The 111,451-nt window shown below is 37.8% G+C and overlaps 2 protein-coding genes across 3 annotated transcripts; both read right to left on the bottom strand.

Moving 5' to 3' along the window:
- Window positions 1–5,523: 5,523 nt before the first annotated feature.
- si:ch211-264f5.6 (carcinoembryonic antigen-related cell adhesion molecule 5) lies at window positions 5,524–18,323 on the bottom strand. The gene is made up of 9 exons (XM_056741905.1): window positions 18,170–18,323; window positions 17,373–17,711; window positions 16,045–16,320; window positions 14,906–15,169; window positions 13,295–13,573; window positions 12,653–12,910; window positions 11,397–11,514; window positions 8,513–8,560; window positions 5,524–7,684 (listed from the first exon to the last, which is right to left on the bottom strand). The coding sequence occupies exons 1-8, from the start codon at window positions 18,216–18,218 to the stop codon at window positions 8,542–8,544; spliced, it is 1,602 nt and encodes a 533-aa protein (XP_056597883.1). The 5' UTR covers window positions 18,219–18,323; the 3' UTR covers window positions 5,524–7,684; window positions 8,513–8,541.
- Window positions 18,324–19,952: 1,629 nt separating this feature from the next.
- On the bottom strand, window positions 19,953–89,800 carry LOC130415389 (glutamate receptor ionotropic, kainate 5). Of its 2 annotated transcripts, none has more exons than XM_056741054.1 (22): window positions 89,593–89,800; window positions 89,183–89,226; window positions 84,141–85,592; window positions 49,711–49,878; window positions 48,538–48,696; window positions 47,417–47,514; window positions 45,942–46,107; window positions 43,643–43,821; window positions 43,225–43,278; window positions 41,022–41,183; window positions 40,150–40,302; window positions 38,704–38,808; window positions 38,244–38,351; window positions 36,014–36,217; window positions 32,650–32,763; window positions 32,008–32,117; window positions 31,615–31,788; window positions 29,342–29,507; window positions 28,144–28,369; window positions 24,896–25,024; window positions 23,499–23,665; window positions 19,953–22,343 (listed from the first exon to the last, which is right to left on the bottom strand). In XM_056741054.1, exons 4-22 carry the CDS (start codon window positions 49,826–49,828, stop codon window positions 21,723–21,725), a joined length of 3,213 nt encoding a protein of 1,070 aa, XP_056597032.1. In that variant the 5' UTR covers window positions 49,829–49,878; window positions 84,141–85,592; window positions 89,183–89,226; window positions 89,593–89,800; the 3' UTR covers window positions 19,953–21,722. The 2 variants fall into 2 exon arrangements, with proteins under 2 accessions (XP_056597032.1, XP_056597033.1); XM_056741055.1 differs by having other exon boundaries at window positions 23,544–23,665.
- Between the last annotated feature and the right edge of the window lie 21,651 nt (window positions 89,801–111,451).

The raw sequence follows: 111,451 nt of genomic DNA, 5'->3' as shown, positions 1-111,451 counted from the left end.
GGCGAAGAAAAAACACGACAGTGTGTGTCATTACAGTGTGAGTCAGGAAATATTACGCAATTGACTCGAGAACCGTTGGAGATATTTACCTTTCAAATTACAGGATAACACCTGACATTTACACGACTATGAGAAATATGTCATCACGACTGCTTCGCTTCACAAACAAATTTTTTTTTTTAGTTTTTCCTTTAGATCTTAGGCAACAACAAATACGACTTGACCACAACGGCAAGCTATGAACTACATTCCCGTCTAAAACAAAACATTACAAAAAGAACAATAGACATAAACGGAAAATGCAGGAAGCATTTTGCTTTTTGTTTATCATGCTTCACTTATCTTTGCTCTTTAAAAATATCCTACAAATATGAATGTTGTCCAAATGACCTAAAGGCAATAAAAAATGTGTTTCATTTTCATTTCAATTTAAAGGTTGACTTAATGTGCTTATAGCTGATGAAACATTAGCTTCGTAGAGGAACATATTATTGCTTTTTCATAGCTTAAGTTTTTTTTGGCCACCATTGACTACTATAGTACTTCTTACAGTTTTTAGTTCTGTTGAACACAAAAGAAGATATTTTGAAGAATGCAGGAAAGCAAGCAGTTCTGAGGCACTATTAACTACCATAGTAATATTCTCTACTATGGTAGTCAATGGGGTCCAAGAACTGTTTGGTTAAAAGCTTTCTTCCAAATATCTTTCTCTGTGTTCATCAGAACTCGAGGGTGAGTAAATGATGGCAATTTTTGTTTTTGGTGGGGTGTCCCTTTAAGTATCAAAATTGATAAAGTAATCTGGATCAATTTGATGAAATGTTTGAGTCCATATTCAGAGCTTCAATAATATTAATATAATATTGATTGCAGACTTGGCAAATCTGAGCTCAGTTTGAGACATTGTTGACATCTCTTCTGAAGTTGTTTGATTGTTTTCAGGAGAAATATATCTGAGATTCAAATGAGACCTTAAAAAAATGTTCAATGTGCTGCATTATATCTCATTAATGAATACAAAAACTAATAGAGATTTTAAAGAGATCACCTGTGATTTAAAGTGTATAATCCTCATGCTTCAAACTGAACATAAAAGCCTAAGTAGTTTCCAAAGGGGAAGCACTTAAACTACGGCATACATTGAGACGAAAGCCACGTTTGGTCTGCGGAGAGTCTGTGGAGCCATTAGATCACACCGTCTGAGCTAATGGAGTTCAAATGCAAAGTGATCAATAATTGGGTGTGTTTCTCTATTCTGAACAGAGACGAATGTTTCACCATATGCCCTCAATTTCCAGGACATTTTCAGCCCATATTTCCTTCAAGCCGCGAATGCACAAAATGTCAGAAACATCACATGATCTGGTATGTCATACATTCATGTCAGACATGATGTGTTCTTTGCATTGAGATGTTTTTGCTTCATGCACTCACTCTACCTGTTTCTGTCACGGTTGCAGTGGTACACGGGTGAGACGCCACCTCTCTGCTGTAGGGCGTCTCATTTTGTTTATTGCAGGTGTAAAAGAGTGCTCCTTGTACTCTGTACTGTTGCATTCCTCAGTAATTACCCACAGCGTGTCGTGTCCTGCTCTCGTCTCTAAAACACCCCGGTGATATCATGAAAATTATGATCATTCCACATAAAGCTTTTAGGACACATCTGCTGCTCTAAAGGCGATGGGAGAATTATTGAATTGCTTCGAGGGTCCTAATGGCAGACGTCATGTACGCAGGTGAATTCACTTAAACCGAAGTTTAGAAACAGCTCACAGATTATTGTCTGGATCATATTTCACCTAAATAAAAAACATACATAATTTGCGAACAGAAAACTAAGTACTTTCTCACCTTTCAACACGCATAAAAATTATGCTTTTTTAATGAAATTGAGCGACATCTAGTGGTGAGGTTGCGAATTGTAAAAATAATACACATCAGACCTTTAATATAAATAAATCAAATTAAAACATGGTTTTGACATTTTGTTGTCTTGTACATCAAATATGACATAAGTCTATAGAGTATTGCAGGACTAGATCCAAAAATAATCTGTTTAAAGGAATAACTCCCCGTCAAAATAGTCATAATTTATTCACCCGCATGTGGTTGTGAAACCCGTAAATGACTCTTTATTTACTGTGGACCTAAAAAAGGGTGTATTGGGAATTGGGATGTGGTTTTGTGTCCATACAATGGAAATCAATTTTGCTGCTATCAAATGCGGCTGCCAGTTGCTGCGTTTCTATCTTGGGAACCTGTCAAATTGTTCTGTTAACTTCTTTTACAAAACTTAGTGAACATTTTCAATTCCTCTTATCAGACAAGAGCATGGTTAAAGGGACGGTTCACCCAAAAATGAAAATTCTCATCATTAACTCACCCTTGAGTTGTTCCGAACCTGTATTAATGTCTTTGTTCTGATGAACACAGAGAAAGATATTTGGAAGAATGTTAGGAACCGACAGTCCTTGGACACCATTGACTGTCCCCAAAGCAGTTTGCTTTCCTTTATTCCTCCAAATATCTTATTAATATCAACAGAACAAAAACAAATGACAACAATTCTACTATGGCAGTCAATGGTGCCTAAACCTGTCGGTTGCTCATATTCTTCCAAATATCTTTCAAAGAAATGTATACAGGTTGGGTACAACTAAAGGCTAAATAACCCAAAAAACGACAATTACACATAATTGCACATATTGCACATACATATAGGCCGACGCAAGCAAATATGTGCGGTATACCGGTAAACATGCACTATTATTAACACGGCTCTTATGTTTAAGAATGAATGTTCATGTTCAACTGCTTCAGCTCTCAATCCCAGTTACCTCAAGACACCAGTCATCACTTACAAATAAGGAGTGCCTGCAATGTTAGCACAACCCTGTCTGCAGTTTTGACAGCTGGATACGTGTTGTCACCACAGTCAATTACAGGTACACTGAAAACGTATTGTTCAGCTTTAAAATGATATATATATCGAGTTTTACTTATTATGAACTTGCTTTTTGGACAATCTATTCGGGAAATGAAGACCATGGAAGATGGCCTCAAGTACTTCACACCTGTCATTCCTGCCTTGCCAAGCGAATAAACCTCAATTGTCAATCTAAATCCCGCTTTTTCAGGGGGTTTGGATAAACAAGAGCCATAATCCCATCTTTCATTGGGTGCTTTAATAAAAGAATAAACTGGCAAGATGTGGTTATACACAAACAAAACTAAACCCGCTTGGCATTCACCGAGGCTAATAACAGCGTTTGGGGCTTGCACAAGCAAGTTGAAATGTTTCAACAGGGGAATTCAAAAACACACAAGAAGAGTGTCACACGCCACGCCTCCGTCATGTTTCTCACACGCGTTGGAAAGGAACCACAGCAGGTTAATAACTGGTTAGTGCGTTCACACCAGAGGCAAACAGGTTTGTAGCGAGTGGAAGAGGATTAGCTCCTCCTCTCCGGGAAGGGAGAAAAACAAAGAGATTGATACCGCCGAAACACAATGAGAGAAACCGAGAGCGTGTCGGGGGGAGGGGACCACATTGTATGGGCCTGAGAATGAGCAAACGGTGAGAAGATAAAAACTTGATAGTCTTCTTTCTCAAACCGCAGGTTGTTTGCTGCGTTTTAAGGGGACGGGGCCAGAAAAACACACAAGCGCATGCACATTATATGCACCATGCTGCATTTTAGTAGGGAAGGGGATTTACGTTCGCATTTTTATTGGAGAAATAAATGATGTTAAGTCACTCCAGGACATGCAGGTACGCATTACAGGCGGCCTCACCCCTACGAATATTTACAATGGTATCCATAGTTTCCAGCAAAACATCAGCTGCTACATTTCTAGTATAACTGTAGTGTTGCACAACATTTTGTTTGTATACATAGTATATTTTATGGGGACATTCCATAGACTTGTATTGTTTTCATACAGAGATGGTTATAAACTCTTTTATCCTAAAACAAAACTTTCTGCATTTTGTACAATTTGATTGGAAGTTTTTATTTACTATAATTTTGACAATTTGACTATATCTCGTCTATATTGGTGTTTTGTAAAAATGATTATTACTAGGTCACTAGGTTGTGCAATTATTTAGTAAATAATGTTGCAAAGTCACAGTTTTCAATCATTTAAAAAGTACAGTTTTTTTCCTGAAAATAAATGGATTTCCGAGGTTTTGGAAGGACAGCGATGAAATGTTTACAAGTTGCTCAGATTTGTCAGGTTTTGATCATTTTCAGGTACAAATTCGTCCCCAAGATAAGAGGGAACACACGGCGTGCATTATTAAATAAATAAAAATATACACAGTTGTGGCCAAAATGTTCAACTTTGGAAGATTCAAATCTTCGAAATTGAAGATCAGCTTTGAGAAGAATTTAAGGAGGCTTGGCAAAAAAACTACAGACATCACGTGCAAAGCTTAATGAGTCAAGAAACAACTATAAAAAAGGCTACAAAACATGACTACACGAGAGGATCAACCAATATTAATAAGAGTTGTTGTCAATGCAGCCTGCATTTTCTGTGAGAGTTTTGTTTTTATATGAATTCTTTGAAAACATAGTTGACCTTTTTTCCAAGTAGTTAGTTTGTCCAACAAAAAAGTTAAGTGTTTAGTCCATTAATTGAATGGCTAAATCTAACCTAAAAGGCAGCAAAAAAATTACAAAAAAGGCTCCCCAGACATTAGTTTTGGGATCTACCGTATATATGAGTATATACTGTATGTATTGTTGATATATGTTTAAATGGTGCACAGAAGAAAAAAGACTACAATGCTAATTCACATCAAGCATGTGTCAAAAAGCTTACTCTACATTTTTTCAGATGACAGATATTCATGACCCCCATGACCAATAGAGTAGCAGTCATGCATATTTGGTTAAACCACACATTCATTAGATCATTCAGGCGGTATTGGAGAAAAACTAAAATCCTGTTCAGAATACAAGGCGTGGCTCATCGTTCAGGATGGGTTGCCGTCCACCGCGACAGCGACTGAACACACATTTTTGACATTTACATTTATTATATGGGTGTTAACATTGGAGAACATTGTCCCAGCGCAGGTATTATCGACACCCAGAAGCCTTCAGCTTTAAGGATCTTTCTGTTGACTTAAGTCCTGTAAACTTGCTAGACTGGTCAAGTCTGAAAGAAGACCTGGCAATTCAACACATCGCTTTCACACCTGCCCTAGTGACATTCACAAAACCCGTCCTTTATAACGTACAGTATTATAATACAAAACATATGACAATAAAAAATTCCTATGTGCTCGACAATGTTCAAGATATCTGATTTATGGCGTTTTATGGTTTCAAAGATGCATTAGTTTTTTCTTCAGACAGGATGTCGCTCTCTTTATCTTTCTCTCGTCACCAAGCACATGTGCAAATACAGGCTATGTATATAAAACATTTGACCATTTATTTCTAGATGTGGTATTTTTCAATCCAAATTTCTAAATTAGTAAAGAAAAAAAGATGAAAATAGAGATGCGAGTATGTTGTTTCCATTTAATTTTCACTTTTACACAAAATAAAAAACACAACGACAATAATCCAATCACAATAGAGAATATCAATATAAAGGGGTTTGCACACAAGGCATGAAAAAGAATAAAAGAACAAATTTTCTGTGTGCGATAGCTGTGTGACAGCTGACCCAAGACATGGCGTGGCGGTTATCGTCTAGTCTGCGGACGGCCTTACTTTTCTCATAAGTCAATGAAAAACAAAAAATCGGGGTGGTTTAAACATTCTTTTCAAAACAGAGTCAATAACATATAACATGAAGGCAAAAAATAAATTACATCGAAAGCAACATTGAGATTACATAACAGGGCTGCATGGTTTATTGTGAGAATATAAACAACCTGTACACAACCTGAGAACATTTCACAAATGACGGATGCTGTTTGGATTGGAAATTTGAAGCACGTGTCCATTGCATGATCCTTTGCCACGCGTGTCAGTTTGGTTCGAGACTATTTTTGCCTTAAATATTTTCCCATAAAAATTTCTGCATTTTTCATGAACCAATATGTAAATTCTATCTAGCATACATTAAGCATATTTCACATTTAATACAAAGTTGTTACAAAGTATGCAATGATAAGATGTTCCCATTTAATCTCTGTAAAATGATCAGGTTCAGTTTGACCAACCCAAGGACGTCAGTCTGAGCAATGTGGCCAGAACAAACTAACCACTAATTCAGTGTTTCTTACTCAGACTCATATGATTACTGGTCTCTCCATGCAAACGGCACAGACCGCTGACGGAGATAAAACTGTCTACAGGTTTGCGAGGAGTTATAAAGCTCAACGTCTTGTGCCTTTAAAGGAAAAAAAAGAACAGATGTATATAATAGGTGTGTGTTTTTTTGGGACGAATGCTCACGACTGTTCACAGAATATTCGCCAGTATTTTATATTGAGAGGCAGGTAAGTGGGCGCTGGACATACATCTGTAGTTGCTGGATCATTCAGTCACTTGCCAAAACAACCAGTCTAATTTTAATTTGTCATTTTATTTGCAACAGTAACTAGTAAATAAACTTAAATTCGATGGCCTTGTGTATTCACATACGATGCTGATGAGATACACAGTGGAAAAACTAAACATTAAAAAAAGAAAACAACATTTTCTCACATATCGGCACACAAAATACAAGTATTACCAAAAATACTGAGTGTGTCCCATTAAAGATTTCAGACAATTTGGTGTGACAGCTCGGGAAAAAGTGACTTTGAAAACAGGCCTGATTTAATATGTGAATCCATTTGAATCCCACTACCAGCAGACTGAATCCTTGCGGAGACGCCCGAGGACAGGGTAGCAATTTTGTCGCACAACTGTGGTATGTCAATGTCCGCAGAAATGCGTTTCTTTTCATGCTCCTCAGTTTGAGCATGTTGGAACGTGCTGCGCTCTCAGAATCCTACCGAATGGCTTACTCTGAGATACGAGAATGAAATAATGTGATTTAGAGGATTAAAAAGGATGGCGACTGTACACCTGCCGAAGGTGTCGAGAAGCTTGAATCATTCGTTTGAGCTTCAAGGCACGCATTATGTTCCAATGACCTTCTGTGGATGACTCGGAGGCGTCTTCGGCTTCAAGTTTGTCGGCCTCGCGCACCTTCATTGCCCAGGGGACTTCTGAGCACGTTAGGTCTCAAACACGCGACAAAGCGGCCTCGTCAATCCTCAGTGCATTTCAGAGTGGATTCGAGGTCTTTTGCGGCTGACCTCTGTGATGTCAGGCCAGGACAATCCATCGTTTTAGGGTCGGCTCGAAGACTAAGAGGTTGGATCACGTTTCAGTAAGAACAAAGGAAGGTGTCCGCTTCAGCCAGGAGAAGGAAGGAAGCGAGGAGGTCAAAATGCAGATAAGGTTGAGAATAATGCAGTGAGGTAAACAGTTTCTGAGCCTACCCCCCTTTAGCTCAGACTGGGGTTAGTTGTCACAAGGTAATGGCGTGTAAGGGTAGAACAAAGGTGAGGGATATTTACAAAATGGTTGTGATTTGAACATGCATCTTTGGATTTGCGACTGGGCAACCCTGCGGCTGTCGTAAGAGCAGTTTTTCCAGTTGCCTGGGTGGAGGGTTTCTGCAGATGAAAGACTGATAGTATGCTGAAGGGCTGGTCTTGAAGATTCTAGGGAAGAGACATACATGGTATTTGGTTATCTCTTAAGTAGAATTCCGACAAAGATAATATACATTACCAGCAGAAAAACTGTCTTAAACTGGAAAGCTCAAATAGCCACTTGTTATCTAGATTCCTGAATACGATGCATTCTTTCAAATTATTGACTCAAGGTCTTAAAAAAAGTGCTTCACTATGCCATAGAGGAATCTTTTTTTGGCTGAATGGTTCCATAAAGAACTTTTAAAATCCGAAGAACCTTTCTGTTGCAGAAATGTGAAACATTGGGGAATCAAAAATAGTTCTTCTATGGCATCGCTGTGAAGAACCTTTAGTAGCAATTCATCAAAAACTAGCATAATCAAAATCATTTTTAATCAAATATATATAATACATAATATATTCCTCAGATTCATGTTTAAACCAGCAACGCGCCCTTATTTGACATGAAAATAATTTAACGGCAAGAGTCAAATTGGCTCTCATTGCAGAAAGCTTTCCACACCCAATAAACAGACATGAAGACAAGTTATTTTCTTGAACAGTAAAGCCACTCCTTTGTTAGTCCTTTAGATTAAAGTATATCCCTCCTTTCTAATTCAAAAGAAAGTCAAGCATATCTCCTTTAAAGCTGAAGAGTAAAGTCAGACTTGAATCAGCATGCTGCCAAAACCAATACAGATCGCTGATAAGAAGAGCAGGAATATCATGCGGGTTAGAGAGAAACTGGTGTCGACACCCTGAAATCTATAAGGCAAACAGCTAGTGTGGAAACGAGAAATAAAACCTAAATATACTGTATATAACCCTGTAGAAAAAGACTGGAAAAGCACTTACCAGGTCGCATCACGCCATGAGATGTTGCATTAATATGGCGATGGAACACTAAAAGAATGAATTGGAGAAAAACAACAGTGAGTCTAAGAATAAAGATGATCTTTGTTAATTAATGCAAATCTATGATATAATATGATGGCATAATCAAGTTTAAAACAGATTGTTTAGTACATGTATACAATGCATGAGTTATACAAAGGTCCAACCCACAAAAACTAAATAACAAACATGGTTTTAGTGTGAACAAAAAAACGGAGTAACGCCTAGTGTGTGAATGAATAAAGGTGGAGTCAACAGGAGTAAGCATGGGAACGATGGCTCGGTTTCAAGATCTAGTGAGCTGCCCTGATGCTTAAAAAAGCACCTGTATTTATGCGTTAAGTCAGATTAGTCCTTTAAATATATTTTTATTTGCTGATTATTAACGCATAAAACCCAACTTGGAATCAGTCAACAACATTTCAGTACTATTACATTCATAAGGTAATGACGATGAAGGATAATCATTATTTTTTTATCACGTAAATTGTTTATATTTTATGAAATTAAGTGACATGTTCCTCATGTCTATTTCGGTCACTAAGCTCATTGCAATGCTTTATGGGATTGCCTTTTTCATAAATGATGCATACAATTCTGCATTAGAATACACTACGAAAGAAGCTCAATACAGTTTGCAGCAAATCCAATATTAATGTTGCACTAGCATGGAAAACCTTTTAATTACAAAGAAACTATAATATCGTCCTTTCAACGTATTCTGTTTTTCACTAGTTTCAAACTGCAATAAAATACTGAATAGTATAATACTGATCCAACACATTTTTGTTACAATGAACAATTCATGAAATGACATATAGAGAGAATGCTCAGAATTTGTGAACACAGAGACATGCTCTAAACTAAGAAACAAAGCAAGTCATGCAACAGAAATCCACACACGGGTAAGTAAGTGAGACAAAAAGAGAAAGACAGAGACGTGTGTGAACACGACCGACATTCCAACTGTATTCCCGACGGAGCTCTGTTAAATTCCACCTTTGATTTGTTCTTTAAAGCAAGAGATGGATTATTATAAAAAATATAATTATATAGAGAACAATTGTTGATGATTATGTTAAATCTTTCATTTTAATTTATGAGTTTATGAAACTTTCACAAGGCCATTTCCTAAACTATTCACAATTTCACACATTGGATGCGTTTAAAATTGAAAGAAACTAGTGTATTGCTTTATGTCAAAAGCACGTATTATAAAATGAGTGGCATACTAAATAAATTACAAAAATTGCAGATTGCCCTAGGGGAAGTGAAGCAAAGTGTTATCGTCGACAGACATCAGAAAACAAATGATAGATAGTCAAGCGGCATTCCCAGGAAGCTTATTGGCACTCGATCTACATCTCTCAAAACCAAAAGTAAAAAAATCAGATAAGTTTCCTGGTGACAGCAAAAACGTTACATTTCAACACACAAAGAAAAAAATCTCTAGTTTCAGAGATCTAAGGAAAGTAAACAGCAAAGAAAACCGGGGATGCAAGAAGTCATAGATACCACACACCTATAACTGAATGGTTTTGCATGTACAGTAGTCTGAGTGTGTGTTTGCGTTAACTGTGCGAGTCATTATAATTTCCTATTAAAGAAACTCGTCTCTCCGTTAGACCATACAGCATTTACATATGCTCTGCCTTCTGGCTTTATTTTGCATTTCCAGTATTTCCTGTACTCTCCTAATAGTGCCTCGAAGAAGACAGGCAAAGCTATCAAAACTCTTTATATTAGAATCTAAACTTACTATGAACCAAAACTTCTTTACATCCTCATAGAAGTTATTTCATGGTTCCTGTAGCCAAACCTACAAGCCACCAATTAAACGGGAAAAACCTTTACACGAGCACATTATCCTCCCCCCCAAAAAATGTTTTACAAAATATGCTGTCCTTATACTGTAGGTCATAGTGTTGTTTGTTTGTCTTCGTTACTTGGGTAGAAAATCCGTCACTTGTATTCAGTGACAGGGTGTAGATGGATGGGGTGTGGAACAACTCCAACCGGGCTTGGCAAACAGACCTGACCACTTTGGAGGTGAAACGTTGGACGGAAGAAGAGACAAGACGTGGCGAGAAAAGAGACTTAAAATCACCCAAATACCCCCCAAAAGTCTTTCAATCAATTTTCTTAAAGGAACAGTACACTCAAATTTTGGACTTCTTCCTCATTTCTTTAAAATTATCCTGTAAATAGGCATGATGGGGGACAGGGCATACTTGTCATTATATTATCAAATAAAAGCACTTTAAATTATCCGGAAGGTATCACGGACAAGACCGAACAATAACGTTACTCCACACTAAAACATTGGAGTTACGAAAGATCTCTGAAGCAACGTCTCAAGGCTCTACTGTGTGCTGCGGTCCACACCCCTTACAGTCAATAACGGTGAGAGAAATGGAATCAGGAAACGGTGAAGTGAATCATATCCTCTGATATTCTAGTGGGCTGTCTGAGGGTGTAGCGATTGATAATGTCATGAACTAGGTCACTAAAGCCTCGCCCACATCCTCTAAGGTCAAAAAGTATATGAATGTCCAATCGAAAATGTTACATAAAACCGGATAAAACTACTCCAGTGTGATACAATAATTCATTCGTCTTCATCCACCTAGAAAAGATGTAGCTCATGAATGTGCTTTAGCAAAAATATGAGTTTTAATTTTCAAGTCAATTTTCTGTGGTAATCGACATTATGCCACAAATGCTCTGCTTGTTTTGAACCCGGAACATTCCTTCGACTGCTCTTGTGACTCACACCCGTGCAAACAAAAGCAAAAATCAATTCCTCTAAACCACGGCAGTGGAGAGAGAGATAGTTTAGACTCACTCTGTTGGTTTCTTCCTGCAACAAAAACAGCAAGCGATGATGATCACAGCCACCAGGACACCGATCACAATTCCAGCGATGGCGCCCCCAGACAGCCCACTATCTACTGTACCGAGCTCTGCAAAACACAAGCAATTATTTCAATTATTAAACATACACACACACTGCTACACAGTATTTTTGTCTTGTTTTCGAGTACAAGCATCTATATGCTCTTAAATCAAGATTTATTAGGAAAGCAAAAGGACGGCAAATCATTCAAATTAAGTGTTGTTTTCTGAAAATAAGGCTACAATAAATGGGCTTATGAAAAACAAGAAAAATATCGGCCAATGAGGTAAGACGCAATCAACTTAATTCAAAGGGAAAACAATATATTTTCTAACCACAGTATTAAAAAAGTGTATATTTATACTGTATATGAATATATGAGAAACCTTGGATATCCAAATTCACTTATTTAGAACATGGCCCCAATCACTGTACTTGTCAACATTGACAAGCAGTTTTTAATACTTTTATTGGTTAGATATTTGCAAAACCCAGCGACAAACATCAAGGGTGACTAATAATAACGTTTTAAGCCAAACAAACACAAAATATGGAGATACGTGGTTTCAGAACGACATATGCATATATACGACAAATGCGTTTGATTACTCTGAGCAATTAGATTTATAAACCTGTATGGATAATACTATCAGTATTAGCAGCACTATTAAGTACAAAAAGGAAAAAAATAGATCACCACTAAAGTTGAAACATTTTAAAGTATTACTTTTTAAATTAGCTAAGCATCAGTCAACTAATAGGCCTGAACAAAATACGGGTCCTTTAAATTGATTTACATGTTTGGACTGAGCAATGTACTTTTTATACATATATATGTGCACTTTTTATCATAAGTAACTTAAACTATGTGCGAATTTTGGGCTTCAAACCCATTACCTTGGCATCGCAAGCGCCCCATCAGTCACAATATCAGATTTTTCCTACGTTATTATTGAAGGTAAAGAAATAAAACGCCCCAAACTATCGTGGTATCCATAAAGAAAATTGACTCAATATCACGATATCGGTTGTAACATTGTACCTGTCAAATTTGTTTTTTTGGGCGGGGGGGAAAATGTGGCTCTTTATGTTAGATGAGTGCAAAACTTCCACTTACTACATTGCAGTGTCAAACAGACACTATTTGAATTATTTACAACATTACCATATGAGTTGGATGGATTTGGGGTTTTGTGCGAATTTACCTGTCACTGCGAGATTGTGTGTGGTGTTAAAGGTCACTCCGGTGAGGGGGTTGCGGGCCACACAGGTATATGTGCCGGCGTCCTTCAGACTGGCCTTTTCGACAGTGTACTTTTCCCTGGTGGCGTTCGCAATCGTTGAATCGTTGAGCTTCCACGCGTAAGTGCTGGGAGGAACGGATTGGCCTGAGCAGGACATCTCGATGGGCTCCTCGAACTTCACCGCATTCTTTCCAGCCACCTTCACGTTCGCTGGACCATCTGACATTAGAGGGATCGGAGTCAATATTTACATAACAGTACCACTAGCAAACCAATGGTTACAATACAAGCGTAGAGGTGACCAACACCATTGGTAAACAAAAGAGGCCAACGTTTAGACAAGACAACAAAAGAGGTGACGGCGCAGTGAGTTTTCAGTGGCTTTTCTTCTGTTCTCAATGAATGTGAAATTGTGCGAGGAATTGCAAGCCTAGCCTATTTAACCTAGTGACGTGGAATAAGCCGCCACAATACGATTAGATTAAAGATGACATGTAAATAAAATTAAGAATCATATCTAAGGGTAACAATTTAGAGTTAAAGCATTCAATGCACATTTTTCATTTCAACGTTTCCATGAACAATCATCTCTTTGACACTTACAGTTGATCACCATTGTATAGTTGGCCTGATCCGAGTTCACTTTGTTCGTCATTTGGCACTTGTACAGGCCAGCATCTTCCTTTTCAACCTTAACAAAGGATAAAGTTCTCATGTCTGATGAGAGAGTGACTTTCGTGTTGGTTGCCAAAGGTTTGCCGTCTTTAAACCATTCCATCTTGTCAGCTTTGCCGGCGGCCACCGTGCAGGTGAGGTTGACCGGACTGATACCAGCAATGAGAGGTGCCGAGGGACTGGAGATGTTTGTTCCACTTAAGGGCTCTACCGGAAACGACAAGAGAAGAAGAAGAATTAATATAGACCCTCAATGACAACATATTTTTATCCTCTTGCTAAGGTGTCTCAACCAAAGTTTTTCTGATGAGGTTTCTGAGGTGTCTGTAAGAGCAAGCTGCAAGTGAACCAGACGTAATGCCGACAGTCAAATTCTATCTATGTGAGACCAGAGCATTTATCTTTCACCGCTCACAACTTCACTCACCACCTAATCTCCTTCTGCCACTTATTTGTACAGACATCATTACCGTGGAATGAATCGGAACTCAGTGCTCATTGAACTGCATTCACCAAATGCCTGAAATGTTGTCAACAAGCACACCTTCCTCCTCATCGCCTGGATTTAAGTTTCATGCATGATGCAACGAAACTGTTTCACGTCCAGGCGATCTCCAGAGTCGCCGTAGGCTAGAAGTGCATTTCCACCCATAGAGAATCCTTCATTAGAGGGTTTTTGCATGACCGGTTTTTCATTACAAATTCATACAAAATCGATGAAACAAAAGAGCTGAGTTGAGAATGGAACTTTAATATGTACTTTAGCCTTGCAGATATCCCACAGACGGATCCATCAAAGCAGAAGCCTGGATTTAAGAAGTGAAACAGTTGGTGCCATGCGTCTGACGTCAGACCGTGTCGGATTTGCTTTCAACAACATAGTGGTTTATCACACATGCGGTAACAAAAAAAACTTGATGGGAGGGCACTTAGCGTAAGACCACAAGTTTAGAGATCTTGAAATAAATCTACCATCACCCAAAAGCAGAACATGCCAGAAACGTTTAACCGTTAACCTGAGCAGTAACAGACCTCAAAGCAGAGAAACAAGTTTATAGTCTCTCTTCATGTCTCTCCTTTATTACAAGAAGCCATTTTGAATATATAGACACGTGTGGATATGCATAGATCATTTTGAGAAATGGATATTAATATTTAACATCGAAATCTTGTTTTTTATTTTCACTTTCGTGTGAAACAGTGGTTCTCAAACTTTTCAGATCAAGTACCACCTTAAAAAAAATATGTTGTTCCAAGTACCACCTAAGGACCCCAATAAAAAAATCTCATGAATAAACACTCAAATGAATATTAGAGTTGTGAATCTTTCTCTGGTACTCAGACTCTCCGATGTATTCTTAATATGACAAACACGTTTTTATTTCCTGGCTGATTTAAAACTAAAGAACAAGTTTTTCAAGTTAGTCAGCAGTAATTGTGGACACAAAACCCTTTTCTGTGCACTGTAAACAGGGCTCTGTAAATGACTTATATGGGGGATTTACACGAGATGCACCAGACATGATGCTTCTAACTTACCCAAAACAGATATTGTAGAGACCTTCGATGCAATGTAGCGTTTGGTATTGGCATTGGAAGCCACACAGGTGTAGTTGCCACTGTTTAATCCCTTTAAATTGGTGATGGTCAGGTTGGCCTGCTTGGAGATCTCCTCCCCGTTAAACATCCACTGAAGCTGCGCAGGAGGGTCAGATTTAGCCGAACAAGTGAACGTTACGTTGGAGCCTTCCTTCAGGTAAGGTGCGACTGGAGTTTGGTACATCACAATATTTTCAGGACCATCTAGATGCAAGAAGGAAAAGTGGCGTTGAAAAGAACTGTCCAGAGCCCATTCAAACTGTAGATGACGCGATAGTTATCATGCGAAATATCAGAGTAAAGTTATCCAATGAACAAAACCAACAAGGTTGATTTAAGTTCCTCAAACAGCCACATTTCAAATATTTGAGAAGGATTAAAGAAAAATGATTTTATCTTCCACACTTTTCCAACAAAACCCAAGCACTAATGGCATATGACATGTGATGACGTCATAATGATGTCATGACACACATTCTTCCTGCTTCAGCAGCAAACAACAGTTTTTCTTTCAGGAAATGAGAGCTTCCTCGAAAGCACTGCCAGGACCAACCAGAAATTCAAAGGATCCGGTTGCGGCACACTTTTTCAACCTCCCTGTTGTTAACGTTGCCTTGAAGTAGGACGCCGAATCTAAACGTGGATGTGAACTTCAATTTTAGGCCGACAAATTCCTACAAAAGCTCACGGAAAGGTATTGTTGGGAATGTAAACACGCTATTTTAAGACTGCAGTCTTCACAGACTCGTCCACCGTATTTGATGTAATCTCAGCATGCATTCTTTCCTACACCTGCAGCGAACCTGTCTGAACTAGACTGTGTGTGTAGACCTCTTCTGTCGTGTTTGCTTTCTAGTCTGCAGAGATCTAGACATGATCTACAGTACTGCTGCTGTGTTCTTTCAAATTGTTCATGCAACTTTATCGCAAGTTTGAAATGAACTGATCATAAAGGTGGTTCGTATGTAAAGAGGTGTGTGAGAATAAAATATACAATAAGCACAACATTACTCAACTGTCGGTGTCATAAAAATGTTAATATGTGCATGCATGCATCTTTTCATGGTTAACATACTTACAGCTGACAGTCAGATTGAAGGCAGGACTTTTCTTAGACTCTAATGGATTTTCAGCAATGCAGTATATAGGTCCACGCAGATCTGTCCGCCATACTTCGCTAACCGTCAGCTCATTTCCCATGAGCTTAATATGCGTGCCGTCCGCCACCACTGGGATCGAACCGTTCAACCATCTGTAAGTGAAGGAGCCTTTGGCAGAGCAGGTAAGAACCACAGTGCTGTTGATCTCCACAGGTTCAGGAAGAGAGGATGAAATCTGGACATCTGTTACGGGCTCTGGAGAGAAGAAACCTTGGATTACCACTTCAGTAAAGCTTATGCTCATTCATAATTCATTCTTTGCTCATTGGACTACATTCCTAAGCACTGTACAGTTAACAAACTCAAGGACACAATGGCTTAATTTACATTTATTCATTTGGCAGACGCTTTTATCCAAAGCCTCTTGTGGGGATCAACCTGAAACCTTCAGATTACCAAACCCCTCCAACAAGATACACACCTTTGTTACATAGCATGACATAAACACCGTACATGTCGTGATAAAATAACTTTTACGTGTCATAGGTAAAAAATGATCAATTTGAATGTTAAAGTGTCTACGAAACTAGAGGAAAAGGAAAGAAAGCCCAATGAGATCTTACTCAAAATGAACTTACTCAACCGTGCCATTCTCTACAGTGCAGCACATGCCCTTCCCTAAACCTGCCCTGCCCTTTTAAGGACTACAAGGTGAAGTTTCCCCTTCAAAGTTTTTAGTTTAAACCAGCGGTTCAACTTTTTTAAAAATACAACGTTATTTAGGTAAACCCAACAGTTCAGTTAAACAAATTACAGTTTTACTATATGCAGCACAGTAGCTTAAATGCAGCACTTTTAACACATAAACGTAACAACTGTTTTTCTCGTTGCAATTAAATAAAATAAAAACTCTGGGTTGCTTAAACCCATGGTTTGATAAAACATGATCATTTTTAGATCAATTTCATAGAAATCAAACAGTGGGTTGGTCTAGTTTACCCAACCATGGTTCAAACAAGAATTTTGAGATGAACATTTGGCATGGGTCTTAAAGATCAGCTCCTTTCAACTTCTTCTGCAACTCGAACTACAGTTTCACAGATAGAAGTGATGCTTTTAACTTATCTGCGAGGGAATCGAACCATCAACGCCTTACTCTCAACTCAGATCTTTAATCATCCAACCTTGTAATCCCCAAGTACGTATGAAAGCATGTGTGCACTTGGAAGACGTTTACAGAGATTCGAACCCATGACTTAGGTCGCCAACACAATGCACTACAATCAGAACTCCACGAACACACTTACCCAGCACATTGAGTTTGACCTTTCCTGTTAGTTGTCCTCCATCGCTGGTGACTATAGTGAGACCATATTCCCCACTATCCTCCGTCACAAGATCTCTGAGCTCGAGCGCACACGTTGTTGCATTATAGGTGATCCTCTTGTTGTATCGTTCGTCGATGTTTAATTTGTTAGTTGAAGGGATATTCGTGAGGATCGGTATCTTGGTCGTTGAAGCCCCGTCGAAAGACCACGATACGGTCAAAAAATCCACAGAGGTAACTTTGGTTTTAAACGTTACGTTTTTACCAATAACTCCGTTCGTTTCTTCGTCCAGTAGAGGGCTGCCATCACAACAGCATCCTATGGGAATGGATAACATCACAGGTGAACGTGAGAATAAAATGCACGTATTTTTTTCGGAGAACAATACTAAAACAAATGGCTACCACTGTGAACCATCAGCTATTTACATTTAAGTATTTGGCAGATGCTTTTATCCAAAGCGACTTACATTGCTTTACCCTATACATTTTACATAGGTATTTTCAATCTCCTGGGACCGAACCCACAACCTTGCGTTGTTAACGCAATGCTCTTACCACTGAACTACAGGAAAACTATTTGTTTTGCGTACCCTTAAAAAATCCACTAAAACAAATAAAATTCCCATTAACATTAACGTTAACCCCAACCGTGTTTTATTTTAGCTGGGCGTGTCCCAAACGAATTAGATTCATAACGTTTCTTTAAAAATTATAACAATGTCAAAATGTGTTAGATAACACATTTTCCTGTAAGATAATGTTCTGGTTACTTACCAAATGCGGCTAAAAATAGCAAAGGCAGCCTAAAGTTATAGAGATCCATTGGGAGAGATGTAAATCCCCGGAGCGACAGACCGGAATGTACAACGGTGTGAGTTCGCTGCGCTGTAAGAACTTGAACAAAGTTACGCGGACACACCCAACACAGCGCATCTGAAACCCGCCCAGATCTCAACCTGAGAGTGTGACGTCATGCCCCCGGGTGGTCTCGAGCCCGCATCCGTGGGAGACCTGCGTTTATCCCCCCCCAAAACCTGCACTCTAAAGTTACAATGTTACAAATAATGCAAGATGTTTGCAGAATATGACCTTGTTCAAACCGACTGATAAAACAACAGATCGGATCAATTCTCTAAACAACGGCATATTGCGGGCAGATCAGATGTGACCACGTTGCATAAGTGGTATCAGTTTAAGTCGACATAGTCTTCGATGATGTGCGGATTAATATATCGTGTGATTTTCTTTCTTATACTGACCTCTAGTGTTGAAAGGAAATACTAGCAGCAAGAAAATAAGAGACATGGCAATAATGGTTTTGAAAAGAGTTGTTTTCTGTTGTCATTTTAACTCACGTTTTGGCTCTTTAAGGTATAAAATATCTTAAATTGCTTGAATTATTTTGATAAATTTGAATTATAAAAACTTTAGAACATCTAGAAATAATGAAGTTGGAGACTATATAGGTTATCATAAATTGGGGCAGTTTGCATTGTTTTTTAATTACCTTTCGAATGATACAGACACAGATCACTTTGGCATACAGAAAGGAGGGGATTAAGCGATTTTTACTTCTCACAATGATCCGTAAGGAACAATGCTGCTGGTATTTGAGTCTACATAAACAATCAGTCAAAACAATGACCAAAAGATAACACAATTTTCGACCAATGTATATTTTTGATGTTTAGCCAGAGCCAATAGCTGCCAAAATGTTACTTATGGGAACCAGGTACATGGTCATGTTTTGACATGTTTGCTGTTGGTATGGGGTCTCTCTTAAGGGAATAAAATAAACAAATAGATGGAAATAGATTGGACTGTTTGGGCACATCTTAGATTAACCGGAAAGGTAATCAAGCCAAATTGACAAAAAAAAGCATTTCACCAACAATATCAGCACCCTTTTCAATGTTTGTTTAGTGCAAATTGTACCACTGGATCAAAAAAGGTTAAATGAATGTTTCATTTTTTACTTTCTAAACCAGCTTTGTTTGCTCCTGACCTAACTCAACCTCAGTAGTCCTGAGAACGTAATGCTTCTTTTGACCACTAGAGGGCATTGCTCTACAGATTATTTCCTTTTGTCGGTCCCTAACAGCACAAAAGGCTGACATTTACAGCAGTCTTTTAAGAAAACACATCCCTTTGGCTGCTAATGACCACATGTTATTCATGAGCAAATGTCAAGGGTACTTCAGAATATGTGAATGCTTTAATTCATGTTTATTTTCAGTTTATTTCCTATAAGGACCAATCAGATCAAACACATTAGACATGAGAGACGTAATAAGTGTAACACGACTCACCTTGAATCACCTTTGCGTGTAATTGTTATATGGGGATTAATAATTTAAAAATAGGAGGAGGATAGCAGCTTATTAAATGATCAGCACATATATTATAAACATGGGATTTAAAGATAGGTATTTCAAAGTACACCATGGTACTCCCATAGTATATCAATACTCGACCTCAAAGCAAACTTTTTTTTCACAAAATAATATCGAAGACGAATAAAAGTATTCACGCAGAGCAAAAATCACAGTTTGAATCACAGTTTTATTCCAAACGTGTCTATACTGTATATTTAACCAAAGAGGGCAACAGCCCTCCTACATAACCCACATTTTTATTTGAATATTAATAACAATATAATCTCAATCATTTACTTGATATTCTTCATCGTGGGTGTGATTCATCAAGCACTGTATAGAAATCTCTGAAAATTTATGAGGAAATAAAAAATCAGCTTGGATAAAAAAATGAATCACAAACAGCCTCGTACCCCATGTGACCCTTATTCAAACGCACACCAAAAAGCACCAACATATGAATGCTATAATTCTGTAGACTGAAAATAGTACTGCTGGGTTTTTTGGGGGGATATAAATGGGTGTTGAAATTTAACCACCAAGACAGCCACCTCTGGTGCGTTTCAACAAATAACTCGTGACAGTTGCTCATTTAGTTCTGTAATGAGAAGTATCATTATTCGTCCCATCGCAGCATCGCACAGGCCTACAGGTGCACAAAAGGTCCTCCGTCTCGTTTGTACTTGTCATTGCTCTGCAAATGAGAAGTGTTTCCTTGTGTACTCTCATGATGCGATCTGCCTAGAATTTCAAATCTTGTTAAAGTCAACATGAAGTCAAAATTGACCCCAATTACTTTCTTAATCGAAGGCTCTTATCATGCTCGATCGGTGCACATTATTGCAAAAAAAAACATTGGTCTATTATCTTTCATTTACTTTTAATTATCAAATTTTTTTCTGGAATGACATCATCTGGAATGACATCATACAGCTAATACAGCTACTAGCTAACAGCTATAAGGCATTACTGTTATATGTAACAAAGCCTTTCTTGCCAATAGTTAACGCAGGAATTGGAAAGTCTAAACTTGTAAAGAATTGCATAAGCATTGTACAGGTCATAGGGTTTGATTCCCAGGCAAAAATGGACCTTGAATGTACAAAATCTCGCTTTGGATAAAAGCGTCTGTCAAATGTAAATGTTTTGAAGGGTAAACCTGACATTACGGTTACAATCAAGTCATCATTCATTTAGATGTCGCAGTATGGAGGTAAATGATTCATGTTGACTTTAATCCTTGACTGTTTTGGAGATTTTTGTTTCTCAGAGATACACTCAAAACAAACCATAACACGTCCCCCTCAAAACGTAGAAAAATCAAAAAGACTTGTCTATAGAGACACCGACTGGAGGAAAAGAGCTATTGTTTTAAAAACGAGTTGAAAGAATTCAATTAACTAAAAAGCTAAAAATGAAAAGAAGCAAGTGACCTTTAGAAATAAAAAGAGCGAAGCTTTACATCCCCCCTTAGATTCACTATTAGAGAAAGAAAAAAAGGAAATTAACACGATTTCACTTCTATGTGCACACATTTGTTGAGTCTGACTGAATGGTCCTCGCAGGAGCATAATCCATCGTAAAATCTAGTTAAAACCATACGGCATTCCTTCGGTTCTTCTCGGTTTATCCGCTTATGTTGCATAGCATTCTTTCATGGGATATGCGTTACGTAGTCTCAACAGTCGGCCAAACCTCACATTCCTCCCCGTGCCATTGCATGAGAGCGTTAAACTGGACACTTGGAAAGGAAAAGGTTGGCTGAATCATCCGCTCGGTTTCCATTAATTTAATTTGCATCAGTCTGAGGTGCCGCCAAAACGGCCCATATTTCTGCAGTATCCCAGAGGTCACTTTGACTGGAGGTGTCGGCACAGCTATTTGTGAGTCTCGACTTGACGCGTATCTGTCTGTCCTCCAGCGAGCCGCACATTCATCATCTCGCATGTACCTCAGTCTTGCTTACAGAGCAGATCGGTAGAGGGCGATTTAGCGGGCGGTAACGGCCTGGGAGGGGGCGTGGGTTTGGGCTTGCGGGGGCTGCCCGAGCCCCCTCCCTCGCAGTCTGTGTTTGTAATGGAAGCGGAGGGTGGCGGGGGCAGACGAGGGAGAGAGGACGTGGCGGAGGCCAGCTGGGCGATACGAGAGCAAGCCGACGAGGAACGGAGGCTCTGGATTCGACGGCACTCCTGGCACACTCGTACGTGCGTGCAGCCTCGGGGGGTCGGAGCGGGAATCGTAGCGGGAACCAGAGAGGGTGCGGTGTTAGAGATGTTGGCACCGAGAGGGTCCTCCAGCAACCGCTGAGGGCCCGGCCCAATTTCCGCAGGGACCCCGACAGGTCCCGGGATGGTCGCGGCTCCGGTTAAGGTGCCCGCCCCGCTGTACAGTTTGCCGTTGCTGAGACGCATCTCTCGTATCAGACGTACGGGCCTGGGGGCTCCCAGAGGGAGACGGGCCGGGTGACGGAGGATACCATGGGACGAAAGGGGTCGTCGGCGTCGTAAACGGGAGTTCTTTTTACAGGAGATAACGTTTCGGAATTCCGTCATCATCTCCTGACATACTGACACCTGAGCGAGAAAAAGAGAGTCAGAAAAAAGAAAAGAAAAATGTCACTGTTGCTAAATGAATAAATGTAAATAAAAAATGGGATGAAAACCTACTTAAACACTACTAAATTACTAAAACAGAAGTGTGTTCTTAACCTATAATCCTACTGTAGCTATTAAACTTAACATTCCTCGCATGGAAAGATGTGCTTTTATGTTTCTAAGTATTTGGAGTTTAAATATTCGCCTGGAGGATGAAAAGCAGACATCAATATCTAATAGACTTGAAACTGATATATGTTGGGACTTCGACCTCTAGGCCCCTAGAATATCACATATCTCTCACCAGAATATTATGGAGGACTGGGGGTGGGCTCTCTGACTTCGGGCTGTGTACAGATCCCATGTGGTGTCACAGCTTTAGGTGGGAATATCTACAGATTTGTCAAACTGTGAAAAAATTGTCAGCTTGACTCTAGCGATGTGAAAGTGAGGTTTATGCGGGCATTCATAACTTAATAATCTATTTTCCTTTTTAAATTCCCAGTAGCGTTGCATCCAATCATGCTACAAATACCTTTAATACGTTGAATAAGAAAAATTCAAATACACTATGCTCTTAAAAATAAAGGGCCTAAAACAACATAATGTTTGGTTCCATAACTATTAACATCCACCAAATTGTTCTTTGATTATAAGATGTTAAAAAGGAATGTTTCTTGAATGAATGGTTCTCTGGCCAACCCAACAATGGTTCTTCTATGGCACTGCTGTGAAAACCCCTTTTCTTTATTTTTAGAGTGTTTGTTATGTTAAAGGGATAGTTTACTCAAAATTGAAAATTCTGTCATCATTTACCCTTTTGCCATTTCAAACCTGTATGACTTATTTTCTTCTGTAGAACACAAAAGAAGATATTTTGAAGAATGTTGATAACCCAACGACTGCGGTACCCGTTCACTTCTACACAAAACCAAGTCGGTGTGTACCGCTATTGTTCGGTTACCAACATTCTTCAAACTATCTTCTTTTGTATTCTGAAGCCGAAAATAAGTCATAAAGGTTTCAAAATGAGTTTGAGTAAATGATGATAGTATTTTCATTTCTACTTTAAATAATCTAGACATAGATTTATCACAAACACAGATGACGTGAGTAGTTGCTGTTGTAACCTACTCTGGCGTGTCTGTGTTTTCGGGCGCTGCAGGAGTGAGGGCGTACCTCATCTTTCTCTGCCGACCGGCGTGTGGACCACACAAACTCCATAATGGCCACAAAAACAGCTATTATGAGCCCACATATCAGCACCACGAAGATTCCTCCGATGTTCTCCAGCCCCAAACCTGAAAAAAAAACATGGGAATGTAATACAGAACACGCGTTCAAAACAGAAAATTCTGAAGTCAATATTATAGATCTTGACTTTTGTTATTGTGTATGGTATATTCTTATATTGCTTATATTTCATGATCTGACTTTTATATTATATATTTGTATTGTCTTTTTTTCTTAAACCTTTCTGATCTTCCTTTCTCGAGAGAAATGAACAAAATAAGAATTTCTATAGTCTTAAGACAAATCAATCTTAAATAACTCGACTCAGTATTCCCACATGATCCTGTTAGATTAAAATCATTGATTTACATAACCATTACAACGTTTGTTTTGAACTCTGGCCAAGCAAAAATTACAATGATTTTTCTTTGTTTTTGGTTTGTTTAACAAAATTCTGGTTGCACTAGCAGAAAAGCACAAATTCAAGGAAATGGCATAAAAACTGCTTTTCTTAATATGACATTTTAAGAGTTGTAAATAACCCGAGAGACTGTAAATGTCATTTTTCTGGTGAACATACGAGTTTTGCAAACAAGACCAAAAATATCTAATGAAGTTCACACACAGACACACATATGTGTGCACATGTCTGCACAAACCAAATAATCACTATTTTCTCGAAATCCCCCTGGGCCGGTGTAGTCGACTTCACACGGATATTTCAATATCCCCAGACCACATAAACACAAATGCACTGTTTTACAGAACTCTGAACCATCTGTCATTTAAAACCAACAGATGGATACGGCAGATCTAACATGCAAGAATATAAAAATACAGTTATGAACAGAGAATCAAATATCCAACTTCTAATTTTTGTGTGATTTGTATATTATAAATTGATAAATGCAAATGACAAAATTATTGTCTATAAACTCAAATATGTATATGAATATAATGAAGTATTAATATAAAAATATACAGCATGTAGGCTAGGTAAAGCACATGCGCATTTGCGTATTTATTATATTAATTTATTGTTATTAATATAAGACAATTATCATTTCAAAATACAAAACCAAAGTCCAACCATTCTCCTAATCCTCAATCATATTTATTAGTTATAGTTATTTTAATTGTTTTCCTTTGACAATAGCAAAGAATGTTTAAAACACATTGTATTTATAATCATTTAATTTAATGAAGGCAAAAGCAACCGTAATTGATTTAATCGACCAATTGTATTGTAGATTACTTTGAAACAAGTTTACGTTCTCTTACATCAGTGTGTCGCTCACCTTTGGCTCGATGGTCTTCCTCCTTAGGACACTTGCCCCCCTCCCACCATCGACGTTTCAGAATCTCTAATCTGTTGTTCTCCTGCAGTTGTAACACACCTAATGTGATCTCATCTCTGAACGGAGAACCTGAAACAGAATAACAGACGGGCTTGCCTGGTTACAACTACCCAAAACCACTCCAAAACCAGTGAAACAAGACTAGCTAAATCTAGACAGGCTAGAAGACCAGCAAACCACCTTAAGCTTGTTTACACTGAGAAGTATAGAAGGGCACACAGTCATAAACCAAATGTCTTTTAGCCACTTTCATTCACAGTGGGACAGTGACAGGCAGGAACTGACTCAAAGTCACGACGCCCACATTAACACCACGACGTAACATGTTAAAACATCTGCTAACTGCTAAGCCACCGCTCGTCAACTTCAGCGAGTCTTAAAACAACTCTTTAATTGGGCATTTGCAAATGAGCTGAATAAGGCAGTGTGTCAGAATTGAAATGAAAGCGACGATCGGGTAATTCCAAATGATTTGACTTGTTAAAATAACATCATCCTTCATTAAACATTAGTGCATTGCATCTAATCTTGACACGCCGGTAATAATGTGACGTGATAGGATGTATTCATCACATTAATAGATGTTAATTTAAATTAGAGACTGCGGCTATGCTTCGGAACGGATCGGCTGTCATCGAAGAGAATATTACTTTAGATTTCGTTCAAAGACGAGTAAGGATTTTGGAAAATGAAGAGCGGCGTCTTTTGAGACAGGTGCATGTTTGATTTTGTAAAATTGCGCTTGACATCTGATGTCAAAACTCAAAGGCCTGGATAAAAAAGGTTTTATTTACAGTATTTGTAGCTTGTTTATTTATAGTCATTTAATTTCTGAATTCATGGAGGCGAATAGCAGGTAACTTTCTTACAAAGTATGTGAGCTTTCAGGAAGTTGGAACACTTACATTTTTTATCATTGAAGTCTTTAAAATAGCTAGTTTTAAAGACCACTAAGTGGATAACTGAATGGCTTGCTCATTACTTTATTCTGAGGTTATTCCAGGTTATGAAAGATTCATTTGTTCACCCTTTGGCATTCAAAATACACTGAGAATGCTAAATTTTTGTATATCTTACAAAATAACTTCGTTCTCATCCTACTTCCATAAAGTGCCACTATTCTCAGTTACACTAAACAGCGTATAATAATTTTTCTAAGTGCCGTAAGTTTCAAATGAAAGATTTAAGAACTACGTCACAATAAGACCGCATACTGTATGAAAGGTAAACAGGGCCTTGTTGACATAAACATTTAAAATTCTAACAAAGCACCAGTTGTTTTTTTAAGGGTGCTGTTGTGACACCATCTGCACTGTTGCTATGGAAACGGATGGGGGTGTCCATGGAGACCAGCCTCTTTATGAATGTCTGGGTGAGACGGTTTTATCACTTGGCACCAGAACCTTGGAAGGCAAACTGGTGAGATGTGTCAGAACCGGGAGGAAAGAGCGGTGCTCCCAGATGAAACGCTGTGTCCTGGAGATGTTTGAAGTCTTTGAAGGTGGACGATGCTCCTGGGTTCTCATTTCAAATCGAGTAACAGGTTCGCAAGATTATGATAGTTTAACCTAGTGGTCATGTAGTTGTTGGAGTGAAATTCCTAGAGGACAGAAGATCAAATACAGCGAGCAACAATGCCGGATCTGTGCATCTTTAGCATCCTTCTCTTAAAAAGCAACCCTTGTTCATAGCGGCACACTCCTTTAATCTGTTAAAATTGAGCTCAAGTGACCTATTCGATCCCATTGGTTACATCTGTGTGATGTTTTTTTAATTAATTCAATTTTGATAAATTAAAATAAAGACTAATAAAAATAAAAGTAGAGACTCTTGATTTTATGAGAACATTTTAACATGAAAACACAGAATTTCATCATGTACATTTCACCATGTCATATGATCAGAGGCATTTAATTAAAGTTCGTCCCAGTAAAAGATAATGTTTACTAATTGCGTCCAGAACAAATGTTTGTGTTTACATAATATGTACTGTGCATATTCATTTTGTATTTATGTACAAACACACACACACACACACACACACACAGAGAGATAGGACATATTTTAATGTATTTATTTATATTTACCAATTATTGAAATTATATATAAACGTTTAATAATTTTTATTAACTTAATACAATTAATTTATAATTCTTAAATATATGCATGTTTGAATGTGTGTTTACAAATACAAAATGAATATGGACAGTAGACAGATATTATTGTCCTGACTTATACAAAACAGTGTACATCATGCTCACAGGTACATAAGTGTTCACAATTGAGAGTTCACTTTTGAATAGATAATTCGTAAAGTCCCAGTATAAAATTGACTAAAATACTAATAATAAAATAAAATCTCAAAATTGCACATGTATTTACATTATGTTGCTACTCATTCAAACATCCAGACCATTATTTTGTCTGGGGGATCACACTGCAGTGCAAAAAGCAATACAATGGGCTGCTAAATAATGATGATCAGCTCTAAACCGCGTTGTAAAAATCCCAACGGACCGTTTGCTCTGAAATCCTTCAGAATATGAGCCGTGGGACTACTGTAGAAAATACCACATGACGCTAATAACACTTTTATGACCTATTTCACTATCACAGCTGGATGTGCGATTCTTTAAGCATTATGCAATAAGCCTCTTACATTTTAACTTGACAAGCCCTTCTACACGGGAGTCTAGAAAAACCCTTCTACAGTATTATTCAAAAGCGTACGGCTCAACAGTGACCATTATCTCACTTAGCCCCATTCTTTACCCACGAATAAGACCCCATGTTGTCCGTTAAGTCTTTTCTCATTGTCACGCCTACAAATCACCATTAAATGTACTCAATGCTAAACACACACGCTGTAAAATGGCCTTTTTTGGCTTTTTCATATTTCCGCCTGTCGAGAAGTAATCGCTGGAAATGGCAAATGGCAAAGACAAAGTCACAGTTGGTATTTATCAAGCGTTGCGGGATATGTCAAGTCATCTATCTGGGATGTGCACTATCAAAGTGGAACTGGATGTTATCATCTACGTGGCTTTGGGGGATTTAAATACATGTTTTGTCCTTTTTCTTCAAAGAGAAAAGCGAGAGAGAATTGTTGGGGAGAAACACCCCCACATTGAAACCCATGTCATTCACTCAAGCAACACAACTCAAAGTCATTCACCCACTCGACTCACCCAAAGGCATTCCAATGCCGTAGCCCTTGGTGTCCAACAGACCTCCTATCTGCGTGAGGTTGCAGTTCAGAACTCGGTAGTACTCGTTCATGGTGCTCTCCAGAAGAAAGGCGTACTTGGAGTTTAAAACCCGCGCTATGCCCTCCTCCGTGCTCTTCACGAACACGCTGGGCTGCTTGGAGTACATGTAATTCCACATGCGCTGGTACGTCTGGTAGCGTGAGTTCTGAGAACATGTGCGGAATATAAAAGCGTCATCGACCAAAGTCATTGGAGAGAAGTCAAAAAACAGAGCCAAAATTATATTTAGGAACACACGAGGACAGGTGAAGGAAGATAAAAACATTTTATTGGCAGACGCTGAGCGTGAAATAGATTAAGAGTGGCAGATTGAGAGATAATGTATCAATTTGTATGTACGGTTTGTGACATTTACGTGCGTGGCGAGTGAAGTGGTAAAAGAAACAGGGAAATAAGGATGGAGAGGGTGAGAGAGAAATAAGACTTGATTTCTGTTAAAAAATACTCTACTTGGATGAAATTTTATCTGATAGCGGAAGAGAACTTCGCCCCGGGTGTGAATATAGATGTGGATGTGAGTCATTAAGCCAACTGTTAGCTTTCATAAACAGGAAGTGATGCATTATGACATCACTTGTTGTGAGCCTGTCAGACAAATTCGTTTGGACATGAACATATTCAGTCATATTAGGGATTTGCATTGTGTTTATAAATTGAACTTAGTTTTTTCTATTTTTTTAAACCTAACCCTAATACAAACCGTAAAAATATTGATAAACAGACACATTTAAAAACCAAATTGTAACATTGAAATATTATTGTTACAAACGTTTTAATGATAAAAACTGTAACATTTAAATAGAAATATTAGATAAAAAAAGATTCATATATTTAATTTTAGCATTAAATAGTAAAAGCAATTTAAAAAATGTGTTTATTACTGTAGACTAAGTAAATTACATAAATACACAATAACTCAATTATTTATGTACTATAACTCTAAATAAATGTCAGGATTCAATTTAACAATTAAATATTAAGGATACTGAATTATCAGCCATATTGGTATATCCCTTTTTAAAAATAAACATTTATTTATTGTCCATAAAGGGAGATTTCATCAGACGGGCTCAAATTGATCTTAGTAAAAACAATACAATACACAAACCATACATACCATAAAGAAGGTCATGGTACTTCCTCCCTGAATAGTGCCGTACTGGATGTTCGTCTGATCGGCCAGGTCGTCGGCAGATTCGATCGGGACCTCCATCCTCTGAACCGTCAGGAACGCCGCCAGGTTGGCCGTGTAGGAGGAGATGATGATCAGCGTAAAGGCCCACCTGTTTCACAAACACACAAACAGCCAGACATAACGTCTGCATTACAGATGGCTGTTTACATTAGACACGCATGTGTGCAAATATGCTGACATACACGAATAACCCTCAGGATCGGAGTGTCATCTACAGGCGGTTCAATCTAACACAGATCACAAAACTAAAGCACTAGATGTTAGAAATGAGTCTGTTTGCACGTCTGTGAAATTATCTGTCACTGTGAATGAATTAATAAGCCTTGATAACCGATTGTAAATCTGACTGAAGGCATAAAATACAAATATTACTTTTTTGTTTATTTACTGAACGCATTTACTGGTTCATTTACTGTCTTATTCCTGTCAGATGTCCCATCCAATGAAGTGACAATTCTCTGCTCGTTTCACCATCGCCCCTGCTGGCAGGTGCCTTAACTACACTATAATCAAATGCATCCTTCTCCATTGATGGCCATTCAAACGACCAACCAGAAATCACATAAAATAAGAGCCAACCTTGAAGCTCTATTTAAAAAACACACAGTGATTCACACCGAAATGAAAAGAGAATAAGCAATAAAAATGTTTCTAATAACCAAACATGAAAATAAGTTATGTGCATTTTAGTGAAAGCTTTACTATTACTGTAAAAAGTAAAGTACACTAAATACAGTCACGTATTCTTAACTGAGATGCTTTTCTCAGGGAGGAACCGCTGATAGAGGATGATTGTGATCTCGGTAGCTCTCTGGTTTCTGGGTCATCCCTACATTGGATTAAAACTCACTTCTATTGTGTTTATTCACACCACAGATGATAAAACATTTGGCTTCAACCGCATACAGACAGAATTATTTCACCTACATTGTTATTTTCTTAGAAGAGATAAAGTAACCTCAAGATCAGGGCACAGGGCCGAAACGGAAAAGATGCAACGCAGAAAAGAGATATTAGAGAGAGCGATAAGAAATGAGAAAGATTTGAGATTGATGACTAATCTGAAGATGTGATTCAAGATCCTAAATGGCACAAATATGTGTCTGGACATGAACAAACAAGCAAACTTACAATCCACTTCAAAAGGTATTACTTGATAAGTCTTATTATTCTACAGTTTCACTAAGTACATTTAACTGAGTTTTGAGGGTAACATTTTTGGAAAACACGACAAAAATGGATATAACATCCTTTTGTGAAGCAATTTAAAGCTTGGTTCGTATGTCTATAACCGACATAATATGAAATAAAAACAATATATTGTGATTTTCTATATCTATTTGTATTTACATTTCATATTTTATATATATATTTCTTATTTTATTAATAAAACATTAAATGTATATTTAATAATACCATGGAATTACTGATTTATCTATCTGAAATTTAAATGTAGTTTTATTCCTAATTGTTTATTTTTCATTGCAAAATTATAAATTATGCGTCGCATACAGTTGAAGTCAAAAGTTTACACCCCCCTTTGCAGAATCTAGAAAATGCAGAAAATATGTGAAAGATAAAAAGAATTACGAAAACAAAGGTTTATTTTTAATTTTGTGCTGCCCTGAACAGCACGGAAATGTAACGACGGAAATGTTAAAATGAATTTCACACCAAAGAATAATACCAGAACTTCTAAAACAAGCCCAGGTCAAAAGTTTACATCCGCAGATTATTTATAAATTGATGTCTATGATGTTACCTGGACAGTCAATGACAGTTTTTTATGTTTTGTCATAGTTGCTTAAGGGTTTCTTGTTTGTCGAGTCATTAAACTGTCCAATGATCTTCAGAAAAATGAAAGGTGATGTAAACGTTTGACTTCAACTGTAAACACAGCACAAACGCAGACGGGAGTATTCATGTGATATTATTCTCTTATCAAACCCTGGTTACATCAGTTATGAAAGTAAAAAAATCAATAAAGCCAATAAAATAATTCAAGAAAACAACACGCCTTCAATTTTATCGCAGTATTGATGTGATTTTTGTAGAGTTGAGTAGATGACTTGCGATCTCTTATTTATTAAAGTTGAAACCTTATCTGAAAAGTACCTCTGCTTTACATCTTTACCCTTTTGTAGTTTCAACATTATAAACCGCATCGTATTATTCAAAGACATCCCCACACTTACCAAACTCCACTGACGCAGCGTGTGGACAGGGCCCGGGGCATGATCTCTGAGCCCTGCTGCATGAAACCACCAATAGGAAACCACAGGCTGTTCCCCAGCGTGTACTGGTTCTCCAGAAGATCCCTGCGGTCCCGCCAACACGGGAAGGGGTTGTACCACTCATATGGACTCAGCCTGATGTGTGTAAGAGAGACAGAGAGAAACGTTTACCTGCTTCGTGAAATATTAATATCGTCAAGCTCCGTATAATAAAACTTAGGATGAGGAAAATCAGAAGTCGAATGAAGCTCAAGCATCAATTTTTAGAAAGCTCACATAATGTTTATTATAGTCACAGCGAGAATATAATGATATCTATAATAGATATGTGTGTATTGAGTGACAGTGTGGTACCTGGCTGCCAGGAAAAGTATACAGCTAACAGCCAGATAGGCTAAAAGCATAAAGAGCCAGACTGCTGGCGAAAAGGGATCCAAGAAGGAGAAATAACCTGGCTTCCTGCCCTGCGGAAAGCACACACAATAAAAACAAACAAACGCTTGAGAGCTTTTCCTCATACACTTGCTTCGTTGAAGCCTTATAAACAGAGTGCACAAGTTGGTAAAAGTTTGCTTTTGAAATGGACAAAGCCATGCTGTAATGCTGAAAATGACAGTGACGGCAAATCAGATTACAGATATAAAATCAGATCAATTAAAGGCATAATACACACACAAAATGTAAATTATATACAATTGTTTCTATTGGATTAAACCTGTGGTGTTTTTTGGGTTTGTGGGACCCGTATTGAATATTTTCGAAGAGTAAAGCAACGTGGTTGCTAAAATAGACTTAAATATTCTTCAATAAACACGTTTATTTTTTGTCTTAGATTCAAGGGTTCAATATGTTCTTGAGTAGGTTTATGAGATTTACTCAAGAACAATATACTGAGGTCCTCCTTATATTAAATGCAACTTTAAGCGAGTAGCTAAATGATTTTTTTCAGATATTAAAGCACATGTCTTATGCAATACAGTATGAGAGGTGTCTTACTATGTGAACGCGGTACAGGATACTGATGCCCAGGTTCATGAAAGGTTTAGAGAAATCGATGACTTTCTCCCTCTCAGACGTAATGGTAAATCCCGCGACTGCCAGATCTGCTTTCTGCAAAGAGAGAGAGAGAATAAGGAATAGTTTACGATATCGCTTAAAGGTAAAATACTAAACTCATGTAGGTGAACTCACATAAAAAAATGTTTATACTTTGGTATTTGTTACACTGTAAGTAATGTCTGTATAAAAAACAGCATTACTGGCTGCAGTTTGCAAGTAACTTACTTTAGATTTACATTCATGTTATTTCCTGGAAACAGTTTGTTCAAAGATAAATTAACATTAAACATTAACAAGTCTTTATCTTTACAGAAAAATAACTCTCAAATAACAGCCTTGTGCAAAGCATTCTGGGATGACTTGTTAATGTTGAATGTTTATTTATCTTTGAACAAACTGTTCCCAATAAATGAGATGAATATAAACAGTAAGTTACTGGCAACTAGCTGCATAACTACAGCAACATTTTTAACAGTAGTATTACTATAGTCTTGTACTGTACGATACTTTTATTATGTAAATTTTACAACGGAAGGTTTCAAAAGAACTGTTATATTTCATGTACTGCTTTCTATTTACTACTGTTTATTAGTTTCATGGGATAACATTAAAAAAGTATTTCATTGCTTACAAGTTCATCCCTTATGTTGTTGTTACAGACAAAAAAAGAACTCCTTCAAACACTTTATATACTTAATTAATTTAAATCAATTGAATTTAAGTTTAATTATAAAGGCTTTATGAAATGCTTCCATGTTTCCAAGCAGCTTTACATGAAAAAAAGAGACTTCTTTTAATTAAAATTCTTTCATTATTTACTTTAATTTGTGTCGTTTCGAACCTGCATAACTTTCTTTCTTCTTCAGAACACAAAAGGTATTCTTAAGAATGTTGATGGCCAAACAACATTGACCCCCATTGACTTCCATTGTATGGTCACAAATTTCTCAAAATTATCTTTTCTGTTCCACATTTGAAAGAGTCATACATGCGGTTTCGAATGACTCGAGAGTGAATAAATGATAGCAGAATTATAATTTTTGGGTGAACTATCCCTTTAATCTAACATAAAGTGCATGACAATAACCACAAACAAATGATTGCAGGTCTGGTACAATACAGTATATGCTGCTGCGTTTCTATGACAACACGATGCTGCGGGGAGTCGTATTGACAGCTACTAACTACAAAATGCCTCTGTTGTGTTGTTAATTTAGTGATGGTTGCCAAGTACTCATTAGCACACCGCTGCGTTAGTCATCGGTTTAAAAACACTCAGCTGGAACAAAGCACGTCCACGTCATGTTGTTTGCACTCGGGTATTGTTGCGCTAAACGTCAACCTTGATTTCAAGAAGCACTTGCGGAGAAAATCATCCGACATTGTCTGCTGTTTTTAATGACGGCGAGGTGCGGGAAATAAAAGGAACATTGTGAAAAACTAGCAAAGAAGAAAGTGGAAGAGTCAAGGCCGGAAGATGGATGGATAAGTGAACGGAATTGTGAAAAGAAATGTAGGTGCCGTTGAGGAGGGAGGGAGTTGATGGAAGAATTTGATATGAGAGTCCTTGGGTAAAGGAAAGAGATTTATTTATTACATGGAAGGAGAGGCTAAAGAGCGGAATATAGCCCTAGAAAAACGGAAAAGAGACAGGAAAAGATAAAGCAACTGTCCTCGAATGAAGAAACAAACACTTGTGGGAAGGGTCGATGGGGAACGGGTAAAAACAGAGAGATAGTGAAGACGAGACTTCCAGCAAGGACACGCGGAATATTGTGCCCTTGAGAGACCAGTGATATCTAATGAAATATGAAGGGAGGAAGAAAAAAAGAGAGTAAAAGTTCCTGAGGAAATAGAAAGAGAGGAATGAATCTTTGGGTGACATTATTTTTGTTCTTCTTAAAGCCTCCACTATTACTAGTATTTTCATACAAAGCTTCGATTCTCTGCAAAAGCATGGCCTGATAACTTGAATGAACCGTATAAGCGGCTTTGAATAAAAGCGTCTGCCAGATGCATAAATGTAAATGTAAGTCTCTAGCGTTACGATTTGCTTTGGTTGAACCTAATTGATACAGTATGTGTGTAATGGCGTGTGAAACTTCAGTATGGCATTAAATTTAATTCATTTTTATAGCAGACGCAATGAAAAGTCAGTAATCATGCATCTTAAGTGCAACGGGAAAGCATTCAATTCAGTCAAACAGCTGATCTTTTTTTATACAAAAATACAACTATAAACAATGTAGCATTTTTTGTTTTTCGTTTAATTAACATCCTTCTGTCAAACTTTGGAACATATTATCGGGAAGGAATTATCAATGGAGGAGCCTTCAAATGGACCTCAAAAAGGTTCAAATCCACTACTTTAAAATTTTTAAATTATTAAAAGCAAAGAGTCCCTTATTCCCCTAAAAAAACACAAATAAGTATCTTTTTTAATACTGTCGAAACTGGCAACCCTGAGAAGGGCTAATCAGAAGCAGTTTATTGTGTAAAAAACCCAAGTACACCCCAGACATCTCTAGATCTGTTTAATTGCTGCTTAATTCATTATTCAGAAGGAGTTTCGTAAACCACTTTAAAAGGGTGTCATCAATGTGTCAGACATGAGAAATGTGTGTGTGTTCACGGAGGAGAAAGTGGGCAAGTATGGGTTCTTACAGCATGCACGCAACACAACATGTTTGCCAACTGTACACTGACTATAACAGCAGTAATGGTATAGTGCCGCAAAATAATTTGAGGTAGAATGGTATCTGTATGTGTGTGTTGTCGTATCTGAAAGAGCTTTGATGAGACCTGCCCACACTAAGGTTAATAGTACGTCATTACGGTTCTCATTACCGTCGTGATTATTTTTAGCATTAGTGTGATCTGTGCTAATATCTCCTGGTTTAATGGAAACATCGGATTGTGAAAACAACAATCTACATAAAAACATTCGAGCGGCTCATTCAAAACTGAATAAAAGGACATATTCATAGAGAGAGTGCCGGAGAAATGGGCTTTGAGTTCGGAGAAATTGCTTGTATACAAAACACAAATCACATTCTGAATTATTTGTAGGGAAATAAACACACATAATAAATTCACATTCTATAATAATGGAGTTGTTTTGTTGCTTGGGAAACGGAAAACAACCTGCAGTTTGCATAATAACCTGTACCGCTTGGCACAACAATTGCTTCCCATTTACTGTGAATTTTTTTAGAAAGCATCGAAAGATGAGAGCGAGGTATTTTTATGTTGGAAAACAAGAAAGATGTGTTCAGGGAAACAGGTGAGAGCATAGCCATACCCGGTTGATGAGTTCTCCCACCATGCCGGTCCACGACCCGTTCGGTTCTGGAGCTCCATACAGCCCGTCATCCACTAACTTGATCCGGTAAGAGAACTTCAAAATATCCGACAGCTCCCGCAGCATATCCACACAGAATCCCTCGTACTGATCGTTTCCCTGGAATTCCTGGTACTTTGCCCTGCGCATCATGTATGGATTTTCCTATAAAACAGGATGGAGGTAACATTTACCGCTGTGATATTCCGCTAGCCATTTCCGTATGGTGGAAGTGCCGTAAACTCAATGAAAGTCGATGCCCATACAATGAAAGTGGCATTTTGATTGGTGCTCAGCAATGAGACGGCAGTAAAATCCACCGAAATGAGCCATTCTCGGCCTTGACATGTGAAAGTATCTGGCTAAGTCGCCATGGTTGGAATTCCAGCAAATACTGTATTTCTTAATATATTACCCGTACTGTGAAATGGCATATTCAGCTGCGGAAAAAAATAAGAGACCATTCAAAATTTTCATTTAATCAGCATTTCTAGATGTATTGTGTCCATTCCTGTCCAGTGTCTGTTGAATTTCGACAAAATCAAACCTCAGGAATGACAAAAAAGCCCTTCAACACTAATGTGAAAGAAGAAAACTGATATAAATCCAGGTTATCAAATGAAAAAGGGAGTGTTAAACATTTCCTAAATACATGTAGAAATATTATTGTTGTATTGCTAAAAGGGGTCCTATGGCTCGAATATGTGTTTTTCTGTGTCTTTGTTGTGCTATAAGTTGTTTACGTATTACAAACGAAAATTGAAAATGTAAGTTTCGGTTGAAAAGATGCACTGAAGTTGACTAAGACCGCCCAAATGTATACGCAAGTAAGGTGGGCGTACCTGTCAGCATAATTGCTTTGAAACCTGATGTTCCAAATATGGTAAGAGATGTTACATTTCCTTCACATGCTTGCAGTATTTGACCAATCACTACACACTGGTTAACAGGCCAATCATAGCACACCTCGCTTTTCAGAGCGATGAGCTTTGTAAACAATCCTTTATTTTCTGTTAAACATGAATTATTGTTAGAAGGCTAGTTCTACGGAATGAAACAAAATTATCATTTTAACCAAACACTATAAAGTAGTAAATTCTAAAAAAATAATTATAATTTTTAATTAGTCTCTTAATTTTTTCCACGGCTCTATATGGACTTCCTTTCTTCATCTGAACACAAAGTTTTTTTTTTTTTTATTTCAAGCACTTTATTATTTACATACTGTGTACAATATACAGTAGGTCTCAAAATGGTGATGGTCTAACACATCTGCCTGCTTTGATTACAATTTACAGCATATCGTTTAACTTCAGAACACATTTATTTACATATTTTTCACAATTATTTTAATACATTATTTTGGGAGCTTCAATATTTTGGGATCTATACATGTACAACATCTTGTCTACACCGGATGCGACAGGGAAGACGCTGTCACGGTTTCCCTCCGTTACTCCCTGTGTTTTCCCCAAGGACTTCCAATGATCTTCCACGCTCCCGCACCAGTCCCTCCTCAACCATGACCCGACATGCCAGTCATCAGCCTCATTATCAGGACTCTTTAAATATTCTGCCTGTACCCTTGTCGTGTCTTAAATGTAATGTATAGATAGATGTCGCTACGTTGTTTGCTCGTGGATTGTTCATTAAAGATTATCTGTAGAATTACTCCTTGTGGTCTTTGGCTACAGCTACCGACTGTTACAGACGCAACATAACAAACTCATATATCGTGTGACGTCCGTTGTAGACACGGTGTAAGTGATGGATGTTTATATTTCTTAAAATCATTTGTGTTCAACTTAAGGCAAAGAAGTCATATACATCTGGAATGACATAAGAGTGAGTAAATATGAGAGAATTTCCATTGCATTGTTTCCCTGATCCTTTAAGTACCCCCATACACCACACGTCATGGAAAATAGTTTTTCCCAGATGTGTGTGAATGAAACTGCTTTAAACAAGTGTTGCGGTTTTCCTTCAGTGGGTTTTTGAGGCTTTAGAAATGTAATCTTTAAAACCATTGGACTTTGTTTTCGTTTCGAATGCACTTGTTTGTGACATTTGAATCTGCAAAGCTTGTAGCGAGTCCAATATCCCTGTAATTCACAACAATAATGCTGTAAATCTGGTTTGAAATCCTCAAACGCCAAAGCCACAAAGCCATCATATCTGGAGAAGGTCTTACCAGTATCGTGGTGACGATAAGCGTCTTGTTGGCTAAAGTTTCAGATGTGTTGAGGTCTAAAGATGTGGAGTTCATAGCCAGTGTGTTATTAGAGTACCAGACACCAATCTGCATGAGATAAAAAACAAAGAATAGTTTCTTGTTAACATCTATCAATATTCATTATTCACATGACCATGTCTATGTCTAAGCCATAAAAATAACTTGACTTAAATCTAATTTGTGACCCATTTAAAAGCGTGTTTGATCTCACGTGGGGATAACGAAGAAATAAACGAGACCAGTGAATGAATGGAGGGGATGAAGGAGCGATAAAAGAGCATGAGGCGAGAGATCAATACTATGATCAATACTAGAGGAGTGAAGTGGTGATTACTCCGGCTACCACCCGTTCATTAGACCTCACAACTGCTCCGATGCTTCCGGATAAAATCATACAGCGTGTTTGTGTGCGCTTTACCTCTTTGTGACCCCCCTTAAATTTTTCAAGAATACGCAGGGTGTAGTTGGTGCGCTGGCCTTTGCTGTTGAACTCGATGCGACCCGTCAGGCCGTCATATTCTACCTAAAAACAAAGAAACAACAAAGATGAATATAGATCGTATGCATCTGGCTGTTTTAAAAAAAACAAGCTCTTCGATATGCCCAAATTCTAAGATTCAATTTGAAATAAAGCACAGAAAAGAAGTTGGTAACGGTATGCTTAACATCGAAAAAAAATACAAGACTTCAACTTCAAGGCAAGAGTTCACCCAAAAATTAAAATTCTGTCATCCTTACGCTCTTGTCATTTCAATGCCGTACTTTCTCTCTTTTGCAGAGCACAAAATAAGATATTTTGAAAAATGGTAGTTCCCATAGATTTGCATTGTTGTGTCTATAAAATAGAAGTCAATGTGTACTGTCATTGCTGGTACTTTGGTACATTCTTATAATATCTTTTTTGTGATTTGCGTAAAAAGAACGTCATACAGGTTTGTAGCAATGATACAAGGGTGAATAAATGATGAAGAATTTTCATTTTTGGGTAAACTATGCTTTTAACTTTGGTAACAATGATGTCAGGGCAACATAGCATAGATGTACAATTCCAGCAAGAAAGAAGGTCGAGACAAACCGAGAATTGAGATGAGAGGTGTGGAGATGCTCATAAAAGATGGATGGATGAAGCAAACTGCGAAACACAGAGATGGAGGGACAGAGAGTGAAAGTCAAAGCAGTGGAGACCACGCTTGGGCCTGGACTGCACAAACACTGTCTAGGACATTAAAATTTATATTAGATGCATAAGAATCATAAAAAACAACCAAACCTTTGGACAGGTGGTAATAAACAACGAGCATCTGGTGTTAAGGGCACAGTTATAATTGGTCTGAAACGGCACTATAAATATTAATGTCAGTTGTAAAGTACAGTGACTACGCATAACATCACAGAAAAGACCAAAAACACCGGATAGTAGCAGGGCTTTAAATGGCTTGCAACAAGTATGCATTTATTTAAAAAACAAATAATATTTTGAAGTATAATGCTGTTGAGTGTTGTGATATAGGCTACTTTCCGAGATCCTTGGCAAGAAGGAAGGTCAGTTTTAGAGTTCAGGCAAGTTATTACACTTTGACAAAGAGATTTTTTGGACCAATGAGTCATGCACAATAAAGCCAACAACATATGTTCACAGAAGTAATATAGGTCCGTTTTCATGCCAGGCTGGCTTTAGTGAGTCTCTATGAGCCAGTAAGAAGCGGCGGACAGAAATACATCAACATAAAAACCACAATGACGACACCGATGATTGAGCTTTAACACAACACAAACATCAAACGCACACCCATGCACCTCCATAAATACTGAAGCCATTAAACCCAGCAGTCAGAAAATGGCAGGTAGCCATGGCGACACGTACCATGCGCAGGTAGTTCATTAAACTGGTGCCGTGCTGCCAGATGAGCGAGGAGGTGCAGCTGAGAGGTTTCACGCCAATCTCCTGACTGCGGTTCAGCTCTCGTACCGCGCCGACCACCACGTGAACTGCGTCGAACATCAGCGCCGACGACAACTGCAGGAGATAAGATGGTGGAAATGTGGAGAAAATAAGAGAATAAAGGCAAGCAGAAAAGGAGAAAGACAGGAAGTGAGGTCGTTAGGGAGACACGGATTCTTCAAGCCAGTTTGGGCCTCGGAGCTGCTGTCTTCCTGTGGAACGTCTAACAGAGAACTTAACGTCTGTATGATATCAAATGCGTCAAAGCTCACATCATGAAGTATTTAGACGCACTTTTAAAACTTTATGGATGACATTTGGATCTCCTTATTTCATCAATTTAAAGTACTACAGACTGCAGCAAACCACAGCGGAGATCTGATTTAAATAATACAGTGAAACGTCAGTCAGATTATGGACTCGCTATCAAAAATGCGTACGGTAATATCTTAAAAACACTGTGCTTTTGATCTACCAAATGAGATTTTGTGCTCTTGGAGCTCAACTGGAAAAGTCATACGTTTATCCCAGGACCCACAAATCGATGAAAAAGTAAAAGATTGTTATAAACTCATTCTCTTGTTATTTTAAACCTGTACGTTTTTTTCTTTGGCAGAACACAAAAGAAGATATTCTGAAGAACGTTGGTAACCAAAAAAAAACAGGCCCCCATTGACTTCCATTGAATGAACACAAGACCACTGAGACTTTTCTCAAAATATCTTCTTTTGTGTTTCACAAAAGAAAGACACAAATACAGATTTTGATTGACATGAGGGCTAATAAATGCTTACCGCTGGTCCGGGGTAAGGGCTGAGATCACAGCCTTCTCTCCATGACAGGTTCAGACTCCTGATGAACTCTAAGTAGAAAGGATGACTGATGTTCAACATGGAGAAGCCAATGATATTTGTCTGATCATTGACCACATCATCCAACCTTAACAGAGGGAAATCCTGAGAGAGGGAGAGAAAGAGCGTAATCAGATGATGGATGACAATTTACCAACTAAATGCTGAGATAATGTAATACTATAACACGCTTTAGATCAGCTACATTCAAAATCACTTTACTTTTGCCGTTTGGGTACATGTGATAACACATTCAAAAACTAAGGTTTTTCAAATAGGCTATCTACATTTGCCCGAGCCGTCAGAAATAATACACACTAATATGCACTTCTCCCTGTGGGTTTGGGGAAATCCAAATCCATAAATGAACAGTCATTTACTGAAGGCAAAATCCGGTCCAGACAGAATTCCACTCAACATAAGTGGTGCCCATTGGGAAACAAGCCACTGTTGAGCCGTCCTTGAGTATCATAGCTTTCACCTTGAGTGCCAAATCAATCAGCCCTCATCCTTGTTTTACCCACTGGCAAATCCCAAGAGGGATGCAATGATGCTTTCATGACACCGTCCACAAAGACCTTTTCCAGATGTGTAGGAGCAGCAGGAGGGCTCATGGATCCATCATGGTCAGTTGGTGGCACATCAAAGCAACTTCTAGATTATTTATCACAAACGATCTCCTTCTGTATGGCAGCTGAGGAGGATTCAACTCCACCTCTGAAAGACATCCAGCCACCTTGTCATAAAACAGACGGGTCAGGACGGTCCTTCTTTGGCTCACTCAGCTGTGATATTTTCTTCTGATTCATCCCGAGATGCTTGACACAGAGTTTACAGATAAACTGATGACAAGGCTCTCTCTGACAGGCTTTGTTAATGATAAAAGGTGTCTTTAATCTTCAGATGGATCTCGGTCAGGTTGCAGACAGTGTAAAACTGACAAAACCAAAATCAATTATTCAACATGCATATATAAACCAAAGACTACAGATGTAAACAAGACGATGGAGCCATTTTCTATATATCAGGACTTGGTTTTGTATGAATGAAATGGAAGGGTTGCCAGATCTGCGATTTTCCCATGACATTTGGCTCGTTTTTTATGGTTAAGTTTATATTTATGTTTGTGTTGCCGGCAGGCGTCCGTGAGGGGCTGCTGGCTGTTTATTTATGTTGTTTTTATTTAATTAAAATCTGTTTAAATGTTTGCCGGTTCCCGCCTCCTTTCTTCTCCATACTTTGAACCTTTGTTACAGTATAATGTATATACGAAGAGTTTAAGTTCAAAAATCATGTTTTTTATTGGGCATTCCAATTAATATCAATGAAACTGCAGTTGGTTTGTTTTGATTTAAGCCATAATAATACAGCTAACTTACACAATTAAACACAATAAACACAATTAAACATGAACCAAAAATATATAACAGTGCACATCATATATAAACTGTACATAATGAGCGCTGTTATACACTGATCACTGTTTTGTGTATTTATACACATAGTAACAATATTTTGTAAAATCTATTACAATTTCTATTACCATAGTTTACCTACAAATATCACAGTTAAACAGTTTTTACTATGATGAAAATATGGAAAAATTGTGGTTTACTGTGCTTTACAACAAATCACTGAATTACTAGTAAAACTATATTTAATTTGCCTGAGGGCTTAACTGAGATATCAGCGGATCACAAGAGAACACAAATTCAATTTGATGTATTCAATTTTTTTCCGATTCCAATTCGAGAATTGATTTTCGATTCCCAACCATACAATAAAGTGTGTTTATGATTATATAGTGATTTTCAAGAAGAAATTCCAACAGAAACAAAAGATTAATTCAGTTCGCCACCACGTAACCTATCTCACCACTCAAGGTCAAATGCTTTAACCTACTTCAGTTGTAACAGTTAAATCCTACGCAAAGGAGAAGTATGAGAGCCAAAATGTGTGACCTCAAAACAAGGACATAATCCACCTCAGCCATGATGATGATGATGATGATAAATGGCACAGATGCTCTGAGCATCTCTAATGAGCCGACTGGTCAATGGCCCTGCCTACTGTTATTGGATAATCTTGAGTAAAGAAGAGAAACGGCAGCGGGTCATTGGTCAAAATAAAAAAAAACATTGTTTACCATTGTGGTGAGGATGTACTTGTAGAAGGCTGATGTCATGCCCAATTCTGAGGCCTAGAGAGAGAAAGAAAAGGGAAAAACACGTTGGATAACATTAACTAAGTCTAGTACTTTATATCCCTTTCCCTATATACACTATCCTAGCAATGATAGCAATTTGTTAACTTCTTAAGAAACATAATATGCTGCTAAAATCAATGATCTGTCCTTTATCTGTTAGTTCTTTACTCGTATGCCAGATATCCGGCGGCATTTTCTGCACTTTTTCATTTTTCACCTGATTATGCATATTAGTGTAGGTAACTCCAATGTGATGTATTTTTCATTTATGTGCTGAAAATGTCTTCCTTTAAGACACAAAGTAAGATGAAATATCAGTAGGTGCTTAATCGCGATTTATGAGCCGGGAATCACGTACCTTCTTCAGTATTAGAATAGACACTGATGCATTAGCGTCAATGATAATCGTGGCGACTTTGTCGTCACGTATTTCTTTCAGCAGGGGTGTGGGGTCCAAGTTCTCATCAAGCATCCTCACAGAGAGCGTTTCCCGGGAGATGAGGAAGTGACGCACCAGCTCCTCCAATCGCAGCAGGCCTAAGGGTGTGGGATAAGAACACAGACCACAGACCTTGTTAAAGGCGTATAGCTCTTGCATAAATGAAAATTCTGTCAAGATTTACTCACTCTCGTGTCATTTCGAACCTGTATGACTTTCTCAAAAGAAGATATTTCGAAGAATGTACGGACACAAAACCACCAAGACATTTATCAAAATATCTTATGTGTTCCACCAAAAAAAAGAGTCATATACAGATTTTGAAGGAAATGAGGATGAATGAATTTATTTGCGTAAACTATCCCTTTAAGGTTGGTAATTTGCAAAGTATATCCCTAGAGCACCAATTATCTCTTTTAATTGGTGTAAAATTACAACAATAACAATATATACGCTCCATGATTTTTAACATCTTGTTTGGATAAAAAAGTGTAGTCACACACTAATATGATGTTCAGACAACATGACAATAACTCAATTATTTTAAGCACATATCTGCACTACATATTACATCTCTCACTGTGTGTATAATAATGCATATGTCATACCAGAGTATGTGCTTGAGAACACATGCTGTTTAAAACACTGTTAAAGTATTTATCAGCCGGTACCCAGGAGGTCTATTGGTCCTAGGGCACGGGTAAATGCAAATTTGTATCATATTAAAGTATATTTCACAATCACATTATGCGTGCACACCGTGCATGTAAACTGAATTTGTTTCTTGACCTCAATATGGATCCAGTCACGCTGCGCGTGCATCTCATTACGCATACGGAACGGGAGCGATTGTCTCATCAAGCGTAAAAATATACGGTGCATTGCTAATTTAAATACTTTTCTGTGCATAGTTAGTCTAATCAAGTTTGAGATGGGGGAAATATATTCCTACTGTCACACAATAATGTAACGTCATGTAACCATCTAAAATCTTTTAACGACTTTCATGTCAATAACTGTAAACCCTGCCTTACGTTCTCCACGGCTCTTCCATATTAAAGTCATTGGCTATTGAATTAAGTGCGTTTGAGAGCCAATAAAGTTCATTCTGTATGTGCATAAATTTGTGCTTTAAGCCACCACAAAATCCATACGTTGACTTCATTGATTCTGGAGTGCGTTCAACAAGACGCACGACTAAAAATAACAGTAAGGAAAGCGTTGAAACAGTGCAGCGGCTGTTGGTGCTTTCTCACACGCATCCATGTTAATAACAGCCAACGTGTAGATGAGTAAATCCAATGCATGCTAATGTATGCATAAAAATAAATGCACAAAACAGGCAACCATTCTCTTAAGCTCCAGCAAGGACTGCAACAAATATAGAGAAAATAAAGATACCCAGATGTGTAAACAGTGGTGCATAAAGCCGTGGCACCATTCCCAGACCGTACCAATCAAATGAAGAGCTGCTCGTTTCAGCAACTCACCAGAGATCATCTGCGGTCAGCACTGTAGCCGCTATCAAACGTCTCACTCTAGTGCACTAACTGCTTCTCATTAAGCCGAGTCAACAAAGTATAACAAATATAATTAATATTGCTTCTTGTTGACACAGTCCTGTGATGTGATGTCGCTCAGTTTATATCAGTATATACTGTATAAATTTCTTTGTTCTGATCAACACAGAGAAATACATTTCGAAGAATTCGTGTAACCAAACAGTTCTAGACCACCATTGATTACCATAGTAGGAAAAATAGCTTTTAAAAACACAAGCATTCTTCCAAATATTTTTCTCTGCGTTCATTGGAAGAAATGCATACATATTTGGAACAACTTGAGGGCGAGTAAATTATGACAGAACTTCAATTTTTGGGTGAACTATGTCCCTTTAAACTTGTTGTTGAGGTGAATGTGAACATCACTACAGCATCCAACAGCTTGTGATATATAATGTAATTATACTAATAATCCCCCACAAAAATGAATCCACAAGTCACCAGGACGTTTAATCTCTTAAAAGAAATGTAATTTGCCAAAGCAATAATGCCAGCGTTAATAACGTTGTAGTATCGACCGCTAGCCTAGAGATAATTTGAATCGCACGCTGTAAAGAGTGCCCACAACAGAGACCAATGCAGTGTGATCTATAAAGGTGGATTAAAAGACAAGCGAGTCGATAGTAGTAATGTGTTGATGTGGCTGCATGGCTTACACTCTGCTTTGGCACAGATCAGGCTGGCCATTGGATAACTAAAGGAACGCAGTATGGCACCGATGGCCAAGCTCAAGTCCTCGTTGCTAGGATACAGCGTCACCGAGGCAAAGCGCAGGTAGGGCAAGCGTGGAGTTTCCTCAGGACCAATCTTGATGTGAGGGATCTGGGAGAAACAGACAGGAATGAGATGTAGGATGAAATACAGTAAAAGTAGCAGGGTGATCAACCCATATGGGCCTTTTTTAGGAAGTGCCAATATTTAAAGAGCAGGGTGGCCTATGGCCAATATATAAAGTAAGTAAAATTAATCCATGAAAATTTGGAGGACAAATCTTAATGGTGTGCCAATGACATTACAGAAAACCATGTGCTTCCAGCTTAGTTTTTGCGTTGGTTACAAACAATTCACTTGGGCAAAGGGAGGTCCATACTGTATATACTATGCATTTGCAAAACAACATTTTCAACTAAACACAGAAATCTTTTTATGCGTTTTGCCGTTCGTTTACACAACAGTGGGATTTAGGGGGAAAATGGCATACCATTATCCTTTTTCTGTGTAAACAGCAAAAACATGAATTTAAGGACTAGGACTATATTTAAGCTACTCAATGTTTCTCAAGCAAAGTGAATAAGTGCACATTTGTAATTTACATATGCAAAATTCTTAACACACATATACACATAGAAACTAACTGTAGATTTTCATTTACGTAATTAACTGACAACAGTTTGTTCAAGGATAAATGATCATTAAACATTAACAAGTCTTTATCCTTACAGACAAAAACTATGAAAGAACAGCCTCATGCAAAGCATTCTGGGAACCAAAATTAGAAAAAAACTGACAAATAGAAAAGAACAGCCTCATGCAAAGCATTCTGGGAACCAAAATTAGAAAAAAACTGACAAATAGAAAAGAACAGCCTCATGCAAAGCATTCTGGGAACCAAAATTAGAAAAAAACTGACAAATAGAAAAGAACAGCCTCATGCAAAGCATTCTGGGAACCAAAATTAGAAAAAAACTGACAAATAAAAAAGAACAGCCTCATGCAAAGCATTCTGTGAACCTGAAGTCAATTTTTATTTGGTTATTTAAGCGTCTGCAAAATAACTAAATGTAAACATGTAAATGTGGATTTCTGGTGCATAGTGTTTCTTCAAAAAGTGGCATCAGTGACTCCCGGGCATACATAATACAGCGTTTTTAGATGTTTTTACTCATTGATCAAGTTGGAAAAGGGTTCTCAATGGCAAAATATGTCCAGTTAATTGTCCGGCTGATATATCAGTTTATTACAAAGCATAAAGAAGAAAAAGAATAGGAAAGAGAAAATTAGGTCAGGGAGAGAAATACTTTTCAAGAGGCATGGCAAAGGCACTTAGGAAATAATAACCTGCGGCCGAGGAACATTGTGAATCTCTCCTCTCAAAAATACTCACACAGACATCAGCTCTTTCGTTTCTTACCTCTTTTTCCCCACATATATGACTGACTGTGGACCCAGAAGCTGGACTGGAGGCGGGGCCGATCACAGAGACCACTCCCTTTGGCAAAATCTGACACACTGAGAGAGTTAAAGATGCTTTATTAGAAAGAGACAAAAAAAATGTTGCAAAGAGAGAGAGAGAGCAACTAAATGAGTAAAGGACAGTGGAGATAGAGACACACAGACACTGCGGTGGGCCACGAAAAAACCAACATCTTGGAAGTCGTCCAGTTCTGTGTCCTGTTCTTGGATGATATATCAAATTAGGAGTCAATGCAAAGCTCCTTTTGATTAATTACATCAATAAGCACAACACAGATTTATGCTCTGCCTACAGGAGATTGCTGCTCTAATTCCACAAAAGAAAGACGGAGGGAGAGAGCGGTGTGTATATTTAGATGAAAAGATTTCTTTCTTTGTTGCTTTTTAAACTGTGTGGCACTGAAATGTGCAGGGTGCCAGGCATGGGTGACAGATATAATGCTTTTAGCATCATGAGAATACGTTATAGCCTTGATCCTATATACACATGAAAATACGACAACTGTAACAACTCTTAAAGTTGCTTGTGTTAATTATACTTCCTAGGTGTATCAAGACATTTCATAATGAAGCGTTATGATTTAATTACAGTAGATTGAGCAATTTCGATCTACATACACGTGTTCCTAAAGTAGCTCTAAACGGTTAGACTGCTTTAAATGTGTAAATACGGTATCTCCTTCGTCAAAGAAGCAAAAATGCGACGACATCATTGATCTGTGTCAGCCACATTAGTGCTCCGAAAGGAAGGGGTGGAGTGAGCAGTTGGTTGCAATTTATCAACCTCACCGCTTGATGGCGTTAAAGTCTCCACATTGCTCCTTTAATTCTTTTCTGTGATTGACTGTTTTCTACATGAAATCAAACATAATGCAGGATTATTTGAAAAAAGAATGTACTGTCTGAGTACGACCATGTCAAAAATTGAAATCATAATAAAGTTAGTCATTTGAAATCACACTTTTAACATTTTTGAGACTATACCCTGGTTTTCATAGACCGGGTCACAAATAGGTACAGTAAAGTAACACAGCTTCCCTTTTTGTGTGTCTGACTCACTTGTGTCTGTAGTCTCGTACTGAGAGTCCCTCTGTAACTCAAAGATGTCAACCTCCACACGAGCTCGGGCCTCCATCACACTGTTGATGTTCTCTCGAGCCAGAGCCAAAGCCAAACGTTCTCCACGTCCACACGCCGACTGATCATCTAAAATAGCGGCTGAGAGAGAGAATAAAAAATCACATGCTGTCACAAACTACAGTAGCAATGTACTTTGTTTCTGCGCTGGCATTTGATGGAGCTGTTTGATGCGTACGTTTGAAGTTTCACTTAAAGATAAAGTTCCTCAACAGAACAATGAAACAAACGTCATGTTGTGATATTAATGGATTAGACTGTTCTACTGAGCATAGTTTGCAATGGTGTTTTTCAACTTCAGTTGATTGTTGAGAAACAAACGCGAACAAACCGTTTGACTCATTGCGAGTTTGGAGGCCTGCCAGAGTCTAAATGATGTTTTATTGTTCGCAGGAATCAAGAAGGACACACTGATGCTTGAAGCGATCACTTACATGCTGGGAAGTGAGAAGCGAGTGGAAGTCACTTTGAAAAAGCCTTCTGTTTGATACTGATAATATTTCTCAATTTTATCTGAACTGCACTTAAGTTTTTTAGAAATTAACCAGAAAGAAGGGAATCCAAACCTATTTCAATAGATCTCTTTAAAACTGTTTGTGTAACTGTTTTTTTTTTATTAAAGATTAATAGGAGGTCAGTGTTAAAAAAGCATTGAAATATTAAATCAGCAATCAGCTATTTAGTCACAGTCAGATCTGCTCATTCCAATAAAAAAGCTTTGTCTATGTTGAGATAGCTGTTTCTGATAAAACTGGAACAACTGAGGTGGAAGCAGGTCATCTGATGCGTTGCCGCCAGGTTGGTGACCTGGCCTGAATCACTGAACCGTTTTACTAAAAGTCACAGTTTATACCTCAAAACAGCAGTTTATTGAGTGTGTGTTATTATTTTCCTAGAGACTGGATGAAAGAATTGAGCAAATGTAACAAAGCCCACATATAAAATAAAACAAGTGCCGACTAATTCAATCAAAGATGGCATTAATCTCTCCCGTTTAGCCAAAACACTGGCAGCAATGTAGAAAAGGACACAAAGTGAGGAAAAGTCTACATTCTGAGGTTATTTGGGAACAGGAAGCCGACGGCTGTATCTCACCCATCCTGACGGCTGAGAGAGCAGGTGTCTGGCTGTGAGAGGACGGGGCCATGGTCAGCAGTAACTGGAGGAGGAAGAGGAGGTGAATCGACAGCAGCAGCGCTGGCAGAGCCGGCATCTTCCCCTGCTCCTCATGGAGAAAGGTCGTCTGGCTGCCTGCACCGCCACCTGTGGGACAGGTGAGGAAGTACACAATCAACAACTCTACTCACTTTTACTGTCCCTATACAATTTACAAGAAAACGATCTGTGAAAATAGGTGCGTGTTCTGGACATCTGCCAAAAAAAGAAAGTCATACAGGTTTGACATGACTTGACGGTGAATGAATGATACTATAATTTTCATTTTTGGGTAAATTATCACTTTAGATATAAGGGGATCTACAACACCTGCTAAATATACACAATAGACATATGCAGTTGAACAAAATATAACTGTTACAAAACAATGAAATGTAAATTTCCGCAATCATATTTAAAAGAAGATATCCAGGAGTCACTTGTTGAAACAAAGCATATTGAAGTCACTTTAAGGCTTGAACACACTACAAGACTTTTGCTCAGATTTTGCCCAGATTTTCAGTCTGGGCTTGTTGCCCTTGTCTGCAGGTTTGATCGCGCCGTGTGTGATGCCCTGTTTTTCTTTGTAAACTTTCAAAAATTCTGCGAGTGTGTGGTGCCTAGTTTTTTTTTTTGTTCATAGTGTATTCCAGACTTAAAACAATGTTGTATGCTACTCTTTAATAAATAGAACAAGCTTTATATGCCTGTCCAGTTCGCACACAAAGCATGATACAATTCGATGCAACATCAAAACACTAACAATACATTTAAGAGGAAGAAGCGTATGTAGAAAACAATTTCAATTTTGTGCAGGGGTGGGGAAATAATGTCCTGTTTATGAACAGGCAGTATAAATAATAAATATATTTATTGCGTTAATAACATACGCGTACAACACATGGCGCATTGCACATCGGCAATATTACACGGTGAATGGCGTACAATATTTGAAACGCTGAATAATGCAGTGTCACATACTATTTTAAAAAGAGACACGTATGCAGTATATATCGTGAAACATGCAGTAAGTAATGCATTTCAAACACAGGCCTTAATTGTGTTTCACTTGGCAGTTTTCCACAACCACCCTGTCCATGTGTTGCATCATCCACTTAACCTATTAAGGGCTCCTCTTAGTCCATTTTGGTTCGAAAATGCTTATTGTACAACTTTTAAACATTATAAAGTGGCTTGCTTTATTCAGTGTCGCTCACAAACACACACACAGACAGAGGCATATGTTCTTATGCACACATTAAGAAAGGGAAGAGTACAGATATACCCACACACATACTGCAAGCGCACAGGCACCTCTTTTTCATCTCATTGCTATAATTTGAGACGCCGCAAATGCGTTCCAACAAAATATTCAAGGCATCGCACTTTGCTTTATATTAGCACCTTAATACATTTTCTCTGCAATTATATAGAAACGCTATACAGTATACTGCATGATGTGATATACAACATTTCACTCAATTGCAACCATATCTGCCAGAATAAACCGCAGCCAGAAGAAACAGATTCTGAAATGGCTTCGGGAGACAAAGAGCAGAGAGCGAGAGAAATTGACTGCCTTACGAATGCGGCATAATAGACCTGAAAAGACTCCAGCCCGTTTCAACAGTGTGTGTGTTTGTGTGCGCGACACAAAACAGAGCCACGAGTCAAGCGAGAAGATCAAGGGCCTCGTCCACAAAGCCCGCCGTCAATCCGGGCTGCCCGTGTTTGAGTTTGTCAACAGCTTGATTTCGATTGGCCTTCCATGGCTTCGCGAACCAAATGTTTATCTTTCCTGCCAATAAGGCCCTTTGAACGCATTCAAATTGAAGTCTGAATGGGACTTAAATGAAGGCGAAGAATCAAAATAGAAGTAGGGGACAAAAGAAACGCAGCCGGGTCGAGACAGCGGGAGGGAAGGCAGATATAGCGTATGGGAAAAGATGAAAGTAAACAGAAGGAGATAGCGAGAGGAGAGGCAGAAATACACACAAGTAAACATGGCGTGATGGAAGAGGCTGCTGAATGGGCAGAAACTCAAGCTCGCCTGTTTCACTTATTTAACTGTTAGCTTTCCCTTATACCGGCATTGAGTTTAACAGTCAATGCAATTACCCACAGGCGGGTCTAATCGATGAAGCCACCGAGGCTTGCTGTTACTCTCCTATAACAATATATAACCCTCATTTAACACATCCTAAGAGTGATTCACTGAAATTCGCATGCTGTTAACCTTTAAAGACAATCTTTCAATGTTGACCGCCCACTTTTGTGGCGGCCAGTGTTCGGAAATATACTACCTATTGATTTTCTACACAAGCTTTTAAAAAAATGATTAAAAATGATCAAAGCCTATATCCAAAGTAACACTGCAGAACACTGTACCTCGCAGTGACATTTTTTTCTTCAAAAATGAAATAATATATCATCATTTTACAACCTTATAGCTCGTGGTAGGCCCGGCTTAAAAGGGTTACGCTAAATCGGACCTTCATGGCAAATCCAATATTGCTATGGAGATTAATGACATTTGAATGACAGTTTTAGTTTGGAAAACCGACTGTTGAGCAGTGTTAACCTTTGTCAAATCCTCTTCAGCATGAACACTCAAGAAACCAAGGAGATGGTTTAAAGAGAACAGGGTGCGACACCACCTCTTTAAATGGATAGTACAACCATAAATACGAGTTCTGTCGTCATCTATTCACTCTCAATGGAAGTCAGTGGCGTCTAATGGTTTTTGGTTACCAACATTCTTCAAAATATCTTCTTTTGTGTTCTGACGGCGTCAGACGTCAGAGAGGTTTGATGAGTACAATTTTTTGGGGGGTGAACTATTTAAATCCGTTTGTACTTTGGCGCTATTTGTTTAAACCCTACATGACTTTTATGTCAAGGCCTTCATCAGACATCTAAAGAAATCTTAAACTGAAGTTGCACCTTTAAAGTTTTAGACGCAACAAGATGTTCTATGATCTTCATTATATAATAATATCTGATCAGCAAGCATTACATAAAAAAAGATGGTTCGGCCAGCTGTTTTAAAATAGTACAGACCACATGTTTAACGTTTTAATTCGGATTTAATCGCAAAAAGCGACTCAAAGCCAGCTGGCTGGAATAAGTTTCCACAGGCTGCCGTATGAGGAGAAATGTTAAAACAGTGTTCCTAATATGCCCGTCACTTGTCAGCCTGACGGTAATGCGACTCTGTGTGTTTGGGACATTAGCATGGCTCTTCCTGTGAGGTTGTGGCACATAAAAAGGTTTGTTTGCCTCAGAGGCAGTGGAGGCGCGGCTTGCATGCTGTCTCCGACGCTATAATGAAGGGATAATCCTCTCGTTTAACCACAGACAGAGGATCTGTTTTGTTTTGTTTGTGAGGTTGAGGTGTGTGTGGTACAATCTGTTTCACAGCAGCAGAATAAACATTAAAAACACTGGCAACTTAGATGAAAGGGCAACCGAGAGGAACAGCTTGGAACAATTGGGTGTTTGACAGAAGACGACGGTGTCCAAATGAACGATCTGGTCACAGGTTTGATGAAAGCACTTAATTAAAATGCTTACTGTTTTTAACTGTATTCTCTAATGTAAGAATACACAGTTAACAGTAATACTTATTTACATAAATGCTTTTATCAACATTTCAAGAACAGTTCATACTTGCCCAACAAACACCAACATTTTAAGCATTGTAAACTTACAGAACAATGAAATAGAGTGTTTTTAAATTTGTGTCATTTTTAAAATGGCAAAAACCTTGAGGCATGGTTTATGCACTTTGTAAAGCTAAAATCTGACTGAACTAAATGCATATAGATACACACACATATATGCACATATACACTCATGTATGTAATGTAAATCTAAACAATAGTGGCCAAAATGGAGTTCTGGAAGGTATTTTTTGCTTTAAATGAACGGTACAGAACAGAAAATACTTAACTTATTGGATCAAATGGAAATATCATGGAATATGGCTTTTATTCTTTTTTTTAAAAGCGTACAGGAAAAAAAGCATACATTTAATGCGTTTACATGCAGACTCGCTCCGATTATGCTTAATGAGGTCATGTCAACGCGTAGAACGGTTTTCTTTTATTGGGGAAAGCTCATAAACGGCATACTAAAAAGTGTGTCGTTGTTTCAACAATCACATTGTTTAATGTATAGCTTCTACTTAAAAATAAACGAATTTATACATTTTTTAGCTTAACTTAAAATCATTTGTTTATGCAACACAAAAATATAAATGACAAGAAAAGCTGAAAAGTATGCATAAAGTGATTGGAAAATTTTGGTGAGTTGTGCAAATTTAAGTAAACCTAACATACATGTCCAGTGCAATGATAACCATAAGCCCTTGAGAAGTGCCTGAAAAGTTAGATTTAATTATGCTTTTTTTTTTAAATAAACACACTTTTGGGGCATTAATATAGATGCTAATAAGAGGTATAACGAAAATCATGTATGTATTGATATTATTATTATTGATGTTGTTTTGTTGTGAATAATCATTTTCTCTGAAGTTTCCATTCAGGTGATTCATGTTTGCTTCGGTTCTACCCATCGTATTTCTTACCACAAGAAGAAAGACACACATCAGAAATTAAGTATATGCTCTGGAATCATGCAGTTGAAATGCGCATTCTGCCGACCTGAGAAGAGATATAAAAATATATACAGCTTCTGACCGATTTCATTTTTAATTACTAGACAGACTATCGATGGTTATGTCACTGTCTCGAATTTCCATTTAACGTGGTTTTCTGCGTAGCCGGTGTATTAATGTAAACATGTGAAAACAAGTTTGTTTTATAAGCTTATTTTTTATTGATATTTTTACATTGACATGTAAATGCACTCATTGACTACGGTTTTACAATTATCTAATATTTAGTTGATCTTATCTGGTTTTTATAACAGCAGTTATTCTTTTGGGTTTTTTACTAAATAAGCTTTGTATTGAATGTTATTATTTGCCAAGTCGAGCTTCAATTTACACTCCACAAGATGCATACAAAATATTTAACACATCTTTTTAAAGATTTTTGTATAAAGGCTGACGTCAACGGTCCTAAGGTGGACATCCCTTTTGGCCACTACTGTACAGCATTTAGTTCATTAGTTAAATAAAGAGTTGCATTTAAAGGAACAATGTGGAGATTTTACAGCAATTATCATAAGGTATCATCACCTCATAAGAGGATACAGACTGGGGTGAGCAGGAGGACAGGAGGAACTACAATATACAAGGTTTGGAAGAGAAAGAACAGACAGTGTGAAGCACTTGAGGCTGTGATGTTGTCCTCTTCATCATTGTTGTCATGCCATTTTATGGGCTGTTCGACATTATATATTTACAATCACAGGCAATTAGTGTTCCAGAGAATGACAGCCACCAGGGTGCCAAGGACGTCCTTTCCTTTAATTAACTTTCCCTGAGGACAATAACAGAGTATTTCAGCCTGACTAGCGACCACATGATCCCCCGGCATTCAACATATCTTATTTATGAACTTAACGGATAGCAATAAATCATGTCCTAGATGTTATTTTTCTTCTTCATTCCTAGAAAAGACCACTAATAATCCCTACGGTAGACAAATAATTATAATTAAAATGCGGAGACTGAGGCCCCGTTTAAAGTTTCTACATGAGCGGCCTCCCACATGTGAGGAGAGTCAGGAGGAGGCTGATGAGCCGAAATTTTGCAGAGGTGGAAAATAGGGAAAAGCGTTCAACTTCCCACCTAGTAATAATGTCGTCCCTACGCCTCCTGTGAGGATTCAATTTGCCAAAACAGTCAAATATTGCTGCGAAATGCCAGCTGCGCATTTAATCATGGTTGCTGCAATTATGACACAATTGTCCTCCAAAGTCAAGCTCTGGCACAGGAGTCATCTGTAAAAATACAAAAGAGATTTTTCTCTTTTTTGTTTCCTTCAAACGGGCAATTTCGCAACTGAAATTTACTCTAAAGTGCTTGCGATAAACTTTAAATAAATATACTGTATGATCATCGTCATAACAATACAATTCATACAGATAAGAACAGCGTAATATACAGCAACGGAATAAATAAGAGAGTACTCATAGTTTTGCCTATAATCAACATTTCTGCATGTATTGTGTCAGTTCAGGTCAAGTGTCTGAGAATTTCAACAGAAACAAACCTCAGGAATGATATAAAGTCATCCCACAGCAACGAGAAAGACTGACGCCATGCAAGGATGCATGAAATCTTACTTATTCCATGAAATATTCATTTTTAAACTGATCCCAATATGCATGTAAAAACATTAGTATTGTAAAAAATGACATGTTCCATCTTTTTGTTATTTTGACGAGGTTGTGCAAAATGAAAACAGAAGACACATTTTTTGTTTAGAATTTAGGAGAAATATTGTCATGAGTTTACAGAATTAACACATACTAGTTACTTCAGTGAAACTTAAAGCAGTTTTGGAGTGGTCTCTTACTGTTTTCCACGGCTCTAATCTTCAGAGCACCATAAATAAAAAAACAGTCAAATGGAAAACAGATTAGAATGGAGAATTGTAGTAAAAGGCTGATTTAATTGCCTTGTTTTTGGCCTGGTAGAAATAAACAAAGGCTAAACTCTCTAAACCTATCCTTGTTCACAGTACATAAAGAATGCAAGTAACTACACTAACTTAAGTTAACTATGTTATTTATAGTAAAAATGTAGTACTGTCGGCTTTACTTGACAAGTGTTTGACTTGTCAACTTAAAATTCTTGAGTAGGACCCTAATATTGGACCTATTGTTGAGTTTAATATAAACAAGTTAACTCAGCACGACTGGTTGAGTGGGATTTGTTGTTGCCAGCATGCTTTGCGTAAGACTGCATTTAGGCAGTGTTTTTCAGTAAATATAAAGGCTTATTTGTGCATAAGGTTCATTTACCTTTGAGGTTTAAAAGAGTTTGTTGTATTTTTGAGTTTTAGGGTTACCATTGTTTAGTAGAGTGGTACATGCTTAGGGTGTGCTTACAGTGTGCCCATGAAGTCTATAGCATCATTCAATGAGCATCAACTGTTCTAATGTCAGTACTAAGAAGCCTTTCATCTGATATGATCATTGTGTTTTGACTTACATCCAAAAAGTCTGTATATATTTTTGTATGACAACAAAAAGTTCCTATGAGAAGGATAAATATTGAGTTTAATTAACTTAAAATTTCTGGCATCCAAATGGTTTGGATTTACTCAAAAAAGTGTTGTCAACTTTACATACATTTATTTTGTTCATACAACTAAATTGATAATTGTAGAAACTACTCAAGATGTTTGAGTGGAACCACTTGAGACTACTTTTTTATGTAAATAACGTGGTTTTAGTGAACTATGCAGTCAAAGGCTCTTCAAATAACATTTTTTACCACAATGAACCTTTTATGAATCAGAAAGGTTCTTCAGATGTGAAAGTTTCCATATGGAACCATTTGGACAAAAAAGCTTCTTCTATGCCATCGTGAAGCACCTACATTTTTATTGAGCAAATACACAACAAATCATACTAAACGACAAGTTTATGCTAATGATTTATAACGTTAATTGTACATCAACCCACGTAACGATAAGGATAGTAACCTTCAAACTGTATGTTTCAAACTGAGATTGCGATAAAGAAGCAAAAGTTACAGACTTTGGCTTGAACTGAAATAATATTGTGGCAAAAATCCAACCTGATCACGTCTGAAAAATGCACTGTGAATCAAACCAAAAGTACAATTATTACAAAAAACCTAAGCATATAGGTCAAGCCCAAAACAAAAACAGATTGTATAAAAAATCACGACGAGATTGTAGAAATGAATGCAAATTAGCTGCAGTGTAAAATAGTTGTGATATAACAAGTTGGAGATACCCCATATATCTTGTTCTATCAGTTCTGTGTACATTTCATTTGTCCTCATTGATTATGTGCTGTTTATATTAGCATCACATCAGCAACCAGTTCTACTGATAACCTTATTGATATTGGCTATTGAACAACTCCTATCGGATGATCCTCTCTGTAGCACTCATTTGCATCAATTGCTCTTTTAGACCGAGTACAATGTTTGTTGTGTAAATGATGTGTGACAATAAACTTATAACTACTATCGATCTTATCCCCTTTGACCTAAATTCCAATATCACTCATGCTCATGAGAAATGCTGAGAAATCAATCGGTTTTACAACCGGAGTGTGTTGCTGCATCCCCTACATAGCAACCGTATCCGGTGAACGGAAGCAGATGGGAATGATTGCACACCGGCTAATAGCAGTCATGCTGTCCAGACTCCAGGTGTACGGTTCGAGATTACGACGCCAGCGGAAGATAAACTGCACGATGGTGGATTACACGTGTATCAGCAGGTTCCAAGTAACAAAGCCGGATTTCAAATGTAAAACCAGATTAAAGAACATTAAACCGAGGCATCGACATTAAACCAGATTACTATAAATTTTGTACAGAGACTGTCTCGCAACATCTCTAATACTGACTACGACTATCATTTTGATTGAAATGGAAAGTATTGGCTCATTCATACTTTGAATGCTTGTACCTGGGTTTAGAGCAAGTACTTGTAAAGTGATAATATCTGCCACTGGAGGTGAAGAACACACACTGCTTATCAGCATGCCTGCACAACCACATGTGCTGGCCCTTTCATTACAGTACTGTATAAAAACTAGCCAGAAAGATTTATTTATCCATGCCTTTGCTTGCACAGATAATTCTCACTAGGCTTTTTAGCCAGAACCCTAAAGGGTAGTTTGTTTGAGTTTATATCTGATAATAAAACTCAAGAACAGATGTTTGAGGTTTTTTTGGAAGGGTGGTCTCTTCAGAGGATTTCCCCTCACTAAATACAAGTGGATATGCAGGGATTTGTGCAAGAAAATTTGATAATATTTGTAGTGGAGTAGGCGGGGCGAGACCATGGTTCGAGACAGGTGAGTAATTGTGAATGAGCACCAGCTGTGCGCACACCGGGCTCGAATCACGTAGGAGATTGGGAGCATATAAGAGAACGAGCGACCGGACCGTCGAAGAGAGAGGACCGTGCCCAAACATATGTTAAGTTTATATTTATGTTTGTGTTGCCGGCAGGCATCTGTGAGGGGCTGCCGGCTGTCTTTTATACTTTGTTATTATTTGATTAAACTGTTTAAACGTCTGCTGGTTCCTGCCTCCTTCCTTCCATATCTTGAATCTTGTTACAATATTATATTGCAAACTGTGACCAAAATCCAGGTTATCACATAAAAAATATTGTTCAACTTTTCCTAAATAGATGTAGATATATTACTATTGTTGCATTTCATAAAAGTTAATCTGAATTTATTTTCTTTGCAGTATTTGAAATCTGACAAAAACAGAGCAGAGTTACTGTTATTTTCACCTGTTTCTCCAGTTTCCATTTTCTGCAAATAAATGCAAATAGAAACAATATTTTTAGTTGCAATTTGGGAGAAATATTGTTGATAGTTCACTGAATTAAAAAAAATATAATTTTACATAAACATTTATATATAAATAGTAAAACATAAATAAAATGAATTCTGAATTCTCAAGAATATTTTCGTCAGAAAGATCATTTTGCTCAAACAGCCATTGTTACCAAGTAAAAAAACTCTCACCAACTAAAAATACATGATTTTCTCTATTCACTGAATGAGTCGATCCAATCTTAATCTTAAAATGTAAAGCGATTACAGATTATAAATACCGTGTTCGATAAACTTTGTGACCTCTTTTGTTTTAACATCAGTTGAACTGATTTATATCAGCCTCTCCATTCTCTCACCCGTGTGTTTCTCTCTCTCTCTCTCTCTCTCTGTCTCTTAGTGTGGTGCTAAAGGTGTGAACAAGGTCTTCCTCGGGTAAGGCAGTGACAGGTGGAGGTCACAGAGGGCAGCCGAGATGCAGACGATACCACTTCCCTTTGTGTCTTGGGAGCAGGTGGTATCGAGGTCAGACACTGTATGCTGATAACTTCTGCCTTTCTTAGCCGCCTGCGTTCGTCTCTGACCTCCCTCAACTCACCACGCTGCAAAACCTCTGCTACTGTACACAAGCCCTCTGTTTAGTATTCAAATTTACTTGGATCGAGTCTTACGCTTATGTCTTTTAAAAACAGAACATCTTCAAGTCGGGTAGGTACTCTAAATAAATAATGCTCTGGAGATTGGAGCATTTTGTGCAACACTGACTCTACATCTCCTTTATGATTTTTGAAACGCTGCACCAATAAGCACTAAACTCCAGGCAATCAGAGCAGTTGTTTTGAAAATCGACTGTGCTGTATCTCACTCTGTCCTGTGCTGTTATTTTCACTTGTCACTTTGAACGTGTCGCTGACAAGCCTCATAAACGCCTGGAGTCAAAGCCTGCTTCCTATCATGCCATACTTATCCAAATCTTTTTACCCCTCGCACATTGCTTTGTGTCTATTCCATAGGCGAAACTGCATAACTGACGGTGCCTTTATTAATCGGTGCCGTGATAAAGGCCTCGAGTTAACTGCAAATCATAAAATGGATCGGACGATCGAAACTGTTATAGCATTAAGAAGAAAAAAACACTTGCGAGGTGTGAGTGTTTTTATATGAAAGTGTAAGGCTAAATTGGGTCAGTTTATTTATTTGATATCTGTATACATAGATTATAATTCTAAAAGATTATGAAGTAGACCAGTTCACAATAAGAATAAAGATTATTAATAATAATCATCATCAGTTATGGCACCACTTAACCATGGTAAATCACTGTAAAGCACAGCCTTTTGTGCATTAATGCGTCAAAGGAATGACTTTTAAAAATCACAATGAGCCTGTTTCCAGTACCAACGCACAATAACGCCAGCCAGCAGACAGCTGTGAACATATGCCTGCATGTCTTCAGCTGAGAGGTTAAATAGGGTTAATACACTGATCAATGCATGCGTGCGTCCCCGAGGCTTTTTTGCAAATGTCAAACATGCATTAAACATCTCTCATGGCAAGAAGGTAGTACTTTTTATTAATACTTTATCTCATACTGTACATACTCAAAAGGAATATTTCACCAAAGCAAAACCTTCATTTAAAATGCGCAGCAGAGAAATACTGAATGCTGCAGTGGCACAGTGGCTCACATTCACTTAACCTGTGACGCTGGCGGTAAATTTCAGCTCCTTTTCCCTTTGCTCAGGCGGCACGGAAAGATGGAGTTGGGTTTTTATACATTTAACCCTTGCGTGGTGTTTGGGTCTGTGGGACATGTTCGCAATGTGTTTACAAAACGATGTCTTTTTAATCAAGATAAAATATTCTGTCAGAAATGTCCCCCCACAAAACAAATGTTTTTACTTTACATAAATGTGGTCTAACAGAGATACATAGCAATATTAAGTGTATGTTGCCTGTAAATGGTATAAAGTAAAAATGTGTGAAGCGTTTTTACTGCTGCATTGAATTAAAATCCAAATAATTCTATGGGTGCACTAGACCTGTAAACGTATTATTCTGCCAATTTCATTAATATTTCTTTTCTTAAGATGGTAATTTCTGTTTGTGACGTTACTTGTCTATGCATGCAGTTCATGACAAGAAGTGTTGAGGATCTAAACAAAGCTTCGGTGATCAAAACAGTACAGGTCAGTGCAGGCAGCGGATGTTCACGAAAACAAAGTACGAACGTCCAAAAACTGTGTAATCCAACAAGATAAAAAACACAGGAATGCAGTAGACACAAACAAGACTTTGCAACGAGTGACTGAAAGAACCAGATATAAATAGACACAGTAAACGAGACAGGTGAATCCAAGCCTACCTCAGAGATGACTTATTTTTGTAGGCTAACCCAGAAGTACTGGGGTTAGCAAAATAAAATAAACTGATATCTATCAAAAATCAGCGTAAAAAGAAAGCTGTTTTCACGTATTTACATGCTATCAAACCGAGTTTACATGGACATTGAGACTTGCTGGGTTTCTCGCATGCAATAACGTCCCGGTCAATAGTCTGTTGAGTAATTAAAAATGCAGCAGGAAAACAGCTGTATTTTTATATCTCTTGTCATGTCGGCATTACCTGCATATGCAACAATAGTTCTTCATTTCGACATTTCTACTTCAAATTGAAGATTCGAGAGACTTTTATGCGTTATTTTACTATTATTTCCGATTGGGACTTTTACTATTGTGCTGACCGACATGGGCACATAAACAAAACTGAGAGAATCCCGGTAAAGGTGTTTACATGCAGCGCGAAATTGAAGTATTGGGCAAAACCACCTCTGCCGTGTCGGTTTCGCTCACGCCGTTTATGAGATTTCCCCAATGAAAGAAAACCGTTTTACGCGTTTTACATGACCTACTTGTTATCAGCGTAATCGGAGCATGTGTTGTCTCTAAACTCAGGATATAAGGCTTCCACAAATGATTCATTCTATTTATACATCACAAAATTTAATCTGAGTAAGAATATAACATTTTAAACCGAAGAGACAAAGGATTCATACAACACATTATCCTACTAATTCAACCTTTAGAGTAATGTTAGGTGTACATTTTGATGCGTAGCCTGTTAACTGTCACCCGTTCAGTATACGGGACACCTAAGTTTGCGTCAATATTGTGCATACAATTTCTAATCGAATCATGACAAACTATACATCCCGGGAAAGGTATATAGTCTATAGAATACAGATTTCTTCTGTGTCTTTTAAACAATTTATTTAGGGAGAGTAATTGCAAACGAGAAAAACAAAAACAAACGAGACCAACCGTAAGTCTGTATTCCAAAAAAAATTCATGAGTTCCCGCCATTTTAGTTCTAACATGTGTTTTCATGTGTAGGCTCAAAAAGGGCTCAGACAGTTAACAGGTTCGATAGAGAATCTTTTTTGTTGTTGAACTACACGCTAAAGCAACAAACAAGCCATATACTGTATGAATGTTTATTCTTTAGCATTTGTATTAAACAATAGTCATTTTATAATTAAATTCTCTACAAGGCCTACTTGAACATTCCTTCTGCGATGAAAAAACAATGCTCTCCCTTGACTACAAATTTACAGGGTAAAAAATTCTCACTGTGAATGAAAAAACTGCTTTTATATCTCACGAGCGAGAGAAAAAAGACAAAGGGAGGACGAGAACGAGAGCAGATTTTAAATCTGCTTTCTCGCCTTATTTCTTTTTGACAATCTTTTCAATCTCCGCTTTAGACTTCACGCTTTTTTCCAAACTATTCCGGAGTACGGGTAATGAAAGAAGGGGTCAACTCAAACCACCATGGCCCTGGTCCCCTGGAAAAGCGAAAGTAGAGAGAGATTTTTCCGGATCTCCAGTGAATGATAATGTAGAGATGTCGCCTGATCATTGTAATGATTCTGTCTGGCTTCAAAAAGTGCAAAAAGGACAGAAAGTGTGTCTTCAATTTGATACTTATGCCATTTGTGGAGATTTTGGGAAATGTGTAACAACAAGAGTCAAAATGTTATAAGCGACACACATGCATATTCTCATGCACATGCGAGAAAGTAAATGCAATATTTTTTGTATATTAACACCCTTGGTTGTTTTGGAAGGCTACTTGATTTGTCTCTGTCCAAATCCTCTTTACGGTCAGTCGAACCCGAGGATGTCTAGTGTGCACTACTTTCCCACATTCTCAGTCTATTATATCAGACATTTCTAGGTCTCTGTTCTCTCATATATGCCTCTTTGTCTCATTATCATACTTTCATGTTAGAATCTGGAAGCCATGCGGTGCAAAGCTGCTCTACACATCTGACAAGAAGTGTATTAGGTACCTCTGATCAAACAGGGAGGGGGGTCAATGGGAGATGTCCTCTGGGAGCGTCTTTGTCATGACATAGGATGTTTGTGTGCGTGTGTGTTGGACAGAGGTAGGTGAGGAAGTGCTGATTCACAGACACGGTGGTGGAGGTGGCAATCGGCTCATTGAGATTCTGCGTGGAACACACACGTACATACACGCTCACACACGGCTGCAAAAATACACTCCAATGCGACACGTTTTGTCAAATCGGGTATAATGTTGGACACTTGTGTAGTACAGACTTGCATTGGATGATGACCAACCTTTCTCTGTCTTTAATACACTTACAGTCCGAGAGCAGTGCATTTGAAAAGCAAATGCAAATCTATCACTAAATAAGGACACCCAAACACGGATCTTATACAAATACACGGATGCACACCACAACACTGTTGGTTAATTGTGGGCTTGTCTGAAATGCGACCTTAATCTCCCGCAGTCCTCTCACGACTCCACAGTTTGGTGACGGTGTTGCTCAGACTGTCTGGTATGAGTCCAGTGACCGTTTATTAGAAGTGTGCATCAGAAACATTACGCTGCGGTTTTGAGGGTTTATAGACGTTGAGAAGCACACATCAACCTTTTGGCACGAAATTTGACAGTGTTTCAAAACCTAGTGAACTGCCTTCTCAATTTGCATCTTAGGGTGCGTTCATTTCGAGTCTACAGTATGTGAAGGGAAACAGAAATGTCCACAGTAGCATAGTGAGAAAGCAGACACACACACACATAGTGAAGTGTATGGTCTCTGATTGCGACGTGTTTGTATGCGTGTGGGTGCGATCTTTTGATCCGCTGATAAGCAGAATAAATACATAATGGCGCTGCGTCACTGAGTTTACTTCACTTGTTTACACAGGTTTGAAAACACATATACACAAAGTAAAACAAGCAGTGCACAACCCCGTCTACATTGTGTAGTTACACACATAAAGAACATAAAGGCTCCCTTCTGTTTAAATATAGATATCCAGAACACATCACACTTACAGTTCAACCAAACATAAAAACTGTCACATAATTTACTTACACATATGCCAAACTAACAGCTTTCCTCGGCTGAACATAAACATTATTTTTAATAAAGCATTTAAAAATAATTTTCTCAATTTACTATCTATTTTTTATGCGTTTTGGCAAAATTATCGTTTTTGTTTCATTCTGTGAGGTGCTAACAATGTTTCTTCCAAATGTCAAATAAAAACATTGCATATATTTGCAGAATATTAAAACAGGTGAAAATAACAAAAAAGATGCTCTTTGTTTTTTCACTAGAGATGGCATTTATGTATCACTGTATCACTTATGTATCACTGCATTTCAAGTCTTCTTATGCCATGAAAGCTTTGTCTGAGAAACAGACCAATGCTGAAATGTTAATAGTTTCTGTGCCAACACCGGCATCAAACTGACAGCGTCTGTCCCCAATTATATTTGGTGTGTGGAAAGCAACAGCCTAAATGTTATGCTTAACAAACAGCTTTGAAATTTCCACACAATTAAGCGAATAGAATTTGGGTGAAACCGTTTTATAAACTACTAAAAATAATGATTCAGTACATTTGCAGCATCATAATGAGCGTCTTTTCTGTGTTTTGGACTTTAGTGGCATTGATGGTGGCCATTTATAGATGTGGATAGCGAGTTATTCAACAGGCTCACTTTGAAACACACTCACACACAGAGCGGAGAGGGCAAAATGGATCAAAGTACAACGCTTGCTACTCTCGCATACACTGACTACCACCAAAAAACACATCTACTACACTAATTCAACACACACACACACACAGCTGCTCTGCCCTGACACCAATCTCATCTCTCTCTAGCTTCTGGTCTGCTGTTGCCACGGCAGCAGTGAGAAAGAGATGGAGAATTAAAAGAGGGAACAGGATGCAGTAAAAGAGACTGTTAAAGCCATGAAAGGGCAAGAACGTGAGTGAGTGAGTGAGTCATTGGTTGTGAGTGAGTGTGTTATGAGTGAGATAGTGGTTGTGAGTGAGTGAGTGAGTGAGTGAGTGAGTCAGTGAGCGAGTTATTGTGAGCGAGTGAGTGGTTGTGAGTGAGTGAGTGAGTGAGTGAGTGAGTGAGTGAGTGAGTGAGTGAGTGAGTGACTGAGCGAGTTGTGAGTGAGATAGTGTTTGTGAGTGAGTGGTTAGGAATGAGTGAGTGAGTCAGTGAGCGAGTTGTTGTGAGCAAGTGGTTGTGAGTGAGTGAGTGAGTGAGTGAATGAGTCAGTGAGCGAGTTGTTGTGAGCGAGTGAGTGGTTGTGAGTGAGTGAGTGAGTTGTGAGTGAATGAGAGAGTGAGTGAGTGAGTGAGTGAGTGAGACAGTGAGTGAGTGAGACAGTGAGTGAGTGAGTGAGTGAGTGAGCAAGTGGTTGTGAGTGAGTGGTTGTGAGAGAGTGAGTGAGTTGTGAGTGAAAGAGTGAGTGAGTGAGTGAGTGAGTGAGTGGTAGTGAGTGAGTGGTTGTTGATGAGTGAGACAGTGAGTGAGTGAGTGAGTGAGTGAGTGAGTGAGTGAGTGAATGAGTGAGTGGTAGTGAGTGAGTGGTTGTGGATGAGTGAGACAGTGAGTGAGACAGTGAGTGAGACAGTGAGTGAGTGAGTGAGTGAGTGAGTGAGTGAGTGAGTGAGTGAGTGAGTGAGTGAGTGAGCAAGTGGTTGTGAGTGAGTGGTAGTGAGTGAGTGTTTAAATGAATCTGAAGAGTGAACATATGAATCAGTACAGTAGTAATAAATATGATAACCTGAATGAAGGACTAAGCAAGTTAATAAATAACAGATTGAGTGAATGGAGTTGTAAGCGACTGAATAACTAAATGCCTTTAAAATGAGTGAGTGAATAAATAAATAAATAAATAAGTGAAAATGCATTGGAAAATTAATGAATGAATATTACAAAGTAAATTCATAATAAGCTAATAACTATGAAACGTTGGAAATTGACTGAGGGAAAGAATTAATGACGACTAAATAAATATTTAGTAAGTAAAAAAACTAAATAAGTGCGTGAAAGAGTGTGAATAATATATAATAGTGTGAGTAAATGATTCAGTGAGTAACAGAATGAACAGGAAAGTAAATGCGTGAGTGAGTGCATAAATGACTACCAAAGAGTGATGATAGCTAGTAGCCTAGCTGTGTGATTTTGGCCTGTGTGGGTTTTTGTTGTTAAAAATACTCTCCGTCTGGCTCACAGTGCATCAATCGGTAGTCTGTGTTTTAAAGTGTGACATTTTTGTCAGGAGGATCGATCGTTCAGTATTTTTCTATTCTTGCCGCTGGAGGTCAAATATTTACAATGTTTCCTGAGACAGCAGCAAACGTGCAGCGCCCCTGTTAATACACACATTCATCAATGCAAAGCGTGCCGTTTAGCATAAATGATGTTTGCACATTTTTATACTATAATAAATATAATAATATATAAAACCTACACACACACACAATGTTCTTCTGTTTATACAGTATAGAAATACTATATATTACGCTCTTCTGTTTAGACAGTCTAAAAACAGAAGAGCATGATTCATCAAAAAACACAAACCTTTAATGACAATCATGTGTCTGTTGCACGTACTGTGGATTTCTTCACCCCTCTGATCGCTTACCATCTAACCATTCTCTCATGAGTGATGGTTGATTTCATCGCTTTGTGTCTCTTAATGTGCCACGTCTTTATTTTTTATATTTCTCTGTCCCTACTGGGTTCAGATAAAATCAATTCTTCCCGTCTGTTCTCTCCCTCTCCCTGCCTCAATCTCATTTCTTCTCTCTCTCGCAAAATTGATAATTAAGATTACAGATTTAGCTTGTCTCTCACTTATAATAGATATCTCCAAGACAACAAGATGCATGACAGCTCTGTCACAAACTGATACGCTTTGGACCTGCTGCACACACACACATCAAGCTTTGTTTGATTCCAATCTGCCACTGAATCCAGCACATTAAAGATTTGCTCGCTGCCATTACAGCCGTCAATCATGTTGCGTGGAACAAGCCCTAAGCTGCTACCATTAGTCAAAATTGTGAAATTTGTCTAAATATAAAACCTGTCTCATTCCAAATGTGCCGAAAACATGAATGAATTGCTTTTAAAAGAAGGCTCACTACCCAAATTTGGACAAAAGAATGGGAATGAAGAAATAACTGATGCAGTTGATGTGGCTAAGAAACTACCCTAGCAACCACATAGCAACACCCTAGCAACCATAGCTGGTTCGAGCGAAAGAAAAACTGAAACAGAGTGAAAGATGAATTAATAAAGGAAGAGACTATTTGCACTAGGTCCACCAATATGTGATTGAAATAGAGAAAGTGTAAGAATAACTTCATTGAGAACAATGACTGCAGTGGCATTTGTATTCAATAAAATTGATTTAAGACTTAAAATGTTTTTTATTCATAAAGTTTAGGCTAATGTTAGGGGTGTAGGATTTTAATATCTCAATAAGTTTCCATCATTTTAATAATTTGTATAAATGTAATGATTTACACACTGTTATTATTGCACATTTTTTAATGCACAACATTACTGAGGTGCAAATAGTTACGTTATCTGCCATTATTTATAACTATCAATAGCATCTAACTAGTATTTCTACTTAATCCAAAGAAAATACATAAATATATATTTCTTTATTTCAAATTGTGGCTAGAGTTACAGGTAGAATGTGAAATGTTACAAGTGTATTTCTGTGCTGTCGCCATGCAGTTGTGTTTGTGACTGGTTTTGTCACGCGATTAAACAAATTGTGCTTTCGCTGTTAGGCATACATATAATATCCGTTTATGTGTTTGTTTTTATGCTGTATCCTAAAAAAAATCACAGCACCCCCTGATCAAAACACGTTCCCGCGTCTATGCTAGCAACCACATACTACAATACGTTAGCAATGACCCTTAGCAAAGATAGCAACACCACAAACGCCTCCAGTACTTCTGCACTTAAAAGCCTCAATAACATGTCCTTAAAAAACTACATTAGTATTGTTATGATGATTATAATGCAGAGTGCAAAGGTGATGATCAATGAGTCGTTGTGGTGAATATCAGACATCTTACAGCCGCTCAAAACTGCTTTGCTATCTGTAAATCCTCCCATCAGACTATGGGCTTTAGAGTATTCATAATGTTATCCTGGTCTTGAAATTGAGTCTCAGTGTGGCTTGTCATGTCACATCCAATTAATCTTGTGAAACTGCCGAGAGGGATCTCGCTCTGGAAAAAAGAAAATAAAAAAGAGGAAAAAACGTCTACGGACACCCGGTCACATCCTGCATCCTTCACTCAGGGTTTTTATCTTGACAGTGCTGTGAAGCATTTGAACATTGCGAGATCTGAACCTTGAAAAACAGCTGCTTGATTTTTCTTCACTTTTTTCAGTTTATACTGGTATTTGTAGATAGTACAGTAGTAAACATTGTGGAAGGAAATCGTTCAAAAACAATGTGCGGCAGACAATGAAATTATTTAATATTTAGTGACACAATTTTCTCCACTTCTGTTTTGTTTACCTTGTTCCTTGCTTTCTCAATTTTTTTAAACACATATAGTTTAATAATTTACACAAAATTGTTATTTTGTGTAAAGTTATTATCATTGCTTATTACTGTTGAAGAAAGAAATAGAATAAAAAGATGCAATTTATTTTCTAAAATTAATGTCTCTCTTCACCTTTTATCGAATTAAAACAACTTTTTTTAGTTAAATACAACTATGAAATATAGATATATCTTGAATCGAGGTGTGTTGCTGCTGTCTTTCTTATACCTAGTATCCCCATATTTCACAATCTTAATTTTTTTGTCATAAATCATTATTATTTGTCCTTGGGTTTTGCAGATATCCAAGCAATACAAAGTATTAAAAAGTACTTGTGAACACAAATTGTAATAAAATTTAAACTACAGTGTTTTCTCCATTTTGGACCAAAAAGGACATCCAAGGTTTGAGAGGGACAGCGACAATATGTCGAAATTGGATAACAAACACATTTCTTGTATTATATCATGATCTCTTTTGTAATCATAGTCTCTCTATGGCATTGAGATGTATCTGCAGGAAATAATATGTATTATATAATGATGTTATCTTTCATCTTCAATTTGATCAGGTTGTATTTTTCAGAAAAATGTCATCGAGAGAATTATGGAGGTCATGACACCACCATAAATAATGTGTTTTTTATAGAATACCTCTGGGGGACAATGCAGAAGGCAGAAGGGTACACTTCTGTGCTTCCTCGGGAAGGCCTAAGCCCTAAAACATCTGCGAAAAACACCTTTAAAAAAAAGTGACTGACATCTGACGGCAGAAGAGCGCTCACAGCAGAGTTACGTGCCGTTTGGCTTGTACAAACCTCAAGTAAAGCTCAGCTGGAATTGAACAGCGCTTTTCTGTCAGGAAATGATAGGAGGAAAATGCTGTCTTGAACGTGCCACATTATTCAAACACCAATGTCCCAAATTATTTTCTGCGCGGCACATAAGCAACAAAAGATGTGGGGTGAAACTGAACGCAGCATTCGAGTTTATATTCCAACAGCATGACGCTTTCTGCCGGTGGTTACGAGAGGTTACAGAAAGAGCTTCGGTATTTATTGAATGCTTTAAGTCCCACAACAGGGAGACAAACTTCCACTTTTAAAGGCAATAAATGATAAAAATATCACAGTGTTACCCCTCACATTGATGATATCAAACACAACTGCTTTATCACCCAATTTTAAGATCATTCATTGAAAAACACCCCTCACTTCAAACAATCGATCTTAAGAATTCAACAGTATTTTAGCACAGAAGACATCCGTTACGCTGGGGTTCACTTGACTCTCTTTGGCTGTGCATTGAACCACTCGACTGATCCAAGTTTGTAAAAGCCACTAAACGCTCTCCCAGTGCACGGAATCAATGCAGAACAGCCACTACACGTGCTCATTGATCTGAACATCGCATGGATGACTTGAGCTCACGTGAGGCAGATGAGATGATCTCGTAAGGATCTGCATCGACTCGCATACGGTGAAGTCTGAAGATGGGCCGTGGGCTTTTCATCAGCCTCGCTTGTGGAAAACGATTCAGTGATTATCTGACAAACTCTGACAAGCTCAACTCTATTCTGATGCTGCTCATATTGATGTCTTTATATTGAAGACGAAAGAAGAGAGCAATGCTTGGTGCTTAATCATATAGAACAGAAACGGTGAAGTGTAAAACCTCCACAAGCGTCTCATTCCGTTGTTTGCGTCCCTGGTTTGAGCTTCAATGCTACAAGCAAATAAAGTCATGTTTATGTATGAGAAACCAACATCGAATGCCTGGAAGAATGTTACAAATAAACCAGCTGAGCCAACTAAGACTTGTTGTGTCTTTTTAAATGGTTTCTGCAACCCACACTTGGTAATAAGATTTGAATCTACAGCAAAACATGTTGGAGACATGAATTTGGACAATACTGTACAACACGGAGGAAAAACGCCTACATGCCCTGACAGAGCGTTAGATGGATAGGATTGTGTAAGATTCATCTGGATGGTGTGAAAACAGCCATGTCTGAAATCAAAAGAGCAATTGGATTTTCAAATGCACAACTGGACTTGACTTTGAGGTTCTTAATGGTCAACGCAAACAGATTTTCTAAAACGCCATAAAAATTAACACTGTACACTAGCTTCATTACTGTTCCTTATTGTACATGTGACTACAATACATGTCAAGTGCATGTCTGCTAAAATAATAAATGGAAAAACACTTTACAATTAAATAAACACATTTGCTAACGTGAACATAAAATGAGCAATATAGTCCTTTAGCATTTATTCCATTTCGTTAATATTAGTTAATGTCTATACAATTGTACATTTTTAGTACATTAACTAAAAAAATGCTAACTTATTGTAGAAGTGTTACTCGAAAAGTGATTTTCTACTCTTGTAATATAGAATATACTCATGCAACCCTGAAAAGAACACTGTAAAAATAAATTAAGTACACAGTCGGTCTGTCACAATATCAAAATTTCTCTATGTGGTTTTCGTGACCAAAATAATTGCAAATGGCGATAGTATCACGATATCTATCACCATTCATTTTGAAGACATAAATGATGCTGTCGGTCAAATTCGTTTTTTGATTTTGTTTATTTTGTGTTTGTTCAGTCAATCACACTCAAAATACAAATGTTGGCAGGCAGAGAAAAAGAATTCAACCATTGTGGCTCTTAAAGAAACATTTTAAACAGTTGACAATATTAACATATATATTATTTATAGCCATGCTTTTAATATCACGATTATTGCCGATACCGGCATATTGTCTCCCTAATAAACAGAATTTATATGTACTTATATACTTACTTACTATTTCTAACTACAAATAATGTAGATACTGTAAATACCATTCAGCAAAGTGAGAGATATGTAAAACAAACACTGTTGGCTGTGAAATTTCGGCATCTTACTGAAGGTGGACATCTGTATTTGCTGAATCAATTACGTTAGTATGTTAGCAAACTGCATAGCACATTCATGAAAGGGGTTTGTTTAGGGCTTACTTAACCTTTTAGTAACTTTATCGTCATTTAAATTAGCAATCGCAATTATACAGAAACATTTAGCAATATTTATCAGACTGACATCTTGGGTTTGTTAACTGTCAGCAACCTTGTGATTTACTCACATCAGAAACTTAACAACTACCCATATTTCTGTAAAAGCATTTTTTACAAACGCTGTTTTTCGATACATTTAAATCATATAATACCAGTTCTTTAACTCATGCTGATGCACTCTATGCCAGCGAAATTACAGCGGATGACGGATGTACAATTATGGAAGTGATTTAAGCTATAAAATACACGGTTGAACAAAGAGATCAGAGTTAAAGAGATGTCATGGCGTAACGTTGTAAGGCACAGATAGAACTTTTTTGTCAGAGTGAATTCTTATTTCAAAGAACTGTCAGAGGTAATCGTATCGGGTTTTGACATTTTGATTTCATGTAAAAGTGGGAAAAGATTCATTTACTTCTTTGTTAGGCTGTCATTCGCAACCTGCCTTTGTCATAGTTAATAGCCTATAAATGTAAACGACCCCAATGAGGTCCAAATTGTAGTTTTATGGCTTTTAGTCGGTCTGCTAGCTTCAATGTCATCTAAATGCCGGTGTTCTCCGAATGGTTGGCCAAACTAACCTGTAGCATCTCAAATCCAGTTCTTGGAAAATGCACTAAAAATATTGATGAGTGATGCATTGTTCAATTTAATGGATGTTTATAAGAACTACTGTGGTGGCAAATCTGGGAAATGGCAATGATGTTACCAAAGCCTCATGGATATCCAAAAGGGGAAAAGGGTTGATTCCTTCGAAAGGTCTCAAAATGTGAAATACACAGAAAAGCCAACTGTGTTACTCAAAACATTTCATATGGTCTTTTAATAAGGAGGCTGCCCTTTTTCACTGACCTGAGACCAGCTCATCCATTCTTCAATCACGCTTTCCTTATGCCTGAGCCAAAACTAAAACTGCGCGCAGACAGCAGATCGATACGTTTTTATTGGGTGCCATCATGGCTCCGCCAGGCCGCGGTTTAAAGAGGTCTGCGACTGCTGGGATTTGGAAGGTACTGGGCATCCTTGTAATAACCTCACCAGATTACGGCAATACGCCACGGGCTTTTCAGCGCACGCTCTACTTTATGTGACCAGGTCTAAGGGGGACAAGAATATATGAAACAAAAGATTAAGTAGGAATCCCTGTTATATTTTTCTAATTCATTGAATACACAAGGGCAACTTGCTGTGGACGAAACCGCAAGATGGACCTCAGGGACATCCATCCAGAAGGACGCAGGTCTTAATCCCTCATCCGGCAGGTCTGCGTCCCAAATTATTCTAGAGTCTCTGGGGAGAAGTTGATCACACTTTATCTAGGCCGGATGACTGCATATGCGTTAAGGTTAGAGCAACAGTAGACACTTCCAATATATCAAAGCAAACTGCACAAGTGACAAAAAAGGACCTTCAAATCGACGGCACCTACAGCAATATATTTATAATGAGCGTGAGCTTAAACCATAGAAAGCATTTAAAAGGTTGATTAAAATAGTGTTTCCCAGGGAACGTCATATGATAAGAGAGCAAATACGAAAGCCCACCTGGTTTATTCTATAAAGATCTAAGACTAGAGATATCTCAAGCGTGTCCCACCGAAGGCATTAATTTACACAAGAAAATTGCCGATAGATGTGAAATTAACCATCATGGTGTTTCGTAATGAGGTTCTTCACTCGCTGATAGAGCAATGATGACATAGTCCACCAAACATGCCTTGGCTGGTGGACTTGTATATATAGCGAGATAATATCCTAACAGACTTGTAATAGGACGAGGTTCCCTCCAGAATTGAAGACAAAATTACTTCCATTAGGTTATTTATAGGCCAATTGTTTAGATCGTAAGCTTAACACAGACAGATTTGGTCTCTGTTTTGCCATGCAAATCATAAGAGCGGAGTAATTTACCGAAGAGACGCTATAAATGTTTCATCTAATGTAGAGAATTATACCTTTATGAAAAGAGAAATCGCTGAAAATAACGCAATTAAGCGGGTAAGGTGTAAATCTTGATCTAATGCTGTGATGTTTGAAGGCCCTCCATTATTTGTATTGTAATTATATTGCTTCACAATAAGATGTAATTTATTAACATTAGTTGATGCATTGGCTGACATGAACTAACAATATGATTTGTTCAAGATAAAGGATGGTTCACCCAAACATAAAAATGCTGTCATTATTTATTGACCATCATGACATTCCAAACCATGCCAAGATATTATGAGATTTTAGTTTTGTGTCCATATACTGAAAGTAAATGAGGCCAAATGTTGTTTGGTTAACAACATTCTTTAAAATATTTTTTGTTTTCTGTAGAAGAAAGTAAGTCACACAGGTTTGGAAGACATAAAGCAAAGTAAATGATGATAGAAATTTCATTTTGGGTCATTATGCCTTTAATAACAATACAGCAGATCTAATACAATTAGAAGGAAAACAGGTGCCATTTCATCCGGTTGAGTTTTTTTTATGTGCTTCTTTACATAGTAGAACCGATTTATAGATGTTGTCGGTTCATACTGCTGTTACCACTTTCTCCAACAAGCGGATGTAATGAGACCAGTTTTTCAGTTTGGTCAAGTGATGTTCGATATATGCTTTACTGTTCGTTGTAGTTCATTGTGCATTAACTGTTAACAGATACAACGTCTGATTATTAAAATGTATGAGTAAAGGTTACCCAGTGGGCAATTGATGTTAAATAGACATCAAATTGACGTCAAACATCGGCATCAAAGAATTGGTCAAAAATGCAAATCAAATCGATGTCAAAATTTGACATCAAATTGACATCAAGTTTTGACGTTAATTTGATTAGCAATTTCTTTTACATTTTTTAACAAATTGATGTCCTATTCTAGACCAATAAATAATGAAACAACAGTACTTAATGTAAGACATGTTTTATTAAATACAATCAGCTACAATTCCAGAAATTTAAAATGTTCTTAAACCACTAATAAATATAAAATCCTCCTTGAATTACTTTTTAATTAAATATTAACATTTAAATTGATATATAAATATTAAGTGATCAGGAAAAAGCCATCACATGACAAAATTGTACATATTACAGGTTTTGATATCATATGAAAGCTCTCAAGCCCTTTCCATTTGTTAAAAACATTTACATTTACGTGTAGTTATTTAGCAGACGCTTTTATCCAAAGCGACTTACAGTGCACTTATTACAGGGACAATCCCCCTGGAGCAACGGGGAGTAAAGTGTCTTGCTCAAGGACACACTGGTGGTGGCTACTAGGATAGAACCAGCAACCTTTTGATTTACCAGTTCAGTGGTTTAACCCACTAGACCACCCACTCCATAAAAACAATTTGTAAATTAAATAAAAACAGTTTTGGAAAGGGCTTAATAGCTTTCATATGATCCTAAAACCAGTATTTTTTATTTCACCATGTGATGGGTTTTCCCAGATCATATCCCAAATGAACAAAAATAATTTTGATAAACAATTGGCTTAAGGCCTACTTATTCAGAATCTGAACACACATCAATCGCCGATTTCCCCTTTTGTCGTCCCATACCCCCACATCTATCGGGAGCAGACCGGAGATTTTTTAGCTGTATTTTTTTATTTCAGCCTCTGATAATGAAGGTTTGGACTGCTGTAGTGCACCTAAATGAAGATGAAACCACAATTAGCACACCTTTTAAGACATTAAAATATACCTAACATTTTTCGGCAACCATCACTTGTACATAGAAGTTAATGCAAGTTGCTGCTCTTAAATGTTTATTAACACTAAGATGTTCCCAGGTTTAAATAAGTATCTGTTAAATTTAGAAATGTGCACTACTTGCAAATATTTAAGAGTTGTTAAATGTTTTAAATGTGTCAGTTTACTAAGATAAGATTGTAATTTAAGCATTACATGTTTAATTTACTTAAAATGTAGCATATGTTGATAGACACTACATCCTCTAATCATACAAGAAAAGTAATGTAGTACCTATTATAACACGACATAGCCGTGTTTTCCAAAGGCCTTCTTCATTCCTGAGCCATCCATATTCATTGTTGACATCAATTTGTTTGTAAGAATTCTGAAAAAAAAGACAACCATATCAGTATTCAATGATTGTTAAGATTGTTGAACAATACAACTAAGTGACCAGAACAGCTGAGAAGTTTTCCTTTGAGCACAGTAACACAAATGGTCATTGAACCAGCTTTTGGTACCTTTAGTAGTGTGGGCTGGTCCTGCTTGACACAGTGGACCTTCTACCAGGACATTTTAGAACACTTCATCAGTGTGTATCAAATTATGAATTATAATTATGGGTATGTTTCGCTTTGTCGCATAGCATCGGTAAAGAGATTCAAATGAGGGCATTTTTATTTTATCCGAATATTAATTGCAAAACTAACATTACTCACTGACATTTCTAAATCGTTAACTCAACGTTACACGCTTAATGGATCGCACATTAACATTACCTCAGAAATCTTCACGGTACTTCTGGCGGGATATTTCAACTCACCAGATTCTAATATATCGCCAAGTCATATATTTCATCAAAACACAATCTTCTAGGTTTTCAAAGTTACCCAATATATATCGTATTTTTTATTTCATGAGATGTTTATTACTCACCTGATAAAAAGCGACAACCTTGTCCAATGCTTCGACCGCATAGCAAACACTGGCCTCTACGCAAGACGTGATGACGTACGTTTCAACGGTCAACGTAGTAAATCCTCCAAATATTTTTATAAATTTTATATTTTTACGTGTATGTATAAAATAATATGTTATACTACATTTGCATCAAATTTCACACAAAAAATAAATTAATTGTTGTAGTCCATTCACTAACTTCAGCTGCTGAGAAACCCGGAAATGTGAAATAGGCCATGGCGCCGTCTACAGGTGGTATTAAGAAATACATAAGACAGATAATAAATGGGCATTAAAACTACAGAGAATGAATGGGCATTGTAGGCCCAACATTTTTCATAATAAAATTAATGATTAATTAATGATTATTAATAAAAATTAAGGAAAAATAAAAATTTATAAAAAATTTATAAGAGTTTTTTGACTAAAATGAACATGAAGTTGTAATACTGTAAAAATGGTACATACATTATAAGGTATTACAATTTTATGAGTATTTTCAATTACAGCAATGTTTTTCTAATTTTACAGTAATATAATATCACTATAAATAACAAAAATAAGGATACATAATACTTTATGTGGGGTTACAGCAAAAATGCTGCTTTTGTTTTTAATATTTTAAATTGTAATTACATCTGAATGTATTATTGGCAAATCAGTATATTTTCTTGTAAAATTTAACAATCACTGTTTCCTTTTATTTCAGCATGAGTATTTACATACTTTTAAAAAAAGTGTTTTTTACCACAGAAGTTACAGCAGTCCACTTTCATGTACAAATCCAAGAACTGCTTCAAAAGATGTGACAAATAGATGCATTTTGAGGGGCCAGTTAGAAGAAAAATGCTATTTCAACTGGATTTACATTGATGTCAATATGATGTCAATACAACATCAAATGAATGCCTATAATGCAACGTTGATTTGACGTCATTTCAATGTCAAACATATTGGGCTATATAAAAAGATGTGAAATAATGCAAAGCAGGTCTGGTAAACAATGGTGGAAGATAACTGTTTGGTAACAAGCATTCTTCAAAATATCTGTATCAGAACAAAGAAATTTATACATATTCTAAACAGTGAGTAAAATCTTTTTTTTATGGTAGACTGTTCCTTTAAGAGCCACAGTGGTTACATACTCTCTTTCTCTCTCTCTCTCTCATTCTCTCATTCTCTCTCTCTCTCTCTCGATCTCTCTCTCTGTACTAAGGCACAGTTTTGTCTCTTGAGCTCCATTGATCTCACACTGAAGCTCATGGGATGCTGAGGATGGTCTCCCTGGTCATGTATACATTATACAGCACATATCGATTTTTTTCTCTGCGTTCCCTCCCCATTTGCTTTCTACACATAGAGATGAACTGCGCTCCAAGGCCGGTTTTAATGAACCTGTGATTGGCTGCCCTTAGCCTTGGGATCCGGGGGTGTAATTAAAGGTCTCATCTTGCCTCACAGAGAACGAAATGGCCACTGGTGCCTGTCCCTTAGAAAAATACACGCACGTTTACTGGCCCAAAAACTGCCAGGGACAAGATTCATGTTAGCTCTGGGCTATTTGAGGAAAGTGAAGGCTCGGAATGCAGCCGAGATTCACGCGGGTGCCTAAATATAGAATCGAAGACCAGGACCTGACAAGGTCGGGAGGAAATCTATAGAAACTTCTTTTTTAATCAATAGCGGTTTTTAATCTGTCAGTGGACAGGAACTGAGACAAGACCTGTTGGCTTTAAACCGCAGGTATCTCAACCTGCAGAGGAAGCAGACAGATGGTGTAAAAGAAAATCTGTAATAAGACGATGAAGATGGGGTGGGGAAAGTGGGAAGGTCATTGATACGTCAGATGAAAGTGCAGAAATCTAGGGGTGGTTTCCTGGACAGGGATAAGTTTAAACCAGGACTAGGCCTATAGTTAAACTACGACACTAAAGTCGTTTTTACAAACATGAATGACAAAAAACATAACATTTGTGCATTACATTTAGTTAAGCCTTCACTCAACCACATATCATACAAGCCGTGTGCTTATTTCTTCTGTCGAAAACAAATTCAAGCTTTTGGAGAAATCTTTCTAGGGTTCTTATCCATATAATGGACTTAAACGGGGTTCTGTTGATTAAGGTCCAAATTTCAGTAACATCACAGGCTTAAAAGGCTCTAAACCACACCAGCTGATGAATAAGGGTGTTGTCTAGCGAAACGATTGGTCATTTTCGAAGAAAATGGAAAAATTATATTATTTTTAAACATAAATACAGTATATGTATACATATATGAGGTCCTCCGGGATGTGCGTCCACGACTTCCACATTATGCAATCACGTTGGAAAGGTTACGTGTGACGTAGATTTCAAAATATTTAAACATGCCTTATATGCACACGAACTGACCATTTTAAAGAATACTGTTGCACAAAGACATATAAAGTAACAAGTCATTCAACATCCAAGAACTTTTGAAAAGTCTTCTTTCTCTAAACTCGTAAACACTGGGTTGGAACGTTCGCTTACGCCAGACCTTTCCAACGTGAGTACAGAGTACATGAAGTCGTGGATGGGCTACGTAGAGGCACTCCGAGGCAGAGCAAGCCATATATTTATACAATTAACTGGCATTAAAAGTATATATATATTTTTATTTCTTGGAAATTAGCAATCGTTTCACTAGACAACACTCTTATTCATTGGCTTGTGTCGTTTAAAGACTTTAACATTCGAAGCTGCACTGAAAAAACTTTTTCAATTTAATTAATTTTCTTAAAAAAAAAATCTAAATTAATTTTACATAATAAAATCCTCGTAACAATTAGCACAACATTTTTTGAGTAAAATCGTCTGCTATAATTCAGCTACAGCTAAGTAACCAAAATTAAGTAAATTCTACTTATTAAATGCATTTATATTTTGTTAAAACATGAAGTAAATGTTACTTAAAGTAAACAAAACCAATAACGCTGAACAAAAACATGTGTCTAACTTCATGGATCACTTACTTTCATATTGAAATATAAAACATTTTTTACAACATAGATGGTCAAGTTAGAAGAGACTGGTGGTTTCTGTACAGGAATTAGCACAGTTACTGCTCAATAAGTGAATAAACACACTTCATGACTGCTATCGTGCCTCCCTCAGCCTAGGCACATGCAGTGCTCTTTCGACCAACGGTAACAACTTTAAAAAAACAAAATATTACCAAAACTTTACTAAATCTCAAAGATAAATCAACAAAAAAATGAACAAGTCTTTCTCTTTACTGAAAACACTTAAAATGACAGTTAATCTTGAAAATGAATTTCCTAAAGCAGTGAGATGCAAAGTATGCTGGGAAATACAGATCAATTGCCAAGGTAGTTACATTAACAAAAATGATTTATGTTGTCTCAACACAAAATAAATAAGTAAACTTATTTAGCCCAATTTAAATGGTTTTAACATAATACAATTTTGTTGGATTAATTTAATAATTTGTTCAATTAAAATGACTCAAACAAAATAAATAAAATCTTGACAACCGAAATTAGTGGATTTTATTCCCAAGATTTTACGTTATTTTAACTACATTTTTTTGTTAAAACGGGACTTATTTATATAAAGTGTATTTAATAATTAATTTTCATAAAATCTACTTGATGAAACTGAAATTTGGACCTTAACTGACATCCCCCGTTTTTGTCTATTTTATAGATAAGAACCCTGAAAAATCTTCCTCAATTTGTGTTTCGACAGAAGAAATAAACACACAGACGCCGGCTTGTATTACATGTTGGTGGGTGAATTACTATGACTATGTATATAAATAATTTCCTACAGATCAAGATCAATCCCCAATGTAAATGTTTTTTTAACACTTTTACAAATACCCTTTGGCTGTTCCCATGCACACAGTGGAATCTTAAAGGAACAGTTCACCCCCAAAAAATTTTTCAACCAATTACTGTATAGTGCCATTCCAAACCTGTGTGACTTTCTTTCCTCTGCACAACACAAAAATAATATTTTGAAGAACGTTGCCAAACAGTGCCGGCCCCCATTGACTTTCATTGTGTGGACACAAAACCACTGAGACATAATTTTCTTACAATATCTTTTTGTTCAACTGATGAAACGGTCATATACAGGTTTTAAATGATATGATGGTGAATAAACGATGTCAGAATTTTTATTTTTGCTTAAACAAACCCTTTAAAGGCTTTGTCAAATACGACTTTCTTTGGATTAGACATTTCATTTCATGTTTCCAGTGTGACATTATAATCACTATTGTTAGAAATCCAGGAGGCGCTGGCAAAGCCTATTACAGGAGGGCTTTAGTATTTGGACAGCATGGGGTGTCTGTGTGCTCTCTCTCTCTCTCTCTCTCTCTCTCTCTCTCTCTTCATTCATACACATGTATGGGGACCCAGCACTGACTGCGATGATGGATTAGCTCTCAAACGCTGGTCTTTTCTCTCCTTCCCTCATCTTTCAGTGCCACAAAATATGACCACATCAAGAATATATGTATTGCTGACCCTTGAATTCTACACGGACTGAAAGAAAAAGCCAAGCAGAGCGAGAAAAACTTAAAGAATACTGTATATGAAATGGCTGCTGTATAAATAAATGGAGAATATGAAAGGCAGAGAGATGATGGTCAGACTCAGCAGAAAGGATTTCTGGCTCAATTTAACAAAGTCGACCAAGTGTTGCTCTTCATAAATGAGACACTACAGATTTATTCATCTTATGTTATTGTTGGCACTGTTGCTTCACTGTACATCAGTGTTTTCAAAGATATACAAAAGCCGTAAATATCAAGGAATTCAAAAGTGAGTTTTGACATGGATGCATTTCTATTGGAGATGCAAGAGACCATTTCAAATCAGCATTTCTAGATATATTGTGGTCATTCCAGTGTTTGTTGAATTTCAACTAAATCAAACCTCAGGAGTGACACAAAGTCATCCAACAGAAATGTGAAAGACTGACAGCATCACAAGACACATGAAATGGGATAAAAATCGAGGTTATCACATAAAAAAAGAATGTTTTACTTTTCCTAAATACTATACACATAATACTGTTGTATTGCTTAAAAGTGAAATATGTTATCTTTGACGCATTTGAGGTCTGAAAAATACAGAGCATCTTTTCTGTTAATTGAATTTTCTGTAAATAAATGCAAATAGAAACTGAACTTTGGGAGAAATGTTGTCAGAAGTTCATAAATTGAAACAACAATTATTATTTGAACTAAATACATACTGTACCTATAAAACCGGTCTGTGAAATGGTCTCTTAATTTTTTCCGTGGCTGTTTCTGTAAATGACACATTTTTATTTTGCTTCTGAAGTATATTAGATATCTTCGAAGTATCCCGGTGTTGGAAGTTATCATAGCAGTGCAGCACAGATTCAACATCTCAGCATGAATCGGCAGTTATGACACATATTGTGATTCATTGTATGTGCTGAAGTTACGTTCTGGCATGAAGAGCTTCATATGGCAGCGCCTGCAGGAAAGATTGAGCACAATATAAACTTTGCCATTTGTTAGCAAAATAAAATGAACCGTCTCTGTACAAGGGTGCAACAGATGTTGATCTAAATGGCAGCAGCTAAACCGTGCAGTGCCAGGACTACAGATAGGGCACATGGCATTTGAGACGGGCTGCATTTTAACTGCGTGACTGCTGCTAATACATTCACATCATCCACACGCTATGGAGAGAACAGCAGGCCAACAGGTGTCAATCCATACTTTAAAGATGTTGGCAGTACAATTCCAAGTAAGACATTTAGCAAAGCGTGTCTTTTCCAAAAACATACAAATATGATTGAAAACCACATAGAAGTAAGTGAATTTCTCAAGGCCTGGCATATAACTGATTCTTCAAAGAGAAGAGCCCAACATCAGCACTATTGTTTCAATTTATTTTCAATTCAGTTGTCGTTTAAGATATACGTTCTCCTTGAACATGTGGCCCATTAGACAAAATCCCAGTTTTGTTCTCATTGTTGCATCGGTTCTCTGTCAGTCTCATTTTTCATTTCCCAAAGCTGATTATCGGCCAGGCAACAAGTCATGTTCAGCTCAGACAGACAAGTTCAATAAAGCACAAAGTTGTCAAACTTTCCAATTATTCAAAAAATGAAATTTCGTTCCTCATCCTCATGTCATTCCAAAGACTTTCTTTCTTCTGCTGAACACAAAAGAAGATATTTTGAAGAACGTTGATTACCAAACAATATTGACCCCCATTGACTTCCATCGTATGGACACAAAACCATTGAGACATTTCTCAAAATATCATCTTTTGCAGAAGAACAGAGGTCGAATAACTGTCCATTTTAATTGTGTGTGAACTATCCCTTTAACCTGGTTTGTTTCACAAGCATTCTTGGACATACTGTAGAATATCTTCTTTTTTTCTCAAATGATGCAATGCTCCCTCTCCAAATGATTAACTGTAAATACAATTTTATTTTTTACCTCTGTCTCCCCCAAGCAGAATATCAATATAGCTTTTCAATTATTGGTCGGCCCAAAGTGAGGTCTAGACACTGATCGAGCAAGTGATGGAAAGAGACCGAGAACGAAGATGGAGATAGAGACACAGCTGTTCAATCTGCCGGCCAAAGTAGTAAAAAAGACAATCGTGTCCTCCTGCAGAATCAGAAACATTCATTACAAACCGTTGTCGCATGGACATCTGCCTCTCCCTTCTCCAAAACTTGGACAGAACAGAAACACAAAATGATTAGCATAGTTTTGTGACTTTATGCCAAACCGGCACTTGTTTAATGAGCTGACCTCATGAAGAAATGCATCACGAAATGCCTTTTATCTTCCATTGAGCGTATCTACATCAATTTGCATTCATTACCGCACATCCACTGGTGGTAACTAATAGTCTGGTCTTGCAGAAATATGCACACACTTAGGTCCGTGTCACCGGCTTCACACATAAGCAATGCATACAAACAAGCTAGATCTGCCGAAGAACATGTCTTAACATACATTCTGTCATAGCTCGCTAGATGAATTTTTATCGGTCACTCGGCACGGAAGCGTGTACTGTTAACCTTGACTCGATTTTATGTCCGTGCATACGCATCCAAGTTCAACACCCACATAGACCTACACACATAAACAGAAGATAGATAAGCAGGGATTGCACACCATATGGAGCCGCACGCACTCACGACTGCACACGCTCGCCGTCACACACACGCACACAGAACGCCGGAGAAGAAGGAATCCATCTACTCACTGAATGAAGCAGACGACACCAGGAGCTAATATCAAAGGATTGGCACCGAGACAAGCTGGCTGCGTTTCGTCGAGAACGCCGACAGATCCGTAGAAAGAGAGGGATCGAGGAAGGAATATCCGAGGATACCTCTGAACCGGATTGGGGAGTTGGGGGTTGAGAAAAACCAGATCTTTTTAAGATCGGAGTTTAGGCTTCCTTCAGATGGTTTCGGTCTCTCTTCTTTCTATCTCTGTGCCTGGCTCTCCTCTTGCGAACGATATCAGGTTCCTGATTTTGACTTGCGATACAACTGCATTTTGTCCGGGGTGAAAGAAACAGAAAAAAATCTGTCAGGGAAGCAAAAATTGAAAAAATTCCAGCGGAGATAAACAACTCAATTCTCTCGCCTGATCTCCCAGAGGCGTAAGTGGGGGGATAAAAACAGAAAGGAAGGGTTGAGGTAAATTGTAGGAATAAGAAGGCAGGAGAACATTTTGTTTCAGCTGGGAACAAACTCTCTCCCTCCGTTTCCCCACCCAAACTCAGTCTCTGCAGTGTGTTAAAGTCTTAAGGGTCATTTGAAAAAGGAAAAAATCTCATTTTTGAGATGAAAAGAAGATGAATAGGAAAGGCCTAACTTAATCAAACAGGCGGGAGATAACACCTCATATCTGTGGCATCGGCCCCCTCCCTCCCTTTATGCTCGCCGTCTATTGGTCTTTGGTCTTGTTCTCTATCTTTTCTTTCGATTTATCCCTACCTGAATAATAAGGCTAGAGCATACAATAAATTTGCGTTCGGTTGCCCCACATTGTTAATCGAAGGCACACCATCTGCTCCCTATCTCGATTCTTTCTTTCTCTCTTTCCGCACCGACACAGCAACACTGTTGAATGTTAATCTAAAAGTGAAACCGAACACAACATCCTATTTTTCCGCAGCTCTTCCGTCCCTTATCTAGAGAACTAGCCAAAAGGACAAAAAAGTAAAGCCACGGACAGGAATCAGTTGGATGTCAAAACTATGCTCCAATCTGATCCCGAGCGGCGACCCCCAGAAAAACCACTTCAACCTCTAGTCCTCCATTTTCAATCGCCTGCCGGCAGGAAGTTCAATTATCTCCCGTCGAACGGTATTGCTTAGGATCCTCTCGACATGATGTGAAATCAAAGGATCCCGGGATGATTGGATGATACTTATTCCTTTGGCCCCTCCGGGTTCCTTTTCAACTCGAAGTGATGGATGGGCGTCTGAGTGGTCAACGTCAAGAGATTTCAATAAAAAATCCTGATCAAGGATGTGTTCTTTTATTCGCGGAAAATCCTTAGCGCTCCCGTGAGCACTTCTGCCAGCAGGAAAGTGGGTGCATTCTGAGAGCGTCTGGGGACGAAGAACCTGAAAGAACTTCTGGCTGTCAGCGGGCGGAAACGCGAGGCCAGTCACTGGTGGAGAGATGGTCTTTTACGGAGCCTGGAGGAGAGGGAAAAGGCAATTAGGAAGGTATAATTAAAGTCGAGAAAGACATGATGATACAAAGACAATGATGTAGAATGGAGCAGAATGGTCTCTTTCAATTACCTACCTGATCATTCAATGAATTTATTTTGCCATTCACATTGTCTCTTCTTTTCTCCATTCTCAGTGTCAGACACTGTGATTAGCTAACATTTCTCACTTTTGTCCTTGAAATGACATTTTAATACAATCACAACTAGGGTTGGACGATGTATACCAAATTGGCATCTGACGATGCCTACAGTGAAACATCGCAATGGACGATGACAACGTGGGGCGAGGAGGGGTTATATCAGTTTGCTAGATGGCAAAAACATTAAAAACAATTATAGAAGGGCTCCAGACTGCGACCAAACTGCATTTTGCGCCAATTTTCAAGACAGCGTGAGCATTTTTACAAGTTGTTGTGCACGTACGACCTGCTAATTTGGAATTTCTTCCAGTTGTTAATTCATGTGGAAAGAGGAGTAGATTTTTAGCCCAACCGTGTAGGCTGTGTGTGTTATTAAGCAATAGCGCAGGTCACGCATCGCCCAACGGCCCAACCCATGTCATCGTCTATCAGCCCAACCCAAATCACAACATGCTTTTCTTATCCAGAACACATACACAAGCTTTCCCAACACTATTTTAAAATATGGCTAATTCTTACTTTCTAAAGGTGCTGTGTGTCATTTTTTGGAGGACCTATAGACAGAAATACAATATAATATACATAACTATGTCTTCAGAGATGCATTAAGACCTTACATAATGAAGCTTTATGTCTTTATTACCTTAGAATGAGCTATTTCTATCTACATACATAGCAGGTCCCCTTCGCAATGTTGTTTCTAAAGAAGCCCTAAAAAGCTGTTCTAGAGGGGGTTTTGTAAATACGTTATCTCCTTTCACAGTGACATGCGTGACGACAACTTAGTTCTGTGTCAGCCGCCGTATTGCTTCGAAAGGGAGGGGTGGAGTCAGCCTTTGGCTGCAATTCACAACCTCACCATTGGATGCTTTTAAATATCACACACTTGACCTTTAAGAGAGGCAATACATTTTTGTACATTCACGTCAAAAAATTCCTACAAAATAGCCACATGGTAAAATTGTTTCCAGTGGGATCAGATTGTGATCTCCAGTGTGAATGCTTTCAAAAAACAACAATCGCTTTAATTATATTTCCACAGAGTGAAGTGCTGTTACATGGAACAGAGTGTTGAATGTTCAGCAGTAAATGTTAGTAAAACTACTCTCTGCATGGTTGAACGTTACGTAAACCTGTTAGCTCTTGCTGGAATAAAGAGCCGTGATGGTAAGCGTTGCAAGAGGGGAAGCCAGTCAAGTGCCTGCAATGTTTCTAAATGTGTGAATCTACCAACCGACCGCGCTTTTAACATAAACACACATCAAAGCGCTTTACCTTACATGAACAAGGGATGTTTCATTTTCAATTGACTTAATTTAACGAATCCATTTGCGTCATGTGTTAGATAGTTAACCCCAATCTGGCAACAAAAAAGTATTATGTAAATGTTGAACATTGCATGCACACAACAAGTGAGATTAAAACATCAAACAAAGGTCGACAAATCACATCTTTTTTTGTTTGAAGGTCATTGAGAGAAAACATTAGATGCACTAAGACATTAAAATTCATGACGCTGGAGTCAAATCTCATTTCTTCTTGCTCACAGAAACATAATTTATCTGGAGTTTGGTATACAAGCTAATATAAAATATTACTTTTTCTTTTTTTAGTTGAACACAGAGTTCTTTTGACTGAGTGTGTGTGTGTGTGTGTGTGCAGAGGATCTATTTTTAATCTTGATATTATGGAACCTCACCGGGTTTTGCGAGACAGCTGAGCTAATGCGTTGCAGTGAGCACGTTTTGTGCGAGGAAACTCAAATTTGGCTCTCTGGGGAGAACATTCCTTTTTGTGCGTGTCCGTGCATTTGTCCTTGAAAAACATTAGCATGTCACAGGTGAAAAAAGGCACTTATATGGGAAGTCTGTGGTTTTCAGCCTTCCTCTATACCGTGCATTTTTCGATCATTCATGTAAAATCAATAGGTCTAAGCCCAACCAGAAATCAAACTCTGTGCCTTCAGAGCACTTATTAACAAAGACTTGAGCGAAAGAGGCTGAGATCACATTCTGTACTTTTCTCCGAGTGATCTAATGCTACCGCGAGTGAGTCAGAGCGCAGTGCCAAGAAACCAAGCAAAGGTGAGAGGTTGAAAACGAGATTTGTTTTTCTCCTGCTCTTCCTGCGCTTTGCGCCGTGAAACATGATTTGGTCGGTTTTTTCATCCTTTTATTTCTTCCCCTCTCTGACTGAGATAACAGCTCTGTAAAGGATTTACGACTCCGAAAGATTTCACTGATAAATCTGATGCTTTGCATCATCTGAGAAACAGAGAACAGCAGTGAGTATTTCACTCCTCTATCACGCGACTTTCTCAATGCAATTTATGAATCAAGTCATGGAGATGATGGAGCACCTGGCCTTGTGTTCATTCTTTCTTCATCATAGTTTTAGAGTTCTTATTTTTTCAGGATGTACCATTGCTCTTTTATAGCTTAGGAGAGTTCATGAAAATCATGAAATGTTTCATTTACAGTATACATCTTTAAGTCATATATACTGTACTTTTCAGCAATATTTCTATTCCTTACTAGAAACGAAAATAGACAATTGTTTTGAAAATTGGAGCACACTGCGAGACATTGATCTCTTGAGAAACTCACATTCTATGTTTTTCTTTAAGAGTAAAACCTGAAGATTTAAGTCTCCATTCGGCCTCCATTTGATCTCATCATATTTCACTGGTTCCTTATTTGCAAAAAGTATCATCGAAAAAAATGAAAAATGTTTCTTCATTTACTCATCCTCATGTCATTTCAACATGTATGACTTTGATAATATAATATCCCATAATATACCACAGCAGGCACACATACATTAAATGCTATTCTTTTGTCCTCTCACACTGAGGTGATAAAGTTAAATAACCTTCACACACACACACACACACACAAACACACATAGAGGCTGTGGTAGCACACCAAGCAAAAGCAGAGCATCGTGGGTAAGCTGTCACAATCACCATTAATCTGTCCACTCCTCGCTTCTATCCTGATTTACATGCAGAGTTCACCGGTAGTCACGTTGATGGCAGTGACAATATACGAGTGCTGCATGCATGCATGTGTGTTGCGCACGCGGACGAGGACGAGGCATGTGTGAAGGATGTGTTTGACCTGAGCACATTGGTTTAGGTTGAGCGGTCCTGTGACACAGGCAGTTGTTAATGACTGTTGAGGGATGGGCAGATGGGGACCAACGGAGGAGGTGGAGGGGACCTGACAGATGATGAGAGAAAGAATGAGAGAGAAAGAAAAGAACAAGAGGAGACGATGGAGAGGGGAAAATGGCTGATGGACAACAGAAAAGGGGGTATATGGGGGGGGTGAGGAAATTACAATGGTAATTTCTAAGACAACTCAAAGGAAAAGGGTGAAGAACGAAGGAAAAGAGAGAGGGATAAACTCACCCATGGCTGTCTTTCTTCATTTGAATCGAGCTGGGTCTACTGCGCTGAGAGAGAAAGAGAGAGAGAGAGAGAGAGAGAGAGAGAGAAACCTCAATGGAATGCCAAAAGGACAGACATCACGAACGCATGTGCCGGCGCAGTGCAAAAATCCTGAAACAACCGAGAAAACACTAGAAAACTAAATCACAGATGCGCACAAGTCTCCGAGCCGGCCCCTTGCATCATTCCGGCTCATATGCAGAAAAGCACAATGGCTTGTTAATAGGCAACATAGATAATCACACATGCAGCAATAAATCAGCGTGTCAGCACACACACACTCGCGCACATGCGTGCAGCGGGACGAACAGACTCCACAGGCGCTACTTCAGAGGACGCCGGGCTGCCCCCTCCTCCTCCGTATCTTTTACCCGGTCCTCTCGCTCCGTCTCTTCTGCGGCTTGTGTTTATTCAGCACAGCTCATTTCCCATGTGAACGCAACGGTGGCTTCTCTTCATTCTGCGTCCTTGTCATCCTAGCGTTTACGCCCCTTTCCTCACATCCAGTACGGTAGAATTGAGCTTGCTGTAATATCTGGCAGCTGGGCTAGCGTGTAAACTGCATTCGTGCCTCTCTCTCCCTCAACCTTTCTGGTTGTATCTCAGTACCTCTTGAGCACTGCCTCCAATCACAGGCAGATCCTTCTCTCTCTCTCTCTCTCTCTCTTTTTCTCTCTCTCGACCGTATCTTTCTACTATCACTCAGAAATACTGTAAAATATACATTAAATGTACATTCAACCACGAATCTCACATACACCAATTTCACCCTCCAACAAAACTTGCGTTCAATGACACAACGATAAACCACCGATGCATTCCCAAACTCACAATCCTTTTTGCTGACTTAAGGTTTTGACGTAAATACAAAAATATTAAGTCACCACCGGTCAAGTAAGAAGTGTTGTATTAATTGTAGGCAACAAAAAACACGTGTTAATCATGTTATTTCATGCATTTTGTATAACTCATGGTTTGGGAAGGGGGAATTGAATTCAATTTGTTTTCAAATGTTGAGGATTTCCGTCTTATATCCATGCAATATAACCTCCAAATGGTATACAAATTTCATGCATAAAAATGGTGCGATGTTTGGTTTAAAAATGAAAAAACTCGCAAAATTGCAGCGGTCATCACAGCCACCTGGCCAGACCAAACTGGACACATTCTTGGATGCAAAGCCACCTAAAAAGAGTAACACATAATAGAAGTTATTATTTACATTCATGCATTTGACTTACGCTTTTGTCAAAAGCTAGTTATGCATCCAAGAAACACATTTATCAGTATGCGCTCCTTGGGAATTGATCCCATGACCTTGCTTTACAGGTTGACACAATGTTGCATTTATCTCTTGTGAAACAGCACGACGAGGCCAAATATGTCATTGTGCTTGAGTACATAGACAAACTATTTAAAAATCAATTCCAGACTGACTACAGGAAGGTGTTCTGTGTTACGCCTTCAGGAAGACAAGCTCGATTGCAAGGCTTAAGTTAAATGATATGGAAAAGTGATACATTGACTTTAAAGTAATGGTTATTCAATACTTGACGCAACAAGAACGTGGCATCTTTGAATTTGGAACTTTTGGAGGCTTTTTCTCAGCAAATATTTGACATTCTGACTCGTGCCAAAACAAAAAAGTATATATTTAAAATGATGTACAACGGAGGCCTACAAATGTACAGCGATTGCTCCAGCGGACGCTACTGTTAACAATTTTTTTCAAAATGATGAAACAAAAGTATTTTCCATGGCAATACCACGCATGCTGTTTAATGTTCGTCTTTAAGAAGGATAAGTGTTGTGGAATGTTTGATCATCTTTGTAGATCAGGTACGGGCTTTAACATGATCCCTGCTGGAGTCTCTTATGTACTGTCTCTTTCAATCAGCTCCACACACGGCTTTCTCGCTTTCTTCCTCTGGCTCGCAGTGACGCCCTGTAGGGAATTGAGTATTGTGAGTCTCTTGTCTCTCTCATTTTCTGTCACACACACACAAAAAAAATCCAACAGCATGCACTCTCGCGCAAACAAACATCACATTCAGAGTAGAGACACAGAATGTGCGAGGAGAACGTGCCACAAGAGTTTAGATCGGACAGTGAGTCAAACCGATTATCATTAGCTTGAGCTGTTCATTCTGTACTGGAAGAGTCAGCTCCCTCTATGGGAATGCTGGGACATGGGTTCACGCTGGAGACAGCAGGAAATAAGATCCTGCAGCAGGATGTTATTGCTGTGAAGTAAATGGGGGTCATGTTTTTACCTGTGATTAGTGCTGAAGTGAGAGAAGGAATTCAAAGAAAATGCTAGGAGTGATCACTGTTCAAAACTTTCGGTTTTGGAAGACGCACAAGACTACCCGAAAATGTCAGTTTCCAAGTGTGGATCTGTCTGTAACAGAAGATGCATTACAGGTTCATGCGTTGACGGGAGGTTTTAAATTGTACCTGTTCTTAGGATGCATCTTTGATTGACAGTTGAAGTTCAGATCAATCAAATTCCTCCAAGGACCTCACTGTCATACATCCGTAGATGAATAAAGCAAGGTTTTGATGTCCATAAGCCAGCCTGTAAGACATTGTTTGATTGCCGCTGTCTTCTGTTTAACAAAAACAAACGAAGGGAAATAAATATGGTTGGGAAGGAGATTACTTGTTTGTTCTGCACAGCATATCACCAGAGACACATTCGATTTGGCTGCCCGTTACTAGATCTGTTTGTTTAACACAAATATAAACAACAGATTCTGCAAAATTTACCAACACAATCACATGTTTGGAAGCATTTTAGGAGATAAATTCTTATTCATTTAATGTCATTTCATATGTTTAAATCATACGTTTTAGTACGATGTTACATTAGAGGCTGAGTTAGGGGTGGGGTTTCATTACTTTTCACAAAATTTCTAATAGTCTTACATTTTTGTGTTATTCACTTCTTATTTCAAACGAATTAGCCACCTGGTAAAAACAGATACGAATTATGGAAAATCAGGCAGAATTACTCACAATAAAAAGTGAGTTAGCGGACACATTTATTTAAAGGAGAAGTTCACTTATGAGGCAGTGATAATGTAATTACGTATTTTGTGAAGTCATGCACATCGCAGAACAAGCGAGAATTTGTGTTTTACTTTTCTTTTTATAATTGACCCATCGTTTCTCTACATAAGACCTTTATTCATAGTCTAGTATCATTTAAACCCCTTTGAAGCTGCACTGAAACGGTCATTTTAAGTTTCAATCGTTTGGTGTCCATTGAAGTCCACTACATGGAGAAAATTCCTGAAATGTTTTCATCAAAAACCTTAATTTCTTTATGACTAAAGAAAGATATCTTGGATGACATGGGGGTGAATAAATTATCATGAAAACTTATTTTGAATGTGAACTTCTCCTTTTAACCTCCCTGAAGAAAAGTATTGTTTCTTGGTTTTCAGTTTCTAAGAATATCTGGTAATCATAAGTAAGCAATAAAACATTCAATGCAGGATTCGTTGTGATGACATTTTTAGGTACACTATCTTTACAATATAGATTATGAATGTTTTCATATACTGCATCTTTTAGAAATGATTCTACATTAAAAATATATTCATAAAAAAACATGTTCATATATTCATTAGAACTGGGGATTTATTTGTACAGGTCTTGATCAGTATGTTCAGCTCTAATCTTCAGCCAATTAATGGGATAATTCACCCCAAAATTTTAATTCTGTCATGATTTACTCACATTCATGTTGTTCCGAATCCGTATGAATTTCTTTGTTCTGAATAACACAGAGAAAGATATTTGAAGAATGCTTATAATCAGAAAGATTTAGCCCCCATTGACCATCATAGTAGGAAAAAATACAAATGAAGTCAAAAGTGGCCGAGAACTGTTTGCTGTCCTACATTCTTCAAAATGTCTTCTTTTGTGAATGATTAAGTAATTTTCATAGGGGAAGATCTGTTTGGTTAAAAGCATTCTTCCAAATATCTTTCTCTGTGTTCATCAGAACAAAGAAATGTATACAGATTTGGAACAACTCGAACGTGTATCCCTTTAACCAAACCAATTAGAAACATTATTTTCTAATAAATTGAATGAATAAATGTAAAACATTGGTTGGGGTTGAACAGGATGATTGATTCATATAAAACTTTCAAAACGTCTTAAATTATACATCAAACGCTGTTAAAGAATCATTTATCAGCACAGCTTTGTCGTGAATCACCACAGTACAGAAAAGCAGCTTCATGTGTACACTTCAAACAGATACTTGCTTGTAAATGTAATCCAGGCCAAACTTAAAGTAATTAAGTGCTTCACTATCTGCCTCTCATGCATGTGCAAAAAGATTGCTTGAAGGATGGAAAGAGACTTGTTCTGTTCGCCTCGTCTTTCCTCTCTCCGAGTTGACTGTGTGGTCTCTCTGTTCATAGAAAGAGAGAGAGGCAGATTGACATTCAATCCCACATCAGGATCACATCGCTGGAATAGTGATTAGCGGATCAGCATTCTGCTCACGTGAGTTCCACTATCAATGAGTGAGTGAGCGAGACGGAAAGGGAGATAGTGGCTCTGTTTCAAAACCTAGAATGCTGCCTCACTGCCTGTTGACTGTGTAGGCAGCATCCATGGTGCCATTTGCATCATGAGCGTCGCAATGCATTTTGGGATTGCCTTATTCATGAAGGATATGAATGAAACTCTGTTTAACAATTTGGCAAATATGAGGGAATTTGGCAAAAATGAGGCATTTTACACAAAAGCAAACTAAGTCGCCTACCTTTTGCAAGAGCAACTAGGGGTTTGGAGTCAATTCCAATTCTTGGTTTGGGAATCGAATGAATCCAAGATTCCTAGCTGCTGTTTTCGATTCCTGCACAATTCCTTGTTTACTATAGATTTTTGTTTATTATTAAAAAAAATCTACACATTTTTTATGCAAAAAAATTTCTAAGCGGTCGCTTTTTCCATTTATTAATTGTTTATTGTTTTTATGAAAAAAAACATAACCAAATATGACGATATAAGTTTCAGCGGTGTATTCTAATATAGAGATAAAAACGAAATTGTTCTTTTAATATATATATATATATATATATATATATATATATATTATTTTTCTTTTTTTAATACTTTATTTAAAGCTTTAGAAATTTACAAAACAATCCCCTACCCATTGCCAGCAAATAAACAGCAAAAAAATTATGGGTATCAAGGATATGCAATATACAACAATAATACACACCCATATACACATACGTGTGCGAGTAGTCATATATACATAAAGAAACAATATGGATACATACATATGTGCATAGACAGGTGTACATAACTTCAAAATAAAACACTTATGTCCTCTTTTAATATATTTTGACTAAAAAGTTATTTGAGTTTTCAAAAATTAGCCACTTTCAAGAACCCCTTTGGCACCTTTCTAGGTTTATGTGAAATGCAAAAAGAGAGAGAAAAAAGGCCCAACTGCAGGGTCAACAGGTGTAAGGAGGAGAAAAATGGGAGGTAGAATCTCAGGGATGTTGTTGCAAAGTAACATCAAAAGCGGAGATGATGCATTAAGCGTGACTGATGAAGATGTATAGCATGGGCGCACACACACGCTCCATCACACCACGGCACCTGCGAGTCTTCATATGAACTGATAAACACGCACGTGCATCTGGTTGACTCGCTGAAAGCCCGGGTGACAAAGAAACGGGCACCTTGATGTAACTTGCAGTACAATATAGTCACCTAAACAAACCACAGAGATGAACACACAGACACAGACGCGTGTGGAGAAAAGAGCTGGATCACATGCGGAATACGAAAGGAATAAGAAAACGGGATGATTGATGACACAAAAAATGAAGGGTAGCAGATGTGTGAGGATGGAAAGTGACAATTATAGAAAAAGATGAAAGGAGGGAAGAATAGAGAGAGGAGATAGAAAAATGAGAGAAAATGAGGAATGGGATGAAGACATGAAAAAGTAAGATGGCAAAAGAAATGGAGGAATGAATGAATGATTAAAAGAAATGAGAAAAATAAATAAGTGACAGAAAAAAGGAAGGAAGGAAAGAAAGAAATGGGGCATAAGAGGAGCACAATTATGCACAGGAACATGGAACAAGAAGCAATGAAATATGACAAAAAAAATGATGGAAAAGATGACAGAAAAAGAGATAAAAAAGAAAGTGGGGTCAGAAAACACTGACAGAGAAAGAGAGAGAGAGAGAGAGAGAGCGGGAGGGAGCCGTGTCTCACAGAGGGGATCCATCATGCGCGGTACATACTGTACATGTGGTGATCAATGATACGAATCTAAGGGAGGAAAAATGATCATAGCAGAGAATGGACTCACACCAGCTCTTCCGAGTCACAGCGTTCTCTAAACACACAAACCGCATTCGCAGCAATGCAGTCCCTGCAACCAGAGCTCGAGTCCAAAATCACCAGAGGCTTTCTGCAATTAATGAAGCATGCGCCTCTGTTGTCCAAAACCGACGTTGTGTAAAAGCGCAGAGTGCTTCGGATACGCAAACGCGACGACCAATCTACACGGGCCCGTGCGTGAAATCTACCGCATGACTTTTGAAAAGGTGAATTGAAACCCAATGTGAGCCGTGCAAAAACATGTGGTCATCTTCAAGGTGAGGATAATCACCATCTGGCCAGCCATCTGCAATTATGTAATGCCTTTCACTTCAAAAGAGCGCAGTGATTTCTAGGGGGTGGGAGGGATGAGGTGAGCTTCCAGCACATCATTTAATGCTGTTACACTCTGGACATACGGAGAACAAGCAACAAGCGTGATGGAGGTGCCATCCGGCAATATGGACAACCACATGTTCACACTTTTAGTATAAGATACGGCTCGTCATTTTGCCTAAACACAGATATAGAAAACCTTTTTTCCAGTCATAGGTCACCCCAAAATGAAAAAACTGTCATCATTTATTCGCCCTGTTATCATTTCAAACCTTTATGTCTTTCTTCTGCAGAACACAAAAGAAGATATTTTGAAGAAAGCTGGAAAACTAACAGCACTGGCCACCGTTCACTTCGATTGAATGGACACAAAACCATTATGAACTATCATTTTAAGTGTTATTAAACGGATCTACTTAAAAAAAAGCGAATATATTGATTGTTCGGTTAAATTGTTCCATTAACAGTGTTTATTTAAAACGTCAACACTATTTAAATGGTCAATTCACCCAAAAATGAAAATTCTTGAATCATTTAGTCAATCTTATATTGTTCAAATCCTCTATATGGCTCTTTCCTCTGTGTAACACAAAAGAAGATATTTTGAGAGTTGTCTCGGTGGTTTACAATGGAAGTTAAAGAGGCCCAATGTTGTTGAGGTTTGAAATGACATGCATGTTTCATTTAAGTGCTGAACTACCTCTATACATTAATACAATTATTAATATTTGCATTATTTATGTCAAGAAAAACAATTATTCAAACTCTTTAGCATAAATTATACGCATTTCATGCTTTTCTATTTATATATCAACAAAATGAATTCATTTCTAATGTAAACTCAGGTTATATTTTTTATATAGGGGAATCTGTTACATCCAACTCTGTGTATAAAATAAAAAATATTGAATAATTTACCATATAACGTAAAATCTAAAACATAATGTTAAATGATACCATCATCACTGTTCTTTTTTGTGAGGAAAATGAATGGCTCATTTTAATGACCATCCATAATAAAAGAAGGTACGTTTTTATTGAACAACGGTGTCTAATAATGTTGTTGCCACAGTTGTATAAAACCAATAAGCCACAAAAGCCTGCGTGCTACAGTAATTTCACTTTAGTAAGGGCTTATTGCGGCTTATACAGTAGCTTTTACAAACCTCTGCATATAAATCAAGCAGCAGGCGGTACTCAAAGGTCACCACAGGCAATTTCCATTGTTCAACTGTTGCAATTTTAAAAAGTTCAAAGCCGGCAAATGCGGTTTGTTACACGGCAAAGCACGCTGATAAAGTCAACCTAAACTCTCTGTGACCGAAACATCCTCGTCTTCAAAGAAACACTGTCACGAAATCTCCAGTCAATCTAAAATCCATCCGTTGAACAGTACGCCCGTCGCGCGCAGTGTGAAATTGAGGTTTCACCACAAATAATAGAATTTTAAAGGGTCCACATCAAGCTAACTCAGACACTATTCCTCCTTTCAGCATAATGTGAATAAAACATCAGATAGAGGCAATCACGAGCTGAAGCCGAACATAGGGCTCAGCAGCACAAAGGGCCAAATTTAAGATAGAAGCCATTAAGCAGAAGTGCGTTTTGCAAGGCTTTTAAGACTCTTTATGAGTTTGTCTCTTAGCCTTGTGCCCCAGGCGAAGAGTTGATTAGTTTTACCATCCGTTTGTTTCTCACCATCTTGCTTCTTGGTGTTTGTCTACGCACTGTTAATGCACTTTCACCGTCATGGGTGGAATGTCTGAACACTGATAGCCTTACTTTGTTTGCCGCGTTTTGCTTTTAGGCACAGACATATTTAAGCCAGAACACGTTATGAACAACTTGCTGTCTTGTCGCTCGAGACTCCAACACACCATCTTTGGAAGGTCACCATGTATATGACCTGACACTTGAGCTGTTGTCTACGGGTCCATTTGGGGTTAAACGTTCTGTCTTACCTGTTTCCCTTCAATTCTCCACCCGAATGTCACTTCCACTCACACTCCGGCTCCATCCTTTCAAAGGTTACAGTGACGCCCCTGGCACGGTGGACATTTGCAAATAGACACAAGAGATGATAAATGATCGGAAAATGAGCATTAAAACACACTCATATTGAGGCAGAGATTTGCTGGAATCAGCTTTTTTCACGGGTACACGCGGAGTGCCCAATAAGGACCCAATATTGCGTTACACTTGATAAATGCTGATAGTAGCAAAGGGTGACTGCCTAGCTCTCTTCCCTGAGGACAAAACCAAGCAGTTTGACAAGGGTAGTTTTGCAAGTGTAATTTGGCTGGTTGTCCATAATGGTTTAGGTAATACCATTTAGCTGCAGAGAAGAGCGGAGGAGAGTCCCTCCAACCCTGCGGGCGTCATGATATTGTCATCGCGTGCTTGGAACAACTCCCCCTTCATTTTTTCTGCCCTCCCACCTCTTCTTCCCCGCATTGCAGACCCGGGCCTAAGTGGTGAAGACAGACCTGAGCCAGTAGCGGGACACTGTGAGGTCAGTGCGCCGGAAGAGGACAATGCCGGAAATCTGACACCATTAGAGTTTGGCAGGCTTACCAGAGCACTTGCCAAACGTGCACATCCATTGTCTTGGCCGTCCCATAATACTTACCCCACCCCCATATCAGTCTCTGTTGTGGCTCCGCTATGCAGTCCTTCAGAGACTAAGTCTGAAAGATCATTTATCTGTGGGAGACGCCAACAAAGACATTTTGTTGGTATTGTTTGGAAATTTTTAAGAGCTGTTTGGATGATTAAAAAACGGGAAAAAATGACGTAGTGTTCATACAATATGCAATACAGATCCCCAAAAGCACAAGAAAACAGGCTCTATATTTAAATAAGCATACACTTACATTAAATTCATGAGAAAGTCTGAAAATGTGAGAATTTGGATAGAGCGATGCATTTTGCCAACTTATTGCTCTTTGCTGTCAAACTGGTTAAACAATTACATTGAGGGGAAACAAATGGACACTCTTTATATCCAGTATAATGTACATTAGGTCAATAGATTAGAACAATTTGTTTGTCTGACATTTTACAAACAGACATGAAGTTCAGGATGTTGAGGTTGGGTCTTGGGGTCAGGCCTTCTATGCTTGAAACGCTATGAAGATGTCTCTGAAAACCACCATTGAACATCTAGACTAGTGTTTCTGAACACTTAGCTCTTAAAATTAAAGGTGCTTCACGATGTCATTGAAGAACCTTTTTTGTCTCAACGGTTCCATAAAGAACCTTTAACATAGGAAGAGCCTTTCTTTTTACAAAATGTTTTTTTTGGCCATAAAAGGTGCTTCAGATTATAAAAATGTAAGATAGGATGGTTCTTTAAGGAGCCTTTGTCTAAACACATCTTTGTGGAACCAAAAATTGTTAATCTATGGCACCTTTTAAAGGTGCAGTTTGTAACATTTTTGCAGTAAAATATCCAAAAACCACTAAGCTAGTGTTGTATATTTTGTTCAGCTAAGTACTTACAATAACTCAAATGTTTATAAAAAAAATTGTAAATTGTGAGAAATTCACCATTCTAAACAGTGACACAGGGCTGTGCAGTGGCCTGTCAATGGCGTCATATCCGCATTACCCCTTGTTACCACCTTTACTGACATAGAAACCGCATGACAACTGTGTCTTGGACACATGCAGAAGTGGTGTCTAGCGTCTAGCAAGCCACTAACTTGTTTTGAGCAGTCACTTATTTATGGACCACAATTATAACTCTTTCCCTCATCTGCCAACATCATTTCTCATTCCCGTCTGATTGATGGCCATCACAGTGGAGTTGAAGACAACAGATCCCATCATTCCACACTCCTTCACAGCGTCACCAAGCTATGGCATTGTTGTTGTTTTGATTGTGCGCCCTCTAGCGGCGGTTTTTACAAACTGCACCTTTAAGCAACTTTATAATAAAGAGTAGATGGGTTGAAACAACCCAACATTTTTTTGCACAATCCGGATGTAAACCCATTTCTAAAATACCTATTTCGACTGACAAATTGAGTTGATGTCGATTCTGTCACGGAGATACCCAAAACCTGTACTATCACGAGTCCTCCAGGAACAGGTGATTCAGGATTCATTCACCGTTCACTGCATGTCAACAACACGCAGAGCAGAGGTTTCAGCCTGGAGTTAGAGAGCGGATGAAGGTCAAGTCTTTTTTGAGTCACACAGCGATGACCAAATAGGTCACGGCTCGACCTTATTATCCCTTGAACACCCTCTTGATAAATCTAGGGGGTTTTGCTCTGCCTTTGGTGAGCAGACTGTGAGAAGAGCATCCGATGAAGGTCGGTGAATTTAATAAAAGCCTTATTGCTTGTACAATGGTGTCAAGATTAATGTGATGAAAGACAATTACGAATTCAGATTTTTACAACAAAAATATGAAAATCCTAAACTTAAAAAAATTATTGATTTCAACACAAGTATTTGACAAGGAAACAAAGTAGCATGAATTTGTTAGTTAGTTTAAAGTTTTGGGTTAGTTTAGGGATTTTATTACAACCCGAATTCCGGAAATGTTGGCCAACTTATATGAGACCTGTAATGAACATCAAATTTTAATGAGCTTATTTTGTGCATAAAATTGTAAAGTTTCTTAGTTTGAACATTTGTTCTATTGCGAATAAAAGATTTTCTCATGTGATTTGAAAGTCTTTTAGTTTTATTCTAGTTTAAAAAGCGTCCCAACATTTTGGTTGCATTGTTTTGAGTCACTTCGTACAAAAATAAGGCTGGTTAAAAAAATAACAAAATATTATGAACCTTCCTTCACATTCTCAGACATCCACAGCTAGGAAGAGGCACAAAAACAACATGAGAAAAAACTAAAGCACTTCATTCATAATAGTGACAAACTCCTTCAATACACCCACCTCCAAGGGTCCTCTTTCTCTCAATATTCTAGAACTTCCTTGCCTCCAAACAACACTAAAACCTGCATGAAAGTTCCTCGAGCAGTAAGTAAACTGGGCAGAGATGATGTACAGGACACAGAGGAGGCAGCGGGGCAGCTCTCAAGAGCCATCATGTGCTTTGGCAGCGGCCGCTGTGACGACTGTGGCTGTGGGGCAAAGGACGACTTGATGTGTTACGCTCTGTTAGATCTCTTCTTCATCTTTCAGTCTGCACCGCCGCTGTTTGCGAATCGTGTTGTGGATGAGGAGGAGGCTGGAGTTTATTAACACAATTCTGCCAAAAGCAACTGAGGAGGAAACGTGGAGAAAACAAATGAGTGTAAATGTGACGAACAGACAATATGAACTGCAAAAATCGTATAAGTGAATATGAGTGTACTTTGGCATGTTTATCCGTATATTATACACCCTGTTTAGTTGGACAATTTATCCATATTTAGGTTTATAGAATACATTCCCTGAAAACGATTCTGAATATCATCTGCGGCGTCACTTCTTAAGTAGATGTTTAGTAATTAAAAACTCATTTAAAGTTCATGATGACAGAATGGCTCAGAGATAAACACAGTATTTCATATATGTGACCCGGATCACAAAACCAGTCTTAAGTAGCGCGGTAACATTTTAGGTAAAAGCCAAAAATACATTGTATGGGTCAAAATTATTGATTTTTCTTTTATGCCAAAGATCATTAGGATATTAAGTAAAGATAGTGTTTCATGATGATATTTTGTAAATTTCCTACCTTAAATGTATAAAAACTTGATTTTTGTGAGTGGATTGCCTGCTACAGTGCTTCTGACTATCAACTTCTAAGGCCATTTTCTCAATATTTTGATTTTTTCGCTCTCTCAGATTCTAGAGTTTTAAACGGTTGTATCTCAGCCATTTATTGTCATATCTTAACAAACCGTAGATTGGTAGAAAGCTCTATTTTTAGCTTTCATATTATGTAATAATCTCAATTTCGAAAAATGTACCCATAAGACTGGTTTTGTTGTCTAGGGTCACATATGAACAGTTGGTATGAAATTGCTTTCGTTCTTAACAGTACTCACAGCTGAACAGAGCAGGAGATGTAAAATTTGACTGCGGCGTGCGGATTTGTATCCCAAATGAATAAATACAAACAAAGGAAAATATATTCAAAGGATATGAATCATCTGCTCAGCCTCCAGGTGAAGAAGATTACTTTTTAAAACACTTAAGATTTGTGAATCACAACTTAGACTTCAACTATTTGTTAATTCCTGACGTTTTGGTTTTGAACTAAGGTGGCTTATCCGACCTTCATGTATTGGGGCTGTAGACTCGAGAAGCAGGGAAACTCACAGCTAGGACAAAAATGTCTCACAAACAACAAAACCAGACAGGTCCGGTTCAAAGGATCTTTTGTGCATACGTTACAAATGATGTAAGAAATGCTTTAAAACCTAGAAGGGAGCCCCGAACAAATCTGATGACCACAGAATACAAGACCCTTATAAATCACCTTGCAGTGTGTCTGTAGTCATTTTAGAAGCAGATTTGTAATGTTTGAAGTTAAAAGTAAATAATTGAACAACTCTTTGCAAACCTCTTGCATCATCGTAACTGAGATATGGTTTGTACCAATTCACTTTTGTGGCACTGCAATGCAAGAGCATGTTCTAGGTTTAATCCAATACACTGAAAAATATCAGACTAATTATTATTACTAATAATTTTCAATGTTTCATTTACTAAGTATTGACAAGTTATTGGGCCCTCATTTAACACAGCAAAAAAACAACTATAAATATTATTTTTCATTGCGCACCCCTCGTTCATCAGAGAAATCATCTGGTTTGTCATGACGTCACAGACATAAGTTCTTTACATCCAGACACACGCTCACCCATCATCAGGCAGAAGTACTGCAATCAGAACCCCTCTCACTATCAAAGTTAATGAGTCGTTCCGCGTGCAAACCCTAATTTATGGGTGCTGGCCTGGCCCATCACAGTCCCGCCCGCACGGCCAGCCTGCCGCTCTTCCCCCTGCCAATGTTTATCTGCAACGGCCAACCGAGTGCGTATGAGTGCAGATTTGTGTGGGTGGTTGAAGTAGATGCATTGTGGGGGGAGCGCTGAGTTTAGGTCTGATTAGAACTCAAATGTGTTTTTGTGTAATGTAAATTGGCCAAAGGGGATTTGAGTCATGGCGGTCGAGCGATGGATTCAGATCTTATCAAGTTGGTAAGTAACAGCGGAGATAAACTTGTACTCTATGTGTGAGATACTCGAGGGTGATGTGGTGAAAGATCCAAGCTGGAAACTTAAAGGTTACAAACACTGCTAAAGGAATGACCTTATTTAAGTTATTTTCGATGTGCGCTTGGAGAGAAAAAAAAGTTTCTGTATAACTGCTTTAAAGGTCTAGTGTATGAAATCTTAATGTGTCTAGTGTTAGTTTCAGCTGAGGCGTCAGAAATAAACTGTACAGGTTTTCCCTGTAAAATTACAACCCCCCTCAGTTTCTTGAAAATACATTTTTCTGTTATTTTACGGTTTTCAACCGTATTAAAAACAAATCTGTAATTTTTTTTACAATTCTGTAAAATTACATTTTTTAGTGGTAAGAGCATGGCGTTAGCAACGACAAGGTGATGGGTATGATCCCAGAGATTGCACATACTTAGTAACATGGTATATAATTTGCAGTATAATTTCTAAACAAAATGTACAGTTTAATGCAATGTAAGTCGCTTTGGATAAAAGCGTATGCAAAATGCGTAAATGTAGATGTATTATATTACATTTCTGTAAATAGATTCTTCAAAAATTGGGCCTTAAATTAAAAAATACATATCTTGTGCAAGTCTTTTAAAGCAGTTCAAATGCAAATGAAACCAAATCAAACCCGTGATTCACTGATAATGAGCTTAAAACTCATTTGCTTTTCCACATAATCAAATTTGACGCATCGGATTTAGGTTACGAAACACATGGAAATCGCAATCATTGATGTCAAACGTGGTACGACACATCTTGATGTGCCAAGTCTGAATATATGTTGGCACTAATGAGATTTAACAGCTTTAGCTTAGAGGAACATTTGGAAATAATGACTTGAGTTTTCATCTGTTTCTCACAAAAAGCTTCTGTAAGAGGGACTATTAGTGACTGAGTGCAACACACTGCTTATGTGACAACAACTCCTGCCATTAGCAATGGTACCGTCATTAGTATAATTTGTAAGTACAAGGCCATGATCAACACCCATTGAGTTTGTCGATATGCAACACCCATTGAGAGAATATTCCTTTGCCAGCAATAATCTCACTATGGCAACCACAAACACATATGTGACACTATGGCATTTTCTACAAATAAGGCAACTGTCCATCATGCTTTAATGTGGGGATAATCATAATCTTGTAGTTCAAAGCCAAAACTAACAACAACCGTTAGTTATTATTATGACTATGGCAACTAAATATTAAATGTACACTTACCTATGAAGTGATGATGCACTTGGTTTATATTTGAGAAATGTCTCCGTGGTTTTGTGTTCATACTTGGAATGACGTGAGGGTGAGTACATGAGTTTTTATTTTTGAGTGAATTATCCCTTCAACATCGAAAGACTCAGATGGTGTAGTTATAGCGTCTATAATCAAGAGCTGTCTTGGCCTCTCTAACCAGCCAAACCCTGACCTCTTGCTAACTGCCAAAACCAACCAGCCACATCGTGACACCCGTTTTCTGCTCTGTCCCTGTCTTGGCCTCGGTGTCAGAGGAAAAGGGTATGTTCATAAACTCATGAGCACAGATGGAGCACTGGTGCAGCGCAGGCCGTGACAAAACTGAAATGTCATGCTAATGCCTCCCATGAGCCAAAGCACAAGAGTCCTACACTACCAACCGGTCATAGATGAGTGAAGCAGTGTCTTTTCCAGACCTGAATAAACTTTAATTTAGTCTTAATATCCAGTACAGAGGAAGTTTTAAAGATAAGTCATGCAAGATTTACAGGCATTGGGATAAGATGCATCACAGTTGATCCAAAAAAGTGGACAGGTGAGACACATAGAGCATAAACCTGTTGCTCTTTGTCTGGTTTTGGGTAGCTCTGGCCAGTTTAAGCTTTAAAGTAAATCATTTTTTTACAAAGGAGTGAGCTAAATACTATAAGTTATGCACCGATATGTACATTTTGGATGATACCGGTAACCGATACTTCTTTGACATTGGCGGGCAATAACCGATATATTGGCCGATATACAATATCACCATATTAATAAAAAACATTCTGAGCTTAAAACAAAAAGCCAATAGTAAACAACTGCTTATATTTTAAAACATTGAACACATAAAACTAGGTAACATTTAGTTCTCTATTACTCTGGATTACTCTTATGTGACAGATAACATTAAAAATGGCCATTTATCGGCCGATATCATTATATTCGATTATATACTGTGCATCTTTACTGTCAGCTTGAAAATTTAACATGATCTGGCTTTAATTTTTCCTTAAATCAAGATGTCTTACTGTATTGTATATAAAACAGCACACTTTATTTATAGTAGCAAAAAGTCAACTTACTTCAAAACATGCCGTGTTCGGCAGTACACTGATATTCGGCGTGCTGCTGGATCTGTTTCCTATTTATATAGGAAATAAATAATGAAACGCCAATAAACACTGGAAATTGTGCTCCATGCTAAATTATGGGCATGCAGGCGGGCCTTTAATTAGAGGAAAATGTGGAAGGTTATTGTGACAGGACATTATGACAGCCAGATGCACACATAATGACCAAGTGAGTAAAGAGACACGATAACTCGCTTTAAGAGGAGAAAAACGGCAAAGCTCATGGCTGAAGATAAACTAACAATTAACTGAAGCAGAGGTGTCACTATCATTACTAAATGATGGAGGATTAACCACCGTTTTATTTGCTGCATTCACACACCCACGATTAAGCTTAAGTTTTTGTGATAGGTTAACACTTTACAGTAAGGTTCTTTTGTTGAAGGGATAGTTCACCCAAAAATACAAATTCCTCATCATACTCATCCTCTTGTCATTTTAAACCTGTGTGACGGCACCGTCACCGTTGCATTGGTTTTGTGTCTGTAGAAGAGAATGAGTACCGCCCTTGTTCGGTTACCAAATTCACCATTGAGAGAAGTTATGAAGAGGATGACTGGATGCTTCTTACCTCTTGTAACCCATCAGCTCTACCAGTAAGATTTAAAACACCAAACCTGGTACCCCTGAGGTACACTTACCCCTTTGCTTGAAACTGTAGAGTCCCATTATATGCAAACTAGTGTAGTAGAAGTTCCTCTAGAGATCCATCTGAAAGGTGAGGGTGACATGTATTACCATTCATTATAGGAGACCTGGAAAAACACACACTCGCAAACAAAGAGTGAGACACACTCAAAATACACAGAACGTGAACCATGTGTGTCAGAGAGACCGCGTTAATCACAGCGAATCACACACACTTTCACATAATAGGATTGGTTATACGAGTGCTAAATACCTGTAATCCTACCGAGCACATGTTTGTGGAGAAAAACACCAGCTTAGCACCACTATCCAAATCTGCGGCGTGTTAGCGCTCCCTTAGGAGTCTCGAGGTGTGAAAGCCCTTGTGTGAATTACATTCACTTACTTACTGGACTTTGTGTGTTGACAGACTCTGCACGCAGATGGCCATTTCCAAATGGTTTGGCAGCGGACGGCGTCGGCCACCCCCGCAAACATATGTACATTGACAAAGGCCTGCTAAATGAAAAAACAAAGGAACGTGTGTGTTTTCACGTGTTACGCACGCTCCTTGTGTGTGCACGTGAAGTGCGTTTTATTGAATCTACAGACCGTGTTAAGTCAATGTTATCTGTGTGTACGATCAGCAGTCGCACAGAAACACCTGCTTAAACTGAAAAGCCCTGTGGTCACCGACACAGGTGTAATTTCCGCAGTCAATGCGAACGTAATTAATGAACGACACAAAACGGAAAACACCCCAAAGGGTATATGAAAGATCTTAGATACGTTTCCCGCTGTTGAACTTTCACACTGTAAGCTGTGGATCTGGAGTCTAAAGTCATATCAACTAAACAAATCTGCGGAGCAGCTTTGTTGAGCAAAACAACAATGGGTTTTTAAATAGCGGAGCATGTTTCTTACAAATATAAAAATAACCTCTGATAAATCATAAACATGAAAAAAGAAAGGCTTTTCTTTTGCATCAGGTAGTGTTGTCACTATTGTAGAAAGTGACACATAAGTGCAAATTCAATCATTTTTCATATGGAAAAATAATTATAATATGTACTATATAGCCTATTAACATACAATTGCATTTCTTTACATAAGTTAATATAAAAAATTGTAATGCTATTGACCAAAATACAATGAACTAACCAACACAATCTATTTTACAAAACTATTTTAGGAGGAAGCTACTTCGTACGTTCACTTTCGTGTCGTTTAAGTACGATTTACTTTTGCACCGGTGATATTAGGTTAAGGTATGGTACATTATTAATAATCGTACGTTTTTGTATGATGCACTTCGTACAAATTGATACAAATTAGCCACTTCGTAAAATAGTTACTAATTCTTGGGAGCTCAGACCGAATTAACCTAAATAATTGTATTGTTCACTAGGATTAACACATATATTGATTATTGTAAATTCGTGTTAGCTAATGCATTAAAATAAGACCTTACTGTAAAATGTCACACATTTTTTCTTAGTTTATTCTTTTCTCAGATTAAATTTGTCTGTCAAACCCCCATAGTTACATTATTAATAATTAAAGTAATTCTAGTAAGTATTTTTATTTATTTGTTAATACTGATCAATGTACAATATGCAAACATTACAAATTACACAATCCATAAAAAAATATAAAAAACTTATTGCAATAAAGCTATAAACTAAGTGTGAGTCACCACTGAAATATCTAGAATTAACAATATATATTTAAGAATTAAAACACTTTTAACTCTGTGTTAACTTTATATTTATTAAGGGATCCAAGTTCTATCTAGGGACCAGAATATCATAGAGACTTGTGTCATTAAACAACAATCTAGCTATATCAGGACATGAGAACACAACCTTTTAAAACACTCTACCGAATGTATAGCAGCGTCCTTGTGGCTTCTGTCTAGCTGACCCTTTTCTGACTAACTGTGGGTCTTGGTTTTACTCTACAATGGCTTGTTATTTTGCACCCCAAAATACACTCATAAAACAACATTCACTTTCAAAAAATTGTTTGGCATATTGTCTAAAAGCTGTGACTACTATAAAACAACACATCTAGTTTTCTATTTAGACTTCGGTGGTTTTAGAAATACTGGCAGTCAGATGCAACATCAGCGACAATAAATGAATTGCTGGAGAACGAACAGGCTAGATGTGATCTGGGATTGTGTTCATTTCCCTGAATTAAAATGCACCGACTAAGAGACATACAACCACGAATGCCATATTAATTAGGAGTGCACGTGAACTAGTGTCTTCATTACATTTATTAAAATAAATCTGAACCAATTAATGAATATCTATTGTGATGTGAAACCTCAACAGCCTTTAAAATTTCAAAGCAATGCATGATATTGGGTAGTTATTTGGCAATTTGCATACTTTATACAAAGTATTAATGAGTGCCGTATGATATTGTCTTCTAAGATGATCATTTTTATGTTTTTTATGTTTTTGTTCAGTCATTTTAGTTGGCAAAGTGGACGAATTTATTGCCATTAAAGTGAAATTACTGAAGCTAAAAATAGGAGCTTTATAAAAAATGCTTTAAGAAGAAAATGGTCAGATGGCACCTGGATGCTTTTGCATCTGAAGTCTTCAAATGTAATTATTTAAACATGTAAGCAAGCCAGTGCATTACATTCGTTATGATATAAAACTTAAACTAAAATCATTTTATCAACAGAATCCAAAAGAAACTTTCCGTGACACCATCTGCATCTCTGGCAAAGCTCACCTGGCCGGCTGAGAAACTGCCATATGTTGAATAAAACAGCCAAGTCAGACTGACTCAGATTTTGCTTAACAACAGCAGTTGGTGACTGATGGGTCTTTAGTGAAGTTCATTTATTTACACCATTGTTAATCTCATTAGTGTGTTTCTTTTCTCAGAGGTCTTTCATTAGACTCCTGAAAGTTAATTAATGGCTCACTCCGGCACTGGCTCTTTTTTTTGCTCACGTCTGTGAATGACAAATCTAAGAGCGTTGTATTCCTTTTAATTGCCTGATTATAAATTATTCAAAATCCAAATTATTCAGAATGCAATTACAAATAATGTCAACCTTGAGAACTGTTACATGTTCACAGCGTGTTCACATTTATTTTAAAGGAGTAGTTCACCTTCAAAAGGAAAATTCTGTCATCATTTACAGACCCTATTGTCATTTCAAACCTGTATGACTTTCTTTTTTCGTTTGCAGAACATAAAAGATATTTTGTAAAATGTTGGTTACAGAACAGCACAGCCCCCCATTCAATTCTATTGTAACCAATGCAAGTGAATGTGGGGCTGATAACGACATTCTTCAAAATATCTTCTTTTGTGTTGTGCAGAAGAAAGAAAGTCATACAGGTTTGAAATGACGGATGAGTAAGCCTACATAATAAAATAATTCTCATTTTTGGGTTAACTGTCCCTTTAAATCACAGGACTTCTTTCCAAGCACACTCTGTTTTTTTTTTATTCTCTGGTTGTCAGCATCCCTGCGTCTCATAAGCGATACACAACACTTAATAGGGAAGGGTCGGGAATAGCAGATGTTTGATGGATCCACTCACATTGCATCAGTACCGGCAGTAATAACCCGATGGCTGAGCACTGACCCATGGATGCTGAGAGAGACGACGGTACAAATGTGAAAATGGGCCGTTTTTCGGGAGAAAACGAAAAACATTCTGGGTCATGTTCATTAAAACTGACATCACAGACGTGAAACACCATCGAGTCAATCTTTGGAAACAAATTACGCAGAATTACCAGAACTGTTGGCAATTAATGCACAGGTTGTTTCCAGGCAACCATCTCTTAAAGCCTGCACACATCACACACTGATCATCTAGAAAGGCCAAGGGTGCGTAAAATTATTAACACAATCAGTGTGTGATGTTAATGTGTGCCGTAAGGTTAAAGTTAGATGGGTAGAACGCAACGCAGCCTTCTAGCAGCAATGAGATGGTTCCTCAAAACAATATTTTGCAGAATTGAGAGCGGATGCGATTATTACCCGTCATTTTGTTTATTTGTGCAATGATGCCCTCTGGTGCGCACTTGTTTTTATTACTCACAACATTGAGAAAATGTTATTTGTGAATGTTATAGGATTGCAATGGGAAAGGGAAAAACAGCCTGTCTTAACCTCTCTTTGAATTTACAGGCACAGAAAAAATTTAAGAGATCATTTCAAGATTATTTTCAGTTTTTCTGAATTTACAAGGTAAGCCTAGTCAATGTGTTTAAGTAAAATTATGATTTTTGTATCATTCTGTGAACTACTAACAATATTCCTCCAAAATTTAAAAATATTTCTTCTATTTGCAGTAAATGAAAACAGGTCAAAATAACAGAAAAGAGGCTATGTAGTTCTTCACATGACAAATAGTACAAAGAAAACAAGTTAAGATTGAATTTTAAGCAACACAACAGTAATATTTCTACATGTATTTAGTAAAAGTTTAAAATGTTTTTTTACGTGATAACCTCTTGATTTTTATCAGTTTTCATGTGTCTTGTCATGCTGTCAGTCTTTCACAGACTTTATATCACTCCCGAGTGTTGATTTTGTTGAAATTCAACAGACACTGGACTAAAATAGCCACAATACAAATAGAAATGCTGTTTTATGATTGTCTCTTTATTTTTATTTTCAAAGATTTTAAATGCATTAGTCTGTTGACCTTGTGGCATACTTAAATTAAATCTGCCGGCTTCCGTTTACTCTTTGCAGACTGTGATGACCCTGGTCTTTAACAACTCGACTGTAGTCTCATTGTGAACACATTTAGGTTTAAAATGAGATTAGATATCCAGACATAAGTGAATAGGAGTATACTCACTGATATATTCTGCACTTTCTATCTGTTCAGGTACTGAGCAGGTCGCTGATCTCAATATTGGCATCATGATTGCTGTTCTGTGTAATTGCTTTGAAAAACTAAACCTACATCAAAAATAAAGTAAAAAGATATATAAGACCTATTACATGCCTATCTACACTGTATTAAAAAATGTCACCATTTTCAGCGGCCTTAACATTTTAAATTAAATAAAATTTGCTTTATGAGTCAATTGAAGTCAAACTGTAAAATTCAACTCGATTTTTTTAAGTCAGTTTAATATAATTAAGTTCAACTGACCCATAAAGCTTATTTGATTTAAAAGTGATAGTTCACCCCAAAATAAAAACTTCATCCTTTGCTCACCCTCAGGTTATTCCAACCTGTATTAATTTCTTTGTTCTATTGAACACAAAGAAGATATTTGGAAGAAAGTCAGTAACCAAACAGATCTCATCCCCCATTTGCTGCCATAG

Source organism: Triplophysa dalaica, chromosome 25 (genome assembly GCF_015846415.1).
Source record: "Triplophysa dalaica isolate WHDGS20190420 chromosome 25, ASM1584641v1, whole genome shotgun sequence".
Lineage (NCBI taxonomy): Eukaryota > Metazoa > Chordata > Actinopteri > Cypriniformes > Nemacheilidae > Triplophysa > Triplophysa dalaica.
This window is presented reverse-complemented; position numbering and strand designations above follow the sequence as displayed.

Coding starts and splice junctions, on each gene's coding strand:
- si:ch211-264f5.6 (XM_056741905.1), bottom strand. CDS start 18,218: ATGGATCTCTATAACTTTAGGCTGCCTTTGCTATTTTTAGCCGCATTT. Junction 12,911..13,294: donor CTATACAATGGTGATCAACT/GTAAGTGTCAAA, acceptor CTCTAATGTCAG/ATGGTCCAGCGAACGTGAAG. Junction 11,515..12,652: donor ACACAATCTCGCAGTGACAG/GTAAATTCGCAC, acceptor TGTGTTTTGCAG/AGCTCGGTACAGTAGATAGT.
- LOC130415389 (XM_056741054.1), bottom strand. CDS start 49,828: ATGCCGGCTCTGCCAGCGCTGCTGCTGTCGATTCACCTCCTCTTCCTC. Junction 38,352..38,703: donor TTAAGGGGGGTCACAAAGAG/GTAAAGCGCACA, acceptor TATCTCATGCAG/ATTGGTGTCTGGTACTCTAA. Junction 28,370..29,341: donor GTACCATGACCTTCTTTATG/GTATGTATGGTT, acceptor ACATGTTCTCAG/AACTCACGCTACCAGACGTA.